Source organism: Pipra filicauda, unplaced genomic scaffold (genome assembly GCF_003945595.2).
Source record: "Pipra filicauda isolate LSUMZ 115617 unplaced genomic scaffold, ASM394559v2 scaffold299_size895176_pilon, whole genome shotgun sequence".
NCBI lineage: Eukaryota > Metazoa > Chordata > Aves > Passeriformes > Pipridae > Pipra > Pipra filicauda.
In genome coordinates, this window is record NW_024104419.1 from 577,089 (window position 1) to 695,813 (window position 118,725).

Genomic DNA, 118,725 nt, shown 5'->3' on the forward strand with positions numbered 1-118,725 from the left:
TTTTTTTGATGTTTTTTTTCCTGCTTAGCAAATACATGTGTGCTGCAGACTCAGCTCTTTCCAGGAGTGTCAGCACAGTGCATTCATTGCACACAAGTGTGTTGCAGAGCCTTAGAAATACGGATTGGGCTGATTTTAATTGACCTGACCCTGATCCACTTTATCCATCTTTACCACTGGCTTAATCGGGTGGTTGCGATAGCTGCTGTGCTCTTGGTATTAAATCAATGTTTCCCTTTGAGAACACCACATCTCCCTGCAACCAGGAGGCTCAAGAAGAACAAGTCTGTTATTTAATGGTGACTTCCCACCTGGGAAACCAGAGGGGCACAAACAGGGACCTGTCTGGCCAAGCACAAGGCAGCACATGGGGATCCTCTGGGACCATCCTGGGGGAAAGCAACTGCTCGTCTGCACAGCCTGCCATGGCTCTGGTCTATGATTGTTTATCTTTTGTATTTTTGGGAAAATTCCAGGCAGCAAAGTAGGGGTAAAACTGATCTTGGAAGTTATTCCAATGCTTATTTCCCAGGAGCTATATTTAAACCTGTTCCCTTTCTCTTGCCCCCACAAGTTAATACCAGCTGTGTGTCAGGGTTGCTGACACCTGCAAACAGCTTTCCAAAAATACTAAAAAGTGTGCTTATGTTGGGCTTAGATCTTAAAAAACACCCTTTTCTATTTTGGTTGGGGTGGAGGTTTTTTGTTGTTTTGTTTTGTTTTACCAGATACCAAAGAGTGTCACATGACAGCCCATTCTAAGTGGCTAATGGAGGAAAAAGTGTTTATATTAATTAATTCTACCAGTAAGATAGTATAAATGCCACTGACATGTATAAATGTGACATACTGCTAAACTGGTCGATTTTGCAGGAGGAGACATTCTCAGCCCAAACATCCATTACTTCTGCAAAATTTTTGTTTTTGAGACAAAGCCCTAACTTAAGTCAGCAATTCTCATTTAACTTCTGCAGCTTCTCTGCAGGGCAGGGAAAACCTCTGCCCCGGGGCGAGCTACCACTGGAGTCACTGGTGGGAACTCAGCTGTGACCCATTTGGTCCCTGCTGGGGATCACGGGATCCTGTGGTCAATGGGAAGGGCAAAAACCCTGCTGAGGATCCACCCCACTCCCCAAAGGGACTTCATTTCCCCTCTGCTCTCAAAGAAGCTGGAAACAGACCCAACACTGGCCTCCAAAAGCTGAAGCAGGTCCTGCATCACGTCCCAGTCGCAGACAGACTTTCTCCCAGCTCTCCACCAGCAGGGAGCAGGTGACAGGCTTTTCCCAAGGACATTTGTGCAACTGCAGGGCCAAAAGCATCAGGACAAACACAGAGGGCCCACCGAGAAGCTCCTTGGAGGGCTGATGATTACCTGGGTACACCCAAGGAATGTCACTGGGCAGACCCTTCTGGGGGGCTCCTGCCTGGCACTGCTTGTGAGGAAACCACAACCTTCACACCACTAAAGCAACACCAGCCTGAAACCAGAAAGAACCTCCACAGCAGAACCCCCCTGAGTCATACCCCAGGGCACAGATGAGGCTACCCTGTAAACGGGTTGCATTTTCCCATTTTGGGGCATTTTTGAGCAGCACAGAAATGCACCCCCAGCTGATGACATGCCCAGCATGGGCACATCCCAGGATGCAGCCACTGGGAAAGCCACGTGGGCTGCTGCAAGCCTGCCGTGCTGATCCCCTAACCCGATTAGGGCTGTAACATGGAGGGCCAATTTTCACCCTGCATCAGGCCACACTTACGTATTTCAACTTATTCTGAACATCTCCTGGACCAAGAAGGCTGTCTGATATGAGCTGTAGGGAAATTGGGCTGCTCCAGAGCCCACAGGACATCAGTATAGCACATCTCTGAAAGTGATAAAGCAGAGAAACACAGTGTCACTGCTTTGGGCTGTGGGAAAGAGCAGAGGTCTGGATCTCGCAGCATTACAGACTAGGAAATGCCTCCAAGACCCACTCTGGAAGCTGTGGGATATCTAAGGATAAAGGCAGCCCCTCTCTCATCCAGCTCTTTGGGTCACAGGATGGACCCAGTGCCCTGAGGTGACAGGAGCACACAGTCCCTGCAGCACAGGTCAGCGGGAGCACCACCCTGCCCTCCACCCCACCTGCCTTGTCAGCTTGTTTCACTGTTAAAACCCAGTGCTGAAGTTCAAGACCAAGGGTGGCATCACCACAAAAGGAAGCAGGATTCACCTTGCTCAGCTCAGCTCCTCCTGGGCCCTTGGACTCTGGCTGCCCTTTGATTTCTCTTATGGGTAAAGAGGAGCCAACTCTGTCCTGTGGAAAGATGTGGCCCTGTCAAGAGGAGCTGAGAGAAATCTGAATCAGCCACGGCAGCTAAGACAGAAACCTCGCCAGGATGTGACTTCTGCCTGGGACAGGCCAACATCGTGATGTGCCAAGATCAACCTGAGGAGACCAGGAGATGAGGGTGGGTGAGTGGGTTCAAGCCTGTGTCCCTGGCCAAGTGCACCCACCACCTTCATCACAACTGATGATGCCTCAGGCACCGAGGAAAGGCTTTGTTGCTAGGGAATTACTGAACCTGCTGCTACTTGCAAGGTTGGAGCCACCTTCCCACCAGCAGTTGACTGGGATGGTAAGAGATCCCCCCTCCTGGTCAGTGCCCAGACCTCCATCATGCATGACAGGGGACCCTCCTGGTCCCTGCACACTGGGGGACTCCAGCCCAAGTACACACCAGTCCCTCCCTGCCCTGAGCCCAATTTCCACAAAGGGAAACCCAGAGATGAGAGCAGCAGGTGAGCCAGACGTGCTTCAGCATGTCCCAGTGGGTCCCCGTGCCATGCTGGGGCAGGTCCCAGGCAGGTCCCTTATTGATGTCCATCAATGAGGAGGTGGGAACACATTCCTCTCATGTCATTCCTTAAATAAACACATCCCTGTTCCAGGCTGGGTGTAACAGGGCAGTTGACTCAGCAGTGCAGCTCTGTCACCCTCTTTGTCCAGGTCGCTGCCCTCCTTGTAAACACCACACACCAACAGAGACGAGATTTGCACCCAGATTTACCCAAGCCTGGCACAACATGCCCCTCCTAGGGTTTTTTGGCACCATCTCAAAAGGCACAGCTCAGCTGCAGATCAAAACCTCCACAGGAACAGCACTGCTGTGTCCACACTGTGGCTGGAACGTGACCCCAGTGCCCCGCTCTGACCTTCCTGCCCTCTCCCACAGAGGTGGAATAGCCCTTCTGAGTCTGGCCCTGAGCACCCTGAGTCCACAGCACAGCCCATTGCACTGGGACCTGCTGGGGAGGAGTGGAGGGAAGCATGCCAGCCCCCATCCAGAACACATTCTCCATCCAGAACACGGATCCCCCACACCCCTTCCTGCAGCACTTCTCTCGAGGGAATTCCACGTGGAGCAGGATGCCCTCCCTGCTCCAGTGAGGGGTCACTGAGCCGGGCAACACAGATGCAGCTCCCAGGCTGAGCACAAGCCCAGCTGGGCCAGTTAACACCTCTCCATTCAAGTCCACTTTTTGAACGAGGACCAAGAGACACACGGGCTGATTGTATCTGTGCAAGGCAGGGCCTGGGGAGCCAGGGCTTGTGCAGTTTTACACGTATGCAGAGCTTCTGAGCCCCAAACCCACCGTGCCTCCCCAGCCCTTCCCCTCGTTATCCAGAGCTGTGTTGGGAGCAGGTCTTCATCCTCACAGACAACTCACAGCCACATCCAGCAAAGGAGCTGGGTCAGGTGTCACCCCATTTCCATGGCCAAGTACTGCCTCAAAGCTGCAGTCACTGGGCAGAGTAACAAGGATCCCAAAGGAAACCTCTGACCAGGGTGCTGTCTGCAAGGTGGCAGCTGTGACCAGCAGGAACAGGCTTCTCCAACCCAAGGAGACTCTGCATGCCCAGGCTTCAGCAGCACATGTTGCACTGTGGGGAGCTGAGCTGTTCTCCAGCCCCCAGCATAAGCAGGTAATTAGATTATCAGCACACGACCAGACATTGCGACCTGGGCCACTAAAGGACAGAGAGGAGCTGAGGACAGCCTTTCTCAGAAGGGCTGTGGTGCCACAGCTCAGCACCTTGCATCCCATCTTCACTGCAGTGGCAAAAAGGAAAAAGGTTTTTGCCAAATCTGACCTTCTTAGAGATAATTCAGATGGGGCTGAGCAGCAGGAAACAGAAATAATCAGCATAACATTGCCCCCCTCAGACTCTTTTTAATATCACAGCCTCAGCCCATGCTGCTGTCTCTGCAGGAAAACCCAAATCTCCCCAGCCCACAGCACAGCTGCCCTGCCCAGGGGAATTTGGGAGCTTCCCAATGTGACTTCTCACCTCTCCACAGGGTGCCCAGACAACACCTTCTGTAGCCTGATTTGTTGGATTGGTGGTTTCCCCCCAACCCAGGGATCCACAGGACCAGCTTTACACTTCTTCAGGGGTTTTAGCTGAGCTCTCAGCCCCTCATCACACAGTCATTTTGGGTGGGACTGGGGGAAGAGGAGTGGGAGCAGGGCTAGTCAGCCCCCCTGTTGGGCCCCTCAGCACTGGGGGAAGGAAGGCATTCCATCCTCCAAAACCTCACCACACTAGGGATTGAACTCTGGTTGTTCCACTGGTACAGGCTCTGACCAAGCCATCCTGCTCAGGTTGAGGCTCAGCAGTGCCAGAGCTGAAGGGGGTCCCTGGTCCCCTCAGCAGGAGCAGTGGGCAAGGGCTAAACACTGTTGTCCCATACCTTCATCTGCACCCCAGTCCAGGCCAGACCTTTGTATCTGTGCCCAAACACAGATGTTGGGCCAGAAAAGGCAGCAGCCAGGGCCAACCATGAGTGCAGATCATAAGGCAAGTCACGGTGACAAGGCGGGTCCCAGGTCAAGCCAGGAAGTCAGTCTGACCACCAGGGCTGGGATGGGGCCAGGAGCACCAGCAGGTCCATAGCAAGGGGGCAGGGCTGACACCAAGCCAAGACAACCAGCAGGTGAAGGTCAGGACCAAAGGACCCACAGCCAGGCACCACCGTGCCTGTACTGGAGCCAGCACTCCCCCAGCATAGCAAGAGCCTGGGGCCTGGAGCTGAGCTTAAATACACCTTCTGGGCCCATGGGTGTGGGGCAGGTGAGGCTGGTCAGGGCCATTAAGGGTCATTAGTGTTCTCAGGGCTCTGACACTTGCAGTGTCACATCCTGCAAAGCAAAGCTGGGGGATTGTCCCCACCCTTCTCCCACCCTGGTCATGTGGAGCCCTTAAATCTGGCAGAAAGGGTTGGTCCATCCCTGATGCTGCTCCACCCTTCCTGTAGGTGGCTTTGATAGATGACTTATTTTCATGTCCTGATTTAGGATCTGGAGAGCAGAGCAGTAACTGGTCCCAGCTCAAAGCTGTTGTCTTGGGATGTCCAGATCACATACCTTGAGATGCCAGTGAGGGTCTGGCTGATCCCAAACTGAGGGTCACAATACTCACACATGTTGTTCTGGTCCCAGGACATGTTCACTCCTCAAACAGGGCTCACAGAGCACCAGCAGAAGTATCAACATTTGGGGATATTGCAGGCAGACAGAGAAAGGCAGGTGAAGGGGAGAAGAAGAAGAGGGAGAAGGGGAATTGCCAGGTGCTCCCACCCATCTCTCCAGTGCTGGTTCCTGGTAGAGCTGGTGCTATTGGGGCATTCCCAGGGGGCTGCCTGGCTGCTGTCCCAGCAAAGGTGGCCATAAGCCCCAGGGCAAATTGGCCATGGCCACTGTTCCAGCAAAAAATATTTTAAGAGAAACTGATCTTCACTGTGTCAAGCTGGAAATTTCTGGAGCATCTGGAGATGCCCTGGGTCAGGGCCCTGACCCAATTAATATTCTATAGGATCTCCTGGAGCTCTTGTTTTGTTCAGTTCTTGGCTTCAAAGGCTGCAGAAGAAATTGAAAACAGATTATTGGGAATAAAACAGCTTCAGTTTTTAGGCAGCTGTGTCTAGTGAGATTGGCTTCGTTTCCAGCCATTCCTCGGGCGTAATGCAAGGCTCTAAAGAGTTTTGCCCCAGTGGCAGCAGAAAGGCTTTGCTTAAAAGCAAAAGGTGACTGTCCAGGAGCAGCCTGGAGCAGAGACAGAACCGGTGGGTCCCGCTCACAACCTCAGCTCCGCGTCGGGATAAACCCGGGAAGGATTATGCCCCGTGCCCAGGGAAGGGGCACGGGGAGGCACGACGGGGTGCAGGGCGAGGGGTGCGGGCAGGGCAGCCGGGGAGCCCGGGGCAAGGCGTGAAGCCCCGCAACGCCCGGCGAACCCGAGCACAGCGGCCACGAGAGGGAGGCAGAGCCCGTGCGCTGCCGGGAATGAGGGATCGGGGCCGGGAATGCGGGATCGGGAATGCGGGATCGGGAATGCGGGAATGTGGAGCCGCGGGCGGTGGCGATGCCGCGGCTCCAGCCCCCCGGTCCCCCGGCGATGCTGGACGATGGGTCCCGGTTCAGCAGGGCAGCACAAGCCCCGCGGGAAAATCAACTACTGCCAGTGGTCCAATAAGGAGATTCACTGCCCTCCGCCCCGAGGATCTTCAGTGCATCTGCTCGGCGTGGCCAGGTGAAGAGGCTGAGCACCTAAACACACGTTATGGCTAAACTCCTTTCCAAGGGCTGTTTTCTCCTCCTCGGACATCAGTGCTTTGTCCCATTCCGTGTTCACACCAAAGGCATGGGTTGTGGATGGGACACCTTGCAAGCCAGCAGCAGGACCTGTGAAGTCCCTGCAGTTCAGCTCTCATCTGTAAATCCAGGGCACTTATCCCACTGTGCATTACAGAGAGATTGTCAGACACGAGGCATTAAGCAGAGCAGGAGCTCACAGGGATGGTCTGTCAGTCCCCATGGCTGTATGTCCACCCTCTGTCAATGGTTCTGGCTCAGCCCCAGTTAATGTCATGACAGGTTGCACCAGGTGGGGTCAAGATCCGATTCCCACCTCAGGTTTGGTGCCCAAATGATCCCCAAAAGCAGAATCAGGAAGCCCCCACTGAAGGCCATCATTGTCACACTCTGTGAATCAATGGTCCTCTTGGATACTGCTGACACACCACTGCTGAAGGACCTAAACATCTCTGACAGCAGAGACTGGAAGGGCCAGACACATCTGGCTGGGAATGAGCAGCCGAAAAGCTGGAGAAGTATTGTGGGCTACCAGGGGCCAGGGCTATGCCAGGGCCAGAAAAGCAGCTAGAGGGGGAGAAGGAAACATGGGGAGGCTTCTTATGGAGATGTTTTTAAAATCACATCATGCCAGGTTCAAGTGTGGACTTTTCAGTGATGCACAAGAGAATTGTGTCTGTGATACAAAAGTGGCCCAGACAGTGACTCATGATAGTCCAGTGGCATTTAAACACCTGATTTCCAGCTAACTAAGAGCAACCTGAGGTCAACCCAATAGGTTGTCACCCTCTGAAAAAACACTCCTTGCAAAAATCAGCCTTTTGAGGGATGCTGCACAGAGGGTGGCACCTGGGACGTAGTGGAGCCAGTCCTCTGGCACTGCCAGCACGCTCCATGTGGCCAGGACAGTGCCAGCAGCACTCCCAGCCAGCACTTGGCTGCCTTGTGGCTTTCCAAGACAGACCAAGAGCCCAGGGCTGCTCACCCACCCCCTTCAGCAGCTCGAGAAAGGAACTGGGGGGGACAGAGGAATGCAAACGAGGCCAGAGGACTCATTGATCCTCCCGCTCCCGGCTTCGGTGCATTCCAGGCAGTCTCACTACAACGCAGCATTCTGTGCGCTGCAATCCATCCCTGCACACGCCTGCCTCTCATCCTCTGCCAGGGCTCGCTCTCCCGAGGCACCTCGAGCTGGGGCTGTAATAAATCAGGCAGCAGCCTCCATCCAAGACACGCACACCCTGGGTTGCTCTGCTGAAAAATGAGCACCGAGCTCTTCATGTGAACACCTGCAGCGGGCAGGCGGCTGTGCTGACCCGGGCTGCGGCACCACCGCCCCGGTTAAAGGCACTGAGCTGTTCAGACAGTCTCTCCCCGGCCACTTGGCTGTTCTCCAGCATTTTTCTTTTCCCCATACAGGGCTGGGATCTGGCTCCCACACCTCATCCCTCAGGCTCTGGGAGCCCTGCTCTGGCTCCTTGCTGCCAAAGTGAGTTTGAATCCATCAGCCTCGGAATTCAGTGATGGCCACTGCCCTGTAATGAGCTGGTGGGAGATTGGCAGCAAAATCCTCCCAGTGCATCAAAGGAGGCCGGGAGGGAGATCTGGGAATGGGCACATGCAGTGTGAGCTGGAGGGATGTGCCACAGGCATCCGGAGAAGCATCTCCAGCAGGATAGGTGGGACCAGGGGGGATTTTTCCCAGGGCTTCTGCTGGCAGATCCAACAGAGCACAGCACTGTCAGCCATGGGAGGAAGAGCAGCAGCAATGCTCAGAGCACACTCATTGCACTGATCCACTTGGGAAAGGCAGGAGACTGACCCGAGCCAGGACACGGGGTGCAGGAGGGTGGCCACCCTCCCAGCCAGAGCGACCAGTTCCGCAGCAGGGGGGTCAGTGTGTGGTCCCACCACAGCCAGAGGGAGCCCCCAGGGACAGTGGCTGGGGGGGGGGAGTGCACAACCTCAAGCTCCCCACACTACACAGAAGAGCGTGGCCCCTCCTGGGGAAACTGGAGCCGAGGCCAAACCCATCTGGCTTTGCTTTGCACACTGCTGAGATCTTTCTTGGGTTTATTTTCATGCAGATCCCCAGAATGCAGAGACAGGCAGGAAAGTGAGAGCTGAAAGCAAACAGGAAAAAGGCAGGTTCTCTTGACTTCTATTTTTAACACTGCAAGCAACATTAGTGTCATTATATTTAGAAAAAAAAATATTCAGAGCGTTTCCTGCCTCCCCTTTCAATACCTTCAGCTATTTCCTTTCAGATGTTTCCAGGGGCCAGGGCTCGGAGGCAGGAGGAGCAAGGCTGGGCTCTCACCCTGCAGAAAAATCCTGGGAGAGGAAAGTTGGCTCGAAGCAGGTGCCCGTGGTCCTGTGTGGTGACAGGGAGGACAACCAGGCTGTGGAAGATGTGGCCAGGTCCAAGCAGAAGCTTCGTGACACCGCAGGACCTTCAAGCTGCCTCTCCATGACTTGTAGTGCCTTTGGTGCCATCAAAGGAGGCAGAAGGTGAGTGTAATGCAGGGGAAGGCACAGCAGCACCGTCAGGTCAGGTTTAGGGAGAGAGGTTGCAGCAGCCAAGGCTGGAGGCACAGCTCTGCCCTGCTGCAGGGACCCTGGGCTGAGCAGAGCCAGCCTGCTGGACCAGGCACTGCTCTGCAGCAGAAGCTGCTCCAGGGATTTCATGCCCAGCACCACCTGTGCCAGGGATCACACATGAGACTGGTGAACTGTGGCATGTAGAGGGTGGCTGGTGTCCCCTGGAGTCAGAGCACTTGTCCCTTCTCCACTGGCACGTGCCAGCCTGGCTCAGCAGATCTTCCCTTTGTCTCTGAGAGCCCTCGGCTCGTTGCCTCGTGCTCAAGGACTGCGGTTTGCAAAGTGTTTGTGTTTAATTCCCATACAGATGATCCAGAGCACTGTTTCTGGGTGGCAGGCCAGTGGAGTGGCCTCGCCTGCACAGGCAGCAGACCACAGCTCAGCAGGACCACGGGATGGAGAGGAAAGCAGGGTTTGAGTGCGGTCAGCTTCTGGCAGTGGAGAGTGCAGCCAAATGCCAGGGAAAGGGCTCTCCTAACCCCAACCACGCTGTGCTAGATGTGGTTTCCAGAAAAATTGCAGCCCAGGATTTCTCCATGTGGCCTGGGGAGCTCCCTGCCCCAGGAAGGAGATGGAGTTAATGTTGGAAAAGCAGCACAGCAGCCAAATCACCACAGCACCTCCAAACATCTCCCGCAGCCTAGGCCAGCAGGGCAGGCAGAGGAGCAGCCTGGCTGCCACAATGTGCTCCTTGAAGGAGCCATTCCTGCTGGTGTGGTGAGAGCCAGGGAGGTGCCAATCTCTGTGCCAGAAACAGAACTGGACCGGTTATGCAAGTGGCAAAGGCAATCCACAGTGACAGGGACCAGCTCACAATGAGCAGATGCTAATCCAGAGCCTGACACATCCCAGTGAGTCATGAGTCACAGACAGGCTTTTCTTGCTTCTTTTTTTCCTCTTTTCGAGAAAATCATCAATAATATAGTCAGAAAAGGAAAAACTTCCAGAACAGTCTCCCTTTCCATGGCTAGGAGGGCTGTAGGTGCAGGGACCTCACGCAGGCAGGGCTTGTGTGGCTGAAAGCCAACAGAGCCCCATTCAATAAGAATCAGTGAGTTTTCCTGCAATTGTTAATCAAGTGTGTTGTGGGAGTGATGTAGCAATAGCATCACCAGGCAGTGGCTGTAACTTGCAGCCTCCCTGCCAGATAAAGCTGGAACTGTCACCACTGAAGCTGCAGACATCGGTTTGTTTGATGGGCAGCGGCAGCTCAGAGCCTGCAGAGCATTTCAAGTGGGAAGGTGAAGCCCTCAGCACCCCATCTCCTCCTGCCAGGGCACAGGTAGCTCCAAGCCCAAGGGCTCTCTTCGCCTTCTTTTCCTATTTCTACCTCTCTGCCATTATGGTTTCTGGGGATGTGTCCTGAGAAAAAGCCTGGGTGGTGAGAGGCATTCACAGTGGGATTCTCCAGTCTCCCCAGGGAAGAGCAGGACAAAAAAGACTAACAGCCCTTCTCCTTCCCTTTCTTCACCATGTCAGGGAAACCACCCATGGGTGACCCCCATGCCCCAGGACACCTTCCCTCACACTTGCTTTTTCAGGAGGAAAATTCTTACCGTCTCCAACCTGGCCTTGATCTCCAGGGATCACTCCAGCTTCCTCCTCCTGATCTGCTTCTGTTGGTGCAGTTTCCCAAGACACAGACATGCCCTTGGAAAAGGAGCATTTTTCCTGTGCAAATTGACACCACACTTGACACAGCTCGGGCTCAGACAGTATGAGGTCTGAGGACACTGTCCCCTCCAACTCTGTCCCTGTGGTCCTGCCACTGCCCCCTCAGTGCCCACGCAGAGCCCCTGCCTGGGCAGCGCTGGGTGCCAGCCCCCTGAAACCTCCCCACCCTTGTGGGGGCCAGCATAAGCCTGTAAAGGGCCAATCTTGTCTCTTGCTTTGTGGCCAGAGCACAGAAGCCCAGCCAAGCAGGCTGGTTGCTTTTAATTAGATTCAGACCTGCATGAGGCAGCCCCCTCCCTGTTCCTTCAGGGGGGATTCTCATTTTGGGGCTCACCAGTTTGCAACCAGCAAGTCACTGCTCTCCCACCTCCCGTGGCACCAGGTCACCCTGTCCCTGGGCAGCCCGACAGCTGGGGGAGAGCGTGCCCAGCCAAACACCTCTTACAAATCATTCTGCATAGTTCGCATTCTCGGCCGGTTTATGAGCATTTTAGCTCCTCATATTGATCAGGGCTGGAGCCGAAGTAATTACGTTCATCAGAAATAATTTCCCCTGATTTTGAGTCATATTTGAGCTGGTGCCCATCTCCTCCACTCACCCCTGGACACAGGCAGCTCTCTGCTCCCTGGTACATACTTTCCAGGCGACATCGTTGCTTTCATAACCATGGTGAGACTGAGAGGCTTGTTTTTCTCAACTGGATCCTACACACACACACACACACACACATACACACACTAAAGATTTCAATGGTGTCTTTATTGACTTGACTGGGGCTGTGGACAAGAGGAGGTGGTTTATGTGAAGTTCATGCTCAGGAAATGTCTCCAGATGCCTCTGGCATCAGGAGGGGGCATGGGGAAGGGCTGGGGGCCTGGCACCCCTCTGCACATGGAAGCATCACTGGTCTCAGCCTTTCCAGTCTTGCTCAGGAGATGGAGAGCAAGCCCAACCCTTGCTTTATTCCCTGGGGTGGAGGTAGGAAGCGAGAATCACCTGCAAAGCCTTTGGCATGAGCCCTGGGGAGAAGCAGCAGGTCCCCTTGCCAGCTGGTTTTGGGTGGTGACCAGACATTTGGGTTTTTGAAGTGCTGGGTGTGAATAGGTGAACTGGCAGCCATTCAGTCCTCCCCAGCCCAGCCTCCTAATGTGCCCAGTGTCTACACTGGAAGCCCCTGCCCTGCACGATCCAGGCTCCTTCCAGCCAAGGTTGCCAAGCAGTGCCCAGTGCACTGCCTTTGGGAAGGTCCCAGCCACACCCAGGGCTTTGCAGAGCATGCCTGGTTGATGTGCCAGCTAAGGAGGGCTGTCTTTGCCCCAGGTCACTGTCCCCTCCCCAGCACTGTCCATTACCCTCCCTTCCTTCCACACAGTCCCAGCATCCTGGATCCACCAGCACCCCGAGCTGCTCCTGCTGATGGCGAGCCAAGAGCAGCTCTGGGGATGTGAAGGGCTGTGATGTTTGGGAACAGACACAACCTGTGTCACCCAAACCTCTTTCAGCACCACACACTTCCCAGGCACAACACCAGCTGCCTCGTGGGTGCAGCACTTGCATCCTCCAAAGTCTTACCAGAGTCACAGAGAACAGGGCTGGAAGGAAACACAGACATCACCGAACATCCCCCCTTCTAAAGCAGAGCTGGCACAGCGACAAAGTGAGTTTGGAGAGACCTAAAACCATCACTGGCTGTACCTCAGTGTGTGCCTCAATTTGCAGCTTCTTCGGTGCTGCAAAGGACATGGCAGGTTCTTGAGAACACACAGCACCCTTGAGCAAGACAAGAAGGGAAAACATTGTCTGTTTTAGCCTGAAACCACAAGAAAAACAGAGATAGTCAAAAAGAATGAGCCATTTGATCAGGAAACATGAGTTAGCTGTGTAGGTCCATGAAAAATACCAAGGGTCTTTCACTAACCACACAAGGTCAGGATGTGGGGATTATATCTTGTCTGAAAGATAAAACTTCTAGTGAGATTTTTTAAAAGGAGTTTATGTTTGATGATGTCTGATACCAAAAATAAACTCCCAGAGGATCCTAATGTTTGATACATGATGATTTCTGACACTGTTTTCCAAATAATAATGGAAAACCTCATCTGGCTGAAGTTTCCATGCTTTGTTTTACAAAAGTCTTATTCTTTGAGTTATCTGAATGTTTAACTTAGGGGGACAGTTATGAATTGCTCTTGTCTGGACTACAGGGAAAAAAAAAATCCCACAGAAGTACTGCCCAGGGTTTGATGGGTTTAATATGCCTCTTAAGTAAAAGTGTTGTCCTTTCACAACAGCTGGTGCAAGGCTGGGCTGTGCTAATGAGAAGCCCCTCAGTCTGAAGGATGAGCTCTCTCTGTAGTTTTGGCCAAGTCAAGCCTTTCCTTTGTTGTGATGCTCCATTTGCTCCGCATGTCATCGCTCAGCTCCTGCCTCTTGGCAACGTCAGACTTCGAGACCAGAACCAGCCCCAAGTCCCATTTGTCAGCATTTCTTTCTAATGAAACCCACTTAAAAACGCCTGGGGAATGGTGCAGAATTAAGTGCTCCCAGCACCAGGCACCATTCCCCTTTCTCCTTTGGCCAGGGCAATGCCCAGCTCCTGCCTCGCTGGCCTGGCCACCGTGGCTGGGAGCTCGGAGGGGTCAGCTGGTCCCAGATGAAGCTGAGGTTTCTGGTGCAGTTGCCTGGCCATCAGAAACTGGACAGCAGCCCTGAATTCTTTTCTTGCAAGTCACTTGGACAGGCACCAGATGGTAAATACTTTCAGTCTCTCCATCCCGGCTCTGGGGTGGGAGCAGTGACCTCAAGGTAAAAGACTGCCTGGCCTGTCCCTTGTCCCTCAGGGTGGCTGGTCCTTCCAGCCTGGCTCTGCTGTCCAGTCAAGGTGTGAGAACCAGAGGGAATAAAAATGCCCAGACAGAGTTGGAAATAGCCATCACCACCTCTCTCGGCTCTTGCTGTTTGAAACTGGAGCCAGATTCATTCTGGGTAGGAAACAACCTTCCCATCCTGCCAAAAGCAGAGATATTTCAAAATTTCCCAAAGCCATGGTGTTTCCAGAAGTCTCATGAAAAACATCCAGCAGCCACCCTAAAGTGTCCGACAGCCGAGGGAGACCTGAGGCACCTCCTTTTCAGCTCAGGGCTCTTGGCTTTGCCAAGCTGGATGTCTGCCCAGCTTTGCCACCGGTGATGTCCATGCTCCACGGACAGCCCTGCTCCTCTGCAGTGGGGAGTTGAGGCAGAAGTGCCCAGAAGCAAAGGAAATGTCCTCCCCACCAAGGTATGGAGCTGGGCTCACCCCAGACCCATGATTTCACTGTTGATGTGAGGGCAAACAGACCCAGCCAGGACCCAGGAGAGCCCCAATGCTCCCTGCCAGAGATGGACATGCAGACAGCAGTCTGAGTTCAGACAGCTCTAGGGAGGGGGCTCCACACACGAAGTAAAGTAAAGAAGAGGAGCCTCGAGCAAAGGAAGGGGGTGGAACAAGAATATGGTCTGGGATACCCATCCCAGATGGATGCAGTTTCAGCTGAGCAAGGTGTGCAAAATGAGAGCTTTGCCATGTTATTCATGATGGCATGTTAAATGGCAAACACATGAAAAAACTCAGCTCTCTAAAATGTAAATTCGCTGGGGCAGTTCCTTCATTTCTATAGAAACAGCAGAGCTTGTCAGTGGCTAACTCAAAGGAGATGTATTCAGATCCCTGTATCAATTATTTTCTTGCACAACTGACCACAAAAAAAAAAAAAATAAAATTACAATCCCCCCCAAAACCTGACAATAATACCATGGAAACTGTGGAGCAAAACATATGGACTTAATTACCAGCTCTGAAATCACACGTATGGTACAGAACACATATGGAGCATGTGCTCCAGAGGGTATTTATAACATGGACTGCTAATGTGCTGTTCTGGTGCAGCTTTGCAAATCAAAACCTGAGCAGGGACTGTATTCCTGTGCCAGGCTCTGCCTGCAGCACCAGCACAGTGACCTGGGCGGGCACGTGGGACACAGAGAGACCGGAGCAGGGACACTCAAGCCCATGTCACCCATGGAAAAGCTTCTTTGGGAAGGCAGATCATGGTAGACTTTGTGGATACCCCTCCAGCTGGCTCCACTGGGCACCTCCAAAACCCAGCAAGGTACCACCAAGGATTGCCAATGCCATTGGAAGTGTGGGCAGCTGGCCAGGCACGGGATGGTGGGTTTGGCCCCATCTGGCTGCTTGATTCTGACTTGACTCAGGCTTGACTCGGGCTCTCTGTCACTGCCTGAGCTCTGACAGCTTCCTGGTGATGTCACAGCATCGCAGAGATGTCACCTTGCTGCATCTAAACCTCAGTGACATCAGGTGTGGGGGGGAAGCAATGTCCCCTCTTGTCCAGAGCTGAGGGAGAAGGTGGAGAAGGGATCCCCACCCCAAGGAGCTAAACCTGCACCCAGGATACATCGGGTGTCAGGGTTGTAGTCACCAGTGGGTTCCCCTGGGCAGCCCCGAGCCTCAACCTCCCCCAGGGGTGCCCTGCTGCCCCCTGAGACCTCACACAGGGCTCTGTTGGCTGCTCACAGAGTCATTCACTGTGGGCAACGAGAGGTTTTTATTTCTGTCACCAGCACTGTCACCTGATTTCTAACTGGGAAATGAACTCCTGCCCATTAATCAGGAGTCCCTAATAAACACAAGCCTGGAATAATTACCTGAGCTGCCTGTCCCTCTGTAGCAAGGCTGGCTCAGTGCTCTGGCTGCTCCTGGGCCACCCAGGGATGTCTGTCTGAGCCACAGCAGCAGGAGGGCACCAGCCCTGGAACAGAAAGATGAGAAACAACGAGATGAGATCCAGCCTTCAGTATCAAATCTGTGGGGCTGTAAGCACCTGTCAGTGGGGACTGACCCCCCTGCTAGTGAGTTCAGAGTGAAGTGCCATCCTCGTGCCTCCTCTGCCACAGGCAGGGCTGCCAGTGCAGGTCAGACCTCCGGGCATGGAGGTGATGCAGGGAACTGGGGCTCCAACGTGTGGAGGCTCCAGCGCTGGGATAAGTGACAGCAGCCTTTGGAAGGCTTGGTGTTCCCTCAGGCTACCATGAGCTCGTTAACAGCCTGACTGCAGCTAACGAAGCAAAACCAAAGCAGGGAATTGGGGTGGTAATGGGAGAGCTCTGTCTGTGCTCCTCCCTGCCAGGCTCTGCCCTCCCTGCTCCATGCCCGGGCTTCCAGGGTCTGGCAAGTGCAGAGCTGAGGTCGGGATTGCTGCTCAGGTGACTGAGAACCTGTTTCACAAAAGCAACAGGAAGGGAAAAGAGGCTGGAGGGAGGGATGGGGTGTGATTCCTAGTTGTGTGACTTTGGGTGCTCTGCTCGTACGGCACTCAGCCCCTCCTGTGTGTTTGCCAACATGTAGTATCTGGTATTTAGCAGCAGAGCTCATCATGCCTGAATGACATGGAAAGTCTGTACACAGCCACCAGGATCCATCCCTGGGCCAGGGCAGAAGCAGCATTCCCAGCCCCAGAACACATCCTGCAGGAAAGGGGCAGGGGTGCAGGAGAGGAGCCAGGGAGAGCTGCAGGGCATCCTGCATCCTTACACTCAGACCTTTCCTCTGAGCTTTGAGTCCCCACTTATATCTCATGATAAGATCTGGGGAATGAAAACATGGAGAAGGGGCTCTGTTTCCTGGAGGTCTTGAAATGCTTAGTTTTTTTCTTTCCTAAGAGCCAGCCTCGTGTCCCCAGACACAGCAGCCAAGAGAAAAACTTGCACAGGGCAGACTGAGAAAGCATTGGGAGACAACTGAGCACCTGCTTCTTTTCCCCAAACTTGGATTTTTAATTCTCACAACTGCTTAAGATGACCATAATACTTCAGGGGCTGAATTTGGATTTACAAGGCTTGAAATCAGCAGAGCCAGACTGAAGCTTTCCCTGCATCACATACCCAGGACAATGCAACACAATGTACATCCAACCCTCCCACCCAGCAGCCTTCCTAGGTGGCTGCAGCCCCACTGAGGACAGGGATGATGTGGCAGCACATCACAACCACCACAGCAAATCCCTTTCCAGCTCTTTTGGTCAACTCACCCCTCTCCCACAGCCTGCCATGCACAGAGTTCAGCACAAAACATAGGGGTGGGTGCCCTGCTCCTGCATGGCCATGGCATTGTCTGAGGGCAGCAGTGGGGACAACCCTGTCAATCCCTCCAAATCCCAGGAGGAAGATTCTGGCTCTGCTTGGGCAGACCTTGATCAGTATTAGGACGAGGCATGAATCTTCCCTCCCAGTCATGGCTAGCAGCAAGGAGCTGGATCACCCCACCAGCCTGGTTCCCCAGCCCCTCTGCCCTGCTCCCCAGGGACAGCACAGTGTCCCTTCCCTTCGCTCACTGTCTCGATGGAAGCACATTCTCACCTTGAGGAGAGTGGAAATGGCAGCTGGAATGTGGGCTGGAAAGAAAAAGAAAGGGAAAAAAAAAAAAAGGAAATCTTGAGGCTTGTCCAAACCTATTCATGTTTATATTGGAGCCTGTGAGTGACATCAGAGCAGGGAGAGTATAAACACCAGCAGGACCTACTCCGGGCTTTAAAACCTGCGAACACGCCGCTGCCTCCAAACTGCCTGGGGGGTGATGTGCTGAAGTGGCAGAGGGGAGAGCAGCATGAGGCTCCAGCTGGAGAAGCAGCTCCTCTTCCTCTCCCTCCTCTGCATCCTCTCCAAGGTAAGGGAGACGGGGCACCGGGGCAGCTTTAGCCTTACCCGTGGAGCACCTGGGTCTTGCAGGGAGGACTGGGGTGTCACCACGAGCCCGCTGGCTAACGCCGGCCAGGCTGTGTGGATGCAGTCCCACGGGGGCACAGCTCTGCTTGGGAGAGATATTTGAGATTCAGCAGCAGGGTGTGAACGTTCATGGGCCAAAGGCTCTGCTGTGTGAGTCCCTGGAGCACACAGGAATGACAGCAATGTGCTGTTTGCTCGCTGTCCCTGCCGCTCTCTGGGCTGTGCTACGTTCAGTCAGCGAGCAGCAGCTCGGCAGTAGTGGCTCCTGCAGGCTCCTCCATCCCCGCCCAGGCTCCCGAGGCAGGGGCCAAGCAGCCCTGGCATTACTCAGCTTTCCCTGCTTCTCAGGATGCTCACGCCAAGCCAATGCCTCTGACAGGATTTGGGTTGTCGTAGTGGGTTTATTATTTTTTTCTTTCTCTTGGACTCTGTGTGAAAATATTTGCCTGTGCAGAGAACAGGAATGTTGAAAAGTTCAGGGCATCTCAGCTCCAAGTTAATCAGAGCTGCTGCTTGAATCCCCAGGCAGACCTTCTGCGAGCAGGGATGTCGTGGCAACAGTGTGCCTATTTGACTCCTTTCCCAGAAAGTTCAGATCTCTGATAGGAGCCACATTGTCATCTAAAGACAAGTAAATTACAAGGAGCAGAGGGAAATGCATTAATGGCTTGGCTAATCTTTCTAAAACATCGATTTGTAATAGCAACCTCCTGAAAGATGAAAAATGCCTTTGGCTGCCTGGGTAAGCTGTGACAGAGAAATTATTCTGGCCCCAGGTGCTTGTGAGAATCACCAAAGGCCCTTGTGCTGCCAGCCCAAACCTGGCCACCACAGACAGTCCCTTGGTCCCTGCCACAAGTCTCTCTCTGATTTCTGCCACATTAATAATGCTGCTCATTGACAGAACTAGAACAAGACCCAGCCCATTTTGGATATATTTAATCTCCACTTGCTGGCACTGACACTTCTACAGCCCCATAAAAAACAGCTGAACGGCTGCAAATGGGAAACAGCACACCAGTACCTACCTCCTCTGTCTGACTGGTCATGTCAGACCTGATGTCACTGGGAGAAACTGAAAAAGAAAGGAAAATGGTATCTAAACCCCACAGGGTGTGGCTGAACCCATCGCTCTCTCAGCAGGCTCAGCAGACACACCCGGACCAGGGCAGGGGTGAATGGTTTGGTTGCATGTTTGCTGCACTGCATGTGCTGGCCCTGCATCCAGCATCACGTGCATGGTGCTGAGCAGCAGGGCTGCTGGGGGGCTTGGAGCTGCCAGGGGGCTCACACACACTGCCAGGCCAGGACTGGCAAGGAATTCACTTCCAAACTGCAGAGCCAGCTCTCCTGGCTTCAGGCTCAGTATGCAACAGCCCTGTTGGATATGACACGTTTGGAGCACAAGCACTGCCTGCAAAAGCAAGGTGTGCCAGGGTGGTTGTGCACGCAGGATGAGCCAACGGGACAAACACCCCCCTGCCCAGGTGAACTCCTGTGGGCACATCCCTGGCAGACAACTGGCTGAGCAGGCAAAGGACTGCAGTGCACAGTCCTGCCAAAGTGATTACTCAGTCTAGCCAGGAGGGAAAACATAGCTCCCAGTCCACAGAAACGTGCCTATCTCTGGGCTCCTCGCCCAGTGGGCCAGGCTGGGTGAGGATCCTGCAGCCAGGGACAGGCAGAGGCTGCAGCTGGATCAGGGAGGAACACAGTGATGTCCGCCTGGCATCAGATCCCTGCTGCCAGTGTGACATCCTGTTTCTCAGCATGAAGGAGAGCTGTTTAGACTGTTTGGAGTGGTGCTGAGCCCTCCTCACGTGCATCCAGTCCCTGCAAAGCCCCGTCTCCAGCTGGGCACAGCCACTGCCTTAGGGGCAGCCATGGGGTGAGCTGCTTTCCCTCCCTCACACTGGGCTGCTTGTGGCTGCTGAGCTCATTAAATAACCACCACTGCACAGGATCTTCACCTTTCAGCTCCATCCTCCTCCTGTGTATTCAGAGCAGTGGTACTTTTAAGACCCAATCTTGCAGAGTGCTGAGAATCCTTGATTCTCCTTGGTTTTCCATAGGTGCCCTTAAGAAAGAGGACAGTAGCTTTCCATGCTGCTTCACCATATTCCATGGATTTGCAGAGCCTCCCTCCACTGAAAATCTGCCCTCGTGATTGAGAGGTTACCTGTCTGTCCCAGTGATTTCCCTGTCAGTCAAAACCAACCCCTATGGAATCAGCAATGCCTTTGCCCCGCAGGTGTGTGCCCAGCTGTGCCGGAGACCATGCTACTGCCCCTGGGTGCCACCCCGCTGCCCCCGCGGGTCCCCCCTGGTTCTGGATGGCTGTGGCTGCTGCAAGATCTGTGCCCGGCGCCTGGGGGAGCCCTGTGACTTCCTCCACGTCTGCGACCAGAGCCAGGGCCTCGTCTGTGACTACAGCACAGCACCGGCCGGGACAGGAGGCACCTGCAACTGTGAGCACAGGGGAGCCCCTTCCCGCCGGGGATGCCCCCACACCCCAGTTCCACCCATGGCCTCAGCTGGCTGCAGGCGTCCCACAGCACTTTCAGGGAAGTGGCTGAGACTAGAAAAGCAGCCTTTTCTGAGGAACTTACACACAGCTTGGCCATGGGGTTGTGCTGCAGCTGCTGCCAGCTCTTGTGCTGTTTTCTGACTGAGGATTCGGGGTGGTTTGAGTGAGGATGGGCATGGGGGTCCCAGGGATGCTGCAGTCACCCAGCCAGGGTTGGAGCCTGGGAGTCCTGAAGAGAAATCTCAGAGAAATTTTGTCTAGCCTGAAAACCCTGAAGGCAGGGTCAGAGCCAAAGGGCAGGGGGTTTCCCACCAGCTAGTGAGCTGTTCCTTTGAAAACACAGAGATGAGGAGGGGAGGTAGGGAAGGGGAGGAGGTTTGGTGATGAACATGCTGCTGCACACCCATTCTGCCCCACATACCTCTCAGTCACTTCTGTGTGCCCCCCCCCCCATCAGTCCCTTCGTGCCAGCCCCACAGTTACCCCAGCAGTCCCTCTGCCACTCACATCTCTGTCGCTCTGTCCCTGACGGGCTCCCCGTCTGTCACTTCAGTCGAGGATGACGAGGAGGGCTGTGAGGTGAACGGCCGGGTCTATCGAGATGGAGAAGTTTTCCAGCCCAGCTGCAAACTCCAGTGTCGCTGCCTGGACGGGGGCTTCACCTGCATCCCGCTGTGCCAGGAGGACGTGAGGCTGCCCACCCCGGACTGCCCCTACCCACGGCGCGTGGAGATCCCGGGGAAGTGCTGCCCCGAGTGGATCTGTGGAGCCCAGGACCAGCACCTCCTCCGGGATGCCAGGGCAGGTAAGATGCAGGGCACCTCCAGGGAGGGGATGCCCGGGCAGGTCTCTGGGGATGGCCCCTTCACCCCAGGCTCTGAAACATCACCTCACATTCCTCTGCCACGCGGGGCTCTGCCCGCAGCACCGCAGGGCATCTGCACAGAGCCTGGCTCCAACCACCCTTTATCCCCTCCTCTCTTTTCTTTCAGCCCCCGGGGCAGTGTCCCCAGTGCTGCCATACCCCTGCCAGGAGTGGGGCACAGAGTGGAGCGCCTGCTCGGCCACCTGTGGCGTGGGCTTTGCCACCCGCGTCTCCAACCAGAACCGCTACTGCCGGCTGGAGACCCAGAGGCGGCTCTGCGTGGTCAGACCCTGCCCCGCCCTGCCCGCAGCATTCCCGGCGGTAAGTGAGGGTGGAGCTGGTGCCTCTGGGCAACGGGTTTGACAGACAAAGGGAAGAGCAGAGCCAGCCAAACACGAAAACACGAGACCCCCACTTAAGTGCGGGCACCCCATCACCCCTCCTCAGCCTTGAGCTGAGAGTGTCTCGGGGACAGATCAACCATCTCCTGAAACTCAGCTTGGAAAACACCTGATGGCAGGTGCAGACCTGAATTTTGGCGTCTCTGGATGTCTGAATCCAGGAGCACTCTGGAACCCACACAGGGGAGCCTGGCCGGCCCCTATGGCCAGAGATGTGTTTGCAGCTCCTGCCTGGCTCCCTGGGCACACCCAAGAAGTGGTTCTGCCACCCCTTTATTAGCCTGGCACAGCCCCAGTGTGAACATGGTGTAACACAGCCTTGCTGCCACATGCCCCTGCTCCCCAGACAGAGAGAACACGCCACATCCTGCTCTATCTCCCCATCATTCTCCACTGTGCCTTTCCAGAGGGGAAGAGGAGGTCATTTGTAGCTGTGCCCACCCTGGTTTCACCCCGGAGCCAACGCCTCATCCTGGCAAAGAGTCTGGCACAAACCTATGGCATTGTGGTTTTGGTGAAGATGGAGAAACTAGAGAAGTTTCCATTGAGAAACTAGAGAAGAACTGATGGACTTTGGCTGCAAAGGAGGCTGGAAATAGAGAAGAAGATCCCCCTCTCACTTAGAACCTGCCTCCTCTGTGCACCCTGCTGCCCCAGGCAGGATTAGTGGGCAGCATTCCCGAGTTTCTTAGGCTGAATGAAATGGGAAATGGGGAAACCCTGCCCCAAGCATGAACCCACCCAAGAAGCCAGGAATCGGTCCTTTCCTGGATCAGTGGAGCTTCTGGAGAGGTGATGCTGCTCCTCCACCACATCACACAGCTCTGCTCTGTGTGGACTGCAATAGAGGCCATCTCCAGCACCTGGAAGCCCAAATCCCTGGAGGGAACCCTCATGCCCTGGCCCCCCAGGGAGGGAGCAGGTACATCAGGCTGCACCCACAAGTCACTGCCGTGCCAGGCTGAGCTGCCCCACCGTGCGGGAGCTCGGCCAGCCCACGATACCCACCCTGCAAACAGCGGCTCCTCCCTGGGCATGGGCAGGGTCCTCCTGCTGACAGCTCTAATTCACCTTCCCCGCATCCCTCCAGAACAAACACGAGCCTTCCCGCTCCTCCTGGCCTCCTCCTCTCCCAGGCGCTGGCGGTTTGGCAGAGCTGCGGCGAGCGAGGAGCTCAGACGGAGACACCGTCCCGCGGCACCAGACATACCGCCTGCCATCCAAGCACATTCCCTGTGAGCCCGGGCCAAAGGAAAAGCAGGAGAAAGAGAAAACAAAATCGCAAAGATGAGTCGGAGCCGCCTCCCGACGGGCTGGAGCCGCTCCAGCTGCACAGGAGAGCTGCTCGGCGGTTCTGGCTGTGCTTTCCCTCGGCAGTAACCCTTGTGGGCGACCGAAAATGAAACCCAAATGCCCTCTAACGGCCTCGCACCAGCGTGCAGAGGGAACGTCCCACCGCAGGGAGACAGGGGCAGCTGCAAGGAGCAGTGGTGCAGGTGACACGTCCAGGTGAGATACGGACTTTTTAGACGTGTATTTCTGGAACTAAAAATAAAGGTGTGCTGATCGAGGTGTGGAGCTTGTCTGGTGCAGGGTGAGCCCAGCCCTGCTGCTCGCGGCCAGCTGGAAAGTGGCACAGGATGGGGCAGCCTGGAAGCACCGCAATTCAGGCTGCTTAGAGTATGAAAAGAAAAGAAAAAGGAAAAAAACATTGTGAATCAAAGCACTGAACACATTATTAGAGTATATCATATCCTGGATTCAGTCATGACCCTTTGCTTTTACCCAGCCATCAGCTCCACCAGCTCTGCCAACGGGAGCAGCCCTGCCCACAGCCCTGCCCACAGCCCTGCCCACAGCCCTGCCCACAGCCCTGGCCAGGTCTCCGGGCAGTGTCGGGATGTGCAGGACAGCACTGGCTGCTCTGCTGCTGGGTCTGCAGCCCCAGGCACAGCCCAGGCCATGCCTCTCCTCACCCTCCTAAAAATCAGTGCCCAAACCCCCCTGTGACTCGTTCCCCCCTCCTGCCAGGCCCTCCTCTGCTCCCCCCAGACTGGGATTCCCCCAGCAGTGCCACCAGTGCCACCAGCTGACCCTCCTCCCGACCCAGGGCAACTGGTACTGCGGCAGATTTGGAGGTGCAGGGGCAAAAGGCTGAATGGCAGAGGGAGATCTCCTCTCCAGCCCAGGGAAAAGCTTCCTCACCAGCAGCAGGAAAGGCAGCAGGGCCAAGGCAGCTGCTCACTCACTCCCCTGGGCTCTGCAAGGGCTGAAAATAAAAGTGAAGTCAAGAATGCCTTTCAGTCACTTTGGGAGGTGAGGGGGGAGGAAAGAAACAAGAAGAAACCTCACTGCTTGTGCAATAAAACATTGCTTACAAAGAGAATTATTTACTGTGATCATCTGGTGCTCGGCCTGAATCCAAATCATTAATTCTGTTTGATACAGGGGATATGGTGAACCTCCATCAGGCAGCAAATCGCAGAGCAAACAGCTTTGGGTGGCTTTTTTAGTTCTGTGGTGGCTCTGCCAAAAAAGTGATGACACAAGGCTCATGTAGACTTTAAAACTACCATGTTCCTCGACTGACATGGATAAAACGTTGTGTGTACTGAAAATCCTGTTTCTAAGCCAGTTCTTGTTTGAACTTGTTGGGACTCGGCCACCAAGGCTGGGTGAGCTGTAGGCAGGGAGGGCTGCCAAGGCTGTAACCCCCTCCCAGATCCTGCCCAGCCACCTCTGGGTGATGGTCAAAATCAAAAGGTCACTTTTTAAGAATCAATCTGTAATTGTCATCTCAAACAAATGACTCAGTGCACCTCTGCTATAATTTCCTCTTTTTTTTCCCTTGCAAAATATCACTTCTCCCCGATTCACTAAGCAGAAAACATCTAAATAATGAATTAATGATTCCAAAAAAATCAGAGTTATTTTTCCCTAAGAACACAGGGAAAGCAACTCTTGCAATCTGATTGCCAGTCTCACAATATTTGCCATTCCCTCTAAAGCCCTGCTACCCTGGAAACACAGCTATTTGAGGCTCACGTTTATGACAGTCTCTGACGCAGGGTCCTGTCGTTGCCTGCTCGGGTGGGGGATCCACAGGTGATTTTGGTGACCTGCAAAGATAAAAATCCCAAAATCAGAAGAAAAAATCACCCTTATCCTTAAGGCCTAAGGGCACACCTGCACACAGACACAGCACAGATTTGCCAACCACACTCCCGAGCCAGTGGTGAGCAGCAGATCACGGCTCATTTCGGCACAAGCACATGCAGCAGCTGAAGGGAAACTGTGCTACCACATGAGCAAACAACATGCATCAGAATTTCTTTTCCAAGTCATTCTCATGACTGATGATTTTTAAATGCATGGGGAAGGCTGAGAAAGGGCTGGATGAGCCCCTCATTAAAGCAAAACATTTTCAGAAACTGAGCACAAGAGTGCAGTGCTCAATTAAAAAAAATGAGCCTTTTTTTCAATTTTCCTGGGAGCCCATCACTCAAGTTATCTGTTTGCAGGAGCTGTCTGGGCCCTGAATTTTCACCCTGCCAGCAGCAACACTGCCACATACCAGAGCCAGGCACAGGAGGGGAGCATCCTGATGTGGGGTGCTTGGGCAGAGCTGGAAGTAGCACCTGCATTGCAAGTGAAACCACGGGCCAAGTGAACAGGCACCCAGCTCCAAGCCTTCATTGTGGGGACAGGGCAGGTTTTGCCTTCACTGCTGAGAGCAGCTCACCACCCTTCCCATGATCTCAGCAGTCCTCCCAGCCAGCTGCTGTCTCCGCCTCAGTTTCCCCAGTGGTTGATACTCTGGGACAAAGGGAACCACTCCCAGTCTGTTCCTCTCCTCGTGCTGCCCTTCCACACTTCCATAAAGCTGCTTTACAAGTGCCACCCCAAGCCCAGGTTGCAGGAGCAGCTGAAGTGCACTGAGGTGAAGGGGGTGGGAGCTGGGCAGGATGGAGAACTGCTTCCCTGGGGATGCACCCCCAGGGACCCTCTTCTGTGCTGCTGCCACTCCAAGAGCACAGACCTACCAGAGGCTCTGCAAACCTCGGAAAAGGTGTATCCTCACCCCATGGAAACAGCTTCTACAATCTGCCACTCCATCATGCCTGTAGCGCTGAGATTCTATTACAAAGGCAGGAAATAACAGACAGCATTTCCCATCACTTATCTGCTCCAGCAAGCACTTTTTTGAAGTTGATAAATACACTGATACTCGCAGAGAGCAGCTACCACCCCTCATCTGTGTCTTGGGCTTCCCCACCCTGTTCCTGAACTCCTGTGCCCAAGGATGGCCCAGTGGAGATGTTCAGCTGCTCCCAAGGAGGGACAGGCAGCCAGGATGGCTCGGCAGGACCCACCCTCCTCCTCCCCACTGGCAGTTGAGCTCTCAGCCTCCTCCCACCCCCTGCTTTGATCCAGCTCCCGGAAAGCAGGTGGACGTCGCCCTTCCTGGGCCCAGCCCTTTTCACCTGAAGTTGTTTTCCCAAGGTTGTTTTTGCATGGCTTGCCAGGGTAAACCCAGCTGGTTACTGCCCTGTCGATTCCCATGCTTGGAGATAAAGTTATTTCTGGCCCCATTTATGCAGCAGCTGCTCAGCAGTGCAGTTGAGGCTGCCTTTCCTTGGGGTCTGCTTTGGGGTCGCTGGTTTTAGCTCTTACCCCAATTTCACAGTATCTGGGTGTCTTCTGTGTGACATCCCCTGCAACAGGGAAGGCAGGAGAGGAAGGTCACAGCCCATCCTGCATGTCCTCCCCGCATGGGTCTAAACCACTCGAAGGAGGAGGGGGAAAAGGGGGTTTGTGTTTGGGGAGGGATATAGAAATAGGCAGCAGGACGAGCTGTAGTGCGGAGACAGCTCTTCAGCAGGCATGGGGTCACTGCTGCCTATGCTGGGGGCAGGCAGCCTGCCACACCTCTGCCTGCTGGCACTGCCGGTGCCACCGGCTCTGCCCGAGCGGGACTGGCAGCATGAGCCCCGTGGAATGCTGCCAGTCTCTGCCTTAACTCTGCTGCTGGTATTTCTGAGCATTGGGGCCAGGAGAAAGGCTGTCAGGAATGGAAGTGAGGGCAGGCTTCCAGCCCCCCAGTCTGCAAAACTGGGACATTTCTCTTCACCCCAAGTGGGACAGAAAAGGAACAGGCTGAAAGCCTTGGCCCCCCTCATCAGACATCTCCGCAGCAGAGCCCCTCTCCCACCTCTTCCCTATTTCCCACTCCCTTCAGGCACACACAGCACCCAAAATAGCCAAGGGGCTGTGATGTCCCTGGCGCCCGGCTCAAAATATCTGAAGTGGGCTGGTGGGAGGCGCCGAAGGAGTGGCGGAAGCCACCAGTCACCCCGGCTCTGTGCTGGGGCCGCCCTCACCACATCCTCCCCATGCTCTGGGGAAAAGCCCAGCACCCCAAAGGCCAGTCCGGGTTCAGCAGGAGCGGGGAGGTGAGGGCAGCCGCAGCCTGTGCCAGAGGACACGGCGCTGCCAGGGCTGGCTCTGGGCACGGCGCTGCTGGAGCCAACCCTGCTGTGGGCACCGGCTCCTCCGAGCCCTGCCACCGCCTGCCCCGCCGGGCAGGGCTGCCGCAGCTCCCCATGGCTGCTGCCATGTGGCCCGGCAATGGCAGCGGGGCTCTGTGCCCTGTGGATGCCGCCTTCGCCCAGCGCTTCCTGCCCGCCGTGTACCTGACAGTGATCCCTCTGGGGCTGCTGGGGAACGGGTTGGGGCTGTGGCACTTCTGCACGGGGCACCGGCAGGGCGCCCGCCAGCCCCTCAGCCTGCTGGTGGGCAACCTGGGGCTGGCAGACCTGCTGTACGTCAGCACCCTGCCCTTCCTCGTCAGCTACTACCTGCGAGGCAGAGTGTGGCTCTTCGGGCAGGGCTGGTGCCAGACCACCCGCAGCCTCTTCCACCTCAACCTCTACGCCAGCATCGGCTTCCTCACCTGCATCAGCATCCACCGCTACCTGGGCATCGTGCACCCGCTGAAGGCACGGGGCCGGTGCCAGGGGGCTGCCTCTTCTCCGTGGCTCAGCGTGGCAGTCTGGGCGTGGGTCATTGCCCAGGTGGGTCCTGATCTTGCCTTCAGCAAGACGGATGACACAGGGACGCGGTGCCACGACACGACGGGGCACAACAAGCTGGACGTTTACTTGCCCTACACCTTGGCTGTCACCGTGACCGGGTTCATCATCCCCTTCCTCATCATCCTCGGGTGCTACTGCCACGTGGTGTTTGTGCTCTGCAGGAACGACACCATGGACCTCGAGCTCAGGAGAAGAAGCATCAGACTGGTGGTTCTCGTGATGGTTCTCTTCTCCATCTGCTTCCTCCCCTACCACATCTTCAGGAACCTCAATCTGTTGTCCCGTGTCTGGCAGCTGCAAGGGTTCTGCACACAGGCTTCAAAGAACATCTATGTTTCCTACCAGGTAACCCGGGGCCTGGCCAGCCTCAACAGTGCCCTCAACCCCCTGCTCTATGTGATCACGGGCAAAGACTGCATGTCACGGATGAGGAGCATCCGACAAAGAGCCAGACTGCAGCTGGGGACCACCTTCAGCAGGAACACCTCTTGCCAGGCAGGTCAGAGGAAGGGGGGCACAATCCTTTCTAAGGAGGAGGCTTCTGATGCGCTCTGAGGTACCCAATGCCACCCCCCTACACAAAGGATGCACCACTTCAGCTTGTGCTTGGCCCCTTCCTGGGAGCAGCCCCCACACTGACACCTCTTCTGCAGAGACAGTGACTGCAGTATCATGGGCTCCCATCTGGCACAAGGGATAGACAGGACTGTCAGCACTGGAGAGCAAACTGGGACCAGGTTTTAAGAGCAAAGCTACTCAACCCGACCATTTTGCCTACAGTACACCCGGAGATGGAGAGAGATGAACATCACGTTTGCTCCAGTCTGGAAATATTTCTCTCCAGCATCCAATGCAGCAATGTGAGCTGGTTAACATCCTCCTCCTTCCTGGACACTCACCAAGCTCCTCGACGAGTGAGGGATGGGGGGGCAAATGATGCCTTGTCCCCCTGCTGCATCCCCTCTCCCCCACTGGACGTGTTTGAGAAAGGATTCCCTCTTTCATCTAAGGAGAGGATACTACTTGCATCACAGGACAGCTGAGAGTGTGGTTTTTTGCAGGGGGGAGGTGCTTTAGAAATGGAAATATCCATTAAAAAAGTCAGGTTTTAAATACATGACTAAGCTGTGCCAGTTCCTGGGCTAGTTGTTCCTGGATGACTGAGCTGTTTCAGGATCTGTGGGATCCTCTACTGCCCACCTCCTTTGCAGAAGTAAAAAGATTTTTAGCATTACTCACTTTCTTTTGGAAGAGCATATAGCAGACACCAACAAGCGGGCATTTTAAAGTTTTTGGAGGCTGTTGGTTGGGATTTTATTTTGGAAGGCAAATGACTGCAATAGCTTGAACCGCTGCTTGCAGCAGGCAAATCCCGGGAGAGTTTGCAAACCTTCGGGTGGGTGCTTGCATCTTGCACCCAGCCTTGCGAGGGGGTGAGATGTGTCTCGTAAAAACGAGACGTGCAGAAACAGAGAAGCAGCGCTGCAGGATTCGGTGGCGAGGGCAGTCGCTGTCATCAGCTGGGGCTGGGGGATCTCTGCCTCGGGGCGGGGAGTGTTTTTCACTCCGGGCGTTTACCCACCAGGAAAAGCTCAAACGTTTCGGTTCCCTCAGAGAAACAAAGTGATTTGCAACAACAACCCGTGCAGCTCGGCTGAAGGAAGTGGGTTGTGAGTTTAAATCAGCTCGTTCTGCGAAGGTGCTGATCCGCAGACGGTGGCCCCTTCCTGGCAGCAGTCCCCACACTCTGACACCCCATTTGCCCTTTGCCTGATATTTCTCGGTGCCTCGCACAGACCCACCTTTGCCGCGGCGTGCGGGGAGCACGGCTGGATTTCAGCCCAGTTAATATGTCTAAAGTGCAAATAAACACCTTCTGCTTTCAGCTGTGAGTCGTCTGGCTTCTTTTAAAGCTTTATGGGAATTAGGGAACCGGGGGGCCAGTGGGCTGGAGCAGGGACGTGCCTGTTCAGGGAGCGAAGGTGAGCTTCCCAGTTCTCTGCAGACAGGGAGACTGCAGGCAGCCAGCAGAGTGATCTGGGACAGGCATGCACTGGGGTCGGTGCCCGGAGTCTGCTCAGCACCACTCAGAAGTCCAGCAGAGTCCTGAAACCTCCAGCTCCCCCCTCGTCCAGAGGAAACCCAAAGACAAAGCTTAAATTTGCAAATGAGATCTTCTCCCAATCTCTTCTTCTCAGTCCTCCAGGGAGGATTGGGACGTTAGGATCAGATCTGGTTCCTGCTCCTTGCACACACTCCCCAGATCTGGGCTTCTCCAGAGCTCTGAACTCTTCTCCTCCTTTGCTGAAAAAGTACCCACACCTCTGAAAGCTGTCCAGCTCCTCTTCTTTTTAATCTCTTGCTTTGCAGTCTCCTTTATTCTCAGACAATGCTGTTTCCCCCTGTGAACTGGGTGGGGGGATAATGAGCTCCTTCCCTTCATTGGCTGTGTGTGCAATTAAGGGTCAACCATTGGCACATGAGCTTCTTCACAGCTGGTGATGGGACAACAAAGCAGCCCTCAGTCCTTCAGCCCTCCTTCCTCCGGTTTTTCTTCCTCCAGTCCTCCTTCCTGCCCTTGCTGCCAGGGAGGCTCCTTTCCTCCCAAAGAGCAGCTGCTGCTCTCTGTGGGACATTCAGGGGACCTGCTCAAAATGTGTGGGCACTGCTGACTGCTCAAAACCTCCCCAGGGCTCTTTGTCCCCTGGGACCAGAAGGGTGGAATTGTCCCTGGAGCAACCAGCACGGGCAGCTCCTGGTCTGTCCCGGTCCCCACTTGTGGCATGGGAAGGGGAGGACACAGCACATTTTAGGGAGTGGGTAAAGGGGCAGAGAAGGTGGGGAGCTGTCTTAATCCCCCTTCCCCTTCTCCCAGCAGCTCTGCCAGCCATTGGAAGGGCCACACACAAGCATTTGCTGCTGGCAGGAGGGGGTCGGTGCCACTGGAGCTGCTGTGCCACGGTTACATCCTGAACCGTCACCTCTTTTGGGCTCCTGGCTTGTGATGAGCTGAACGTCCTTCTTCCCCTCCCTTGGCTATGTGTTGTCAGGTTTGAAGGTGCCTAAAATCAGATGAGAGGATTGTTTTGCTGTCTGTTTTTCCCACAGCCTCTCTGTCATAGCACTGTGGAGCAATGATCTTATCTGCAATGATCTTATCTGCAACAGGAAACTGAAAGCAGACTTTTAACTCCTTTACGCAGATTAGACCCAACCAATAAATCAAATATGGTGGGAATTCTCCTGCTGACATTAATGGGATCAGGATCAAGCATGGAAATTTGGCAGCATTTCTTGTTTCATTAAATAAACCCCTCTTGGTTGAGGATTTATTGCAAACACAGTCAAGATTTGTTATATTACAGAGAACTTTTGAGCTGACAGCCCAGGGAAGCCAGTCAGGCAGAAATAACAGGCACACGTACAGATGCACAGATGTACAACTACCTTTTTCCTCCAAAGTGCAAAACTATTTTTCTTGGCATGCAAAACACTCTACAAGAAGAAAATATCACCATCAGCAGCAGTTAAACGCATGGAACTGAACTCTGATTAATTCTTTGTTTCATTTTGCACAGGTTGGCTAAAACCTGGCTCTGACTGAGCTCCTCCACTCAATTCAGGGGTGTTGGTATGGCCAGTGAAGCCCTGTGTGCCAAACAAGTGTGGGTTGGCTGCCCTGTGCTGAGAACAGGGGCTTATACCTTTGTGCCAGAGATTTCCAGAGCCAGGGAGAGCAGGAGCTGCTGCAGACAAGGGCTGGGTGTGCTGGGGACTTTGCTGTGGAACTCAGATGGTGCACAGGGTCTCTGCTGGGTAAACAGGGCATTGCCATAACGTGAGAGCCCCCAGGCCCAGGCAAGGTGTGAAGCTGGAGGAGAAGCAGCGTGAGCAGGAGGCTCCCACAGGATTCAGCTCCCCATTACTCCGGGCAGTGGGACTTTGTGGAACATCTCATATGGCATAGTAGGAGTCTGCAGTGTGCACACAAAAAGGGATGAGTCACTCAGATCACTAATGAAAGGTCACAGCATCCTCAGATTCAGTGAGAAGTATTTATTTCTCCAGCAAAACAATTTCATTGCTAAAGTACCTTTGTCTGCAGCAATAACAGAGCTGACAGGTTATGTTATTTACCAAGGATATCGATCGGACTGGGAAGGAATAGTAGATGCAATTACTCAAGGTGGCCTGGGAAAAACTGGTAAATATGCCAAGGACTGGTGCTGTTGGTGAAGATTTTAATAAAAATGAAAAGTGAGAGTCTTTGTCTACACTATGCAGAGTGTTTTGGCATCCAGGAGACCAACAGCTTGTGCAGAAGAGCAGATCACAGAAACAGAGCAACACTTAGCGTGACTGTGTGAAGCCATCAGTCTAATACTGCTCCTGCAGTGCGTGCAGTTATAAATAGGTGATGCCGTGCCGCGCGGGACCCGCGGAGCGGGCGGGCTGAGGATGCGCTGGCAGCTCCCGGCAGCGGCTCCCGCCGAACGCGCATTGGTATGAGCGCTGCACAGCGACTGCGGCTGCACCCGCGGGCAGGGCTTTGGCCTGCACGGCTTGCTGAGCCCAACCTTAAAGGAGTTGTGCCCGTTTTCACACCATCCCTTTAAATACCCCTCGGCGGCAAACCCTCCCTGCCCCTGCCATCGGTGCCGATCGCTGCTGAGGCAGGTGCCGGCACAGGAGTGGGGCAGTGAGAAACCCCCGGGAGCTGCCCTGTGTCTGAGCTGCCTCCCCAGCATCCTGGGAGGAGACTGTCTTTTGAATTTCGCCCAACACCTCCGCTCTGCCATGAACAGGAGACACTCAGGTCCGATCCAGGGCTCCCTGAGGAGCCCTTCGTGCCAAGGCACAGCGCAGCCAGAGTGAAATTATTCTGCTTGTTTGGGCTCACGGGCAAAAAGTTTACCCCAAGGAGCATCAGAGAGCTCCCAGGCTTCCCAGGGGCACCACAGCTTCTCCTCAGAGAGGCTGCTTCCATGCTGTGCAGAGGACACCCAAGGACAGGAGGCAGATTAACTCTGTCCTGGCTGCCTTTGCTCTGATGAGGAGGTGCTGCTCAGCAGGGCTGGGGATAATCACCCAACCACACACCACAGCTCCCAGTGTGCTCTTGCCAGCACAGCCCACCCTGCAGCACCGCCCTGTCTCCAGTCCAGGCACAGCAGTGAGGAGGTGTCCTGGCAATGGGAAGGTGCTGGCACAGAGGAGAGCTCAGGGGCAGGTTCACTGGTGGTGATGCCAAGAGCCAGACACTCTCACTGAATTGTTACTTGGTTTTGGAGGCAAAAATGTCCCTTTAAAAGTGTGCAGTGGTGGGAAGGCCACACAGTGCCATGCTGAGAGTCCAGGGGAGATGGGGATGCAGAGCTCCCACAGGATGCTGCTCATCCAGGAGCCTGGGGGTGCCCAAGAACCCCACGGGTCTGCAATACCCATCACAGGATGCTGCAGCTTCCCCAGGGCAGTTTCATAACTCCTCATCCCAATATTTACTGCCAGCAGCTCTGGTCAGCCCCAGTGGGAGTAAACCCAGCAGCACAGAAGGCAGGAGCAGGGTTTATTTTCCTTTCCAGTGCTGCATGGGTGAGGAGCAGAGGGTGTCTCATGGATAAACCTGCAGACTCAGCCTGGGAGTGAGGGACACATCATCTCCCAAAGTCACAGCATAGGATGGGCACTGGGCTTGCAGTCACATCAGCACCTCCAAATCCCAGGTTGGGTAAGCTCACAGCTCTCATCTGCCTCCATAAAGGGGACTGTTGGCAAGCAGTTACCAGGCTTGAACCTCCGGACTCATGCCCTGAGTCTGTGCCTGGCCATGAGTGGAGGTGCCTTGGGGGGTACCTGGGTGAGCATCACTGCCTGTCACTACTCAGCTCCCAGCCCAGGAGACTCTCAAATAAAGGACCTAAAAGTCAACTAAATATTTCAGAACCCAGAGAAGTCTTTGATTTATTTTTCCATTTAGCTCAGGTGGCTTGCCTGCCTCCAGAAAGGCCTACTGTTAATTAGATTCCCTTTAACTGATTCATGACACATCTGCCTCCTGATGCCTGGAACAGCTGTGATTCCTGTGCTGCTGTTTGCTGTAACCCCAGAGACACCACACAGCCCCTGAGCATGGCTGGGAAGAAAGGGCCAGGGCTGGAGCAGGGGACAAGCAGCTGGGCCAGGCATACACAGGGACATTTTTGCATTTGCAATTGAGGGAGGATGCTTCTCATCTCCCCAGTTAGTCCTTCCACAGAAAGGCCTGGAGAGAAGCAACTGGAAACCCTCTGCATATAAACAAGACTTAGTAAAATCTGCAGTTTTAAGGTGGAGGAAGAAATAAGTCCCCAGTGCAGTGCTTACACTGCAGGAGAAGACAAATATTTTCGTTTCATTCTGTTCATTCCCCACAGGGAACCTGCTGTGCTCTCAGGCATGGGCATCTGGGAACATTTCACAGGGCATTTACAGCTCTATCAGCTGGGAAATCGCTTGTGGCCCCAAAGCCAGAGCCGTTCTGGCCAGTGGAGTCAGGGACCAGCAGTGGAGCATCGCTAGCAGGGGAAGAAAAATGCAGCTTGGAGGAATCAAGCCCTGCATTGAAATAAGTTGGTGCCTGGCTGGGAAGCTCAGTCAACCTCTCAGCGCTGGTTCCCTGAGCTTGAGAGGCAGAACAGGAAAGGACATCTTGAGTTTTACTAATAAATGCGTTTTTCCCCAGTTGAAGTGCTGGGGGCAGTTTGTTTCCTACCGGGTTATTTTTATGACCGAGAGGAGCCATTTGCTGTAAACTGTCTGCCTGGGAAGCAGAGCCCTGGGGCGGCACCACCCTGGCTGCAGGATGGGCAGATCCCACCCAGGACAGGGCTGCAGGATGGGCAGATCCCACCCAGGACAGGGCTGCAGGATGGGCAGATCCCACCCAGGACAGGGCTGCAGGATGGGCAGATCCCACCGGGGCAGGGCTGCAGGATGGGCAGATCCCACCCAGGACAGGGCTGCAGGATGGGCAGATCCCACCCAGGGCAGGGCTGTAGGATGGGCAGATCCCACCCGGGACTGGACCCACCACCATTCCCTCCTGGATGGTGCTGCCTCCTGTCCCACCAGCCTGCAGTACCCTGCAGTGGCACCTGGGCAAGGAGGGTGCCGTGGGATGCAGGGACCTGGTTATTGCCCTTGGCACTGGAGCCACACACGGTGCTCCCCGGGTGCCCCGTGGGCTGTGATGTGCCACACAGCATTGCCAGAGCCCATCACTCCCCAGGGGTGTCCCACAGCATCCCTGCAGCAGTTCAGGGCCGTGCCAGTGCCTGCAATGCAGGGCTGCCATGGCATGGCCTGCCTGGTATGAGAGGGGCGAAGCTGTCACCGGGGAACCCTCTGAAAGAGCCTCACATACTTGCAATTCATTCCCAGACCCTTTGTCCCCCCACCCCTGACCTTCCTGGCAGTCCCACAGGCTGTGAGGCAGGGAAGTCATTTATAGCATCGTGATGTCCATGGTGGGAGCAGAGGCAGGCTCGGGATCAGGCCCTGCTCTCCCTGTGGCCAAGGATATGCCCACGTTTCTCTGGTGAGTCTGCAGTGGGAGTGGCAGCTCATCCCCACATTCACCTTCCCCAGAAGCAGGACCCTCCTCCAGACATGCTCCCAAAGCCTCTCTCCTTCATCACTGGGATCCAGGGTCTCCTGGCAGGGACCAGCCCACCCCAGCACCAGCAGCAGCACCACAGAGCCTCCCAACCCCAAACCCCAATCCAGACTTGCTGCTCGCTCTGATTTAACAGGCTCTCAGCAAATATTTCCACAAATTTTTAAATACAGGCGTTATTCTTTTATCTTATTATTTTATAATTAGAGCCAAGATCCTCAAACCAAATAAGTGAACCAACTGAAGTGTCTGAGATCAAGAACTTGCCAAAGCAGAGCAGCACCTTTCCCATTTGGTTGTGGTCCAGGCACTTTACGGCAGGTGCTTTTTACCTGGCTGATGTTCAACTGACAGTTTTCCAAGCACATAAAAAACTTATTAGGCTGAAAATAGAGTCTGTGACCATAAACTGTCAAGAGCACTGTCAGCATTTCCAGCCCAAGTCTGCTTTGTGTGCAACCACTGGGAGATCAGGCTGCTGGGGGAGCAGGATGGAGAGGATGGGGCTGTGCAGCCCTTTGCAGGACCCATTTTGGGTAGGAAGGGTATTTGGGAAAGGCTTACTAATGAGCTGTGGGTTATCAGGAGGCAGCTTGGCTGGCACTGGGCAAGGTGGTTGAAGACAGTCATATGTGGAGCTGTGTCCACCTGCCCTGGGTTTGAAACCTGGAAGCCACATCCATGGAGACCATGTGGAGGTGATCTGCACTTGCAACCAGTTTATATCCAACACTTCATTGACTCCCTTGCTGAGCTTCCAGATCACAGTGCAGAGCAAAGTGCCTGCAGCCATCTGAGCTCCAAAGACCCTGGGAAGGAGGCAGTGGGAATTCTCAGAGCAGAGAGAAAGCACGAGGTTACTGAGCCTGCAGTAACCCTGAGCATGGCCAGAGGACACAGACAAGGCAGCTCTGGTGAGCAGGAGGATAATTTACAGGATGATTTATGGAGTCATGGGGCAGAAGTAAACCCAGCTACATCCAGCCTGGGCCCCATCAGGGACTCTGTGCCCAGCTCATGGTGCTGCCTGGCTGGGGTCAGCCCAGCAGTGCCTGCAGCCTGTTGTGGTGCAAGGACACCATCTGGGCAGCTGCAGCTGGTTGTCATTCACACATTGATAACTAATACTTTTCAGAAATTAAGTAATCCATTGCTTTAAAAATACCCCGTGGCATCGCCAGGCTATCTATAATCTCGGTATTAAATGGCATTAAACCCAGAACAGCTGATGCTTTTACTAAGGCTAACAAAAGCATCAATTTGGTGTTTAAAAATAACCAAAAGAAGCAGAGAACACCAGGATGGTCCCCAAGCCCCCAGAGAGCTGGAGCACCTTGTGGCCAAAACCCAGGAGGGGGCTGATGCCTGATGGGATGTGGGACTGACTCAGACAGACCCACACCACTGGGTCCCTGGTTAGTGCCTTTCATCTGAGACTGTTAAGCAGCTTTGCTTATTTCAATCCATTAGAACTAGAAAAGCTTTTTAATAAACTCCCTGCCAGCCTGGAATTAGTAGATGTGGGCCAATTAGACACATTAATTAGGCACTGGTTTAAACACAGATGAAGTTTGACTTTGTTTACCAACCTCAGAGGAAGCAGCTTCTCGGAGTTCACCTCCAAAGGACTGAAGAAAAGGCAACTTTACTCCCAGTCACGAGCACCTCACAACAGGAACACAGCGCTTCGACTTCGGTTTTATTTTCAGGGCTCCCGCTTTCTCTCTGCCTCCCCACGCAATAAAAACGAGACATTTAATCTCATAATGCAACTTCTCACTGAAAATCAATGATAAAGTACATTATCTTGCCTGCCCTGAGCCTGCGGCTCCGGCTTGACCTTCCTCGAGTGCAGCAAAGTTGGGGGGAAGACAAAGGTTGAACTGGAGGGTTTGGCAGTGGGAAAGTGTGAAACTTTCCTGTGCCTCAGGAGGGGCAGGACAGGATGGCCCTGCACGACAGCCATCTGGCACAGTTTGGTGTCTCTCCTGCCCCGTGCTCGCTGCAGGCAGGAGAAAGCATCGTGTGAGGGGTGAGAGGCAGAGCAGGCTGAATTCAGCCTGAATTATGAAGCCTCCAGCCCCACCCTGAGCACAGTCCTGGTTTGTTACTGGGGGATTTCTCATTAGGAGATGGATCTTGCTACCCTTGTTCCTGCTGAGCAGCATTTATTCCACAGGGCCCTGTGACCTGCACGAGGTCAAAGCAAAGCCCGAAAGGAGAAATCAGTGACATCCCGATGTCTGTAACTCCCAGAGCAGCAGGGAAGGGCCATGCTGAGGGAAGAGCTGTGCCACAAGACACTGCAAGGCGAGGATTTCTTCTGGGCTCAGGAGAAGTTAAAGTCAACCCTCCACCAGCCCCAAAGAGGACAGAGCTGGCAGAAACCCTCCTGAGGAAGTGCTGAGAGCTGTTAATACTGCATGGTAGAGATGGCCCCCCTGCCTCGATGGCCCCAGCCACAGGGAGGGTGATATCCCATCCACAGACCCACTCCCTGTGTGGGTACCACCTTGGGAAGGCCGTGCTGTGCCATCACTGCCCAAGCACTGCTGGCTCTCATCACAGACATGGGTTTGGAAACAAACTGTGGAGGATTTAGTTAGTCCATGAGCAGCTCAGATTGATGCTGCTGCTAAAGGAAACTGGGCAATGCCTTGTGCCTGTTGTCACTCACAGGTAGAGAGCATCTCCCAGGGTTTTCCACACTGGAACCTACAATGGCCCAACAGAGCAGATGGCTTTGAATAACAGGCTACAGCATCAGCTTAACACTCCAAATATTACCTGGGGACCCCAGAATTTGACCTGTGAGGCACTGGAGGCACTAGAGGCTCCAGAACTCCTCCTAAAAGATGCGTGACAGGCACCCAGCGATGCAGTCACCTTAAAACTTCCTTCCTCTGGAACCAACAGGAGCTCAATTAGCAGCTCTGGGGCCCATCTGCAAGGTGGGATGTCATTGCTGACCAGTGGAAAAAATTCCCAGCAGCAGGTGAAGTGTGTCTACTCGAGCAGGCAGCCCCCACATGTCTCTGGGTTGGGAGGTCTGACAGCACCCCAGGCCCCGTTAGCAGGGCTGCAAACACACCACAGGGAACACAAACCAGACACATTCCTCCAGCACAGGCTGTGCCACATGATTTAGGGGGCTGTGAGCGCTGCGATGTGAGCAGCAAACTGACAGCTCGTGCTGCTGCTGGATGGATGGATGGGGGAGTCTATTTTTTCTCCAATAACAACTTTCACTAATGGTGCTGGCACGGAGGCTCAGCCAGGAGGAGGGAAGTGGCAAGTGGCCAGGGTGAAAAAGAGTTCACAATTACAGTAGGAAAGGCCACTGTGTCCCTCGTGCTGGCCATGGAAATGCTGAGGACAGGGCTGGAAGGGGCTCCGGGAGGGCATTGAGTCATCCCCTGCTTCAGGAGAGCATCTGCAGCACCCAGAGCATTTTCAGCAGGCACCCAGACATCTGCTTATCTTATTTTTAAACTCCTCCAGTGACAGGGTGCCACAATCTCCCCCAGCAGTCTGTTCCAGTGTTTCACTGTCCTCATGGTTAAAAAGTTTTTCTTATGTCCAATGTAAACCTCCATTGTTGCTAAGAAAGCCCAAAGCATCTTGTCCTCTCCAGAGAGAGAAGCAAGATGGATGAAGAGGGATGTAAGCCTCATTGGTTTTTTTACTTGCTTTATTCCCAGCCAAAAGAAAGATAGTTTATTTCTTGAACAAGATACTATCTCCTGCAACACACAACTCAGAAGTATCTATTTTTAAAAGTGAAGTATAAGAGTTACATAAAAGCTGTGGAAACCAGGAATGAGAAACAGGGTCTTCACTTTGTGGGCTCTGCCTCCTTCCCCAGGTAATTTCCCCACTCCTCGGAGCTGACCTGGGCTGTCCACAGCCCATCAGTGTGAGGAGGCTGCACTCACTGCCCTCCTTACCAGCACAGGGCTGACAGGCCCCATGCCCCCTGTGCCTGCAGCCTCTTATCAGCGTGCCAAAGAAAGCAGCAGAAACCATGAACCTGGTTATTTTGTTCCTTTCTGCCCTCTTAAGACAGCACTGGACACAAGAAGGCAGACTGTCTGCTCTGGTGACTGGCTGTGAAAAGCAGAGATGGGGCAGATAATGCAGGCAGAGAACACAAAATAGATAACTCAGATAAATAACACAGACAACACAGATAGACAACACTGATAACACAGATAGATAATACGGGTGACGCAGATAATGTGGGTAACACAGGCAACACAGGCAATAGGGGTGACACAGACAGATAATGGGGGTAACACAGCAAACACGGGGAACTGTTCCTCAGTGCCCTTGGTGTGAAGCAGCACTCCCTGCCCACAGCTGGGCAGAGCAGCAGGAGCGAGGGCTGCCTGCACTGGATGGCACCGCAGGGTACTTCGGGACAGCCACACAGCCCTAAAGGCCCTTTCTGCCAGGAGGGCAGGTGCTGGCATGAGAACCTCCTCCAGCCTGGGCGCACGCAGCCAGGGGCAGCTTTGGAGGGAACGGGGCTGTCACCAGCGCCACCGGCACGGGACGAACCGCGGCCTCGCCAGGGCTCACCTGCAGCCGGGGCCGCCAGCTCTGCCCAGGGTGCCGGGCACGGGGGGCTTGGGACACAGCGGAGCCAGCCTTGGGGTGAGTGCGAGCCGGTGACCGAAGCAGCTGCTGCCTACGGAGCCGGTGCGGGGAGCGCGCAGGAGGCGGTGCCCGGGGCACTCCGGAGGCGCTGCGCGGTGCCCGCGGTCGGTGCGGGGGAGCCGCGTGCGGTGTGCGGTGTGAGGTGTGCGGTGTGAGGTGTGCGGTGTGCTGTGTGAGGTGTGCTGTATGCGGTGGGCTGTGTGCGGTGTGAGGTGTGCGGTGCGCGGTGTGCAGGGGGCGGTGAGTGGTGTGCGGTGTGAGGTGTGCGGTGTGCTGTGTACTGTGTGCGGTGTGAGGTGTGCGGTGTGAGGTGTGCGGTGTGCTGTGTACTGTGTGCGGTGTGAGGTGTGCTGTGTGCTGTGTACTGTGTGCGGTGTGAGGTGTGCTGTGTGCGGTGCGCGGTGCGCGGGGGGCGGTCGCGGGGGGTGCGCGGGGGATGCGCGGGGGGCGGGCGGGGGGCGGCGGCGGGGCCATGCGGAGCGCGGGCTGAGCGCGGCGGCCGCCCCTCGCCATGAAGCGGCAGAACCTGCGCACGGCCGCGCTCATCCTCTGCATCTTCTCCTACCTGCTGGTGGGCGCCGCCGTCTTCGATGCGCTGGAGTCGGAGGCGGAGAGCGGCCGCAAGCGGCTGCTGGAGCAGAAGCGCGGGGAGCTGCGGAGGAAGTACCGCTTCTCCGCCGACGACTACCGGGAGCTGGAGCGGCTGGTGCTGCAGGCCGAGCCGCACCGCGCCGGCCGCCAGTGGAAGTTCGCCGGCTCCTTCTACTTCGCCATCACGGTCATCACAACCATCGGTGAGTGCGGGCAGCCCGGCCGGCGCCCGCGGTATCCCTCCATCCCCAACCCGCTGCACGCCGTGTCCCTCCATCCCCACCTCCCGATACCCCGTGTCCCTCCATCCCTGTCTCCCATCTTCCTCTATCCCCACGCCCCTGCATCCCGTATCCCTCCATCGCCACCTCCCTGCACCCCATCCTCCTCCATCCCCTCACCTCCAGTACCCCCGGGAGCTCCAGGACAGCCTGGGGGATGCCCACATGGCAGAGGCAGGTCTCCTCCTCGCAAGGCTTGCATCTCTTTAGGCATCTCTTTAGGCCACCCCCAAGTTGACCCTGTGAGACCCCCAGTGCCCAGCGCTGGGGAAGGCAAGGCATGGGCAGGCTGGGGCCACCCAGATGCCGGGGATGCTGCTGTGGCTGAGGCCACGAGACACGATGGTGTCCCAGGGAGGCAGCACCTCGTGGAGCTTCTGCAGGAACCTTCGGGGCAGGCAGCTGCCCAAGCCGGCAGCGATGTGGGAGGGCAGAGGTGGGGGCCACGTCTCTCCCCTGCTCAGGGCTGTGTCCAGCGAGCCGAGCAAAGAGCTGGGCAAGAACTGTTGGCTTCTTTGCCAGCTCAAAACTCCAGAGGTTTGGCTGTGTGAGACCTGCTTCAGGGAGCCAAGAGAGCCATCAGCCACTGCCCCTTGCTCTGCCTGCGCGGGAACCTGCAGAGAGATGGGTGTCAGCTTGGAGGGGAACGATTGAATCACATTAAACTCCCACACAGCCACACTCACCCACACTAGAGCCCAGTGCCTTCAATTTTGCAAGAGAATGAAACTGTTTGAGGGTTCCCTTAATTCTAGGTGAGATTAGCCACATGGGAGTTTAGCACTGTTTAATTAATCCATTTTGATTAATCCATGCACCCTGAGCATCCCATGGGGGTAGACAGGCTGGGATCCTGTGCTTGTGTCACTGCTTGTACTGGGATTTCAGTCAGCAGATGTGTTTTGGGGGCAGGAATTTTGAGGCCAAATCCTGCCCTGCCACAGCCAGCAGCTACCTCCTCATCTGCAGGACAGAACTCAGCCTTACCAAAGGGCTTGGGATGGTTGAAACACCTCTGGTAGCTGAAAGCATCATCCCCCAGGACAAGGGCTGATGGGATCAACTGCACTGTGTTACCAGAGGACAAGAGGTGGCAGAGGGGCAGGAACCCTGCAGGCCCTGCCTGGGGTCTCCATGTGTTCCCATGGGATGGGGGCCGTGCAGCTGGGAACACACGTGGCCAGCAAACAGCAGCGGGCTTGGGGCACAGTTCAGGTGAGGCCCCAGCAGGAGGGAAGGGTGAATGGCTTCAGCAAAAATCTCCATCACTGCCTGACAGGTTATAGCTTCATTTACATGATTTTCCTGTCAGCTGTGACAAACAATGGCTACGCTTCTCACACGCCCTGTGCAATAAATAATTGCAGCCCAGGTGCCATATTTCTGAAACACTGGCATGTCAGATCTCTTTGTGTTGGGCTGTGCTCCAAATCTCAGTTTTAACGTTAATGTAGCTGTGTTTACTCTTTCTAATTCCCTTTGTCATTTTGAAAGCATCAGTCAAACGCTCTTTCAACAGTCTCTCAGGGTGTAACAACTGTTTTTCCACTTACTGCTCTTATGGATCATTATATTTACCTCCTCATTGCTGTCACTGTATTATCTGGTAGCCTGGGATCTGGTAATTGCACTTGGTTATTAAGCTTGGATCTGACAGGGTTTTTTTGCCACTGCAGTTTTCTGTCTGCTCTGTATTCTGTGAAATGTGGCATGCAGGCATTAAGTTCATAATTTTTGATTGTGTGGGTTTGTGAACAGACAGAGCAATTAGAAGCTGGTGCCTTCCTGCCTGCTCACAGCTCAGAGTGCAGCATGGTGCAGGATGCTGTCCTCAGCCCCTCAACCCTGTCCCAAGCAGGAGTTTCCTGGAGTGGGAGGTGTGTTCCAGAGCCCGGGATAACATGGTTATCCTCCTCTGGTCATCCCATCACTGTGTGCTGTCAGCTTCCACAAGAGTCCTGGAAAACCACTGGCAGCAAGGACAGAGGTGAAGCCAAGGCACAGCTTAGAGTAAGACAGAAATAAACAAAAGGGTTTCTTCTCCACGCAAAAGTCACACAAATTCCCGCAAAAAGTGAAAATATAAGTAGCTGTCTGTGAAAGGCCCCAGCAGCAGCATAGGAAGGAGCCAGTGCTGTTCTGTGGGCACCTTCAGAAGGGAAGTTTCTGGCCCTGGTAGTTTCTTGTAAAAGAAACTCAGAAGAAAGGCTTGGATGCCTTTGGATGCCTTTGGATGCTGTTACTCCCCATGCCACGTGACTCCCTGCACTGAGTTTGTTACTCATCTGCTGAGGGCAGGGGCCACTGGTTTCTGTTGAGCTGCTGTAATTGAGGTGGGCACAGAATCGCTGGAGTCCGGAAGATTGCAGTGAATACCTCATTATGCCTCACGGTGTAATCCTGTGTGTCCTTGAGTCACAGCTCTGAAACTTGGACCAAGGTGGGGAAATTAAATCTCAGGAGGCATTCAAGGCAAACCTTGTCCTCCTTGAGCTCCTTGTCCCCGGGACAAGGGCTGACAGGGCTTCAATGGCATAAATGCTCACTTCCCTGCATCTAAAACAGCACAACCCCTCCTCCCCAGCAGTCTGGCCGTGAGTTAGGTCTGAGTCTTGGTGACACTGGAGTAAATCCGGAGTGGCTCTGCAGAAGTCCTCCCACACTTAGATGCTTCTGCAGAGACTGGCTCTATAACTTGTGTCCAACAAGGTCACACAGCGGGTTCTCATATAGCCGAGAGTCAAAGGTTCCTGTGACACTGGAGTGCTCAGGAGGACCAAGAGCAGGTGCCAAGGGAGGTCTCGATGCCCCTGCAGGGCAGTTGTGGACAGTCCTGGCTGGGTGTGTTCCCTCCCACAGGGTGACCCTGGCACTGTTGTCTCAGCATCCTGTGGAGCCCTCAGCCTCCCTAAGGTTACCCTGCACACCCGGCGCTGCATTGGCATGGTCTCTGAATTGTTTGTGAGCTGCAGGAGGCTTGTCCAGCTCTAGACCCCAGTCCAGCTTTAGGGCCCCTCCTGGACTCTGCAACAAGCTCAGGGTCTGTCAGGAGGGGACCTTCTCTCTTTAGAGGCCAAATGAGGTTCTGCCTACATGATACTGTGATGTGCCATCATCCCAAAGGATGTGGCCTCATGTGGCCCCGTTAGCACTGCCTGCAGATCTGTTACCGAGTCGTTTCCCATTTTCCCCCACTCTCCTACTGCTCCTCTGGTCCCAGGGCAGCCTTGCTGGAAACCGCAGTGGGGGCTTGACACCACTTTTCCTCTTTCCTTCACAGGCTATGGACACGCTGCCCCGGGCACGGATGCCGGCAAAGTTTTCTGCATGTTCTACGCCATCCTGGGCATCCCCCTGACGCTGGTCATGTTCCAGAGCCTGGGGGAGCGCATGAACACCGTGGTGCGGCTGCTGCTCAAGAAGATCAAGAAGTGTCTCGGCATGAGGACAACCCATGTCTCCATGGAGAACATGGTCCTTGTGGGCTTTCTGTCCTGCATGGGCACCCTGTGCATCGGCGCCGCAGCCTTCTCTTACTTCGAGGGCTGGACTTTCTTTCATGCCTATTACTACTGCTTCATCACCCTGACCACTATTGGCTTTGGAGACTTTGTGGCTCTGCAGAAGAACGAGGCTCTGCAGAAGAAGCCCCCGTACGTGGCTTTCAGCTTCATGTACATCCTGGTGGGCCTGACCGTCATCGGCGCCTTCCTCAACCTGGTGGTGCTGCGGTTCCTGACGATGAACTCGGAGGACGAGCGGCGGGACGCCGAGGAGCGAGCCTCGCTGAGGAGAGCCCGGAACAACGTCCACCTCAAGCCAAAAGAGGACAGCCGGAGCAGCAACGCCATTTTTCTCCCCGTGGAGGACAGGACGAGCCAGATGAACCTGATCCCGCTGGTCCAGGAGGACGCGGAGAGGCAGCGGCGCCAGTCGGCCAACTCTGCGGCCGCGGTGCCCTCCTTCTGCACGTGCCTGTGCTACAGACCCCAGGTGTGCGGCAGCCCCGTGCCCTCCCACCCCGAGACCCTGAGCTGCCACACCAACCCCGTGTACTACAACTCCATCTCCTACAAAATCGACGAGGTGTCCCTGAGCACGCGGGGTCAGACCGGCTCTTCCCCGGGGAGCACTGTATCATCCAACAGCCCTCGCTGCCGGCAGCACCCCCGGCTGCGCAGGAAATCCATCTAGGAGCGTGTGCCGAGCTGCACTCAGTGCTCGAGTCTTACCATGATGATAAATTAAGAACAGAGATGCCAGGTTCTTCTTACTCTCTCATCTCTTCTGTTCCTCTCCCCCTTCAGCTGGCAGCCAGCCCCACGCAGGGTCCAGCAGGAGCCTTTAAACCCTGTTGAGAAATAAGTACTCCTTTTTTGCAGGCACTGAATGACATTGTTGGTTTTTATTTGCTTTTTCCTCCCAAGTAGGTTCAGGCATTTGGGTCTGGCAAGAGCTCCCCTGGTGTGAAGCCCTGCAAGCTGTAGGTTTGCTTTCCCACCTCCCTGCTCCCCAAAGGGTGCATTGCTGCTTTCCCACCCTGCCAAACCTTGGCTGTGGCTGCTGCCAGCACATGGCTCTGCTCCATGGGGTGGGTTGCACTTGCTGAGAGTACCAAATCCAGGGCCCATGTGAGTGAGCCCTGCAGGGCTGGGGACCTTTAAGTTGTCCCCTGACACTGGATGCAGGTAAGTCAGTGCCATGCAATAGGTTTGCAGCTGGTGATGGGCAGGGGGGAAGGGGCTCAGCACATGGGGATGGCTTCATGGAGCTGCATCTCCCAGTCCTTTAGGCTGGCTCAGTGCTTCTGGAAGCTGGAGGCCCATGCACTCACCCACTTGCCCACCAGCACACCGTACCTCTTACACCTTACTGCCACTGGGAGGTCCTGAGCTGGCTGGTGGGATCTGTGTCCCACTCACAGGGGAAGCTGAACTCCTGCAGTCCAGTCCAGTCCAGTCCAGTCCAGTCTAGCCCAGCCCAGCCCTCCTCTGCTGAGACCCCACTGTGCCAAGGGCAGCCCCAGGGAGAGCCTTCCTCAACCACACACAGTCACTTGAAAAGGGCTTGGCCTTGAGGAGACTTTTTTTTTTAGCTAAAATCACCCCTCCCTTCTCCACCTTCCCTCCAGCTGGAAGCCCAGCAGGAGTGCCAGTTCCTCACCTACTCACAGTCCCTACGAGCCCCTGGGTCTTTGTTTATTGCTGCTGGGATTACCTGAGGGGGCTGATCCCATCCCCACGTGCCCCCACACCTGGGAGGCTCTTTCCAGCTGGTGGCCTTTGTCCATCCTGTCTCATCCGCAGGAAAGCAGGACTAGGCTCTGACAGCGGCAGGAGCCCTGTTTCACTTTTTTTTTTCCCCAGTAAAGGGACATTTTCACTAATGGCTCTATCTAAAATACCCTCTGAGGGGGTTTTCCTGAAGGAAAATCCACCTTTCTTGATGTGAAGGCATGGAGAGTGCCAGCGCTGGAAAGGTCTCAGGGCAGGCTTTGCTCTCTCCCTTTTGTTCTGAGTGGCAGCTTAATAAAAGATGAATCCAGCTGGTGGTGGTTGGTTATTTGTCAGGAGGAGGAGCAGAGGGATGTGTCCAAGCCCCAAACCCTGGAGACTGCAGTTCCCCCCAGGGGCCCAGCAGCTGCCTCACTTTGCACCAGTGGCCTCAGATCTGGACCAGCTCGGTGAGCCTTGGTTTTAAAGAGAAGGGGGGTGGGGAGGCAGAAAGCAAGCTCTGAGCGTGTAAAACAGGCTTAAAAATGAGACTTTCATTGGCTTCTGAGCTCCTCAGTGGTGCCACTTCATGCTGATCCCACCAGCTCAGCCCTTTTGTTGCCATCTCCCATCTCCCCCACACTCCCCCAGGCTGTCAGCCCAAGGATTGGCTGTAATGTGATGCCTTTGCCATCAGAGCTGGGCAGCAGATGGAAATCTCTCCCTCTTTTCCTGTTAAACCTGGGACACCTTCCCAGTGGCTAAGATGGAGATGGTACCTCTCACCCTCATCCACCCTCGTGGAAAGAGGCAGGTCTTGAGTTCCTGCCCAAAGCAGAGCCTGCACAGCATTGCCCTGGTGAAACCCACCTCTTACAGAGCTGGAAGCAGGAGAACATCTCCAATGCAGAGGCTGAGCCAGCTTGGAACTCTCCCTCTGGATTCAGGCTGGCACTGCCCGGGCTCGGGTCACAGAGCCCACCACGCACAGGCAAAGCCCAGCAGAGGCAGTGGGGCTGTGCTGTGACATCTGCCCCGGGGAGGACAGTGCTGCTGAGGAGGTGATGGTGCAGAAAGTGGGGCACACACTCGGGTTATTGCTGCTTCCATGTGGCCTGAGCTTCCAGGCAGCACTGCTGGGGAGCTTGGCTGCTCAGGGACTGCCTGAGCCCTGCTTTGGAAGCTGGTGATGGTCTGAGGGTGAGAGATGCTGTTCACCCCCAGGTGCCCCCAGACACTCTCACTGCTGAAGAAACTCTCCCCCTCCTCCCTCCACCACTGCTCCCCAGGGGCTGTAGCTGGGGCAGGTGAGAAGCTGCCCCTCGGTCCTGCCCCAATGACCAGCAGAGGGATGTGGAGGCATGAGAAAAACCTTTAAGAAAATTCTCCATGAACTATGACTTGTGATCCCTCATTGCTCCCATATGGGAAAAGGGCTTGTGGCGGCTCCCCAGGGAATGCTGCCTGTTCTCACCACTCCCTCCCACAGACCCCTGCAGCAGAAGCCTCCTAACACTTCCCACCCCAGGGCTGACAAAGGTCACCCAGGAGCAGGCAGCAGCTGCACACCCAGTGACATCCGAGGGTCTCCTTCCCCAGGGATCCCCAGGCTCCCCTGCACCCATACTCACTCAGTATTCCCAATGGCCTGGGGCAGGGGTGCTTTTTTCTTCCAGCAGTCTTCACCTCCAGGGTTTCAAAATCACCCTTGAATGGCCAGGGCTGGGCATGAAGGATCTTTGGGAAGAAAACAGCAGGAGCAGAAGACTTTGGACTGGGGTGGTGAGCAGAGTACAGCTGGGAGCAAGCTGAGCTCTGTGCCTGGGGAGGCCCATGGCCCAGTTTCATCTGGAAGTGTCACAGGAGAATGCAGGTTTGAACCTGGGGCTGATTGAGGGAGCTGGAGTGAGAGCCCTTCCACAAAGAGCACTGGCAAGGAGCCTGGGACAGAACTGGGACACACCAGGATGAGTTGCTCTCATTCCCCACAGACACAAGAAGAAGGGAGGGCCCAGTTGAAATCGGGCTGAAGATCAGGGTGGTGGCAACAGAGAGGGCAGAGACACTCCGCAGAAAAACCTCCAACACACCATAGGAAAAAGAAAGGTTTTATTATCACCATTATCAACGTTTTCATTAGCTTAACACTGAATTGTAAATCACTCAATCATTACATATTGTCTGAATAAAACCTACAGACAGGAAAAAAGTATAGCAGAATCCTCTCCTGACTACAGACGAGTGGCCGGCGTCCCACCGGCGCTGCAGGGACGTGTCCCACCTTCCACCCAAGGCAGCCCACGCACCTCGCAAGCCCCTCGCCCCCGGGGCAAAGGCTGCCCAGCTCCATTGCCTGTGTTCCCTCCGGCTCCACGGAGATTACATCTCACCACATGATGTTAAAAACCTCCAAAAAGTTTTGGAGAGGGTTACCAGAGGCCAAAAAGAGGCAGATCAGCTGCCCCCACTCCTGCAGAAAGGCAAGAGGAGTGCAGTGCCCCTGCAAAGCTGTTGGGGTTTGTGAAGCGATTAATGAAGTAAAAAGGGTTAAACCATGAAAGCAGATTTCCCTACACTGGCCAGGCCCTGGCACGAGAGGAACAAGGCAGAGCACCTGCATGCTGGAGTGGGGAGGTGAGGGTGTGGATGGGCTGGGGGTAGCCCCATCCCCGAGCAGAGGCCAGCTCTGCTGCACCACCCTGGGGCTCCCGGCAGGCAGCCTGGGAGGGACTTGTCAGTGAAAGAGATGCCCTGGGCAGCCTCAGTCCCCTCGGGCTGGAATAAGGCCTTGTATGGAGAGGGAAGGGGGAACTCCTGAAGGGAGCAGAGAACGCTGGGGAAAGCAAAGGGAACCTGGAGGAAAGCTAGCTGGGAGCTCCCCTTCTCCCCGGGCAGTACGGGGCAGATCCCGGTCTGTCCTCTCCTGGCTGTCAGTGTGGCACATCCCACCTGCCTGCGCTGTGCAGCCCCTGCAGAAGACCCCTTGCTCCTTCCAAGGATGGGAAAGGAAGGACCCCCTGTGGTTTGAATCTGGGACTGCCACGAAACGTGGGCAGGACACGGGCATCCCTGGTGGGTGGCAGGCCATGGCAGTGCTGCATGAGGGGGTCTTGGGGGAGGCACTGCATCCCCGGGATGCCCTTTGCTGTTTCCTGGTGCAGGGAACAGCCTGCAGGGAGCAGGAGAAAGGCAAGTCCAGCGTGGTGAGGCTGTGGGATCGTGCCTTGGACTCGCTCTCCAAACCTTGCTTTCCTTTGCTCCAAAGCCAAAAGCAGCTCCAGGTCGAGGAGACGGAATCACCAAAGCAGAGACCAGTGTGCAGCACTGGGTAAGGAGCAGCAGCCACAAAGGAAACACTGCTGCGGGATTTCAAGCTCCAGGCTAGCTGTTAGTGGGACCTGGAGCACCTATCCCAATGTGTGGTGCCCAAACAACTACAAAAACCAACTCCTGGAAAGCCTGTGGGATGGCTTCAGCATCCTGGATCCTTCCCTCGGGTTGCTTCTGCCCCCATCCCGCTCAGGGAGCAGAGCTCACAGCTGTGCCCTCATGGCCTCTCTGCCAGACACAACCCTTCCCTGCCCAGCACAGGGGTCTCGAGCCCACCTGAGGTGCCCAGCATAAATGCCAAGGCTGTCTGCTGACCTGGCTGAGCAGGGCTGAACAACACAGCTTTGGGTGCTGTTTTAGCTACTGGGAAGGGAAAGTCGATGGGTTGTCACCTCTGTTTGCTGGTGCTCTGGAAAGGGCTGGTGCAGGGCCCTTCTGTTACAGCCTCTTAAGTGCAAAGAACCAAATGCTACAAGAAAGTCTCCCTGGTTCCTCCCCTCTGCAAGAGTAAGAGCAGCTACCATGGGGGAGGGAGGGCAGAGGGTGTCTACACTTTGAGAAGAGCCTGAGGTTCCCCAAGAATGACTGGGATGCTGCTGTCATGGGTGAGCAGCTGGGGCTGGACGTGTGGCTGCTTGGTCACGGGGATGTGGCCACTGAGCAGAGGGGCCTGGCAGTGTGAGTGGAAAACTCGTCGGCCACGTTTTGAGAACACCTAATCACTTGCAAACTCCCTGGGGAATTAACTTGTTCTCAGACACACACCTTGGCTGGTGTGCACTGGGGTAAGCACGAAAAGGCTCTCACTGATCATCTCCTTTTCTAAATGTTTGGCTCAAATTTGGTAGCTGCAATTTCATTTCAGATGCTCCCTCCAGGTTTCAATATGCCCTGGGCTCCTCTACTGACGGCGCTTTGCATTTACACCTCTCTCTCTCCTCAAAGCGTTTCACAAAAACCAGGAATTCTTCCATCATTCCTCCAGGCTCCCAGCACCACTGGGACTTGCTGCCTGCACGGCCAGCAGTCTGGCAGTCTTGAGAACAACACAGAGACCTGTCCTATGGGAAATGCTGCAAGGAATCCACAGGCAATGAACTGGGACACCGTTCTGAGGCTGTTTAATTCTATGCACTGCACCAATGATGGAGCTGACTTAAAGTCCAATATCTCGATCCTGCTACTTTGGAAAAATCTTCAGGTGAGCCCAGCACTAGCAAACTTGTGGAGAATGGCACAGAACTGTGCCTGTTTTACCCCTCAGTCCCCCGTGATCCTCTGCGAAGGTGCAATCTCTCTGCCTTGGGTGGAATTTTCTAACAAAATGGACAAATACCACCTACGAAATGGACAAAATAACCCACAAAGCCTTTAAAGAAGAGCAGCCCAACCTGCTGCTCTGAAAAAAACCTCCCTTTAGCTTGCCTCTGGTATCTTGAGGAAAATAGGCAGCTGTCAGGCAGAACTGATGTGGCCCCAGAGTGCAAAGGCTTTTTTGCTTTATCAGGGCTACGGTGGCAGTGGGAACCATTCTCGTCGAGTTACAAATACTAGATAGCCTAAGAAAAAACAGGAGATTGAAACAGTCATGAAGTTTATACTGAAACTATTTTTTACCTCTGTAGTATGAAGTCACCTACAGCTCTTTCATTCCTCACCTAAGAGAGATCTCATGTCGATGGGCACAGACACTCACAGAGAAGTCTATAGGATGAATATATCTCACAAGGCAACAGCCCAGTCTTTGTTTTTTACAGTCAAAGTTAATATGGATCTTTTTCGAAAGTGATGTCGTTGAGATTGAAGACAATTATAAACTGTATCAACAATATGTACTACAGCCTGCAAGTCACAATCTGTGCACACCAAATGGAATATATTATTGCTTGGTAGCCTATTAGACTTTCTTTATAAAAAGATTTTTATACAGAGTACAGGATTATGACAAAACTAGCTAAGTAGTTCTCATCTTGAAAATACAACATCAATTCTTTCAACAAAGTAGCTGAGAGTTAATGAATGATAACAAATACTTACTAATAATTTTATGGCCAGTTTGAACAGAATTTCTTATAGGACTCTTTTCTGGTGTTTATTTACATATGCCTCTTTTCTTTTGGAAAAAAGTTGATAAAATATAACAAGGAACATAGAAATCAAAAGAATGAGTAAACTTCATACCAAGAACATCAAACATTTTTGAAAACACTAAATTATGTTACCTGTTAAAAAACATACATATCATTTTGTCTTTAAAGAAAAATATTCTTCCTGTTTTAAAATATTACCAACAGCATGTAATAAACTAACTTAAAATGAGTTTCATAAAAAAGTTGTCTTGCTGTCTAAACATTACTAAACATGCTTAGGTTGAGATTCTGTTAACTGCCTCAACATCTTAAAAACAGCTCCTTTACAGGAACTTGTGATATTCATACTCCAGAAGACCTGCAAATTTAGAACAGTACATTGATAAAGGATCTGGTAGCTAGGAACAATAAATATATATTTTCATTCAAAGCAAATAACGCTGCAATGTCCTTTGAAACAATCCATGCCCAAGGAGTGGGGATGCACTCGACTGAACAATTAAGTCACCTGGCCCTTACCCTGCCCAAGGACACAAGTGCCCGCATGGCTCCGACTGCAGGATGAGGACCCAGGGACTGAACTGCAGACTGAGGACCTTGTGCTGGCTCTGTGCCACCCCAGCTGTGTTGGGGCAAAGGGAAAAAAACACCAAGAGACTGGGAAAATACCTTTCTTTTTTTTTTTTGGCCTGAACAAACCAGGACCAGCCATGGTCACGGCTGCAAATTTTTGCTCAGAGCACAAAGAGGACAAAGCCAGATGTGAGGCTGCTCTCCCTGTGTGCTGGGGATTCCCACTGGGGAGAGATTATTCTGCTCTCAGCATCAAGATTTGTTTTCCACGGGAATAGTAATTCAGGTAACATTTAGGGATTGGCTCTCCATGGGTTTTTTGGCCAGCAATCCTCCCATTACCATTACAACATAGTAGTTCATGCACAACCCTGAGCTGGGCAGGCATTTCTCTCTCCTCAGTCTCATCCCTCATCACGCTCACAGACCAAAAAATACTGTAAAGCCTTTTTTTCTTTTATTTAAGTCTCCTGCTCTTCCTCTCTCCCCTGTCTCTGACTAGAACTAACAGCAAGACTCAGGCACAGGAAAAGGCTCAGTCAGCCAGGACTTGCAAAGGGAACCAAAGTTGAGTTTCCAGTTGCTCATCACTCTGGCAAATGTCTGCTTTGTACACGACCACGCTGGTCATCCCAACTGTCACAGCACATCACCTCAGACAGAACTGGCCAGGCAAATTTTTGGGAAAAAAGAGGATTAGGCTTTATAAAAATAAGCTATTCCAAGCCTTGTCTTGGATGCTATAGTGGGAGTATTTAAATTGATGGATAACTAGAAGAGTTCTTTTTTTGACTACAATACGCCATGGTCAGTGCAGGAATCACAGGTATGAGTGAAGCAAGAATTTAGACTTTGGGGTACTATGCAACTCTCCTGGCCTCACTCTGTATCCCGTGAGCACACTCAGGAGGGCTCCTGTGAGTCTGCTTTAAGAGGGAAGGTCACCTGCACTTGCCAGTTCACGTGGCTGTGCTGTGTGTGGCAGCCAGGGATGGCAACGCTCACTCACTGGGGAGAAACAGGACTGGGAAGTGAGTAAAACAAAAGCAAGAGCCACTGGACCACAGTCAACCACGTAACAAATGCAGAAGAAAACAGGACAGAGCAGACTGTTAAACTGCCTCCAAATCACAGAACTGGAGACCTTAACAAAAATAACACAACCAGAACTGTAACTTCTGTGTTTTCCCCTGACAGTGACCTTTTCCTGTGATTAAAACCAGACGGAAGATCAGTGCTATGGAGTCCTATGGTAACTAAACTGATCATCACTGAGCCTGCACAGCTTTTGGAGGGGCAGGATACAGAGACATGTGTCTGCCAGGGAAACAGGAACTGAGCTTTTTGACAGACAGTCATTAAACAAAGTTTTCTGGGGGAATGTTTTTGGCATGAATAGTCTCCTACTCCCTATTAAAGACTGCAAAAACGCTGCATTCATCTTCCTGGACACAGGAAACCCAGGATTAACTTAGCTCTTACTGGTAGATAATGTCCAAACTAAGTAGCCATACAAAGGTTTCAGCATAACTTAAGACAGAAGCCCTGTTACTCAGCTGCCAGGTCTGGCATGTACCTGGAGCTCCCCACAGTCCTTTTAAAGTCATAGTTATTAAAAGATCCGGTGCTACAAACCACTAAATCTACCTTATCTATTCTAGTTCATACACATATTGTACAATATTGCCTAGTACTCACTACATACCAAGAGGAAAAGATGCTGACTTGAATTACAAGTAAATGTGCTTTTTTTTAAAAAAATAAAAATAAGAGAGAGCGCCACAACATAGTTTGACCAGCATGCAACAAACTTTCTTCAGCTAATATATAGAAATTGTCTAATACAATTAGAAAAAATAATTAGTGAGAGGCCCGAGACATATTTGATCAAGGAAATAAGGAGATTTATCTGAAATGTTGAGGCTTTTGCCACTGAAGACTCAAAAAACTAGACATTCTATGTCCCTTGTCCTCCTTCCCTCTCCTTTATATTATATAATTTTTTATAGATTATTGTAAGGCCTATAATTTTTGCATCTATCATGTAATTTACCTCAAAATAATTTAAAATGCCATAGACAAGCTAGGACCAAAAGCAACTGCTTTTACCATCCACTCAACACTCATGCTTTTATTCTAACAAAGCTGAGGTCCACATGCAGAAATAAATGCTCAGTATTTCTCTATGACAGCTCAAGAATCTGCTCATTCCTACACGTGACATGGGACCTTCACTTTTAAATCACAAAGCAAAACATCTCCAAAAGCTTATTTATTCTGGGACAGCAGTCATCAAATCCTCATTAGGAACTAAGACAAAACCTAGCCAAAACAGAGCTATCAACAGAAAACCTTCAGAGATTCTCTGTGATTTTGGATAATTTCATTGTTGGGAGGATCTAGTGCACTTCCTCCAGCACGTGGCTCTGCTGGCAACAGCTGCCACAGCTCAGCAGCTCTGAGAATGTGCTTGACTGGATCTACAAGACTTGTTTACAGTTAGTGTTGCACTTTAATGAACAGAATATACACGCTGTGACCGCCGTGTGTCACATTCCTCACTCGCTACCTCTCTGTACTTCGGGGGTCACATCTCCTCTTGCAGGACACTTGACAATGTCTGTGTACTACTGACACTGCCTAAAGCTCCCCTCTCTCCACAGGGAAGGTTATGTGCTCTCCAGCGTCTTCTCGTCAGATGACAAAGTGAGGTTTCTTTATTCTGCACCCCCAGAAACCCCAATCTCCTCTCCCATGGCTGAACAAAACAGTCCTGTTTCAGGTCAGTCCACAGCACAACAGGAAGGGCAGCATCTCCAGCAGATATGTACCAGTACAAGGGAGATGGAGGCAAAGCAGGAGATAGAAGACATCATGACTGAAGGATGCACAGCAACAGGGTAAGGGGGTCAGTAAACTGCAGAACGTTGTATCTGACAATACAGAACATGTCAAGCTGCAACTCTGGTGTTCAGCTCCCACTTCCAGTGGGTTTTTTTCTGAGCAAAACTGCAGTTAATTATCCTGCTAAACTCGAACTCTGTTTAAACTGTCTGGTCTAAGTAGGCGCTACTTGTTCTCCCACCAAGTTTGCTTCATCAGCAGTGTTAGACACGTAATGCAGTAAAGACACTTGCTGGTAATTTGGCACAGTTTGAAAACACAGCTATGACAGTGTTACAGCTAACATGACTCAGTGACAGGGAACTGATTCTAAGGAAAGAGTTGCAGGTTTCTTTCTTTTTCTTCTTTTCAAAAAGAAAGACCTTATAAAAACCCTAATGGTTCCTCCTAAACTTTCTGCTCCTGCTCTTTTCAGGCCAGATGTTGACCTCTGAATTTTTCGGGTACTTTCTCGTGAAAGAATCCGTATTAGAAATTTCTAATATGCACAGTTAAGAAAAATTCCTTCCTTACTCCCCCTCAAATTCTTTCAAACGCTGCAACTTTTCAGGGTTAATATTGATCTGAAACAAGGGTCCAAGAATGACAGTGAGAGAAGTGAAACAAGAGGTGTATGTCTAATTTGACAACTAGGACTCATGCCCCACGGCACCTCCTCCTCGGACGGAGAGGGCACAGTGCCCTCCCCCTCGTCTTCTGTCTAAGGTCACTGGTTTATCCTCCTCTTCCAGCTCCACAAGAACTGATTGAACATGCATTGCGCTTGAGGTCAGAGTTCCAGCAAACAAAACCTTTGACAGCATGTTTAAAAAACAAAAGCAGTTCCCCCTTCCTTACTCACTAAGACCTGTCACAGCAGGGTCCCACTGTGCTCTCCAGGGAAAGCTGTGAGGACTGACGCAGGAGCGGGCCTGTAGTGGGATCTACCATGGAGGAAGTCGGGAAGAGCTTGTACCAGCCGATTGCTAAAGTTGACAAATCCAGTTCTTCCAGGAGGACCCTGGCGACTCCCATGAAGTGCTTGCGCTCCATGCGCCCATAGTTTCCCCAGACTATCACCTTAGGAACAAGAAGGGGGAGCACAGTTAATCCTTCAACTTGCACACTTGCTTGGGAAGCACAAGTCTGACCAATCCTTTCTACTCATCCAACTTCTTGGAGCTTTACTACAGCCCAAGAAGACCAGAAAAATTTACTATACCAACAGGTAACGTGAACCTCTGGCTGATGATATTACTGATTTTTTTAAGCACGTGTTTACAAATTCTAATGTTATCAGATATGTATTCCCCCATGGAAAAGAGGTAAATGTGCACGTGGATAAGACACCATTCTGCCATTTGATCTGCTGGGCAGGGACAGCACCTGCACGAAGTATCCCTGGAGCTACAGTCCAATACCCACAGGTAAAACCTGTTCCTGGCACATGACAGGCCTTGCACACACCAAAAGGTGGCCTGGGGGGAAAGGGCAGGAGAGCTCCTTATGTGGGAAAATAAACCAACAAAAAAAAGGTGGGCAACAGCTTGGGTCAAAAGCCAACAGTCTGAGGAAAAGAGCGTGTTTTAACTTCTGCACTTGGAGCTTGTGGCACAGGGCAGATGTAGACGAGGCACAGCCACTCACCTGGAGGAAGGGCAGGAGCCCAGTGACACAGGGGACACGTGGGGTGGCACGAGGGGAAGCAGAACAGACGGCCGAGATCGGCTCGCAGACGCAGAGGAAGGGCTAATGACAGAGCTGCCAGGCGAGCAGGGAAGGCTGAATCACACTCACGACATGATGGAGACCAGTGGGTGGAACAACAGATGCAGTGAGGGTCATGGAATTAGGCATGCTGGAGGTCTGCACGTGGGCAAGGGGCCCTACGTGGCTCCAGACAAAGGAGACGACTGACTCCAGAGCGAGTCCGTGTTCTGAAGAGGAGAGGATGAGTAGGGTGGGTTATGACAATGACTAGTGATCTCTGGCTAATCCTCACAACTTCCTTCCCACCACATTACAAATTTCTGTAAAACGAGGTAGGAGAGACAACGAATGTCAAGTAAAAGACAAAAATTCACACTCTAGGTCAGCAGGAGATGGAGCAAGCCACTGCACAAAGTTGGTTTGGTGACAAGGCAATCAGCAGAGAGCCAAGCTCCTCATTTTATTCTCTTGTGTTCTCATTTTACTGCCTTTCCTGGCAGCAAGGCAGCAGGTAAGGAAACCCACGCAAGGCAAGAGCAGACCAAGCCAGGTTCCACCCCAGTTCAGTCAAAAATGTGCAGTCTCGCTGCATCAGGGGAAAATGCTTCTAATCAAGGTAGATGAGGAAGAGGTCACTAATGAGAAGGGTCCAGAAGGTTATGTGGCAATTCATATGCCAGTTGAGGTAAACAATAGAAACTCATGGATGAATTACATTAAGTATTACAAATGGATTTTATATGAATCAACAATGCAAATCATTCTTTGCTCTGGAAACAGAGGTGAAAATATGAATATGATAGAAAATGTACGGCAGTAACAGAAAAGAGGTAGAAAAGGGCAGGATATGTGACTGGGTGATGGCCAAAGCAGAGCATTCTGAATGTGTATAAACACAGAAGATAACCAATGCTGCAGATTGTTTAGCAGCTATAGGTACCACCTATCTACTAACTGGGTGGGGAGAAAAAAGAATTAAAAAAATAAAAATCAACCTCTTCTTGGTAGGTATTCATGGTAATTGGCAGAGGATGAAATAATCATCAGTTTGAGTGTGAAAAAAAAGGGTTTCCTTTCCATTTGCTACGTTCAGATGGAGTGCATTTGGTTCAACGAAAACATTGGCTTTTTCTCATCCCTGTTAATTATCCAGGTCCCTTGCCAGACTTATTATCTTCCCTAAGAGGTGGAAGAGAGAGATGGGCAGCCTTGAGATTTGCTCATCTTACCTGTAATACTTTGCCCTGGGGGCTCTCAGCAAACAGTAACACCTGATTGTACAAAGGGTCTAATGATTTGCGAGCCACTTTTGTCTTCTTTTTCGCGATGCACACGCCATTCTCCAGCAGGTAAGCTTTGATGTAAGCAGCTGGAAAAAACAAACATGGTCAAATGTGAAAACAAATCTTCATGCTCACTTTAGAAAAGACAGAGTGCCACGTCTCAGGTATTTCTGAAGAAGGCATTTACAGCAGGGAAAAGATTTGCCCAAGCAGCCTTTTTTTTCAATGCTGCACACAGATTGCTTAGTCCTGCTGAAGCCCAGTGAAATTAAAATTTCTCCTATTCGCAAGCATCACGGGAGGCTGGGGCTCAGGGAATTACTTTAGGAGATCAAAGCATACTACCTGGCAGTGTTTTGGAGCCGGGTTTTGGTGTCAGTCCTCGAGCCTGAATGATATCCACTTCTAGCTGCCCATTTCGCTCTTGCAAGCCAATTTCCACGTCCCCTAAACCAAAATGTCAAAATAAACAGAAGGCTTTCAAAACAATATATCCCTGGGCTATTAAAATGTTTAAAAACAACCCTCACGTCCTGCCTGCTACAAGCTGCAACAAACTGTATGTGCCTGATCTCCTCCTGTGTTACTCTGGAGCAGCTCTACAGTGATTCCAGCCCACATTTTCAAAAGCAAACTCGACTTCCAGGCCTCTAATATGGCTTTGGGGGCTCAGTCTCCTACTCTTTGTGGCAACAAACTCTCACCTCTCCCAAACAAAAGCACCTAGGATTGCAGGCTGCTTTGAAAAATGCAATTATGGTGGACCATAACAAAATCCTTACAGAGCACAGTGGGCCTTAGAGAGAAAGAAAAACCCCAAGATGCACAGGATGCATTTTCAGGACTTTAGCTGTGTTTTACTCAGTCTGTGCCTTTCAGAGCTGAGGGAGGAAAGCACAAAGCTGCTGCTCTCCTGCTAATGCCACATTTGCTCCAGTCAGCAAAACCTTTCAGCCAAGCACACTTGATTTAACAGAGAAATGGAGCAGGACAGTGGTAGATCAGCAGACGCTGGACACGTTATTAGTGGCCTGTAGGAGCAGTTCAAAACTAAATTAAAGCCACCCAACACCTTTGAGTTCCTTACCCATCGAGGTGGTGGCCAAGGTCTGACGCCCAACAAACTGTGCAGGGCCCATGCTCCCCAGGAAGTCACTGAACTGCCCAGCAGATGCCAGATGGACTCCACTGAAATTCAAGCTGCAAAAGAAAATTATTTTGGCAAGTGGTTAATTTGCGTTTTAAAGCAACCCATTAATTAAAGAACCAGATTTGATACACCTTTGCAATGAATGACATCGAGAGAAACCTTCTTCTCTTGCAAAACTCATTGATTTCCACACAGTTTAGTTTCATGGAATCCATTCAAAATCTATTTCCTTGCACAAAAAAACCCACAATAGTGTCTGTAGTCACCAACTGGTTAATGTTTGTTTAACTATAACTCATTGTAAAATCCCTGCCATCTCAGGCTCATATACAGCCTGTCACCTCTTCCAGGCAGTAGATTCTTAGAGTAGCTTATGGGATCCTCTTGATCCCTGATTGACTCTTCCCAATCCTCATTTCTGGAGAGGAAATAATGCATCTAGAGCAGTGGTTAAAAGTGAGATGAGGGGGGTGAGCATCAATCCCCTCGGGACTCAATTCCCCATTTACTTATCACATACACAGAGAGCAATACACCTCCTTTTCGACCAGAGGGTCCCATTTCCTACTGCTCAACACCAGAAGCGTCCACCCCATCCCCTCTATGGTGTTCATACCTGCTTCCACAACTAATCACAAAAAGGACCTGAACACTGTCCAGGGCTAAAGGGGCAATGTCCTCAAACCCCAGCAACGCCTCTGCCGCAGTCACTGCAGTGAAACAAAAGCTGTTGGGAGGACAGAGCCTCCAAATCAGGTACTGAGGCTGGTCCATGGCGTGGCTACAGGTGCTGGTCACTGCACTGGACACGTGTGAAGCAACACAAAAGCGTCAGACGCTGAGGCACCCTGATACCAACCAAGATTTACTCAGTTGCACCCTGATTTACGCAGCTGTTTTCGAGGTTGTAGAAAAACTTGCTGCGAATGGTAAGGAGGAGGCTCGAGGCCAGCATTTGACACCTACATTTGTCCTGCAGGCATCTGCCAGCCCATGACACAGCTGCTGAGACGCCCGTCAGGAGCTCTGTGCCGGGGTACCCACGCTGCCGCGCCGGGTGTTGCACTCTGCCTCCGGGGAAGCTGCTGCGTGCCAAAGCCAGGCACAATTACAAACCTCCTCCACTTTTCCAAACGCCCTTGGAGGGGGGCAATTACCCACGTAATGATGCAGCTCCCTGCTTCCCCAAATTTGTTTCTCAGGATGCTGTGAGGAGGCTGCACACTGGGTACAAGTGATGGCAGATCGGAGCCCTGCCTGCGGGGCGGGCTGGGGACCACAGGCTCTCACACAGCTGACTCAGCCACAAAGACTCACTGATGCCCCCCTGCAAGCCAGTTACATTTTAAAAGACATTAAAAAGAAAAAAAAGAAATTCTTTTTAAACCCCACTCAGCCAGCAGAACATTAATTTCAGGTTAGGATTTCAGCTCTCATTAGCTATTTTCAGACCCGGTCTCAGCCCCACGGGAATATTTATTTATTCTGACAAGGAATTAGAAAGGCAGCACACACACCTCAGCATCTCGCCATGCATGGGCTGAAGAGAATGTGTCCCCAGCTCGTGTCCTCATGACAGGTTCACTGGGTGGCTCAGCCCCCCGTGACAGGGACACTGCATTAAATGACCCGACTCTTCCACGGAGCATTGCACCTCCCTCTGTGCTGACCTGGCTCTTTGAGAAACCTGGTTACTGCTGCTACACAGGGAGCTGCTGAGCCATCAGCATGGAAAACCCTGCCCTTGAGCTCTGTACGAATGAATGTCATGTCTGTGAAAAGGGAGGAAGGTGTCTCAGCATCCTGGGAGACAGGCTTGGAAGCGAGGGGCTCTCCACAGGTGGATTTTCCCCCATTCAGTGTTTTTTTACCCCACCTTCACTGTTTATTGCATAAACACTCAGGGTGATATTTTGAGATACAACAGGAACAGCAGGATTTATTGTTGGCGTTAATTGCAGAGAAGGCTTAACATTTTTCTTGTCTTTCAGTGTCACCAAGTCCTCAGTGGCACAAGGTGCATCCCCAGTGCCAAGATCTGTCCCGGGAGCAGGGGTGGCACAGGGCCACGCTCTGCTCCCTCTGGGTAGGGGACTCCTGCCCCACCACCCACCTGGCATCTGCTGGCCCTGCTGAGGGAGCCCTCTCTGGGGAGCAGCACCCCAGGCACAGGAGCTGGATTTGTGGCCAGGCTCTGAGGATAAACTGTGCACAGAGAGAGAGACGTCCTCAGGGCTGGTAAATCTGCAGGGACATGGGATGGGGGAGGCAGGGGAAGAGGGAGCCTGGAGCCAGACAGGCTTTATCAGGCTCATGATTTGCCCATACAAGGAGGGAAGAAGAGAGTCCTGGTGCACACGAGGACCAGCAACACTCAGTAAGCCTGCTGGCTCAGGCGTTTGGAGCTGCACACAGAGTCAAAAAAGGATGAAAACTAGTGCTTAGAGAACTCAAAATAGTTCAAGAGAAAGGAGACCTGACAGAGAAAGACATAAGATTCAGCAGGAGATGAATGGACCATCAGCCAGAAGGTAAATGTTTTCTTTATTTTTCTCAGCTCATAGAAGATAAATGGGCCAGGGTCTCGCTCCTGCCCTGGGGAGTGTGTGACCTGAACAAGCACGTAAATAACAGGCTGGCAAGACAACTCCCAACTGTTCAGGGAAATGTTCACTGCTGTGCTCAGAACAGATGCTCGGGCTAATTAACAAGATGCTGAGGACCAGGAGAGAGGAGGGGAGGCCTAAGATTGAGTGAAGCTGAGGGCTATGAGAGTGCACAGCACACCCAGAACCAGATCTCAGAGCCATTTTTCTCTGGGATGAACTCCAGCCACGCTACTGCAGTGGGGACACAAAGCTGGGAGAAGACCACCCACAGAGACTTGGCATGCTGCAGGACAACAAAAAAGAAAAACCCTTCTGGCCCCTGGATCCTCAAAATAATTCATTCAATCAGTCACAGAAAACCACTTTTTACCTGCTGGGGGGGAAAATCACATCAAAGGCCAATGCCAAGTATTTGTCTGCACTTTATACATGTGTGGGGAGAAGCCACCCGTGCTCTCACACACCAGCTCACCCCTCCTCTGGTCTGGTGGAAGGTGTCCCTGCCCACGGCAGCAGGGCTGGCACTAGGTGATATTTAAGGCCATTCTGTGATGCTGTGAATGCTGTCAGCAAAGGCTCTGTCAGCAGCTGGGCAGCTCAGGAGAAACTCAAAGCACCGGCTAAGAGAGCAGCCTATGCTGCAGCCTTCATCAGTGATATAGAGGAAAACAGCAGGAGAGCACAAAGGAAAATGCTAAAAAGGACAGGAACAAGAGCTGTTGGGCTAAAGGTGAACCAACAGCAACTGGAAGTGTTTCCAGCAAAGCAAAGGTTGCTGTTACCTCCACACAGATTCAGGAGTCAGAGGGCTGTGGATGACCTCAGAATGATGAACACTCCTCAGAGCACACTACAGCCAGGGCAGGACCCTGCTGCAGGGACACCAGGGCTGGCCCACAAGCACAGACCCTCACAAGGAGCTGAGCCCTTGTGCTTGAATGAAGCTGCTGCTGGTTTGTAACTCTAAGGCTGATCCCAAGAGGAATGGCAAAGCCCATTTAGAAACACAGGCCAAGGTCAAGACTCCATCAGTCTGGATAACAGCCCTAGTTAATAGGTTTACTAGCACTATTTGAAACTCAGTATTAGGTTAGACAGTTAATGTTCCCTGCTGTTGTTATATTTGACTGGGAAAACGTATTGAATTAATTCTTTAATAGATTATGCCATTAGCTAGTGGGACTGGCTGCTTCATTGCACAGAGGCTGACCTTTTGGAGTGCTGCTTTATGAGACATTAGAAGCGGCAGCTCTAAATCAGGCTCCTTGGCTTTGACCAATTCCTGGACATATATTTGGGTATTGCCAGTAACCCTGGAGTGGAAACAATTTCTGTCTGGAAAACTCATAAGCTACCTCCAAGAAAGCCATTGCTTCTCCCCTGAGAGGAGAGGGAAGAGGAAAATAAAATTTAGTACGAATGTGAATTAAAATCAGCAGGAACCATTTCGCTGCATCAACTAAATTTAGGATGCTCAAATCCAGCTCGGTGAGCTCTGTCTGTCAAGTGCTCAGAGAGAAGCTGGGATGCTGAGGTGAGGGGGATGTGTATGGTGAGATTGGTGGGAGAGACCTTCCCCATTCACTCACTTGCTTTTCCTGAAGCTAAAGCAGGGAGGAAAAGAGCTCCAGGGACCACTGTGACATCTTTCAGCTCTTTAAACACAGCCCTGGTGCTTCTAACAGCCCTCCCCTACCACGCTGCCACACGCCCAGCAGACTTTTCTTGCCTGACCTCTGATGAAACTGAGCTGTTCTGACCTGCCCTTGATTCAGCAACCAGCTCTCCAGCTGCATCACCACACGCTGGATGTGCTGGCAAAGAGACATGCTCCTGAAGGGATCTGCCACAGGTGACAGTGCTGGCTCCACTGTGGGTGACAGCCAGCAGATGTGTTTCACACACACTGGAGCAATCCTGGAAAGCCCTTCCCCTCCCATTGCCAAACATGCCTCTCCCTTAAGGGCAGAAATCACTATGACCTGGTTATCACCGATACGAGATGTCTTTGCAATCTAAAGAGAAATGCTAAAAATAGCCAGAGGAATACAGAGGGAGCATTTTTCAGCTGACTTGCAAATAGCAGCTGTCACAGCCAGCAGGGCCCTGGGGACAGGGGCTGCAGCAGGACCACCTCATGCTGCAAAGGGCTGCACACAGAGAAGATTAACAGGTGACACTCCTCAGCCTTTTGTCTAAAGGGCACAGATCCTCCCCTGAGCCAGGGCAGCACAGCCTTTGAACAGCAAAGAGAAATTAATTCTCTCTTCTCTGGCCCTTTGCTCTCACTAATTGTGATTCACGGGCTCTGCTTTGCCACAGTAGAACGAGAATGGTTTTAACGAAATTAAAGATCATGGGTTTGCTGTGGAATTGGTCGTAAGTTGAATGTGACTCGTTATTGACTGGAAGGCAGAGAGAGAGCACAGGGAGGTCAGTGATGCCTCCAGGGTGTCAAGAACAAATGAACGACATTTGGCTGGAGGATGCTCAGGCCCTGTCCCTCAGCTGTAGGTAAGGAGGCAGGGCAGGGACAGCAGAAAGACAACACTCTGGACACTATCGACCCTGCGATCTCCGAGCCCACCAATGCAGCAGAAACCTGCATGAACATTAACAGTGTTTGCACAGGTAGCAGCTCCCCCTAAGGCTCAGCACAGGTTGCAAACTCCATTTCAGCCACTTGGATAGAACAGCCATTTCTAAGCCTGAGCTGTCCCTGGCACAGCAGGCAGTGAGCACAGCCCCCCGCACACCACGCTGCAGGCACGGCAGCAGGGACACACCTTGGGACAGCAGGGACAGCAGCTCCCGCTGCAGCCGTGCAGACACCCACGAGAGGGAGACAAGACCCCGCAGGCAGCACAGGCAGCAGCGCCCGGGCTGGCAGCTCCTGCCCCATCCCAAGGCCCACACACGGTCCCCAGGCAGAGCGGGTACCAACCATCATCCTGGCTTATGGCACAGATGGCCCAACACATAAAACGTTTCTGTCTTTTGTGACACGTTTATATGCAGAACAAACCCGCACCTTCACTCGATCTCAGGAGCCGTGTGCTCCGACTGGGGCTGAGATCGCCTAGACCTTCTTTTAAACACAGCATTCCTAATCCTGATTATTTAGGAAATCTGTGCAGCAGTCTCTGATGACTCTGCTCCTGCACTGCATGCTGTAGGTCAGGGCATATGGAATCTGTCCTCTGTAGTGTAATTTAAGAGTGGTTTAAAGGCTCTTTGCCAGCTGCTTGCTTCTCTGCTCTTTCAAGGTAGCAGCATTTCCTGACCTACTCCTTGCAAAAAGATCCATGTCCTTCCTCTCCTCATGCAAAGCATCGTGTGGTCGCTTCCTTAACGGCACAGCAGCTGCTCTTTATCTATGACTGCATGGAGGACCAGCTTTTCAGAGTTTGCCTGTAAACTGATCAGGATTTGAATGCCTAGATGGACAACACTGATTTCAATGCAAAATGCTATAAAGCAAATGCAGAGCAGCTGTGCTGATCCCTCTCACAGGGTGTATGTGGCTCTGCACCATTAGCATGCGGAGTGTGTAACAGCAGACACATTTAGGGAAAATGTATCATTAATTTCTTTTCCTGTCCGTGCGGAGTTTCTCTGACCTCTTTTCTAAATCTATTTTTAAATTGCCCCTGGGACTCTATATGCCAGGTATCCATTATGCTGTTGCAAGCATCTGCAGAATCAACTTGTCAAAATCTTGTAAAACTCTCGGGAAACATGGTAAGAATGCATCTCCACAGGTCAGTCAGTCCACATCCAGGTCCCAAGGCCAGAGCAGCCTTATTTACACCATCCATGACAGCTGCTTGTCTAACCTGTTCTTAAAATCCTTCCCTGAGAGTTTATTCCTGTGCTTTGCTTTTTCTTTCTGAATCTTCTTCCAGCCCTTCCTCTTTACACATCAGTCCTGAACGCCATTTGTGAGTTACCAGTTCACAAGATAGATCAACATATTCCATTTCTTTTCCTCCTGATACTATACTTCTTAATTCTATCTTACAAGACTTTGAGACTGATCTTGATTGTACCAACTTGTAATGGCCACACACTGGCTGATGTGTCTGTGCAGAAGAAACGCAGAATGGATTCACTACTCCCTTCACAGGCTGGCTGTAACACCTTTTTTTTCAGGAGCTCTGTCAAGAGGAGAAGATAATTTCATGCCCTCCCCCTTGGACAAAATCCCCATTCCTGCCTCTCTACTACACAAGTTGCACACCTTGACTCCTGCAGAGCTGCACTGCTCCACTGCTGTGGGTTCAGCCAGCTGGGGGGGGGGTGAAGCCAGACAGCTTCAACACAGCCACCCCCTGGCACACCTAAACACAGCCATGCACCTGAGTGGTTTGACTTGCACAGCTAACTAACAGATTGACTACATATCTACATCTAGCACAGAGCTGAAGTTCTCTGGCTCTGTCTTTAAAAACCAGGGACAGCAACACACTCCTTCAGCCAGAAGCAATGGGGAGGGGGAAGTCTCCACTGAGACTGATAACATACTTGACAGTTATTTTATTTGAGCATTAAAAAAACCCCATCAAAACTCCAATTTCAGGGAGCTGTAATGTTCTGTGTAACAATCACACTCATCCATATTGCATGTTAACGTCTTTTAAATCGCATCTTACACCCAGAAGCCAAGTAGAGATCTATCAGCTAAGGAGGAAGGCAGAACTTGTTCATGTCTGTTGCCCCGATCTTTAAAATATTTATGATGCACATGAGGAATTATTAATGGAATATGCATCTGACTACAGCCCCTCACCCTGTCAAAGGCGATGGGAATGCTGCAGGAGCCTTCACTTTGGCTCGGAAGGTTTTCCACGAGCATCTATCCCTGCAGGACCCAACCCCACCCCAACTCCACTGACTGCACACCTCTCCCCTGCCAGGCAATATCTCTGTCTCTGCCTCTCAACAAGCTCTGCTCCTCTCCTGGCCACTCCACTTTTCGGTAACATTTTTAGCACTGTGACGTGCTGTCTTATGTGCTATAACACATTGTACTCTGCTCCCGTATCCGATTCCTTCTGCTGTATGAATTCTGCCACCGAAACAGTGCTATAAAAACTATGCAGTGAATTCTGTACAAAGACCTCCCCCATTCCCTTCCCCACCTTGCCAGGCAAGCTCCATTTTTAGCAATCACTAGTCATCTCAGACTCACTGAATAAAAGATAGCTACCTGTCTTCAGAGAGCAATTCTGTCTGTTCCTAAGAGGTTGCTGAAGGTGGGATTCACAGCCATTTACTGCTGTAACTACAGCTCTCAAGGTCACACCCTTTCCAAGCTGTGCTAGTCAAGCTTTACCAGCACAAAAGGATATGCTGTTGCTCAACAGGCTGATGAATTTCTTGATGTATTACAGAAACAATCCCTACTCCTTTCCTGGTTACCATCTCGAAAGGCATCGATTTCTTATAGCCTGAACTGTATTAACACCACCTTTCATTACATTTTTTAAAAGGACTTGGATAAAAGAAGAGTGCCAAAGATAATCTGCTGTAAAAGAGTCTAGAAGTCCCCGGCTTTGGATGTCAAGGAAGAAACATTCAGTGAATAGCTGCAGTGAGAATTTGTTGAATGATGTGTTTAGGAATCAGGTCTTTTGATCATTCTTGAATGGCAATGGATAACTTCTGGTGAAGGAAAGTGAAGTTAGAAGCCAGGTCACTATTTCCTCCAGCTTCCTTGTATTTATTGCTCCACAGTGAAGCAGAGAAGGGCAGGCAGTTCTCCCAGCCCAAGTCCCAGCTTTGCTTCACACCAGCCCCATATGCCCAGTGAGAGAACTGGTACAAGCCTGCAGGAACAGCATGAGACAGAAGAAAGCTGAGGGGCTCGAGATTCCCATGCAGGCAGCACACATGCCAGGCTGTCCTCTCCCTCCTGTCTTTGACACAACAGGGCCTTCAGACAGGGCTCAGGCTGGTGCTGCCCTCCCCGTGGAAGAGAAAGATGATATGGCTGACAAGATGCCTCCTTGCTGGACAGGCACATTCGTCTCAGATAATACAAGAACAATCCTCTAAGGCCTTGCCAGTCACCCCCTGCTGTGCTTTTCTAAGGTAAAAATCACCTGAGCTCTCCATAACTTAATCATCTCAGCAGTAGCCAGCAAGAACAAAAACACTATGAGTACAACTCACTAGGCACTATGGCAGCTAGCAGGCTTTTGTTCCAGGTCCATTTTTGTCTTTCTGCTCCATTTTCAGAAAGAAAAGTGGTTGGCAGGAATGAGTTACACGCAAGTCCAGAATCTATTGCTTTCTGAATGCTGTACATGGTGTCGTGCAGCTGCAGCAAAACCCAGCCAAAACAAGATGTAGATCATGCAAGAGCCAGGATGGAGCTGAGATCTCTGCTGAATCTCAGGGGGTTGTTTGTGAATTATTCCTATATTCGGAATTGTATCCTTGCAGTAATCTTGGTGTCCTGAAACCACCCCATAGGCACTTGCTACAGTGCATAACTGTTCTCTCAAGCAAATTTTTAGATATATAGTCACTGAAGAAAATACTCACTGCTGTAGAGATTTGTAACCAGTGCTAAGATTGGTCTGGATGAACTATGAATGGAAACATCTGTGTGTGTGTGAAAGCACAACCAACCTGTCAGCAGCAGATCTGTCCTTCAATGACAGGAGAAGGACAACCAGGTTAGAGAGCACATCACTTTCACAGCCTGTCTGAGGGCAGACTGTAGCCATAAAGATCCCCCAAACAAGGGAACAAAAAGGTGTCAGTGCTGCCTGAGATCAAAAAGAGCAAGACCCCGAGGTGAAAGATCACTCCAAAATAGCAGGTAAGTCCTAGAAAGTGTAAGGAAAAAAAAAACCAGTCCAAGAGCCAGTCTGTTGTGAAGAACAACTCAGCAGACACAGCAAGGGCTTGACAGATGGTGTTCCTGGTCCCCCCTGCAGCACACAATCCATCCTGGCTACAGCCCTGGATGCACGAGGCTTGGTGCCTGCATGGGGTGGTGAGAGCGTGAGCGAGTGAAACCCAGACAAGGCAATGACTGAAAACAGTTGTGTTTAGAATAAATACCTACTTTCCCTTCCACAAAAACCTGCGTTGAGTTTTATTATATTAATTTCCTATGCTAGTGCAGAACCACTATGCAATGTAAAACCTGGGTAATAAGGTTGGCAAAAAATTACATGAAGCAGCGTGTTCACACTGTGAGCACTTACTGGCATGTTGTATGAGCTTCAATTCCAGGAGATGCATCTTCCATACCAGCTAATCTTCTATATACTTCATCTTCAGGTAAAGGGATTATTTTGTTGAAGGAGGGCCTAGCATACCTGAGAGGTATACCCCCGCATAATATGCTCTCCATAAAAAAAAAACAAAACAAAAAACAACAACAACAAAAAAACAAACCTGGATTTTGTGTGCTCTGGTGTTCACATGAAATCAGCATTGCTCAAAATTATGCATTTCAGAAAATTCTTTGACTGTGATACCTTGCACTGGCACAGAGCAGCTGGAGCAGCTGCAACAAACATGAAAGCAGTCAGTCAGCATCGCTTTCTAAAAGCATTTTGTGTGGCTGAGGGCAGGTATTTGGGCCTCCTGCAGCACAGATACACCAGATCTTTGCTCATTTCAGTGTGCCACCTTTGGAAGTTGTCCTTTTAGTCTTTAAATTGAAAGGGATTATAAAAACATAGAGAAGTTGAGAAACAAGCCCTCTTGGAAGATGAGGTACTGAATTCATCTTCTTCCAGGTGCAAACACACGGAAGGGATGTTCAGGTGGGAAGAACTAGGGCAGGCTTGTCTTGCTGAAAACCAGGCTTTCGACACTCACTGGTGAAAACTGTCTCTGACCTGGGAGTATCTGCATCAGTCAGAAACCCAGCTTTTATTAGAAAGAAAGTAAACTTGCCACAGCTAACCAAGATATATGAACCTTCATTTTGCCTCCCCGGGAAGACAGCTACAGCAAATGAGAGAGGTCAAGAGAAATCTGATTTAGGAGAACACATTTCTGTTCCTCAAAGCTATTCCCCAAACAATTCCATTCTTTGCTGCAGGAAAAGAAAGCAGAGAAACTCCCCTCCCACCATGTTTCAAGAGAATTGAGCCCTCTTAGTTCTTTGTGTTCTCAGCCCTGTTTGCTTATCACTCGTGGCTCAGACAGATAGCTGCAATTCCCACCGGCTTCCCAGAAGAGATTAATTATCCCACCTAGGAACAAAGCATCCAGGAACCACTTAATCACACTTTTCAGAGAAGTAAGAGAAGAAACTATCCCATCCCTGGCAGAGGCGCTGGCAAGGATGTTCTGGCAGCGTTGGAGGCTGGAATACCAAATGTTGGGCTTGTTCTAATAAAGACATTTGGACTGCAAGGCAGGGTTTCCCTTTCTCTGCCGAGCTGACAGCGACATGTCACCTGCCTTCAGGGTGAGGCAGCATTTGTACGGGTGCAATAGTTTGTTGGCAGAGATACTCTCCCCCCAGGAAAGCCTAATGAAAGCAGCCAGCATATGCAATGACAGGACACAGACCATGCAAGGAATTAAACCCTTTCCCAGGAGGGTAAGCTGTGTAAATAGAAAAAGGAAAGAATTCTGCTCTGCATGAAGGCAGATTCTTGCCCTGCATTGCCAAGGGACTGAACTTAATCACTAATCCCCTGCAACAAGTAGCAGAGGCAGAACTCCAAGCCACAGGACTGTGCTGGTGTAGCAGGAATATTTCCCTGGAGACAGCAGCTCACAGAAGAGATAAGGTACATCACAGCTTTGGAGTGACAAGATTGCTATCGCAGCTTGTGCCTCATTACTATTTTGAACCTTCAGCACAGATCTATGATGCCTTTCCAGGATTAGCCTACTTCCAAAGCTAAAGAAAGTCTCTCTTAATTTACAGGCTGTTACTTATTTAACACCAGAATCACATTAATTGAGAGTGCCTTTGGACTATCCCAGCATTTTAGCTGTACAGTGTACTTGGAATACCACACAGGACTAGAGTGAGTGTACAGAGCAATGTCAAGTGTGAAACTTGGCCTAAACAGAGCACATTTTAGGTACACAAACATTCTGGCCTCACATCTAGAAGCACAGACTCTGGTGGTATATTTTGCCTTCTTTTTTAAATACTGTGGGTTTTTTTGCTTCCAAACGTTCCCATGAATGGTCATCTTAATAAAATTAATAAAATCTCCATATATGGCTTCAAATAATGCAAATACAAAAACCAGAATTGGAGACAAGTCAGCTCCCAAAGTTCTGGCCTAAAGACTCCTGCTTTGCATTCTGGTATAAAGCCTAAATGCAACAAAGTGTGTCTTAACTTTTTACAGAGTCAAAAATGTTTTCTGCAACACATTCTTTTAGGACACGAACTCAAATGAAATAAAATAAAGCTTGTTACCAAAGTATACACAGGCTTCTAAATATGTCTTTTGATATGATTTTGCTATGTGCCATAATGCATTGTTACTCTGACCCTTTTCAGCACCCTGACACCTCCCCCTGCCCCAAACCAAAGGGCTATTTTGAAACAGAGGAAATGCATAACTATTGTGCAATATTAGAAACTACTGGCTTATAATTTAATACCAGTAATGAGCCTCGGCTATTCACCCTGAATCATTCTTCTAAAGGCAAAGTGGTTAAAAGTAATGGGTATCTGCTTCAGCTCAGAATAATGAGGACACTAAAAAAAGTATATAAACAGCTAAAGGACGTGCCAGCTCTGCAGAGATCTGCTCTAATTGAATGGGCAGTACACCTGCAGCATAAGCAAGTCAGAAGAACACACCATCCATCATGCTGCAGGGAAATTAATAGGTATAAGGACAGTGCATCCCACGAGTGATTACCCAGCTCTCTTTTGATGACTTACTTTCCCTCTGATCCATAGCTGTTCATGCTGTCCTCGATGGACTCGTGGCTGGCCTGGCGGACGGTCCTGCTGGGCATTTCCACAGCCAGCCCGGTCTCTGTGCTCCTCTGGATGGCTCCCTTCAGCCTCCGACCATCGCCGTCTAGGAACACAACGGGAGAAAAGGCAGTCAGCCTCTATTCCTAGAGCCTCTTGCAATGACAGAGCCAAGGAGAAGCAGAGGTCTTTCAAAAGACCAGCCTGGCATCTGGCAGTACTTTACTGTCAGACAGTGTTTCCTTACTCGGTCCTTCAGCAGCTCCCAGTCACATTTGGAACAGACTCAGTGCTCCACCAAGCCAGGGCCCAGAAGATACTCAAAGCATACACTCCACCTTACATGCTCCAACCATTTGTACCAAACAACTATCCATGGAGCAGGCATGCACTCCAGCTGGCTACACCCGGAGCTGCCCAGGCAGGGAACGCAGCAGTGGTAACCACGGGCACAGCTGAGGTGCACAGCCTGACCCTGCCTCAAAGCCTTTCCCAAATCCCCTGTTGCTGCCAGCAAAGAGTGGCAGGTCCTGGAGCAGAGGGGAGGAAAAGGCCAGGCAGCAGCCCTTCCAGACGGGCTACAGGGGAATAGTTGGGCACAGGCAAAATGTTCCCTGGTGGCACCAGAAAGCCACCAGCAGTGGAAAACTCTGGAGAGGACTATTCCCCTTGGTAGACGCCCTCGGCTACAGCATAAAGGGAATTAAGTAGGTTCTGGTTCCTCCTGGGTGCAGTCTTCAGAGGCTCAGCCCTCTGAAATTAACAGCTGCTATTTTCATCCTCCATCTCTAGCAGTCTGTTTCCCAGAACAAACCAAGTTATGTAATGAATATGTAATGAATACCATTACTATTAATTGCTGTAGCTGGTGTTAGGAAGCTCCAGATTTCATCCTACGTAGAGCACTCATCCTGAAACACATCTGCTACAAGTTTTCTGAACAAAGCAGAATTATCTAAATCCTCTAAAGATGCCTGGCCATTAATGTGGATTCAGGCAACCAACCTCTGATCCACACTGCTCTCCCAAACACACCAGCTGTTCGAGGACCACCCCTGGAGAAGAAATGACCCAGCTACTGAGTCTAGAGAACTCAGGGTCCCCAAATATTAAAGAAAACAAGTCTTTCACAGAATCACAGGATGGATAAGGTTAGATGAGACCACAGTGGGTCATCTGGTCCAACCTCCCTGGTCAAGCAGGATCGTCTTAGACCACAGGATGGTACCCAGATGGTTCTTCAATATCTCCAGTGACCAAGACTCCACAACTGCTCTGGGCAACCTGATCCAATGCTGGGTCACCCACACAGTAAAGAAGTTCTTCCTCATATTCAGGTAGAACTTCTTGTGTATCACTTTCCAAACTACTTTGGAAATACAAGGGTATCTGTAAGAACCTGTCTAAAATCTGCAGATCTCTGTTATTTGTGTAGCAGTCTGCTTGACCTAAAATACTTTTCTTTAGATCTTGGTGTGAACAGGCACTTTCAGTAAGACACCAGAAATGTTTCCTATCCTACTTCTCAAATTATATCTACACTGAAATGCAAAGACAGAAATTCTCCTATAAATACAGCTATAAAGTACCTTTTCTTCTGGTATCATTAGGTTTCCAACTGGGTAAATGTGTTGGCCCCAGGGCTCTGCACCAGCTGCTGTCCCCACATATGGTGCAGCACGTGTATGCATGTCCCTATGGGCTAAGGGGATGGAATGTGCATGTTCTGGGTTAACATTAACTACAGTTTGTATTGTTTGTGTGCCTTGAGCAATTACAAAGCACATTGTATAAATCAGGAAGTCACACAAACGTAAAACATATTTTTCATGTGCTTTCAAAATCCAAACCTTCAGGCAAGAGTAACAATGTGGGCATCAACAAAAGCAAAGCCCTGCGAAATGGTCGTGCCTGTTCCCCCAACCACTGCAGAGCAGCTCCCTGTGATGCACCTTCTAAAGCCTTGTACAGCTCACTGGAGCCTCTGATGGGGTCTGCAGGTTCCTTTCTGGGAGCATCCCACAGCCTTGCGGGCACACGTGATGGTCCATTGAATTTGTCTCTCACATTCACCTCCACAAACAATCTTTTAGTCATCTGCACGCACCAATGCCCCCCCTCCTTCACGTGTGCACTCAGAACACTCATCCTCCTGCCCCTCCAGGTTAGTCCTGCTGGCAGCCAGCGTCAGACAGCAAATGACACAAATGCAGGAAACAAATTAAAGATGCCCCGTTGCCCAGCTATGCAACATCTGCTTAAAAAACCCTCTTATTTCCCCAATCTACCGAGACGTGCCTGGAGGCATTCCAACTTAAAGGACTATTCATCCACAGCTGGCAACAAGTGAGAGGCTGGGGACAGAGCAAGGCTTTGGAACAACCCAAGGTGCTTGCTGCTTTCTACCAGACATCTCCAGATTCAAAGCCAGGGGCTTAAAGCAGAAGTGCCCAAACCCAAGGAAGGGCAGCACCAGGGAACTGTGCCAGAGATGATCCAGCTGGCATGGGGCAAGTTCAGCCTTCACTGCTGGCTGTCTATGAGTGGGTGGTTTTCTAGCACATCTGATTGCTTTTACAGCTATGGCACATGGATATTCTTATTTAAAAAAAAAAAAAAAAAAGAAAAAAGCATAATGGAGAAACTCTGGAAAACTAAACAACAGGAACAGATGACAAGAATCCTTTGTTCCTCCCTCTTTTTCCAGAAATGCACAGCAACTCCTACATCCATTATTCTGGAGAAAGGTTTCTTCAACCTTTCATCCCCTTGTAGTCTCTTTTTGCCAGAAGTTTTCCTTTAGCAGAAGGGGAGAAATTTGTTTTGCCAAAAAGGCAAGGCCCCAAACCACTGCAGCCAGAGGCAAGACTGAAACATGGTAAGGGATCAGCATAAGCCCCAGAGATGCCCTAAGATGTAGATTCCTGAACTACCCACATAAACTCTTTTGTCAAACTTTATCTCAGTCAGCATTTTTTTTTTTTTTACACCCCAAGCTGGGAGAGAAGGGCACATCAGGAGTAGCACACCTGGAAAGGGTCTGTGCAGAAGGGAAAGAAATATGGACCAAGCAGCATCTGCAGGCCAAAAATATTTCACAAGCAACAGTCACCTACCAGCAACCTTCTCTGGTCAGTGTGGAGCATCACATCGGGGCTGTGCCTCCTCCCTTACCTGAAATCTCTGTGCTCTGACACCTTTGCAAATCAGGGGGTAAATGAGATGCATCTACGTGGGTGTTGCCTGGCAAAATCATTTGTCTTAATTAGCTGGCAGTATCTGAACAAGTAAGAGTGGTATCGACGTTTTCTGCAGCGTCACCAGATTTATTCCCTGCTCCTTTTCCAGTTCAGCAGTAAACAACAAAGGTTAAGCAGTCAATCAAGCCTGCAGTGCAACACATCACTGAAGAGCGGATTTTCCTTCGGGATGACCTTGGGAAGGAGAAATTTTTTGGTCAAAGATCCAGGATGAAGAGACACAGCCCCTCGCTGGTGCCAAGAGCCAGAAGGGCCCAGCAGTCACTTTGCCAAGTTCTCAGTGTTGACAGGAACTGAGATTTTGCTCCGTTCAGCCAAACAATTTATGTTTGGCTGGAGAATATCTTCTACAGCACTATCCACTCTGGATCTGAAGATATCGAGAGATGAAGAATCTGCCATTTGCCTGCACAGTTTATTTTACTACCTGACATTTAGAGATGTGACTTAAGTTTGCCTGGTTTCAGCTTTCACCCATCAGTTTTTTTAGTGCCCTTCTCCTCTGTGCTTTGTGTTCTCACCATAGAGACTTTTCTGCAGTGCAGTTGAGTTATCTCTCAATCTTATTCTGACAAGTTAAACGGACTGAGATCTTTATGTCTCTCATACTCTGGCTTTTTTTTTTTCTCCCAGCCTTGAGCCTTTTTTATGACATCCCCAGGTTTTAAACATCCTTTTGAGAACCTGCACAGCAGAACTGGAGTCTGCATTTCAGTGCAGAAACATGTACACAAGGTAAAAAGTCAGCTTGTAATCTCATCTTCACTGCTTCTGCTGGCATGACCCAAGGCCACAGTAAGCTCTTGGTCACATCACACCTCACCTGGAGGCTGTGCAGTCTCTGCCTGTCCTGCTGGTATGACCTTGGAGAACATTATATTAAAGAAATATGTAAGCAAATGAATTTTATTTGAAGAGAAAGTGAGCAAAACTCCACACAGCTCTATACAGCTCTCCCACCCCCAATACTATTCACCTCTAATGTGCATATTGCCTGTGAATTTAGTGAGGTTTAAGCTCATGCTTGCTCCAAATCAAATGAAAACACTGAACAGCACCAGGCCTTCAAAAGAGCCTCCTGCCTTTGAGGCTTTTCCTTGACAACTGCTTTTTGAAATGTGAAATATGTTTTTAATCTATTTATCATGATCACATTTTTTAGGGTCACGTTGTTCTAGGACAAAACCCCTACATACTTATCACATTTACCCAGTTACCTGCTTCTTCAAAAACTTGGGAGAAAAAAATTTTTCACAAGACCCATTTTCCCTAAATTCTTTTTGACTGATATTAATTATATTCCATCCTCTTGTTCATTATTAATTAGATCTCATTATCATGTTTCCCCTAATTCTGTCTGTGAGTGACATCAGACCAACTAAGCCAAAGTTCTCCTCCTGGTTCACTACTGGGTTGTGTGGAGGGCAAGGTGACCGTGCAGGTGCCCTGTGCAGAGCAGAGCATCCCTTGGAGACCTCCCTTCCTTAACTAAACTTCCAGCTGCCCACACACTGAGGGCAGCTCTTCTCAAGGATGATGCCACCTAGAACTGTCTTTGCCTTAAATCATGGGGGAGGGAAACATAAGAGTGGCACTGCCCCCTTCTCTCCCCTCAAGGAAAGAGTCACCACTTCTGCCCACTCCAACACATGACTCTTGGAAGACCTTTCTCTCTGCTGCTGACAGGGCTCTCCATGCTCAGAGACTGTCAGGTCTTGAAAAATCTTCATGAGCTCTGCAATTGCTCATCACAAGGTCATGTTTATGTAATTACTACTCCTACACAGAATTTCTCTACAGCAGCTGTTTATTAATGACATTCTGAGGGCAGCATGTCCCTTCCACTGTTATCTTACACTCGTCACTTCCTTTTCCCCACCCAATACCTGGTACCATCCTTCTCTTTTCCACTTTGTTTTCAATTTTCTCCTCCGTGTTTGTGCAGTTCACTGGATCCTACCAGAACAAAATGAAACCAGCAGGAGGCATGTGCTACAGACCCTCCCGTACTTTAGAATTAATTGATATTGATTTAACCCTGAGATTAGGAATTGACTGGATTTTAACTCAATCAGCTTTGCTCCTAAATTACCCAGTTGCTTCCAAGCAGTGAACACAGTGGTATGCAAAGCACGTGGCCATGTGGCACCAACAAAGGCCACCCAAAACACACCAAGGGTCTGGCCAAATGGTTAGCTTTTATCCCTTCCCAAACTTCACAATGAGACACAAGGGGAAAAAAAATCAGGAAGGGAAATCAGTTGGATGTTTACTTCCATTTGTTCCTATTGCAAAGCTTTGGAAAATATAATGCTTCATATTTTCCAGGAAAGATTACTCCAAGCTTGAGCTTGGGAGACTGCATTCCTATTGCTTTTCTTGCCCAAGCCAAGCAGTGTGCAGTGATTCCCATCTGTACATGCTGCAGGGCATCGACCTGGGCAGACTCTGCTCTCTGCTTCACACCTGGGTTTCTCAGCACGTGGAAAGACAGACAAACCTCCGAAATACAGACCTGCACTTATGAAACACAAAGAACTGACAACCCCAGCAAGGGAACACAGAAAAAACCCATCTAGCAGAGTCAATGCAGCCTTCAGAGCATGTTGTAGATCACATAGAAAGCAAAAGCAGAGACAGGACAGGACCTGACTGCCTGCAGAGATCTGCCCTGAGCTAACTCCCCTGGGCTCACACCAAACCTGCCTGCTCTATCCTTGGCTCAAACACGGACTCACAAACCCTTCCATTTTCCACAGCTACGAACTTCATTCTTAGGGTCAAAGAGTTGATTCTTTCTTCCTTCCCCATGAAGATCTGCCCCTGAAAAAAGATGATCCAGGTCAGTTTGGGGCTGAAAAACGAAGAAGGGAAAACACCAAACGCCCATCTTGATATTATCACCTGCTGAGATTAGGAAGAAGGTCCCCAGGTCAAACAGCTGGTCTTTGGCATGTCTGTGGGCAAAAAGCAGCAGTGGGAGCCTCAGCACAGCACCCCATGAGACTGCTGAAGCACTGACCATTTTACCTCCTACTTGTTTTCAGATATTCTGAGAAAAGAGCCAACGCTTTCACTTCTCCGCTTCAAACTTTGTCGCTGCACTGTTGTTCCTAAAGGATTTAGAAATAAAGAGTTGGGGTTTTTTTTCTGTTTAGTCAGATGCTGACTCCCTATGACACGCGCTAAGATTTGTGTGCCATGAATCAACTCCGAGATGAATAAAAGAATTCCATTGTTCAGCTTCACAGGGCAATAAAAAAAAAAAAAAAAAAAAAGGAAAAGTCTTCCCACAGCCCACAGCCTTGTGTGAACATCCAACACCTGTGCCTGCCTGGCACACAAGGCTGTGGGGGGGTGGGCAGCACAGGTCCTTGGGCAGGGGGGCATCCCTTGGACATCTCTGTTCAGAGCAAGCCATGCTGCTCTCCTAAAGGAGAGCATGCTGCTGCTGCTATGGGGAAAAAAAATAAAAATATAAATAGTGGATTGTCACTTCAGAATGCAGTTTAATGAGATGAACTCAATCTCATCATGCCCGGCAAGCTCTGACATCCTGCCAAGCATTCCCTACATCAACATCCTAATGGAGTGTGAATTATGAGCACCTAAAGAGAGGCAGTTTGTACTGTGCTCCAGAACATGCCAGGCTATCATCACAGCCTGAGTAATCCACCAGAATGACAGAAAATGGCTGGGGATAAGCAGGGGCACTAATCAGGCTGTTTGCTTCATTCCCCTTGTCCCAGTTTCAGACACCAATAAAATCACACCCTTTCTTTCCAAATTAAGCACAGAATCTTCTATGGGATAGAAAAAAAAAAAAAGTGTTTCAACATGTCAATTCTTAATCTGTGCAGCTTAAGTACATTCACAGGGTTAGGAAAGTTCAATCGAGTCTTCTTGTGACAGCCAGAAAACAGTAAAATTCACAACAATTTGCATTGCTGTTACAGCTACCGACCCCAGCTGAATGCAGAGCAGGACCAGGACACCCAGTCTGCATGGGCAGCCTACGAAGATGCCAGTGGGACAGCACTGAATTCCCACTGTAGCAGTCACCAACATGTCCCAGTGCTCCTGGGCCACAAAAAAAGCATTCTCTCATCCCAGAGTTCAACCCGGCCTGTCCTCATCCACACCAGCAGTGGTGACACTCGTGTGGACGTCAAACCAACTCCCCCTGAACCCAGAATTTTTTGTTTTTCCCCTTCACCATTAGAAGAGGACCAAAAATCATTCACAGGGTTATTTTTATTATGCTGGCACCTGACAGCAGCCTCCAAGGCTGCCTTCCCTTCCTTCCGTCACAACCCAGCCCAGATCCCAACTCCTCAACCCCTTTGAACCAGCACTGTCTCCTCCAAGCTGGTCTGAGCTGCAGTTTGGTTTTAAATCCAGCTGTATTTAAGCAAGTCTCCACCCCCAGTAGATGTTACCACCTCTTGGAGCTTGGCTGGGGTACTGGTAAAGCATCAGTTTTGCTTCCTTTCTTCAAAGGCTCCACTTTCATATTTTAAATGAGGAAAATGTGGTATATTTTTTCTGCTCCTTTTGAGGTTAAAACCAAATAGTTCCCATGGTACTATTTTTAATTTTGACCTTTTTGATAATTCATCTACATAAAAAAAAATTCAATGGCCAAATTTTTTTTGTTTAAAAACGTCTAAAGAAAAAGTTCTGCAACAAACATGTAGCCAGGAAAATCACTTTGAGATTTTTTTCCTCCATCAACAAAAGAGAGAAAGCAAACAGCCAAAAGGTAAACACATAATATTCCACTGTCAGGGACTTTCAAACAGTTTCTGACTACCATAAAAAATTGTTTAGCTTTTCACTATAAAAAAGTTACAGTACCATAACACTAACAAAAATGTTCGTTTCTTTCAAGTATTTCATGGGAACTACTTTGCAGCTAGATCCAGCTCTTCAGAATTCTTTCCATGTCTCTATTTTGTTTGCAGCAGCAGGATCCAAATAGCTTCATCTGATGGCTGCTCTGCATTTTTATTTTTATAAGGGAGTGGAACACACTGCCCCTTTCTCTTCCCCCAATCTGCCAGGCTTTGCAGGAGAGTCTGATTAAGTGAAGTGTCCACATCCATCCAGAAAATTCACTGCTGTAACATTTCTCCAGCAGCCCAGCAATGAAACCTGAGCACTGCCCTGTCTGCAGCCCAGGTCTCCAGGGACAGACAGGCACAGAACTGGTGATGCTGCACCAGTTTTCCCTGGAATGGCCACACGTCTGGGACAGGCACATCCCACATCCCAAGCTCTTCATCTTCTGCTGCTTTTGTGCCTGGGCAACTGGTGATGATTTAAACATATAATCCTACTATGATATTTATAAGGCAATTAACCACAGAGATATATATATACACCCACACATTCAGACTGTACAGCAAGGAGTGGATTCAATGTTTCTGCTTCTTGGATTTTGTGGTTTAAGGCTCATCAGAGCTTAACTCCACTCTGCCATCTGCCCACCTGCAAGGCCCAGGGGTCTGCAGCCTGAGTACATACATCAAATCAAGGAAAGTGTAGCTGATGTACTCAGAGAAGAGGTACCTTTGGCACAGCAATAGCAAATAATGTATTTAAACTACTACACTGTAATATTTATTCCCTAGAAAGCAGAGGGAAATGCCAGGCACGGCACCAACAACCACTGGTGGTTTACGTGTTCTCAGCTCCAGACTCTTAAAACTTTGCCAGCTATGAAGGCATCAGGAAAATATGGAAGTAGAAAGGTGGGGGACTGGTTTGTCTGCTGGGGCCATCCCAGGGCTTTCTTCTTGTTAATTCACAAGGTCAAACAGAGGTTGAACCAACTTATGTCCCTGTGGCTGGAAGTCCTCCAGCTAACCAATAAAAGGGGTGATGGCCAGGTGAGGATGTCTACTTAATTACAAGTGAGTTGAACCAGAGCACTCTGATGTTCTAATTCTACCATCCATCTCATGCTATTAATAACTCTGAGGGTGTTGCTTAAGTCCAGGTTGTGAAATATGAATGAGCCCAAGCTGCAGAAAACCTCTCAATTTAGAAAAGGATCACAAAAATGAGGTGAATTCACAAAAATAAATCAACTGGAAAGAGCCATTGTAGAGGAGGATGGCATGAGATGAAAGAGCTGCCCTGCCTACACTTGGCTGTGTCCTTCCTGAGCCTGTTGAACCTGCCTGCTCACACACTGTACCTCCTGGGAAGCAAGCAGTGGGCAAAATAACTTCAGCAGCCTGTTTCCAAGCTGTGCTCTCCTGCTGCAGAAGAAGATTCAGGTCATGAGCCTCATGAAGCCACCAAAACTTCTCTGAGGAGCTGACACACCTTTCCACCCCCTGGATGCTCAGCTCCAGTGGTTTACTTTCACTCAGACCGTTAATTTTAAGTTGATATATAATATCAGACCTCTTCTTCCAAAGGCACTAGTCTGTGTCTTTCTCTCTACTCTCTGCCATCTTCTTCAGCATTTTTAGAGTCTGCACATCTCGCACTTCTCTCCCAAATTTGGCTCAAACTAGAAAGCACACACTACATAGGGGAAAGGGTCAGGACAGAGGCTTAAGTATTGAAGAAATATTTGCCTCCCTGAGATTCACAGCTAAGGCGGTAAAATTTAGTTTTGGTACTGACAAAATTCAGAGGGTAGGAACTGACAAGGCCATATTTATTAATGAGGTTTTTCCATTTTCTTCTGTCCCACTGACGCTCTTTTAGGAGCGAGCGGCTTTGTCGGGACCACGTGTGCGTGAGCACAGAGAGCAACAGTTTTGGCACAGTGAATGAGTCATGCAACCTTTTGTTCACTCGTTATAAACACAATTAAAAATACAGCCACATTTCCCTAACAGGCACAAAGCCACAGAACCCTGGAGTCATTCATAAACCAGAATCATGGTGCAGAATCACGCTTAGAATAGCATTTGATTTGTGTTTAGCTTGGGTTGTAATTACTTCATCATATTTTCCTTAAGGAAATGAATGATCAAATTCACAAGGAGTTGACTTTAATTACACACACTGCCTAATAACTTGTGTCCATTTGGAAGCAATTATTTCAACCACCGTGGAAGCAGAGAGGGGGAGCCAATGGTCTGGTTTCCAGAGAAGTCAAACAATTTCAGGCACTCAGTTCCTAATTCCAGACAATTTCACCAGATGCTACAACTACGTGTGTCAGGCTTCACCAAAGGTGCTTTCATGAAATACCTGTAGCAAACGTTAAAGGAAGCAAGCCAGCACGTCTTTCCCCTCTAATTCTACACATTGCTTTGCCTCACCCAGAAACATCCTTTGACAGGCTGTGAAGTGCCCGTTGTACCAGTCAACTACTGCATCCCAGTACAGCTGCACTAAAGGGACTATTTTCTTCCCAGGTGCTACAAAGAACAGTACAAACATCTCTGCTTGTAGCACACCTGTGATATTAAAGGGGTGAGCCCAGAGGGTGGCTGCATTTCCAAAAAGCCTGGGGAAGAGCTTGGCTCAAAAGCTCTTTAGGCCCACGAACGAGAGCTCTGCTTTTGCAAATGGCTCCACTGCACTCATACTGGTTCTCACATAGATCCCTTTCCAGGATCAAGGTCTGTTTGAGTGGAGTGAAAAGGGAGCACTCTGCCCTTCATGACCATGGTAATTTGGCTGCAAACATCTCTGGACAGCTGCTAGAGGGGGTCAGGCTTCAGTGCCCAGAAGCAGGACAGGAGCAACAGTTGCTTACAATGTAAAGTGATTCATGGTGACTAAGAAATCAAAGTGAGTTTGTCTCATTGCAAACAATTCTGCCAATCACACATCATAAATATCTTCAACTGGTGACAAGTCGAGCCGTTACACATGGAAAACACCATCCAATACCAAAAAGAGAGGCACTGAAATTTAACTAGCAGACACCTAAGAAAAAAAAAAAATTCAAGCAAAATTTTCACAGCCCAAACCCCAAGGAGACACATGCAAACTCATCTGAGTGACACGCTCTCCCACAGACGAACATGGCAGACACATATCTGCCTCCTACATCTGCTTCCTGCATGCACAAAAGCAGCACTCAGATATAAAAGCATCCCAGGTTATTTGAAGCCCATTGGGAAATTCAGCTCACCGTTTGTCTAAGCAGAGTATTGAGCTTCCAATAGAGGGGAAAAAAAAAAGCCCTTCGGCCAGAGCTGAAAAACAGACATAGTATGTTCATCTCTGCTGAAATATACTGCAGAATGTGGGAAACCAACCAAAATATCATGCCTGGCTGCAGATTACTGAGGATTAGAGAAAAAAGCCATCAGTGCAGCAGATTAATACATTTTCGGAACAATACCAAAATCCACTTTTCTCAATTACCAACCACTAGAAGCAGGAAGAATCAGTCCTTTGTGAAGAAGAGACACGCCACAGCGTTCAATACTGTATTGAATGGAATTTGTGTTAATCACTCAAGGGGTAACACAGCCACCAGCACAGCGCTGTGGGAAGCGATGGCTGTGTGCAGCACGGCTGCCCCGTGACGTGGGCGTGGCAGAAAGTTCACCAAAATCCCATGATTTGTGCCACATGTTTCTAAATACATTTTGGAAAGGGAGCAAGGATAGAGGACCCTGCTGGTCTGTCTCTACTATGAGAGCAGAAAAGAGAACAGATGAAGAAATTGTGATACAGTCAGCATCAGTCTTGCAGGCAACTCTGCCAGCTCAGGAGATCAAACACGCATTAAAGAGCAGTGTGTGTATTTAGGAGTGAAAAAATAGTTTTAATGTAACTACAAAAAAAAAAAAAAACCAACAAACAAACCCACCATGTTTGATGGGAATCTCTTTATAAAATGTGCAGGCAAAGACTGCCCAACAGTAAAGACACAAGGTCAGGAGAGGACAATGTGCTTACAAAGCACCTGTGTCTGCATCACTCGCTGCCTTCTTATTCCTGCAGGTAACTGTCTTGCTTCTGTTCTCACATTTAACAACGGGGCTGAAAGAAGGAGGCCTTGGGATTTCTCAAGATGGTACTGGCAAGGTCAGAGAAGTACAAAGCCCTTCCATCACTGAGTGTGCTCTGAGGGCTCCATTTCACTCTGGGTAACTGTGCCAGCGATGGGTGTGTGAACAGCCACCCACCCCACTTCCCCAGCGTGAGGGAGGGGCATTTCAACACACAAAAAACGTAGGGAGGTAGGACACACAATTTGGAAAGTGAACTTGCGAGTGAGACCCTCAGCCCCAACCCATTCACAGTCCCTGATCCCACGTCAAAATTACAAATTGAGCTCAGGAGTGAAATAACGTCCTTTCCTCCTCCTCCTGCTGCCTGCAGAGACAGGAGTTCAGGGCTCTGTTTCCTTGGCAACAAAAAAGAGCATCACAACAGCCTCCTCGCTAGCAAATGACACACCAAAATGTGTCATTTTTTTCTCTCTGGTGTCTTTTATCACTAGGGAATAAGTCTGAACTGAGAAGTCTCCACTCAGCAAGAATGGAAATAGATATTCATTATTGCTATTTAAAATGTAAGTATCTTTTCTTTGGAGCCCTTAAGCTTGTCCAGGGGTAGGTAGCGAGTAAGGGATTTTCATCTATTAAGTTAAGCAAAAAAACTCTCCCTCCCTCCCTCCCCCAAAAAAAAACCAAAAAAACAAAACAAAAAAAAACCACAAAAAAAACAAACAAACAAACAAAAAAAAAAAAAAAAAAAAACAACAAAAAAAAATCAACCTTGCTGAAGTTCACCTTTGAAGACAAATTATACAACTTGAGCAGTCTGGGTAAAAAAAAATGCAGCTTATGAATTTAAGATCTGCATTTTAGATTCTGTTAATCTTCACTTTCGAAAAGCATTAGAAATGAAGATTACAAATTTAATAATGTAACACATGGGAGGAATTATTCTCCTCCCCATATAAAAAGGCAATTTGCTCTTGCCTATAAATTGACTTTCTATTACTGTCATTAAACCAGCATAATGTGCTAAAATTAGGGTCTGCCCCACCACAGCTCTGTGGCAACCCACAGCCAACAACTTAGCAGATATTCTCATGAGGTGAGAGGGGTAGCAGCACTGCCCCCTGCCCAGGGGTGGGTATGTCCTCACTGCAGGACTTTGGGGTGCTGCTGGACACTAAAAAGGACTCAAAAAGCAACTGGGTGAAATCACTGAGGAAAAAAAAAGTCAGGCAGCATCCCAAGAAATCTGGGCAGCAATCACTTGCTGGGTTATGAGGTGGGCACTCATAAAAGTCACCAAACTCGTGACTGGCTGAAGTGGGACTTCCATCTCCCCCCATTCAGCTGTGCATTACTCAGGGATGGGGTAAGCCCAGACTGCTGGTGATCAGGTCAGGCTGATGTCTTGTCCCAGCACTCACCTCCTTCATGAGTGTCCTCCACAGTCTGGGACTCTCACCATCTCCCTGTCTCCAAATACCTTGGCAAACATGAAAACCTCTTACTCCTTCCATTTTGCCTACACATTAATTATATCATTTGCCTTTTTTTTGAACCTATTTCACCCATACTTTATGCAGCTGGGAGACTTGTTCACATCTCAGCTTCTTCTAGAAGAAATCTGAGCAACCAGCACTGAGGGAGTGAGTTGATAGCATCTGTCCATGGTTCTTGCCCTTCCTTTGCTCATGAATTGTCCCGAATTTTAGAAGAAAAGCAGCTGGTATTTGTTCACAATTACCAAAGACTATCATTGGTCACTGCACCCCCCCAGCAGGTGCTCTGTAACCAAGGAAGCAGGTTGATGTGACGGGCCAGCATGGGGCCTTCAAGCCCTGCTGGCTGGCTCTGAGGAGATGTGCTCCTCGCTCCACGACAGCTCAGTTTGTAAGACGGCTGGATGACTCTCAGTCAGCTGAAAAACCTCCCATTTACCAAAACATTCACTAGAAGGAGCTTAATGGTTTGAAATGAACATGAAAGGGACTTGTGATAATCAAAGCGAATCCATTTGCAAGTCTGACACACGCACAGAAAGCACTTTGCAGCCTCCACCAAAGCCTGGTTTAGTCTCCCTGCTGAAGCAATTTCTAGGTCATAACATGTGCAGATGTTTGGAGGTCTGTGCTTTGTCCTTGGCCTAATTTGGAGAAAGACATTATGTTTTGCTTCTGCTCCGACTGCACATTTCAATCAGAGAAACTGTAAGGCCACACTTCTTTTGAAGTCACTACTAAATTTTACTCCTCTGGATCCATGAATGACTAGTACATCCTCCTTGTATCCTGTAAGCCATATTCCTGATTGAATTGTCCTCCTGTTGTATCCATTCTCCTTAGAAATTCCACTTTACGAAGCATGACTTGGCCCTTACACAATATTTGTCTTCTCTGCGTATTTTCTGCTACAGATATGTGACTTTTCCCCGTGTTTTACTGTCATATAGAACAGCTTTCCCTTTCAGTAGTCACAGCTGCTTAATGAATTTAAAGTGTGACATTTTGTTTTCCACGGTGAGGTGTAAGAGAAGTGTAAACCATCACTGTGAGATGAACTAAAAAACACAGAGGGCAGCAAGCCCTTCCCACCAGCCAGCCACAGCCCTCTCAACAGCACCCACCACACCCTGCAAGACTCAGCTTTACTCAATTCATTGACAAACTTCACTAAACAAACCAAAATGTCAACTTTAGGAAGTACAAACAGGCTTCTATACACAATAGAGTTTCACAAGCCCCAGAGAGTTTCTCCCATGTCTGATACTCGATGTGCTATCCCACCCAGCTACTCAGATGCTTTGCTCAAACAACAGTCCCAGGATCCAAGGGGAGTTAAAGCCTCAAAAGACTTTCCAGAGCACTGCACAAATTCCTCTGATGTCGCCCACACGGGAGGCTACAAATTGGCACCAGTAGTTGTCAACATTTGTTTTGATCTTTCGGCAAACAAATCCACCCTCTGAAATGTTTGCAGGATGCTGAGATAAAAAGAAGTAATGAATAAACCCCAAAGAAGTTCGAAGGGTTTATTTTTTACCAAGTAATCAATACCTTCTGGCAGTCTTCCTCCAGCTCTAATAATACCAGCGAGGACAGTGACCCTTGGCAGGTTTTGTACACTGCTCTATAAACATTATCTAATTAACCATCACAATCCACTCCTGGGGAAAAGAAAGCATGATCTGAAGTTCTTCTACAGCAAGAAGGCGAGAGAGAGGATCAGAGTTGGGAAGGGATACTGATGGACAGAAAAAGGTTAAAGTTTAGGAGCTCCAGCCCTTGCACATCCAATCTCACCATGCTGTCCCTCCGGGACCAGCTCCAGGGAAATGGTGTGTTTTTCACACAATCTGTGTGAGCCTCAGTGCAACTCTTGGTTTCACTGTGCTGTGATAAAGTCCAAGTCAACTCATTAATAAATCAAGTGACAATAAAGCAGTTGGAGGGAGATGAATTATTGAACTCAAACAATTTAGTGCTCAGAGACAAAACTAAATCTATAAGCTAGGAGCTACTGAACACACGGAGCCTGATTTCACTCAGAACAGCTTTGCTGACACGCTGCAGACTGACAGTCCAGTCCACCTGGACCACAGTTCAGGTGGAAGTTCTCACAGTATTTCGGTGGGGTACCTGCTATTTTGATGCTGATCATTAATATTTAAGATTGGAGACAAATCTCAGCTCATCGAGGCAATCAGGAAAGCATCTCAGGGGATGCTCACCTTGACCTAAGCCAAGTCTAAGAATCAGGTCTAAATCCAGAGTCAGCATATGTGTAGATATAAATCCAGTTCCAGAGTCTTTCAAACAAACTATTTTCTACTACTTTGGGGCAGCCATTACAGAGTCACAATATTTAGTCAACCTTTTCCTTCTACAGTCATTAATAATGCACCATTTAACTACCGGTTTGTCATTTACTCTCCTAATCCTTTTCAAACCTTTGTGCTTATTTTCACACCTTTTTTCAACCCCGTTCTGTGTGTCTTGCTAATTACACTCCTTAACTGTCGTAGGCTGTTTCCACAGACACCTTGAGCCAAGGTTTGATCACTTGCTGCGTATATGGCCAATGAACCATTTACTATTGTGACATTTAAAATATGAACAGGGGTGTATTTAATTATCTGGACAGCTGCTTGTAACTCTAAGGAGGAAGGGTGAATGACCATTTAATGATGTACTCAAGAAACAAGGTTTCTAACCTTGTAAAAAAGAACAATGAAAAAGGTGGGAAAATGCCTACAGTTTCCATCTTCTCAAAATAAGGAATTTTGCTTCCTTGGCAGACAGTACTGTTTTCAAAGGACTGTTATTTGCAGTTTTGTTGCATCCTGAGCCAACCATTCCTGCCAGTCTCAGGAGACTCTCCATCTCCCAAAGTCAGCACACCAGGCCAGCCCAAGAGTCACAGGTCAGCAAAAGCAAGGTCACATTCAAATAAAAGATGCCAAAAGCCAGTAACAGATGAATGAGACAGAGCAGAGACTACCTGAAAACTTTAGGACAATGGAATTATTCATGGCCAAGAGGAAGAGAAGAGGCACTGTGATGTATGTGGGAAGGAAGGAACTGCAGGAAGTAGATGGCTGACCAAGATGGACCAGGTCTCAGAGGCACCCAGAGCATTGGAAATCTCAGCCCAAAGGTACACATCCACAGAATCACTGCCGGCAACAAGCCTGACTACACAACTTGGCATGGGGCCAACGCCATCCTGAACACTTCCTCTCTTGACTCTCAGTTTCCACTTCACTTCCATAACCATGTCCTGACCAATCAAGCCAGGGGTGCCAACCTTAAACCCGCACGAGCCTGGAAGAGCAACCAACTCATTCACCCCAGAGGACAGTTAACAGAGGCTGGAGAGGACCAGTTATGTCACCATTCAGTATCTTCAAAGATGGTAGGAGGCAATGAACACTTCCTTCTCTTCCGTGCCCATCTCCTCGGGCACGGTTACCAGCCCACCCCGAGGAAAGCACACAAGGCTCAGAGGGGAGCGGAACTCGATGCGCTTGGTACACCTTGGAGAGTTCTGTCTAGGCACGGTTTGTCACAGCCATTGAAGCCAAAATGTTCAACTAAAACAAGTGAAGGACCAAATAAAATACCTCCCCCCAAAAAATCAGCACCATGCAGGAAGGTTGTGCAGCTTCCACTTGCCAAGAAAAACGCCGTGGACACTGTAATCCCCAAATATACTCACGTTGTGTAACCCCACTAGAGCAGCAGCTCCTAATTAATTTTGTGTGTGGATAAGTCCTCAAACACCTTTTGCTACCAGTAAGACCTGCTGAAAGTGATGAAGAGGAATCATTATGCATAACACCCGCAAGAACTTGCTGTAAACACATTTGGCAGCACAGGGAGGTTCCTTTATGGCATAATCCATTTTTATATACACCTAATATTTTCAGGTTTTCAACTGATTGTCAAGAGTGTTTGTAGAGGTTGTTAATGAATCTCACTGCTAAAAGCAGTTACAATTCTGTAGCTATTAATACAATGTGACATCAGTTATATCAGCTTCCGAGTGAATCACAGTTGCAAACTTGTAGGTGTTCGATAGCTGTTGTCACATTGAAATGGAGCATTGTTAAATATACTCCAAGTCTGTCCTAGTTTTGCAGCTCTTTCCCCCTTTCTGCACTGCAGCCTTGGTGGACTGAACACCTGCAGGTCTGAAGAAATCAGCACAGGAATGTCAAGGGGAAAAAAACAGGTTGACTATTAGACCACTTGGATCAGCAAGTTTTAAAATGTTCACTTTTGACTGCAATTTCCTCTCAAATCTGATGAATGCAAGAGCTTACAAGAGCAGGTCACTAAACCTTTTACAATGTCCAACCCTTGTAAGATGTACTCATACCAAGCTTTTCTTCCCCTCCTTGCAAACTGAAATAAAAGGCTGAGAATTTTTCCTGACACAGTAATTTAGCATTAAAGCCAAATGCAGTTTCCAAACCATTTACTGAGCACCAGAGGCCAAATTCTGCTTTAACCTGCATTATTGACCCTCACAGAACATGTCTGTTTTGGTCAGCTTGTGTATAAAAGTGCATTTTGGACAAAACAGAGAAATCTGGGAAGTTATTAATGAATATTTTGGTCAGCAAAACATTTTCAGACCATCACGGTGTCACTGCTTCAGGATTCAATCCCCCCCACCAACATATTTCATATAGGTAGTACTCTCTGCAGGTGATCTTTGGAAACTCAGCCTTAGGGATCCAGGGAAAGGTGTTATAGGAAATAAACAGCTTTCTAGATTTCAGGAAATTAAAAAGAATTATGGCCTGAAATAAGACTTCCTGATTTTTACAGCCAATCTGTCCTACAAGCTTGCTGCCTCTCTGCAGCAGACGGCTGCAGTGAACAGGCTGTGAAAACAGTCACATTCACCAACTAAAATGGACTGTGGATAATTTGCCTGGTATTATTCCTAGAGCAGCAAGCCAGATTTTGCCTCAACCAGCCATGGAATATTTCATAGAGTGCCTAAGTAGGTAAGCCAGGCAGTACTGAGACAGAAATAGAAAAACATTGAAATAGGACCGACACGATGCCAGGTTTAGGGGCACTTGGCTTGGACTGGGTCTTGGGAAAAACTGAGTTTAGGACATAGCAGAGTCTCCTGTGCAGGAGCAGTAAAAGTGTTTCTGCAGAGACAGAGCAGCCAGGCCACAGGAACAGACCTACTCCTGTTACTAGGCAGAAGCCAGGAATTCAGTGGAAACAGATTAAAAACAAGTTTATAGAAAGATAACTTGGGATTCTGGCATGACTCAAAGCAGAGCCCTGGGCAAAATAAGAGAGTTGAGAATTATTGTTTTGAAACAGTACAGAAGTGGGTCCTGAGGAGCAGATATGACTGAAAAAAAGTTCTGCTCCTTCCCCTTGCCTCAACCCGTACGTTCTCAAGTCTCACATTCACCCTCTCAGACCCTTCATGTGAAATACTTTAGACCAGATGTGAAGATCACAAGCTCTGAGTTTCATCATACATGGTCCCTTCATGCTACAGCAACACCGTGTGAGAAATAGCCCTGACATGCACCCACAAACCTCGACTGTACATCCACAGTTTATGCACACCGGGGAGGCAAATCCTTAGGTAAATGTTAAAGTCTCTTTGCCCATGCAATTTTCAGAACCTGCACATGCACAATAACTAAACCAAGATCTCTCTCCTGCTCTTACGAAGTACCAAGCAGAAGTGAAAGATGTGCACTGGTGGAAGGTCCATGGCCTACCACACAGGAAACATCTCCACCTTTGTCATTTCTTGCCAAGGCTCTAGCTTGTACTGAGAACAGCTTTCTCTATGTCAAGGGAAAAAAGCCAGTCAACATGTGTTGCCAGCATAGTAAAAAAAAAACAAAAAACAAACCACCATTATGCTAATTTTGGAATGCAACACCTGGTGGAAATACAGAAATATAAGAAAAGGGAAAAAAACACAGGGGTAAAACTGAAAATCCTATCAGGACACAGTTACTGCAGAGGTAGCAGCAGAAACTGAAATATTTTCAGGCACGCCCAAACCATTGATGGAGACATGATGAAACCAGGAGGAGAGCCATGGATGAAACTCTACCCAAAAGCATCAGGCTGCTGTCCAAAACCAGCCCTGTAGCCAGCAGTGCCCAGAGCAGCTGATGGCTCCTACAAAGGAAGGGCAGGAGGGAACAGATGGACATCAGCAACATGCTTTCTCTGGGCTGAAAGGAGACAGGACAAGACAGGAGTGCCTTCCCAAATTGAGCCATCTCAGAGCTGTCCAAAGATCTGCATGATAAAAGTGCAGGTACCTCTGAGGCCAGGTACGACCATCTGAGAGGGAAAACTGCTCTCCCAGTGCAGCAGAATGCAAAACCAGGTGCTTTGGAGCTGAATTATGTGAGAGTTGCTCTGCTAAAAGAAGGAATACTTGCCTTACTTAAGACACCCAAAAGCTTGGAAGGAGCATTTCTTCCCCCTTCAGCCCCAAAACTATGAGCAGTCCCTGAAGAAACCCAGACAATCAGTAGCAGAGCGTTCCTGAAGGCCCCAGATGGAGCAAGGAAGCACAGGGACGGCAGCATGTGCTGACGCCGCAGTACGGGAACGGTGTCATGGGATGCTGACGTTGCCATGGAAATGTCCTCGTACCACGTAACATTTTGACACTGTCTGTTTTCTGAGCAGCAGCACCAGCGGGGCAGCCTGCAAAGCCTCTGTGAAACGGCTGCTCGAGTTTTGCCACGGTCGCCCCTGCACCCGGCAGCCAATTCAAACTGCCTGGGCATTGGAGTTTGACCAATCTGGCAGCTCCGCTTCCTAAAGTGCACGAGGAAGCTTTTAACAGAAACTGTTCCATAAATCACCCTGATTTAGCACGCACTGTCTGCCAGGCTGAGCGCTGCCCTGCACGCCCACTTTCGGCACTGCCTGCCCCGCTTTCCACACCAGAGTTTTCAGTGTTCCCTCCCCAGCTTCCCTGAATTCCCAGAATCCCAGGGGGAGTCTGCTCCTCTGCTCCAGATGGCTTTGCACGACCAGAGCAGCAGTGCCAGCCCCACACTTGCAGGGCTGTGGGGTGATTTTCTGAACTGCTGAAAGCAGGTACAGCCCCGAATCCCATTCACTTTCAACAAATGCCAGAGATCAAAACTCACAGGCATTTTTGAAAAAGCTCTACTTTGCACATTTAATATTTGAAACAAGCACTGACTCTTGTAAAAACTATGCTCATGGCACAAAGCTTGGTTTTATCTCAAGGCACATCAGGTAATGCTATCTTTCCTGTTTACTCACATTGAAACAAAAATCTCAAATCTGGAGAGGGTGCAGCTGTAGACCATGTGATCCATAAAGGCAGATGCGTGGGGATAAACCCACACAAAAATATCTGTGTTTTTGACAAACACACCAAATCCACCACTGAAATGTAACACTGGGCTGCAAGAGCAGCTCCTGTAATTCCTTATGGTTTGGGGGGAACTGGGGGAAAGCAGAATACTGACAAGCTTCAAAAGTCAGTCTGGAGCTGTCTAGCTTTATTGTAAATTTAATTCAAGCTACTATAAAGGTGGAGGGGCTCTGCAGAACTACTGCAGAGCAGTTGCTCTAATCCCACCACCCACTGGTGAGGTCTCACAGCGGGGCTTCAGCCAGAGGGATGGCAGCACAACCCTAAGGAAGGGACAAGGAAAGCTACTGGGTCTGAGTTGTCATGATACTGCCATCCAGAAATGGATCGACTACAACAGCTGGAATTCCAACTGCCATCAGAAAGGAAAAGCCTTCTCTTTTTTTCCTGACAATCTGATTAAAACACAAATATGGATATAAAGCAGCTACCTTAAAAATCTTGAATCAAGTTTTCCTAAGTTTTCACTAGTGCTATGATGTCACGCATTACGTACAAGAAAGGAAAGGTAAATAGTAAAAATAAAACAAAAAAAAAAACACCCACCCACACAATCCTCCCAGGATGCTGAGAAGTGCTAAACGAGGAGCTGGATTTACAACAACAACAAAAAAAATATCTTAATCTTCTTAGACATCTTGGCTGCAACACAATTTGCATGTTTTCCATCCACATGGCAGGATACATTCCCTGCTAAGTGTAAATATGCATACTGCTGGTGGGCAGCTGGCAAAAGTCCTACACCACTGGGAAGCTGTCACCACTGGGAAATGTCAGCCTCATCCAGAGTGCCCAGGGAGCTGAGTGAGGGGCAGGCTGTGCCCACACTGCTGTCTCCTGGTGACGCTGCTGCTCCCTCACCAAGGCGGGTCATTCTGCAGGTCTGACCCCACCAACAGCTGAGCCGTTCCACCCAAGAGGTTGGCCAGCTCCAGACAGGGACACAACCATGTGTTCCCTGGGGAGGGAGACTATAACCTCTTAAATCTGATCTGTCACCAGTGTGAAGTACCATTAACCACAATTATCTTCACTGCAGCCACTAACGGTGAATGACACCTCGGCAGTGCCTCGACTCGAGCACTGCAGAATGAGGCGATGAGAAGGTGCCTGAGAAAACAGGGCACTCCAGCTGCACTGAAAGCAAAGGTTTTCAAGGATGCTGCACTTTGCCCATGGATCCTCAGTTACAGAGGATCTCCAGCTGCCAAAATCATCCACAAATAGGGCACTATTCCTGAAGCCCAAAAGATAAAGCACCTATTTATCCCACCTCTCAACCTCACAAACATCCCAGCATCACGGGCCTTGCTAAACAACAGATAGAGAATTCAGACCTATACCAACAGGATCAAATAGCTCGACCCTCCAAACCAATGCAAGAAAATTCACTAAAGGCACATGTAACTTCAGAGCACTGAAAAAAAAAAAAAAAAATCAAAGGCACAAATGCCAGAAAGGGACTGAGTAGCCAGGGAGCAGCTGTGCAGAGAACGATCTGGAAAAGAGGCAAAGATCATACCCCAAGTGTGAGTTAGGAGTGCTGAAACTCTTGCAAAAGCACTGTATTTACAAGAATACTGCACACAAAGTGCAGGAGACAGTTCCTCCTCCCTGCTGGGGGCCAGAGAGCAGCCACACTGTCCACGCTGCTCCTCCCGCACGATCCCGAGGACACCAACGAGGCCAACACAGTGCTTGGGAAACTGCTCCGTGCAAGAAGAAAATATCAACCAGGTTTCTTTGGACCAAAATGCAAAAGGAGGGAGAGGGGTGCCAGGCACTCATGACTGTTGTTACACTCACTTCCTGGCTTGGGATTATCAGCACAGGGAAGAACAGTTTCGTGATGTGAAGAGCTGCTCTGAAGACAGCAGTGACCAATTGCCTCCCATGTTGCTGGGAACAATACAATAGCAATCTACCTAATTTCCACACAGAATTAAGCTGAATTTTAGGGTAAACTCTCCTTCTAATTAGAACAGATTAGTTACTTGGGGAACAGATACAAATGACTCCTGAGAACCCTTTCCACCTCTGCATTGGTAAGAGTAAGGACACAGACAATAGCATAAATTCCTCTTAGTCATAAAACAGTTTTGAGAAAAATGTGACATTTACCTGTGTACACACTGTACTCTGCAAATTGTTGAGCACTCAAACACTTTAGACTGGCTTCTGCAAGGCTGTATGAGTTCTTTGTGTATTGGACAAAGGTGATATAACACCCTGATTGCGTGAAGCTGGAACAGTATCCATCTCAGTGATTTAACTGTCTGGATTTGGCTAAAAGGTAGGGCTGCAGAGATTTGCTGTATTCCTGTGGGAAGTTAGGCTGTACCAGGGCTTCCCAGTCTTTACATGTGTGCTGTTTTCCAAAAAGCAAAGCCAAAAATATAACTTAAAAGCAGATTTCAAGGCAAGAATGGTTTGACAGCAAAAGCAGAGAATGCCTAATTTGCGTGTGTCATCAGCAGATGATTTAAGCAGTGGCACCACTGATGGATCATTGTGTTGCAGAATCTCTATCATGACACATGTTGCCATACAGTGTAGCATTCTCCCAGAAAATAAAACCAACCCTCAGGGGAACGTCATTTGGATAGATGGATATTCAAACTGTGTTGAACACTTCCTCAGAGGAGCAGAAATCCTTATTCAAATATGTTAATGGTGCTTCATAACAGATGTCTGTGGGGAAGAGGAGGAGACAACAGGGCTGAGAAGTCTTGTAGGAGCCAGGTCTCACTGCCCCAATAAAACACATCAGCAACTTGCAGACTGCATCCTAAATTAAATTGTTCACATTTCTAATCTAACTTAAGGCAATCATATATAAGCAGATAGTGCTTCAGAAAATAATTGCATAGATAAATTATTCCTCAAAACAACTACTCCAATCAAACTTAATTCTTCCCTACACAAAGCAGATACACTTTCTGTCAAACAGAAATGTTGAAGCAAAGTAGTTACAGCGTTTCACAACTTGTCCTGATGTAGGAATCTGACAGAGTAAAGATAATTTTTTTTAGTCTGGAGAACAGAGTGCTTTTGAATTAATAAATGTTGCATTAGAATTAACTGCATATGAAATAGAAGCTGTAAGGAAACAGTGTCTCCTAAATAGAACGCTTTCCAGGGACAGGCTCTTCTATTCAGAAATCAGTAGACAGCAAAACGAGAGAGATATCCTTTCCCTGGGGCTGGCAGTGGTCACGTACAACCTGCCCTCACCAACTCCTGCCCACGTGGCTGGAGCTCAGCACCATCCCCTGAACACCTCTAACGTCCATCAGGCCGGGCGCAGTCACCTCCAAGGGAAGGAGACAGCACTGTGCTTTCTGTGACAGCAAGTGTGCTGCAGAAGCAGGCTGAGGGGACAGCACAGAGCCACCATCACGGCCCGTGACCTCATCCACATCCCCTCTCCCCTGTAAATCCACACCCTGATGACCACCAAGGAAACGCTTACGCAGCACTTCGTGGCACAGCGCTTGAGATCCCGGGACTAGCTGTTCCCTCTCTTCTCCCAGCCTTACATCATTGTTTAAAACAATTCCTCAGCCAACACCCAGCACGAGGCACAGGTGGAGGCTCCAGGTTGGGGCATGCAGGACAACTCTGTGGGACAGCCCACGGGAGACAGGAGCAGGGAGCAGCTGGTGGCCTGGGAGGGCTGCCTGGCACGCTGAGCGCTGACCGATGCCACGTCACCCTCCCCTGCGCTCTCCCATCTGTCCAACCCTCCCCATCTGTTGGGTTCTGCCACAGACCGTCAGCGCCCTGGGACTCGCACTGACATTTTGCTTCGCTTTTCTACAGGCACAGCATGAACTTGGCCGGGGACCGCAGCTCTCACGTGCCGCCACAACACCACAAACAAGGACGAGGTTTCAAACCCCTCGATCCTAGTGCTGACTCATGACAGGGTTCCTGCTCCGCCCCGGTCTCACAGGGCCACAGGAGAAGACAAAACCCACCATCTGTAACTGCAGTGCCCTGGTCACACACACAGCAGCAGGCCCAGAGAGCAGGGAGCTGCCTCCAGAGTACAGGACAGGGAAGGGACAGTACGGCTTGTTCAGCTCTGCCCCAACCAGGTGAATCCGTGGTGTAAGAATCAGTCGCTGTATTTAGAATTTGGATTAACCTGTAACTGGGTCTGAGACCACCAACCTCTGCAGGTATTATCAGCAGCATCTTCTTCCAGGCTGCTGGTCCCTTTCATACACCTCCCTCTGATGAAAGACTGATTTGACAGCAGCTCTTCTAAAACTGTTCTCATTTTTCATTTCAACTTAATCCGTTCACGAAACAAACATGTTTACCTAGAGCCAGAAAGTGCCCAGCAGGGAGAGAGGCATTTCTTTCAATCACTAGGATAACCCACAGCCAAGGATGCGCTCCTTACTGTGCAAGGAGGGGGAAAAGCCCTGGATTTTGCTGCCTCCGGCACCAGCCAAGAGAGCTGGCACCCCTGGGGTAATGCATCACCAGGTGAGCTCTGGGGTCTGTGTCTTTGCAGGGTTACAGGGTTGAACTGTCATTTCATTTGTAAAAGATTGATAAGAAAAACAGCTAACCTTGCAAGTGTACAAGTGTAGTTTCCCTTGTTGCCTGTATGTTTCCCATGTGAGCATGGTTACCCACCTAACAAACAACTAACAAAACCAGTTAGAGTTAGAGGCTGACCGAGCTTCAGAGGTAACTTCAGATGAAGCAAAACCAGACTAAACACCAAAAAGACTTCACATGCTTGATCTGCATTTAAAAAAACCCCATACAAATGGACTAGTAAAGACTTGAATCATCATTTTCTTTAAAAATATGTACCCCAATGCAGTGCTGCAACTGAGAAATATCCATGGCAACATGAAAACACATATAAGAGCTCTCTCTATTTAATAACTTTGTGACACCTTAATGTTTTAAATTATAGAGAAGGTCAGTATTTAAAATTATAGAGAAGTTCAACAGATAAAACCCAAACAAAGAGTACTCTAAACTAATCTAAGTGTCCACAGCATGCTCTCCCACCCCGATGTTTTAAATGTTTTTATCAATCCATTAAATTAATATTTCCCATACTTTCTCTTTAAAGAATTGATCGTAACACAGGGGCCCTGCTAGTACTTGATAGTGTGTGAAAGCAGCAGCCTGGGCTGAATTTTATCTCTAATTCACCTCTTTCCTGAATTAGCAGCTGACACAAGGAAGGCTTACTGTCAGTATCTAGGAGACATTTTGACTTTGGAAACCATTTTCTCTCTGCCAGACACTTGGTTCCAGCTGGCTGAGACATGATTTGATTCTGCTGTGTTGCTGCCAGGGCAAGAGGTCTGCCCAGCTGGACAGTCCTTGCGCTGGGGCCGTGATCCAGGGGACCCTTACACGTCCCTTGCAGCTGTTCTGTACCTTCTCCTGCTTCCTGATGGCAGCAGCCCTGCTCTTCACACCTGGGTGTGTAAGGAACAGGAGTTTCCCCTTGTGCAGGTGCTCAAATTGGATCTGGATTCCAGGCAGCTGCATTTGCAACGTGACCCATGGCTACAGTCCCAAACATCCATATCTGCATCCCTACCAAGGCATGCATCGGATGCCTTTTGCCAGTGCAAACAGGTGTCCTTCCTGGGAAAACCAAGATGCAGGATCAAAGGTGCTGATGCATTGCTGTGTCTTACTCACTTAAGCCACAGCACAGCTGGAGCACACATCCAGACCTGAGAAGTGCTCCTGGATCCTGCAGTTTAGGCACAGAGGCTTAAGGAAAACCCCATTCCCTCTAGTGATTTTTGGCATTTCCCTACCTCTGCTTCTTTAGGTGTAGTCCTTGTCCTCTGTAGTACACAGGGTCCTTGGCTGGATCCTCTCACCTCCTCAGAGCTGAGGACTGCTTCTGGCTTCCCAACTTCCAGCAGGTCCACCACCACTACACCGACTGTCCTGCTACTCAAACCACCTCCTTTCCCCTGCCCAAGGCTTGCTCCTTTTTCATGTGCAGCTCCAAGTCAGTTGGCATTGCTCTCTACCAAATCCTCACTTTTTGTTCTGCTTTAGCCAGCTTTCCAAACTCCATGTTCTGCACAAGGAGCAAGCTGGTTCTCCTCCACACCAGCAAACACGTTCCCATTAACCTTAAGGATGTCCTTCACCTCGGACTGGGCTGGGCTCTGCTAAGGCCACTGTCAGCAAAGGGGGATTTCATACACCCCAGTCCCTCAGTTTTAGTGGTGAGCTGCACCCAGGACTCACCAGCTGCCTACAAGGCAGTTGCCCACAGTCATCACGGATCCTCAACAGCCTGTTACTAACCCACGTGCACTTGGCAGTTCAGTCCTCAGCAGTTTGGTCCCTTCCAACATGTTCCCATGGGAATACCAGCATCCTGAATGGCTGATTCCAGCCAAGACCAGGAGTATGGCAGGTCCACAGGACAGCTAAGATTTTGTTCACACTGTTAGAAGAGGCATTCTAAAAATGTGCCCACAAAGAGTGCATGATTGATTTTTACCTCCTTAGTCCACCACTCCACAACTGAAATGGAAGACATTTACATAAGTAAAACCAACAATTATTCTGATAATAACTGCAGCTTAAAAATCCTTAACTTCACTGACATTGCTGGGGACCTCAGCGGAGCAAGGACAGTGGCACTCAGCCAGCAGGAAGGGCAGCAACATTACCATGCCGAGATCAAGAGAGTTATTAACCCAGAGTCCTTCCACTGCTGAGTGCAGATGGTCATTTCAGCTATTTCAAAGTCCCACTGCAACTTCCTGGTGAACAGAGCTCAGTGTTTGCATGGCTGAGGAACAAAAAGGGTATCAGAACATTAGAGCGCAAGTCCACATCCATCTCTGGAGAGACAGGCACACAGCCCCATGTGCCACAGGACACATCTGAATCTCCATGACCCTCACGCTCTGGAAATATTCAAATGGGATCCTGTTCCTTGCTCCAAGTCCCGTTGCTTTCCTGCCTACGCTGTCTGCCTGCTTCTGCACACTAAGACATCATCTGCACCCAGTTCACTGCCCAGAACTCAGCCCAGATTCACTGGAGGAAGAGTTGAGGAAGATGAGAAGAGTCTTCTTGCCTGTTGTCCAGAAGGTAAAGAAAAACAAAAGCAAAGAAAAACAAAAGGACTTTGGCAGAAAACGAAATATTCCAGAAGTACAAGTAACAATAGATTGTACATTTTTCAAAAGCAGAGCCATTTTTCCAGAATTAAAGGGGGGAAATACTGGAACCCAGAGGTATCATTAGCACTGCTCAGATATGGCCAGACATGTTTCCACATTGCCGGGGCTCTCAGCACTTCTGTAAATCTCCTTTTACACTCCTTTGATACGACCCTCCCATAGTAACTTCAATGAGACACCTCAAGAATTTTTATTGTTTGTACATTTAAGCTCTCATTAGGCTGTTCTCCTATTTCAGAGGAAAATGTCAAGTTTCCTTTAAGCTTGCCATTTATCAGCTCCTCTCCTTTTTCTGTAGGATGACTATTCCATTAAAGACGTGGTCCTCAGCCTGAGACAAAATGGATGATGTGTCTGTTTGAAATAGGATTGTTTACTTTGTCAATGCTCCTGGGATCAATTTCATTTTTTCCCCACCATCTCCTATGGAGAACATCTTGCCAAGTGCAGTATTCATCTCCCTGAATGAGCTATCGAGATCCATTTTTTTTTTTTTGAGAGAAATCATGCTGCAACCCAAACTGGTCAGAATCTCCCACAATTTCAGGACCATGCATGGGTACGAATAATACAGAGCTTTATCTGGAACAATTTCAGTATTTCTTTCACAATTTCTCAAGAAAACAGATGCCGTGAAAGAGAAAATTATACGCTTGTAGTTTTAACACCAGAAATAGAAAGCGGCGCACGTTCTCCCTCGCTGGGTGCTCAGACCTGTCTGAACACACTCTCACAGGCACAAATACAGGAGCAACACTGCAACGTCCCCGTTGCACTGAATCCACCCCGAGCAGCTTCACCAGCGAGACAATTCACAGGCGAGATCCGCTAATAAGCTGCTGGCAAATGAGATCTTAATTGTAGATTTATTTAATTCAGAGACAAGCGCTCGTGTTGTATTAAGAGCAGCCTATTAACATTCATGCGTGAGCATTCACTAAGTGTGAATAGATACAATTCAGCGCAAAACTGCATTTCTAAGCGCTGGAAGAGGGAGTAATCACCTAAACCATCACCCTGCTCTGAGCGGGAGGGGTCGGCCACCAGGGAATGAAACGCCGTTCCAGGCATTGTGTCGGGTTCTCGTACTCAAGCATGTCTCACTATCAATCATTTCTGAAGCAACAGCGCCGAGACTTCCCAAAGCTCCCGTTATTGTCTTGCACGCTCCCCAGCATTCAAACCAAATAGGAAGTGCAAATAAATCGTCAGCAGAATTTTGAGACAAAAAATTTAAAAGCTACATCTGTTGGAGGATACTATGTTCTGCCTGACACCCCTGCACGATGCTGATGACAAGTCTAGGTTAATCACACAGATGATGAATTGATTCTTACGTCAACTCCTTTAAAAACAACAACGTTACAGGTGTAGCAGCCAGGGGGCTGATGCATTCCTGCTGGCACCTGCACTTCTTGGGATGAGCCACTAGACAAAGGAGCACGCCGGCATTTTGAAGGATGCGACCACGACAGCATCAAAATATACCTTAGTTACCAACTTTCATTATTTGCCCCTCACAAGATTCACTTACAGGTTCAGTCTCTGGGACAGTGTGTATTGGGAAAAACACCCCTCAATGACCAGTGAGCCACCGGGAATGGACAAAGTGCTCACCGACCGCTCTCCATCCACTCCCGTGTACGCCCTCCCTACCCACACCACGGCTGTGCTGCCCTCTGCTCCTGGCACCTTCTCCAGCACCCACTGCCCTTCCTCTCCCATTCAACCCAATTCCTTTTTACTATGCCCTACCAGTGCCCCTCTTTTGGAAGCCTGGTCTCATTTTATGACTACTGCCAACTCTTTGAGGCCAGAAAGGTCTTTCTGACACGGGGGAAAAAAAAAATAATAAAAAAATCACTGCATCCGTTCTGAAAGGCTTTTGTTTTGGGATTTACTTCGCCCCCATTTAAATTGAATCCCTTTATTCCTCTCCCCAAAGGCAGCATGGTGTACAGTGCCAACAACCCCTCGGAACAATCGGCCCCAGAGCTCACGGTGTATAATAAATCAGGGTGGACACACCATCCAGCAGAATAGACGCCTCCTCCCCGAGCGCTGCCCTTCATTCACACAGAGGATGGAGCGTGAGCCGCTCCATTTGCAAACACCCTGGGCTCCTTATCGATTAGAAGCAGGAGCGCGTTTCACCGCCGGAGCGCATTCCCAGTTTTAATCTCCGCAGGAACACACTCCCCTGCACCAAGCCCGGACCCTGCGCACACACCTGGCCAGGCTGAGCCCCCTCCGGGCGGCCGAGGGACCCCCGGCACCCGGAGCCCCAGCGGGGCCGGGGACAGCGCCCGACACGGAGCGCACCCGGGGATGGGCACAGGGACACCGGGAACCACCGGGAACCACCGACCCCGCGTCCCCCCAGCGCCCCCATACCCGCATCCTCCTCGTCGAAGCTGTTCATGCAGGGGAAGTAGATGGCGAGGGCCTCGAAGGATGCGGAGAGGCTGAGGCGGCTCTGCGAGCGCTCCATGAAGAGCCCCTGTCCGGGGGCGCCGCCGGGGGTCTCGCCCGCGGCCGCGGGCGGCTTGGCGAGCTTGGCCGCCCCATTCTTCACTCGGAGCACGGCCCGCGGCGTCTTGGCGGCGGCGGGGCCGCGCTGAGGCGGCGGGCGAGGCGAGGCGGGAGCGCGGAGCGGAGCGAGCACAGCCACCTGCTGCCCGCCGGCTCTGGGCGCCGCCGCCGCCCCCCGCCCGCCCCGGCAGCGCCGCCGCCAATGCTGAGGGAGGGGCGGGCCGGCCGCGCCCCCCGCCCGCCCCGGGGGAACGGAGCGAGCCTCCCCCGCCCGGAGCGCGGCCTGGGCGAGCCGAGGGGCTCCGATCGCGCCCGGGGGCTGTGATCGCCGTGCCCCGGCCGCGGAAGGTCCGTCACGTCCCTGTCACAGAGGCAGTGCCGCTGTAGGTTTGCCTATCGGTTCATCTGAGACTGACTGTGAAGTAACCAGACGGAGCGTGGCCCTGGGTTGGATCTCACTCAGTTCATTATTTCTTGCTGTTTGTGTTCAGGGAATGTTGAAGGCTGAAGCCCCGAAGAACCAGGCACAGTATAAACACAGAGTGAAAGCCTTTCTCTTCCCCAAGTCCTCGCTGTCTAAGTAGCCAAGACAAAGAACAGAAGGCAGTATGATTTTTCTTACACAAGTTCAGGGTATGAAGCATGGGAGTTTAGCTTGGCTTGTCCAACACTGCATAAGGAAAGTCTCCCTTCGAGCTAGGAGCTGAATGCAGATTTCCTGCCTTAATCTCAAGACTACCTTCTCAAACAGCAATGAACAACCTTGAGGCTTTAAGGAGGTTTCTTGCAAAAGGGGGAAGATAAGCGACACCAATAGGATTGAAGGCGCAGCCCCGCAGACACCGATGCCGGGACAAGGATGGCCCCAGAGAGCAGAGCCTGCAGTAACAGGGAGGGGGATCCACCTCTCCCATTTGTAAAGGGATATTTCAGTCACTGCCCGTGTCAGAGGTCCCTCTGTCTCCCCAGATAAGCTGTTTCCAACCAAATCACAACTGCATTTAACTCCATGCATTAAACTTTCTTTCCTTTCCTCCACCCACATCCCCAAAGTCATTATCATCACCCACCAACAGAACAGTCATTTCCAAGGTACCTCTCTCAGACACCAAAAAAAAAAAACCAAACCCTCCCCAAAATATAAAAGCCAGTGTTTGGATGTATATAAGCTCCCAAGGGGAAAGCATATAAACCAGGATGTTTTCCTTGGTGAGTTACATTAAATGGGAAGGCAGCTGCCTGTTGTGGCTCAGCATTAAGCCCATTCTGCAGCACAGTGCAACAAAACCTGGGATGGGGTGACACGGGATGTGTTTTCCAACAGCAGGTTGGTCTGCCCAGCAAGGTTACTGTCCCCTCAGGGCAAAAAAGGAAGATGTTCCTCAGGTGCTTGGTCTGTCCACCCATCATGATAACCAACTGCCATCCCACTGAACACATGAAGCCACAGACTTATTTGTGCTATTCCAAAAATACAGATTACAGCCCAGCATCTCTGTAAGAAAAACTGTGGCTAAAACTACTATACATTGAGTGCTGCAGAACAAGAGCCTGAAGTGAAAAAGTATTTTCCCTCTCTAGTGCTTGGGCTCAGCTACAGACAACCAGAAGACAAGCAGACTGGGCCTCCTGGGTCAGTCATTCCCAGTGGTCTGCTCAACCCCACTTGAGCTTTAAGGCTGTAATTGGCCCAGAGATCTCCAACTTTCAAATGCTGCTTTTTTTTATTTCTATGCACAGTAAGCAATTATAGCCCATAATATTACCTGTAGTCTTCTCTCAAACAGTTAATAAATCAATATATTGAAACTCTTCTAATCTACTAAAAAACCTACCAGAGCTGTATAATTTTTGTGGCTGCCAGTGTCAGGAAGCAAGAGCAGGGAAAGGGTGCCAGGAACAACCTAGAATGACCCCATGCCATGGGAGGTAGAGCAAGGTGTGGGGGGAATGGGGTCCAGTAAACACACCAACTGCAAGGCCATCCGTGAAAAGCCAAACACCAGTTAAAGAGCAGATCGAAGACAGACTCACCTACAGCACAGCCCAGGCACAAACTGAAGGCCCCTGGGGTTGGAGGTTTAATAGAGCTCCTGGCTGAAGGTGTGAATGTGAGCCCCAGATGAGGCTTGTTGGGGCAATTAAGGCCAATTAGTGCACTCCGGGCCCTGGCATCCAGAGTCTTCATTACCAGTGATGCATCCAGAATGGCAGAGGTCATATGAATATCATATGCCAAGCTGAGTTTGCAGGGCTTCCCAATAGAAAATATGGTATTTAATTCAAAATCTAATCAAAATTTACTCTGGAGTTAGTGAGTTAGATGAATTACTTCATCAAAGCTAGGCCAGGCAGGCAGTAAAGCAGAAGGAACAGAATGAACTTATTACAGACAATGATGACTCCAGGTCTGAGTTTTGAAAGGCAGGGGAATCAGTGAGGAATGTATTACCATATGTTTAAGATGAGATTTCAATAGCACCAATCAAGGCATTAGCAACAGCTATAGGGACAAATCTAAGTGCATTAAAGCTGTTAAGTCAGCTCCTGTCTACCAGTCCTGCCAGCACATTTGATCAGAGGAGCAAGAGGCATCTGCGAATCAAAATCTGCTTCCAGGTTGCCAGGCACAGGATCTACCTAAAATTGCTGAGAGCTGCTTTCTTTTCATTTAAAGAATGCAAGGAAAAACTTAAATGGGGAATAGAAATTTAATCTCAGCTTCATGCTGTGGTCATCTAAATGTCTCTTGTTTTCCTACATCTTGAAAGCACAGTGATGGCAGACACTGGGTTGGAGAGCAGATCTGTTCCCACAGCACTCTTCTCTGTCCTTTGTTTTCTTCACCAGCACACCAGGACTGGAGACCCTTCTGCTTTTAGTGCTTTGAGATCTACCTTTGAGGTGCTGAGGAAGACCATCATCACCTTTCTCCATGCTCATCCATATCCCAGCTTCCTCTCAGACACAGTGTGAACCCCTTGTACCTGCACAGCTCAGCACCACTTGGAGGTCACATCCCCTCAAGGTTCCTTTTGTGCAGTTTTTTCCAGGCTGTCTCCCACCTCTCTCTTTACCATACCTGTGGGATCAACCACGCTCAAGTCCTTCCCTGCTCCTGTCTGCCACAGAGGGTCTTGGGCTGAGTGCTCTTAGCATCATCCCTTGCCTTTGGTGTCATCTGCCTCTCATTTGCCTGCTACATTTTGCTCCTCGGGGCAGGGACAGATCTGTGTCCTGCAGGGCTCTTTGATTATTGGTTGGGCCAAAACATCCTAAACTAAAAGCATCTGCCTTAAAGTGAGACAAAATGCATTGACAGCTGGAAATCAAAGGGACAGTTAAAGGCATAATGCCCTCCAGATGCCTGGAGGAAACTGTTTATTTTGGCTGCCTGTTTAAGGGAAATACGGATTTGCAGTGAAGCTGGAAATTGTTAGTTTGTAAGTGTTCTTCTTCACTGATCAACATGGACAGAAAGATCCTTGGGAGGGACTCAGAGAAGTGAAGATAAGCAAGGAGGAAGGTTCCTGTGATGTTGTAAATAAGCTGGGAGTGCAACTGGGAACAAATAAACTCAAAGATTTAGTACCTCCAGAACAGCACGTCTGCGGCTGCTCTAGTGGAAGTGGTTAATTGATTGTTTCCCCAGTGAAGCAGGCTCTGACTGATTGAACCATGGAAAGCTCTCATAGATTTTTCCTGCTGGCTCTTTCTCTTCCCACTAGTCACGTAGCTTATATTTTTGCCTTCACTCTTAGGTGTCTGGTTCAGCCTAGGAAGTTAGCTTTTATATACTGGAGCAAGGATATGCTGCCCTCTCCCTCTCGTACTCCCTACGGTTCTGTGTGTTCCTGTTTGGAAATAAAACCAAACTACCTGATTTGTGTATCTTTCTCTTTCTGCTCTGTCTGCCCACTGCTTGCTCAAAACAGAGTCCACGTGCTGGGAGCTCAAATGCAGCGGGGAAACAAGCCCTGCTAGTGAGAACACATCTCGTGCATAAATCTGCTCAGGGTAAATCCAGCAAGGGTGAGGAGAGCTGAGCTCCTCCCCGTCTCATACGACCCCTTCCCTGAGTGAAGCCAGGCAGTTCATAGCTGGCAGTACACGATGTTCTCCAGCTCCCAAAAGCAAATGCAGACTTTATCATCCCTGTTCTCTAGGGCTTTAATTGATTCCCTTACAAGCTCCTCTTGGTCGTTCTGGGCAGGCTGGAGGGCAGGATGTGAGATGTGCTGAGCATGGATACACAGAACCAGGGAATAAACACCACAGGAGGGCCGTGGTCTTGTGGCACTGCATCAACATGGGGTGATGCTCAGAGATACTGGCTCACGTGCCCAACCAGAGCAAGCACCACAGCTTCACTGGGCTTGGTTGTTGTACACTTACATAGCAATACACATTTTAACTTATTTAATATTTCTTGCTGTTTGTGTTCAGGGAATGTTGAAGGCTGAAGCCCCGAAGAACCAGGCACAGTATAAACACAGAGTGAAAGCCTTTCTCTTCCCCAAGTCCTCGCTGTCTAAGTAGCCAAGACAAAGAACAGAAGGCAGTACGATTTTTCTTACACAAGTTCAGGGTATGAAGCATGGGAGTTTAGCTTGGCTTGTCCAACACTGCATAAGGAAAGTCTCCCTTCGAGCTAGGAGCTGAATGCAGATTTCCTGCCTTAATCTCAAGACTACCTTCTGCTTTTCACTAATAATAGAAGCAATATTCTAACCTTAGAAAAATTAAATTTTAAGCCAGACAGACTTTTACAACATCCTGTGTTGGTTGGGATCCAGGCAAGCCAGGAGTGCTCTGGTCTGTGCATAGCCCAGCCACCTCCATGCCCTGGAGCTATACTGTGTGCAGTGTCAGGTCACAATGCTCTGCCTTTACTCAAACCTCAAACCCCACCTAGAAGCTGATATCCTGTTGTTTTAAGTCACATCTCTCCTACACTCTCTTTAGCTATCAAAACCAAGCCCACAAAGGTGCTAAAGGACTAGTGAGACAGAGCTGAGAGGATGAGTAATGAGATGCTGAGCTGTCAGCCCCGGGTCCCTTGCTTTTTCTCACACTTGTGTAGCCAGCATTTTCCCGAGTCCAGAGAACTCAAGGCTTCACAGCACGTGCTGCACTCTGGCTTTACTGTTGGCATTACTAAAACTGGACAGGTTCAGCCCATATTCAGTGGCTTCCAGCCTCTGGGAGCAGGAGTGTGGGAATGGGCTGGGCACTGCCATGGGGTGTAACTCAGCAGACCATCTTCTGCTCCACTGTGTCCTCCCAAATGTTGGGTTTGGGGCCAGGCTCTTTTTGTTTCAGCCAGCCAGGATGGGTAAATTGATGTTAAATCAGGCTGATTCTTTTCTGAGGACTGAAGTGTGAGCCCAGATTGATGAAGTGCAGGGTAGTGGTGATTTGCAGACCTGTTGTCTGTTGCAATATTCAGTCACGAGAGAAAGGAAAGAGGAAGCACCTGCACGTAGAAAGTGCTGTTAGGAGCAAGTACTTGCTTACCCACTTCCCTGATTTATCATAAACACACCAGATCCCCGGGGGCTGTGCTATTCCCCAGCTCTCCAGGCTGGGAAATGCTAGGCACAGTGAGGAAAAGCTTGAGAGATCTGGGGAAAAGAGAATGGAAGATCAAAAGCAAGAAGAAGGCCAAAAATGCTGAAGTGTGGGAGGCACAAAAGGAGCAGGAAAGGACTGGGGAGTTTAACCAGTCAAAAGAAGTTTTGCAGCCAGAGGCAAGTTTAAGAGAGCTGCAGAAATGGACTTGGGTACATCCTACGGCCTGGAGAAAAAAGAGACACAAAGTAGGAGCTCACGTACATGAACAGCCCATCTAGCTCCTCTGGAAGGATTCATAAGAGAAAAGCCCACCTGGAAACTCCGTCAAGAGTCATGAGCATCAGTGTATGAAAGCACCAGGTTGACAGGCCACCCATGACAGAGGGGTGCAGCTCAGGCAGGTGGGTGTGTGTCCTGCATGCGTGTGAAAACACAGAGGCTGCTTTGGAAACCTGCACCACGGTTTCTTCATTCTACAAAACACTCAGTGCAGAAGGCATTTTGTGGCAAATATCCCAAGGGTTTGGGAGCGGGGTCCAGCAGATTGTGGCAGAATGAAAGGATGGAACTGTGCAGACAAACCACTCCTTTCGGTCTTTTCATTCATACCCACTCATGGCGTTGGCATTGTCACAGCAGAGGCAATGCTGGGGATGACAGGTGGAATTTAGTGCGTTTGAATTTTAATCAGCAATTATTGTTAAACACAATAATGCGTCAAGTGGTGGGTAATTTAGCTCCAATTCCAAAAATACAGACTCATCCACTCCAGCTCTAAATGTCCAATCTCTTTGCTCCAAACAGACTAGCATATAGAAATGTATGAATGATAACCAAGCAAAGTAATGATGGCTGGAGAATTAAGATGGCTCAGAACTATCCAGCCAAACTATATATTAATAGTATGGCAGCCATCCCAGGCCATGCTTAGAGAGACTCAAGCTTACTTCTCTCACTGACACTCAAAGGGCTGTGTCTTCATCTGATTCCCCTGTGCACTCACACAGACATATGTTTGTGTCTGTGAAAGGAGAGGAAATGTTTAAATTCTGTTGTAATGTCAATATTCAGTGCCAAGACCGGGAAGTTCTGCTACCTGTGTGACTGGAGCAGTTCCTGGAAGGAATACAGAAAATAGAATCAGAGACATCTCTTTCTGATATTCTGAGTTTGATAATGTAAAGTTAGTTTTTTAGCTCATCTAGTTCCACCTCCCTGCCATGGGCAGGGACACCTTCCTCTAGACTCATCTCAGCATTCCTGCTCCCCTGCAGGAGTGGCCCATCAGGGCCAAAGTCAGTGGCTTTCAGACTAATGGCCCCTTTGCACACACACACTCTGAGCCTGGGAGGCAACAGGTTTGTGAAATATCTCTTTTAAATGAGTCTGCTGAGTCTGTAATAAGAAGAGGACAGAAATAATCCTGTCTGTGGCTTCCCACAGATGGGCTTTAGCACTTGTAAAAGTTGTAGCAAATGGATTTGCTCCGGCCTCGGATAGACACTGACAGATTGATAGGAGGAGGTGATGTGGCTGCAGCACAACTGCAGCTTGGGGGGAGAAATCCCTGCAGGCCCTTGCAGGCACCTCAGATGTGTTGCCATCCTGTGCCTGTGCCTGTGCCTGTGCTGAGGCTGGGCTCAGCCAAAGGGGCTTTTGTGTCCTGCAGTGCTGGGCAAGGCACTAGAAGCCAACAGAGAAGGGGAAAAATGCTTTTTCTTCATCTCAAAAGCCAACAACAGTTTGGCAAAATGTGTTTGTATGTTTATGGTGCTGCCACAAAAGCCACTTTCACCCTTTTTCTTGGTTTGCCTTGCCTTTTCCCTCCCTCCTTCCTGCAGGCTGCGATAACCATGTCCCAAAATGAAGGGAAGATTCACTTGTCTGCAGTTAGCAGAGGGGCTAAATTTGTTGTACATTATGCACATTCTTCACGATGCAGCATTTTTTGCTGAACTTGAGAGGAATAATGTTACATAAGAAGCCCCGAACAGATTGTCTAAGAACACTACACAAGACAAATAATTGGAAGCTGTGACTCAAACTGTGTAACTACAAACTGAAGGCAAGACCAGTTTTTTATCAACCAAGTGATAACACAAGTTTTATCATAATACCCTAAACGTTGCATCAACTTGAAAATAAACAGAGATCTCAATAACCTGCTGTAGTTATCACCAGCAAACTCACATTTAGCTTCACAACTCCATTCTGTCTGCTGACATAACCAGTCCCCAAACCAAAAATAATGTGCTCTACCTTTCAAAATACCTTATCTATATATGCTATCAACAGACTGCTCCTTCAAGTGTTGTAACTCCTCTCTTAAATCTCTAAGTATAGAAAACTATAGGAGGAAATGAAGGGGATTCTGTACTGGGAAGAATGTGTATCTTCTGGAAGTTTAAAATTAAAGCAGCATATGATAAAATTCACTACAAGCATGTCTTGGAAATATATTTTTATATTGATTGGTTTGGTACTCTCAGAGTTATTATATTTCTTATCATCTGTCTATAAAGATATACTGGAAGTACCAGTGAAAATCCAGATAATGTTTTCATGTTTTTACAGACACTATATTTCACACCAAGTACTGGAATATATCACTGCATTTCTTATCTCACTAGTCTTGTTTTTATTCCCCTCTTCACAGTTAATTTCAACTCTTTTTTTTTTACATTTGCAGGCTCATGAAATCATTCACCTTTGTCAGTCTGTTTGAGGCCATGGTTGCCAGCATTCCCACTGCAATTCAGGCTGGGTTTCATGCTTTTTGCCAAGGAGAATTCTTCAAGTTCATCCAGATTGCTTTCAATCTTCAAAATATTAGGCCCACTCATTCAAATACTTAGTAAAAGTACTGTAAAACAGTTTACCATATTTTACTTTTGCTGCCAAAAAGCCTCCCTCACTTCAGAGTTCAGCTATTAAAGTGTTTATCATCATTGCCCCAAAACCTGCCCTTTTTCACTTTAATTCTTGTCATTAAAGGCTTGATCTCACAAAGGTTCTGTGCTCAGTTGCCTTGACTCCAGTGCAAAACATCTTCAGTTTGCCTCTGACAAAATGGAGTTGCAGCAGTGATTCAGGACTGCTGAGAAACTGCTTCAATAAAGCAGGACACTTGTCATATGAAAGGAAATATGGTTTGAATGCATCTCAGGGGTCAATAAATCTGCTGCTGGCTGGCTGGAGAGATAACTACCTTGTCTTACAAGGTCCAAGATTGCTTTTAGTTTGTTTCAATAAAATTGTGGGGGATGTAGAAATATGGTCAGGAGGCATTCACTGCTGATGATGGATCAGCACAGACTGTACCAGCTCCTCGTGGGATCCCTGAGGGACTGGGGGGACAGTGCAATCCCCAGCCTGGAGGTTCGGGTTTAGGGTTTTTTTAATTTTGTAAACACCATGTTAGTTTCTTTCACTCTTGTCTCTCTAAAATTCCCATCCCTAAAGCAAACAGGGATTTTGTTTATCCAGCAGCACCCGCCCAAGGTCTTAGTGCACTGATGACACACTCCTCAGCATTTGCACCAGCTCACTGGGGGAGTCCAGTGGGTCGAATCCACTTGCATTTTTTCATGAACAAAGGGCCGAATTTAATTCGTATGTGTCATGATCACAAGTTTCAGCTCTGGCAGAGATGTACCCCAGCCCCAGGAGATCTCCTGTTTCCCAGGGCAGTTGGGACTGTGCTCTGTTCCCAGCACCACTGACTGCTCCACTTTTACCTGGAGCACAGATGTGCTCTGTCTCCAGCAGATGCATTGCTGCCCTGGGGCAGATCACTTATTGGAGCAGATGCTGATTCTTGCTTTTCACGGCAAAGTACACGTGATGCTGCAGCCCCGGACAGACTCCGGAGGAGGTGCTCCCCCTGCACACACTTCCCCCAGTCCCCAGCTGATGGCTCTGCAGGCATCTGCCCAGCTGCCCTGTGCCAGGGGCTCTACTTCCTAACAAAGGCAATTTCCATAATGCCAGAGAGTGTTAGAGTGACCTACACATGCAAGTATTTGAAGGAAATGTGAAATACTGACATATAAAGAGGCATTTGGGTAACTGAAGACCAAGCTTAAGGCCAGAACCTTGAATTCTCTGCAACCTCTCCTACAGTGGGTTTTGCAGCAGAAACCTGTGCACCCTGTGAGCTGTACCCCAGCTCTGGGGGATTTGCTCCCATCACAGGGTGCTGCAGCACTCAGCCCTGCTGTCCCCACCTCGCTGGGATGGGATCCTGGCATGGGCAGTGTGGGAGCTCTCCTGTCACCAGGTGCCTGCCCTGGGTGTTATGTGCATTGATCCAGTGGAAGAACCTGCCCAGTTCTTCCTCAAGCAGGAGATACAGGCAGGGGTTGTCTGAACACCTCTAAGGTATCTGCTCTTGTCACATCTTGGGTTCCCTTTGTCCCTCTCCAGTGCACAGCTTTATCCTGGAGAGTGGTCCTTGATGGGAGGAGGAGCAGCTCCTCACTGATGGTGGGGTTTCCCTGATTTTGCCTGGTTTGCCCATGTTTTAGTTATCCCTGGGTCACCTCCCTGCTCTTCCCTGTCCACTCACAAGGAGCCAGAGGAGAGCACTGCTGTACCAGCACTGCCCCGGTGGGATGCCTGAGGGGCACTGCTCCTCTTGGCTGCCAGTCAGAGAAAAATCTGGAAACAGGATCCATCTCCAAGAGACTCTGATTTTTTTAATTTGCTTTCTGCTTTATTTAGCTATTTTCTGAAACAATCTCAGCAGTGAAAAGCCTTTTCAGAATAGAACGGGAAGATTTTCTTTCTTCTGAAAACGCTGAAACAAGATGTTTTGATTCTGCCAGATTTTTTGTTTGTTTGTTTCATTTCAAAACAAAATTCCAGTGAAACGCAGTCAGTTTTGTGAAGCACTTTGATTTTGATGGGCCCGTGTCTCTGCTGGCTTAAATATTTTTCCGGCTATCTGCATTTGGGAGAAGCGGGAGGGAAGGCAGAGCAGATGTCACACCATGCTTTGCAGAGCTGGAGATCTGGCACCCATCCGACAAACAGCCTCAGGAAGAGTGGGAACATGGTGTGGGTGCAGCTGGGGCTCGGCAAGGGACAAGCTGAGGAAGAGGGAGAGTCATGGAAACCTTTCTGATGACAGGGCCACGTAAACCACCGATGGCCTGGCCCTGGTGCCAACCTCTGCTCCTGATTTCCGAGGGACCTCAAGCAAATGTCTGTGGCTCTGTGACCTGTAAAGGAGGCAATAACAGGGTGACCCCTTGGGCCACTGTGTCTACTGAGGATTTAGGCTTTTGAGGGCTGCAACACCCTTTTTAGGGCTGCAAACCCCCTCTAAGATCACTGAGCCCAACCTTTAACCCAGCACTGCCAACCCCACCCCTGAACCACATCCCCAAGTGCCACATCTGCATGTTTTTTGCATCCCTCCAGGGATGGCGACTCAACATAACTTTTGTGTTGTTATTTTGAACACCACAGCCCTCATCTATGCTGTGGGCTCTTTACTGTGTGCAAAGCAAGCAAGAACAGTAATTCCCTGGACCTGTGAATTTTTGTTAAGACAGGCAGTGGCAGAAGAATTTAAATGCACATCCCAGCATTCTGTCGACACAAAAAGAAATCCAGGCTTTGCAAAGTCAAAGAGAAGCAATTTTGCCCTCCTGGGAGCTACAAAATAGGTTGAGATGCCAAAAATAACCTGTTACTAGTTATAGATGCTCCAGCTCTTTTACCGAGACATGAAAACTTGAGCTGGGTTTAATACAAGACACTTGTTTAGTGTCACTGTGACCTTCTGCAGATTTCCCACCCCAGCTTTAACCAAGTTACAAACAAATCCACCCTGTCACTTCATTGCTTTATTCTTGCACGAAGCTCCCTCGGTGAGATTCGACTCGTTTTCGTAATGCCTTCGTTTCCTTCATGAATGCATTTGCATGAAAACCTGGTCCCCAAATGGTTGGTCCAGGTTGTCAGGAAACAGAGAGGAGGTCAGGCACCAGTTCTCAGAAGCACCCACATGAAGTGGGAGCTCTCACGGGTGGTTTTGGGGCTTGGGGTTGTTGCTCCCATCGATTTAGGGTCAGAGACCCAGCTGGGTTGGGATGTTTAACAGTTTCACACCTGCATCGAGAGAGCACCAAGCCACACCAAATGCTGAGAGAAAATATTTGGCCCTTCTAAGAGAGTTATGGCCCAAGGATTTTTCTACGGGAAATTATCTAAACTACAAATCAAGCTGGCAAGTTCCTGCTCTAGAGATCATTCTGTTGGACACCAGGAAATCATTTGAGCAGGGCCACAGAGGTGGCCTCACCCTGGGGGCACTCGGGTGCCCATAGTGCTGGGTCTCAGGGTGCTGGAGTGACTCAGGGAGCACCCACACAGAGTCTTGCAGCCAGTTCCAAGCTCAGCTCTTCTCACCCTGTGCCCAACCCCCCCAGCAGCAAACAAGTGTGTTAAAATCCTGATTCAGTCCCACCAGAGTCTGCCTGAGCCAAGCCAGGCTGGAGCATCCGTGTGTCCCTCTATCCCAGGTCACCCCTGACACTGAGTGTGGTGCCTCCACAGCCCCATCCCCAAGCACACACAGACCCTCCTGTGCAAGCCCAGAGAACACCCCAGGCTCTTCCCAGGGAAGGGGAGATTGGAGGCAGGAGATGAAGAGAGGGTGGGGTGAGATGTGGAGGTTGGTCCTTCTCCTCCCCACCTTTCTCATTCCAGCTATTACATATTTCTTGTGGTCCTTTCTAGTCTCAGGAGTGCCAGACCCTGCTCTGTGTTTTGGAGAAACCATGAGCTGGACAAGAGGCAGGATTTTAGCTGGGAATGGGATGGCCTGGAGGAAAGGTCAACAGCCTGATATTCAGGGCTCACATCTCCTGCTCCCTCTGCTCTCGCTCCTGCAGCGCCCAAGCAGAGGGCAGAGGAGAGGCAGCAAAGAGGGTCACTGGAACAGAGATAAACAAAGGATAATCTTTCAGGCAAAAATTCATCATTTAAAGCCAAAGCAGAGAAGCAATTTTGCAGCTAGCACAGCATTAAACAGTTGGGCTAAACCACTTCAGCAGCAAGCAGGTGTCTCAGGGCTCAAAAAACCCATCCATCCATGGCCACAGGGTGATTATCCTGCATAGCTCAGGTGTTTCCAAGACCAGAAGGCCAAATTCCTTGCTGTAGCCACTGCTTTTATTGATTTATTTATTTGCACAAAGTGCCAGTGATGTCTCTGGAGGATGCCTGCGGTGGTACAGCCCCTGCCTGAGGAACAGATGCTCCTGGAGGATCATTTCCATTTGCAAGACCTCACATCAAGAGAGCAAACATGAGCCATTCGTGCTGCCTTTGCCCCAGCCTCCCCCTTCCTCATCCTCAGCTCTGCCCTGCCCTTACCACGGCCAGAGTTACTGTATTGTTTCAGTGCCAAAGCATGAGAGAACAGGTTTAGTCTGTCTGGTTTGCCTGGTGTGTTCAGGCAGAGCCCTGGCTTTGTCCAGGTCGTGCTGGAGGTGGCACAGAACCGGCCAAGGAGAGGGGAAAGGCCCAGGGGCTGGTTAGTGTTGCAGTCTGACACTTAGCACGGTCATGAACTTCCTGAAGCCAGAGGAGAGTGGGGCACTTCAGTAGCTAAAGCCCTGGGTGAGGTTTGGAAGAGTGCAAGGGGTTTGGGAAGTGCAAGGCTGGACCCTGCTCTGGCTCAGTCCTGCTGCAAGCACCTCAGCTCCCCTCCCAGCTGCAGACTGAGCCGAGCCTGCCCCGGCCCAGGGAGATCAGGGAGAGGGAGGTGGCGCTGGGGGCACTGCCCTGCCTGTGCCAGGGTGTCTCCATCACGGGGTACCACAGCTCTGGAGCCATGTGGCATCCAGGAAGCATCTTTCCTTTCCTCCGCCACCTGGGAGTTCCACAGGCAGCAGGCAGGTCAGTGCTGGGGCAGCCTGCTCGTCTGCTCTGAAACCCAGGTGAGGAGGAGGAGGAGAAGGAGGAGAGCTCAGAGCTGCCCAGAGGAGCTGCTGCTGCTGCTGTTGCCGTTGGCAAGCTGTCCCCTCCACACCTCGCTGCAGAGCTCTGACGTCAGACGCCTCTGACAACTTTGCTGTCAGTCAAAAGCCTTTTCCCAAACAGACAGTGACAGTTTGCAGTGCAACCACCAGTCCTCGCTGGCTTCTTTCCCTTCTTTCTTTTTTAAGCACATGGATTTAAATTTTAAATTGCTGATCCATTACTGGCCTCCTGAGCAAACGAACCTTCCCATGGTCCCTAGTGCTGTGTCCTCTCCTCTGCCTGCTCTCTGCCTGCTGCCACAGCCCTCAGGACCAGCCCTGACCCCAGGAGTCTCCCTGCAGCAAGCAAGAGCACGAAGCCTTGGCTCCACCAACACCATGAAGCTCTCGGGAGCCAGGAATGTGGGCCATGGCAATTGGAAAAAGTCCTCCATCTCCTGAGGTTGGTCATATTTAGCAGGTGGTTGAGACCCTTCAAAGGCTCATTTGACCCCTTTCCCTCCCATTTATCTTTCTTTCCTTTTCTTCCTTTCCTCCTTGCAGGAGGAAGCAAGGCTGGTCCCTGCTTTGATCTTGGGTCCTCCAGCCTGAGGCTCTGAGAGAAGACAGAGATCACACTGGGGTTTAGGTGCCTGCACAGGGAGGCAGCTGGCCAGTACCCTTTTCTCCTTTATCCTGAGCTGTGCTGGATCCTAGGAAGTGTAATATTTGTTTGTACATGTCAGTAAATCCCCCCTGTGCTACAGGAGGTCACCTTCCCTAATCTACGATGTCCAATTGCGTAAGTGAGATACTGAACAAATAGCTTAAATTTAATCTGTGTTTGCTTCCATCTCAAGCATGGCAAATCAATTCCTGGGCAAGCACAGCTTCAGTGCAGGGCTGGGAACACACACACTGGTCATGGTAACCTCCAAAACAGCAAAAAAAAAAAGAGAGAAATAAACCAAGTGATGCTTTCCTGCCTGTTGCAGCACCTCTCCCTGTCAAACATCAGTCCAGGGCTGGGGTTTCAATGCCTTCAGCAGAGGCCAGGACTTGCTGTGTCCAGGTGAGGTCCTGGGACAAAGGACAGTGCTCTGGGTCTCAGCAGGTGGGTGCAGTTTTGAGCAGCCTCGTGTCAGTATTATGAGGCACCAACTCTCATCTTCCCTGAAACCCTCCCAGCCCGTCCAGCACCAACAGGAGTGTCTCCCTCTGACAGATTAAAGACAGGAGAGGAAGGCACAGGACAAGGGGCAACAGGGCTTGGAAGGTGTCCTGGTAACACCGTGGGCGAGAGGAGGCAGAGAGGGATTCAGTTCTCTTGCTTCCCTCCCCACCCATTTTTCTTTGGTTCGTTAATGACCTTTCATTCAACAGCAGAGATATTAATAGGATGCTTCAATTCCAAATGTCCCTATCTCCCCTCCCTGCTCCCCCTCTCTTCACACTTTCTGGCACTCTAACAGTTTCCTTCACATTAATTAAAACAAATAACAAGCTTATACATCTCATCAGGGTAATTCAGAAACTAAACACATCAGCCATCTATTTGACCCAGTCACTGCAGATGGAGCAAAACCAGCTCTTTCCTCTCTGCCACAGTTTCTCCCTCTCCCTGTTGGAATAAGGATGTGCTTTAAATGTCCATCCTCAGCCAGACACCATGATGGGTAGGAAATGCTGTGCCTCTAAGCACCTGCTGTGTCCTGCCTGCTCTGCTGGTGTCAAGCCCATGTCATGAGCTGTCACTGTCCTCTGCATGGCACAGATGTCCCAGGTGCTCTGAACCCTGGTGAGCACTGCCCCACTCCCTCCAGCAGCTCAGGGCTGCAGCTACCCCACCTCTGCAGCCACTTACTGCCTCTGGCTTCCATTTCCCAGGCTCAGGGAGGGATAAACAGTCCCTGGCATGCTGTGGTTTGGAGCTGGCCCTTAAGTGCAGCCTCCTGCTGAGCCTCTCTGCATTCTGGGCTGCAGCTCAGCCCTTCACAAAGCAAACACAGCGCCGGTCTAGTGCTGCTTACAGCTTATTTCAGGCACCAAAATTCAGGAGCAAACTCCTGTTGCCTGCTCCCTGAGTAGTCTTTGTGTGGGATCCCATCAGGCAGTGGGAGGGGGCCAGCACAGGGGTGGCTGGGGGCTCACACCACTCCTGGGGATGGGAAATAATTCTGCACGTGGATCCCAAGCAGCTGGGGTTTGTGTGGGCAGGAAAATGCCTCCATGGCTCCAAGCCTGGCACTACCAGGAGGCAACAAGAGTGGCCAGCATGGGTTTCCAAGGGAGAGACAACAGAAATCGGGATAGAAGGAGCACATACTCCTCTTTTCAGGGCTGCAAGGAAGCACCACATCTCTGCCCCTGGAGGCAGCCAGGGAGAGGGGACTGCTGCCCATCCCACAGAGCTTCTTCTGTACATGGAAAGAGTTAGCTTCAAATCTCCTAATTTACCCTGAGTTCTTCTCTTTAATAGTATTCATAGTGGGAGCCATCTGGACCTGGTACTTTATTAGCTTAGAATAATTCAGCTGCTTTGTTAATCTCATCCCATTTCATAGGGTTCATTCCAGTTTCCTCGCAGTGCAACCCGGGACAGGGCACTGCTGCTGCCCTCGCTCTCCTGGCTGACAGCTCCCCCATCACCCAGAGACAGGGGCAGCCACCTCTCTGCAGGCCCTGTCCCTCCAAACATGGCCACAGATTTCTTTAATGTCTCTGACTCTCTTAGCAGGCAGTTGGGGGCTGCTAAATCCACTGGGGTTTCCCCCTGGCAACTGGGGACTGCA

General features: G+C 50.1%; 5 protein-coding genes across 6 annotated transcripts; 3 read left to right on the top strand and 2 right to left on the bottom strand.

The window, feature by feature from the left end:
* The first annotated feature begins 17,529 nt into the window (after window positions 1–17,529).
* Window positions 17,530–23,064, top strand: CCN5 (cellular communication network factor 5). The gene is made up of 5 exons (XM_027745834.2): window positions 17,530–17,642; window positions 19,953–20,169; window positions 20,782–21,033; window positions 21,221–21,414; window positions 21,902–23,064. Exons 1-5 carry the CDS (start codon window positions 17,583–17,585, stop codon window positions 21,923–21,925), a joined length of 747 nt encoding a protein of 248 aa, XP_027601635.1. The 5' UTR covers window positions 17,530–17,582; the 3' UTR covers window positions 21,926–23,064.
* A 4,033-nt stretch (window positions 23,065–27,097) lies between these two features.
* Window positions 27,098–28,290, top strand: LOC114001028 (P2Y purinoceptor 1-like). Its single transcript, XM_027745880.2, has one exon. The coding sequence runs from the start codon at window positions 27,098–27,100 to the stop codon at window positions 28,142–28,144; it is 1,047 nt and encodes a 348-aa protein (XP_027601681.2). The 3' UTR covers window positions 28,145–28,290.
* A 3,293-nt stretch (window positions 28,291–31,583) lies between these two features.
* On the bottom strand, window positions 31,584–40,660 carry LOC120323604. 2 transcript variants are annotated; one of them, XM_039383078.1, is made up of 2 exons: window positions 40,468–40,660; window positions 31,584–36,968 (listed from the first exon to the last, which is right to left on the bottom strand). In XM_039383078.1, exon 2 carries the CDS (start codon window positions 35,070–35,072, stop codon window positions 34,044–34,046), a length of 1,029 nt encoding a protein of 342 aa, XP_039239012.1. In that variant the 5' UTR covers window positions 35,073–36,968; window positions 40,468–40,660; the 3' UTR covers window positions 31,584–34,043. The 2 variants fall into 2 exon arrangements, with proteins under 2 accessions (XP_039239012.1, XP_039239011.1); XM_039383077.1 differs by lacking the exon at window positions 40,468–40,660 and adding an exon at window positions 39,825–40,042.
* KCNK15 (potassium two pore domain channel subfamily K member 15) lies at window positions 40,393–48,189 on the top strand. The gene is made up of 2 exons (XM_027745855.2): window positions 40,393–40,696; window positions 44,055–48,189. Exons 1-2 carry the CDS (start codon window positions 40,414–40,416, stop codon window positions 44,966–44,968), a joined length of 1,197 nt encoding a protein of 398 aa, XP_027601656.1. The 5' UTR covers window positions 40,393–40,413; the 3' UTR covers window positions 44,969–48,189.
* RIMS4 (regulating synaptic membrane exocytosis 4) lies at window positions 48,080–102,532 on the bottom strand. Its single transcript, XM_027745856.2, has 6 exons — window positions 102,249–102,532; window positions 71,505–71,646; window positions 58,944–59,056; window positions 58,202–58,303; window positions 57,803–57,942; window positions 48,080–55,943 (listed from the first exon to the last, which is right to left on the bottom strand). The coding sequence occupies exons 1-6, from the start codon at window positions 102,343–102,345 to the stop codon at window positions 55,725–55,727; spliced, it is 813 nt and encodes a 270-aa protein (XP_027601657.1). The 5' UTR covers window positions 102,346–102,532; the 3' UTR covers window positions 48,080–55,724.
* Window positions 102,533–118,725: the final 16,193 nt, after the last annotated feature.

What these genes read in the sequence shown, in the direction of transcription:
- CCN5 (XM_027745834.2), top strand. Translation starts at nt 17,583, where the DNA reads ATGAGGCTCCAGCTGGAGAAGCAGCTCCTCTTCCTCTCCCTCCTCTGC. An exon ending in TCCTCTGCATCCTCTCCAAG is followed by an intron (nt 17,643 to 19,952) that starts GTAAGGGAGACG and finishes TTTGCCCCGCAG; the next exon opens with GTGTGTGCCCAGCTGTGCCG. An exon ending in TGCCCGCAGCATTCCCGGCG is followed by an intron (nt 21,415 to 21,901) that starts GTAAGTGAGGGT and finishes GTGCCTTTCCAG; the next exon opens with AGGGGAAGAGGAGGTCATTT.
- LOC114001028 (XM_027745880.2), top strand. Translation starts at nt 27,098, where the DNA reads ATGGCTGCTGCCATGTGGCCCGGCAATGGCAGCGGGGCTCTGTGCCCT.
- LOC120323604 (XM_039383078.1), bottom strand. Translation starts at nt 35,072, where the DNA reads ATGACTTCCCTGCCTCACAGCCTGTGGGACTGCCAGGAAGGTCAGGGG.
- KCNK15 (XM_027745855.2), top strand. Translation starts at nt 40,414, where the DNA reads ATGAAGCGGCAGAACCTGCGCACGGCCGCGCTCATCCTCTGCATCTTC. An exon ending in CACGGTCATCACAACCATCG is followed by an intron (nt 40,697 to 44,054) that starts GTGAGTGCGGGC and finishes TTTCCTTCACAG; the next exon opens with GCTATGGACACGCTGCCCCG.
- RIMS4 (XM_027745856.2), bottom strand. Translation starts at nt 102,345, where the DNA reads ATGGAGCGCTCGCAGAGCCGCCTCAGCCTCTCCGCATCCTTCGAGGCC. An exon ending in CTTGGCCACCACCTCGATGG is followed by an intron (nt 58,304 to 58,943) that starts GTAAGGAACTCA and finishes ATTTTGGTTTAG; the next exon opens with GGGACGTGGAAATTGGCTTG. An exon ending in CCCAGGGCAAAGTATTACAG is followed by an intron (nt 55,944 to 57,802) that starts GTAAGATGAGCA and finishes CTTGTTCCTAAG; the next exon opens with GTGATAGTCTGGGGAAACTA.